A 126,036-nucleotide genomic window follows, 5' to 3' on the forward strand; every position below is an offset into this window, starting at 1 on the left:
GCCTGGGTTTGGGTGCGAACAGGAAAGAGAGCCCGTGGGCGTGGGGGGCGGGGCGAGAGCCCTCCTTCGTTGGGACCCTGCAGGGAACACCCAGCGCAGGGGAGGGGAGGAGCCGTAGAGTGCGGGCAGTGCCGGGGTCTTGGTGAGAGGAGCCCCCGGGGGGAGCCCCACACAGGGCTGTTGTGGGACTGGGGAAGGGGATGCCCCGGCTGGGGGTGGCCATAGGGTCTCTCCCTATATTCAGTCCGCCAAGAGTGGACACTGACCGCGGACATGGGCAACGGGATTGGGGACAGCGGGGACAGCAGCTGCCCAGACAGGGAATGGCGTGCGTGGGCGGCGGATGAGGAAAGGGCTGCAGGGTTGGTTCTGGGTGCGGCCGGCGCGGCAGAAGAGGCGGTTTGCCCGTGGACAGCGCTGGCCCCACGGACCGCGCTGCGCCCGCTGAGGCCCTCCGCGGCCGCCCCCTCCATCCCGCCGTCCTCCGCGGCCGCCTTCTGCTCCCAGAAAACAGCGCAAGTCGTGAGCTTTGTCTTTTTAATAAAAAATAAACTGTCTGTGACAAGCGGTCGTCTGGATCCCCAAATAAAGGAAAGGGGAGAGGAGAAGGCTCGGGAGGTCAGCCAGAGTGGAGGAGGGAACGAGGCTCAGACCACCCCGTCCTTCCAGCCACGGCAGGGGCCACAATCTGCCCCGGCTGAAACCAGAAGGAAGCTGGTCAGACCTCCAGAAGGACATCCCAGGAGCCAGCAGCGCGGCCGGTAAGGGAGCGGGAGGGGCAGCTCCGGGCAGGGACCCGGAACAGCAGAGACTTGGTGTCCATGGTGGCGGCGGCAGCAGCCCCCCGTGGGGTCTCTGGGCAGCGGGCAGCGGCCTGCTGTGTCGTTCGTACCTCCGTGTTTGTTACTATGGGGGCCTGAACAGTCCCAGGTCGCAGGGGCTCCTGGAGCAGCATGTTTCTGGAAGGTCTTGGAATGGCCGGAGATGAAGGATGGGCTACAGGTCTCGTCTGGTCCGGGCCTGGGACGACCCGGTGGAGAGCCCAGTGCGTGGCGGAGGGAGAGCCCACGGGGGTCAGGCCGCTGTGTCCGGCCCGCTGAGGACCACCGGCGGCACAACAGGAAGGCGGTGTTTTGTGCTCCTGCCTGTCCTGGGGCTACACTGCCCCAGGTCCCCCAGGCAGCCCCGCTGGGCATCCCGCCCTACCCTGCCCTACATGGCTGCAGCCCTGCCCAGAGCCTACGCCACCTCTGTGCCCGGGGGGTGGTTGTCAGCGTCCACATCGCTGGCAGAGGTCCTGCATCCCTTGGGAGGCTGGAGGTGCGGCTCCCGACTCAGGGGGGCCTTCTCCCCTGGAGGCAGGGTCCCACAGCCCTGCACCTTGCCCCGGGCTCGGAGCGCCCCCAGCGGGGAGGCAAGGAGGAGGAGGAGGGCCCCTGAAAGCACCAAGGCCAGGAGCACAGTGACTGTGAGGAAGTGGGGCCAGTAGGACCGCTGGGCAGCCAGGGCGGCACCAGCCCCAACCCTGGTCAGTGGGGCATCCACACGCTCCCGGGGGATGCCTGCCAGCTCGGGGTCCAGGGCCAGGGGCTGGTCCTGGCTGTGCACCCAGTAGGAGACCACGGGGTGAGAGAAGCTGTTCTCTGTGGCCCAGCACTGGTACAGGCCTCCTACCCCGCCCTGCAGCAGCAGCACCAGGGAGCCGTTGTAGACCGCGGAAGACGCTTCTGGGATCTCGGCCGCACCGTGAGTCCAGCGGTACGAGGCCAAGGCCGAGAGGTGGGGGCAGGGGAGCTCCAGGATGGAGTTGGGCGCAGCCTGGACTTCTTTAACTGGAGATGAAGGAAGCGGATACGGCTAAGCGCAGGGGAGCAGGAGGGCAGGAAAGCTCTACCGACATCTGGACCCTGACCCCCCCTCTCCACCTTCCAGTCCGGCCCCCACACTCAAAGCTGAGCCCTCGTCTGTCTCCAGTCTGGACCCCAGACTAACCTTGGTTCATCTGACTCCCACTCTGACACCACAACCGACTTCAGCCCCAGTCCGGAATCCCCGCTTGGAATTCCCATCCGCCCGCCCGAAGCCAGGCCTGAAATCCCTGCCGGGTCGGGTGTTGGGCTCGCAAGCTGGCGGGTCCTGGGGGAACAGCCACCTGAGCTTCCCCCCACCCTCCCCCCGTTCCACACTCACTGATTTGGGGGCGACCCTGGGGCTGGCGGCTCCTGCCCATGGGGCCAGTGGCGCAAGCCCACCCTGGGTTCCCTTGCTCCGTGTCCTGTCTCCAGGACCCCCTGCGAAGGCAGAGAGCAGACCTCAGGCCTTGAAACAGACGGACGCGGGAAGACGACGGAGGGCGAGAGGGCGGTGGGGGTCAGCACAGAGAAGACGCAGGCAAACCCAGGCGGCGGGGGCAGCTCCAAGACCCCTCGCTTCAGCCCACCCCAGGAGGAGCCTCGGCCCCAGGAGGGAGACCCCGGGTGGGACCGTGCCCCACACGCTGGGAAAGAAGGTCCCCGTGGGCCAGCCTCCACTGCCGTCCGGGACCGGCACTCACGGGATGGGGCTGGGCACCAGGCGGCAGGTTCTGGACTCGGGGTCCCAGGCACAGTGGGGGTCCCGGGCCAGGACACAGTCCACGCAGCTCTCATAGATGCTGCAGTTGGCTCGGGGAATCCTCCAGATGCCCCCTGAGAAGCCTGCAAACACTGCGCCCTGGAAAAGAGAGGGACAGTGACCTCTGCACCCCCAGTAAGGACCCAGCCCCCCCCAGCCCCGCCTCGTCAGAAGGGCCCTTGCCACCTGCTCAGGGGCCAGCAGCAGGTTGCGGACAGGTTCCGGATCGAGGAACAGCTGGATCTCCTCCACCAGATGAGCACCGCTGTCCCCACTCACCACAGCCTTGTGGAAGGCCCCTGTGGCTGTGGAGAGACAGACGGTGCAGACTGTCACCTCCTCCACGGGCCCTCGTGCATGGCCTCTGACTCCAGACTCCTCCAAAGAGAACCCAGCACAGCCCATCAGGCTGCTCCCTCCCATGCCGTGGGGCTGACGGGAACTCTGTTAGCAATGGCTTGGAACCCCTTGCCCCTCTGTCTTTCCCTTGCAAGAACCCAACCCACACCCCCATGGACTTGGGGCCAAAGACAGCCACATGCTTCTGCAGAAAGCCCAGCAGCCTCCACCCTCAGCTCCCCTGAGTGTCCCTCCTCCACGGGCCTCAGTGAGGTCACGCTGACCGCGTCGTTAGAAATCGCACCCCCCCGGCTGTGGCTGGGGGTCCTCCCTCCCTCCAAATCAATTTCTAATCTCAAAACACACGAGGTCCGTGGCTCATGTGCTACACACGTTGTCTGTCTCTATGCGTCCCACAGGCACCGAGCTTTCGTCGGTCCTGCTCTCTGCTGGAACCCAACAGGCGCTGAGCGGAGACAGTGGCTGCGATCAGCGCACCGGTAGCTTTCTTCCACGGAAGCTCAAGGTCATCTACCCCCACCAGGCCTTCAACACACAGGCCTGGCAATCTCGCACGTCCCCCTGCTGACTCTCTCTCCTTCCTTCACACTGACTTGTGAATGTAGCCCTTTCTCCTCACACCTCCCCGCTTCTCCACCCCTGGTCCCCAGCCCCAGACCCCATGTCCTCCTCCTGTACGGAACACCAAACCCTGCCTGCGACAGCCACCTCTGCTCCCTGCCGGACACCCGCCCCCAGCCTGACCTTCTTCTACTTCCCCACCCTGTCCCAGCATGGGGGCTGCCCCCCACCTGCGTCCTGGACTCCAGCTTCCTCCTGGCTCTGCGTCACCTGCCAGTCACCCCTGACCTGCCTGCTCACTTCCTCACCGGTTGCCTCTCTCCTGCAGCCTGAGGACCTTTCCATCTTAAAAAAAAAGAAGCCTGCTGGCAGGAGCCCCCTCCTTCCTCCAGTCTCCTCTCCCCGCTTCTCTTCACGGCCAACTTCCTGAAGGACTGTCCCCCACGCTGGCTACTCCCAGCCACCCGCCACCGGCTCACTTCTTCACGGCTCTAATGGGGCTTCGGGAGACAAACAGCTCCTGGTCCAGCCATCAAAGCCCTCTGTGCTCTGTGTCCATTACCCCCTCCAGACTCAAAGCTCAGACAGGGTGGACACTGGGCTGTCGGGTGGCCCCACCGTATCCTAGAGCCCAGAGGGACACCAGACACATAGCAGGTGTCTGCATTTGCATAATGAGAGCGGGAGTGCACGGAGTCCGCAGCCTGAGTCACAGTCCCCACCTGGTGGCCGCGGGACATCGGGAGACTTTACTCACTGGTGCCCAGGTACAGGACCAGATGGCTGTGCCCGTCGGCACCCTGGGCTGTCTCCACCGCAAGCCTCGTGTACTCCACACCAGACTTCACCAGCAGGGGTGTCCCCACCACCTGCTCGTCCATCAGGAAATGGTCCTTCATGAAGGTCAAGGCTTTGTCGGAGGAGGGGCCCACGGAGCACTAAAAGGGGAAGGAGGAGCCTCAGGTCAGTGCTCTCTGCCCTGCAAGCTCACTGTCGCCTTCCCGCACCCCCACTGGTCCCTCTCTCAAGGCAGTCCTCATCTCAGGACCCTGGGGCTGCTGAATTCCAGGCCCCGCACACAGCACAGCGTGTCACCGGCTCACGGTGCCCCACTCCGTCAGCTGCTGCTGTGCAGATGTCTCTTCCCCTCCACACGCTTCCATTTCCTCATCTGTGATGTGAGGTAAGAACATCTGTGTTTCACTCTGATGCCAGAAGGAGCACATGCACCTACTCTCACTTCCTCCCCCTACCCCGGAAATGGGGGGACGGGGCAGGGCGAGAGCAAAGGCAGACGCAGGGTGAAAGCTGAAGTCAAACCATCAAAGATGGTAAAAGACTGAGCAGGAAAAAAAGGAAAGAATGTTCTTAAGCCAGCCCCGGGGTAGCCAAAAGGGTCTGACTTACAAGGCAGACTCTCTAAAGGTCACGAATGGCAGCAGCCACCTTTGGAAGTGGGGGGTGAGGGTGGGGGGTGCCGTGTCAGGAGGGCAAGCTGAGGTCCCACACATGGGGGGTGGGGGGGCTGGCCCTGCAGGCCTCGGGCCCAGGACTGGAGGCTCCTTCTCTGGAGACCAGAAAGCAGAGAGTCTCTGGACACGGGCAGCAGGCACACGTAGAAAGCAGGGGGAGAAGGCGGGGAGACCAGTGCATGTGGGGGCATGGTCCCCCGGCCCCCCAGGGCCGGCAGCCAGGCCGTCTCCCTCCAAGCACAAGGCTGGAAGAGGGCCCCAGAAAACTGGCTGCAGGTCAGAGGTAAGACCTGTTGATACTGACTCAGAGGACCCCTGAGAATACTGCCTGACCAGGCCACCTTCCGTGGGGCATCAGGGAGCCCCCGCTGGCAGTCATGTCCATGGAAGAGGCTTCTGGAGAGCTTCACGGGCCCTTCTCACGAGAACAGAGAACCCGGGGCCATCAGACCCGTGAGTTAAATCATGAACACAAAGGGAACCAAAACTAACTGATGGAAAAAAAAAAAGAAAACGAAAAGCTAAATGACCTAGAGGAAACAGACCCTCTCCCAGCAAAGAACTACCGAAGCGGTCTTATGCCCCCGTGGAGCTCTAATTGGACGGAGTCTCTAGGCCCAGCCTCCAACAAGACGCAGGAGCAACGGCAACTCTGCCACAGAGACCCGGAAGCTCCAAGATCTAGACTGAGAAAAATTCCACAGGACAAGCAAATGGCAAGAGAAAAGAAGACGGTGGAACGTACAGATTAAAAGAGCCTTAAAAGAACAACAAATCCAAGGGGCACCCAGCGGGCTCCATCGGAATGCATGCTGCTCTCCATCCCACGGGGTGAGTTCTAGCCTCACGCGGGTGTACAGATTACTTCAATAAGTAAACTTAAAAAAAAAAAAAAAGAGGGGCACCTGGGTGGCTCAGTGGGTGAAGCCTCTGCCTTCAGCTCAGGTCATGATCTCAGGGTCCTGGGATCAAGCCCCGCATCGGGCTCTCTGCTCAGCGGGAGCCTGCTTCCCTTCCTCTCTCTCTGCCTGCCTCTCTGCCTACTTGGGATCTCTCTCTGTCAAATAAATAAATAAAGTCTTAAAAAAAAAGAAAGAAAGAAAAAAACCCCAGCTAATCCAAGGTTACATATCTTACTTAGATTTTGATTCAAATAAACTATTTTGGGGCACGTGGGAGACTCAAATGGGTAAGCGTCTGCCTTCAGCTCAGATCAGGATCCCAGTGTCCTGGGATCAAGTCCCCAGTCAGGCTCCCTGCTCAACAAGGTGTGAGCCCCTGTTCATGTATTTTCTCTCTCTCACTCACTCCATCAAATAAATCAATCAATCAAATCCTTAAAAACAAAAGAAAAAAATTAAAAAAAAAAAAAAAAAAAAGAGGAAGCCATGGGATGTCAACCACGAGGACTTCACGGAGAAATACAAAGGAAATGCCCAGAAGACAAGAAGGGAAATTCTAGGATGGCGGCAGTGTGTGTGTGGGGGGGGGGGGGCAGGTCTGGGCTGCAGCTCATGGGAACCACCTCCAGGAAGGCAAACCCGTTAGAATGCCTAAAGCATCTGTCTTCAGAAGAGATACAGATCACTGAGGAAGGGTCTGGGGTAGAATGAATGATAAGAGCTTAGAAAACAAAGCAGCGAAAAGACAAAAAGAAAAAGAAAAGAAAAGAAAAAGCAAATTAAGAAAGTAAAAGAAGAAAAAAGAAAGAAAAAGAAGAGAGATAGTTACACACCCCCGGGAAATTTTGAAATTATGCAAAAAGGAAACGTAATCAGGGTCTGCTTCCTGACTCAGCTGTGCATGAGTCCTGATCTAAATACTGATCTAACCAAAATTACTATAAAACTCTGTTGGGAGATGACAGCTGGGTGCACTGGTGTGCTGGTAAAACAGTTCGGGGGTGCGGGGTCACGCTGCCCTAATTCCCGCGGGTCTCAGGCCACCGGCGTCATGTCAGCACACATGAGCTTGGAAACAGATGCCCCCAAACGATTCTTGCTGGCTGCTGCAGGCCAGCTCCAGTGCCTACGTGCCTGGGTAGGGGTGAGGGGCACAGGGATATCGTCACCACCCAGAATGGGGATTCGATACATCCTACTGAAACTCAAACATCAAGAAGGAGCAATAACAGTATGTTAGAGATTTGGAGATAAATACAAAAGGTATCAGCTCAGCTAAAAGAGGTTGTCCCTCTACAGGGGGAAAAGTGTAGGACGCTGCATAGGGCTGTTTTTGGTAACAGACCACGTAGATCTGTAAGATTCTGTAAATGCTGTCGGTATTTACAGAACTCAACTCTGATCAAAACACAGAAGTTAAATAAGAAAGGCAGAATCAGATGCCCAGGCAGTTCTTGGCACAGCCAGGGTTCCCTTGATTCCTCCATGATACACCTGGGTACTTGGGGTGCACTTAGCGGCGGGGGGACTTCTCTGTGTGTAGGATGCACGGACAACTGTGGAATGTGGGCCACAGGAGCAGGTGTGTACCTGAGCAGACAGGACTGGGTAACATTTATCAGACACTGATCGTGCCACAATGGGTACTTCCATATGCAGGACATGTGTGTATCAGTAGAGCGGAGGACTGCTGGGTGTGGGGGGTGGTACTCACGCTGCCTGGCCGGGGACTGATCTCGGGGACCCCATAAGTAGTCCAGCGTGATGTCTCTTTGTTCAACTCCTTGTACTTCCCCTCAAAGACACGCTTGATGTCCTTGAGAGCGAAGGCACAGACAGCAGAGCTCCTGGTCCCACCGATCTGCCTGGGGACAGCCAGAGCAGACACAGTCATCTCCTCTGCTCTACCAGCTCCAGGCCTGGCCCACCCCTGTGAGAAAGCCCTGAAAGGCAGGAGTGTGGAGCGCCCAGCTGGCCTACTGCTGTTTACTGCCCCTCCCCCACCACCCCCATGATAGGGGCCAGGAGAGCCCCTCACTCTGGCTCATTTTAGGATTATCCTTAAGGATAATTAGCTGGGGCTCAGGTCTTGGGGCAGCTCCTTCCTGTCTTGCCCAGGCTGGGCTGTACCCATTGGAGGGGCCATGGAACCTGCCCCTGATGATGAAGCCCTGATCCTTTGGGCCTCCTGGATTCCTGGTCCTGGGACAACCAACCAGAGCCTGACTATGAGACTATTTTTATTCCTTCAGCCCTGGTCTGTGAAGACAGGTTTCTCTTGTTCCCTTTAGCCAGATTGTGGCACACCCCACATTCTCAGTTCTGGATGCCACTGATACCAGGCCCTGCTGACAGCAGATACCTTTGGTACCTGACATACGGTCATCAGACACCTAAACACTGTGGGGCCAGATCACAGCAAATCGATGAACTTTTCCCAGCCTCCAAGCAATGACTATTCTTATCTTAGTGACGCTGATGGTGTTTCCCTCTTTGCTCTGGACATTGGGAAGCTCAGAGCTAAATTTGTAACCAGCATCCCAACACTGCACCAGCGACAGCCATCTGTGATGTGCTGACCCTGTCCCTGCCTTCTCGTTCTCCTTTTACTCCCATTTCATCGGTTTGACCTTATCTGGTGTCAACGTTCCCCTTCCATAAGCCTCCTATCCTTCTTGGAAGGGGGCAGGTTATAAACCAGAAAGAATCTCTCTGGGCCTAATTTTCCCACCTCCACGAAGGTCATGAGTCAGATTCCTGGGACGTGGTGACGGGTCCATGCCTTCCTAGGTGAAGTGCATGCAGGGGCCGCTCTGGGCCCCACGACACGCGTGCCGCCCCTGCGTCCCCACCGCTCTGCTCACCACTGAGAGCTGAAGGTCGCGTAGACGAGAGGCTCGGCGGAGGCGGCGGCGGGCAGCAGGACAGCGTGGCGGATGACGTTGAAGGGCAGCTGCCCCGGCTGGGAGCACAGCAGCTGGGCCTTCAGGAAGGTGGTCCACTTCTTCTGCAGCAGCTTGTCCCCGCCCACGTCGTTCTAGGGCCGCGGGGGCGGAGTCAGGGCCGCCTCGCCCCCGTCGCCCCGCCCCCGTCCCGCTCCCATTGGGCCGTGAGAGCTAGGCCCCGCCTCCGCCGCGTCCCCAGTGGCTCCCCCGACGGCCGGCCCCGCCCCCCGCCCGGGCCGCAGACCTTGCAGACTCTGGCCACCCGCGACGTGTGGAGCTTCTCGAAGAACTCGAACTCGCTGGCCGTCTCCTCGAAGAAGAAGTACACGAAGTGCGTGGAAGGGATGGCGGCCACGAAGGAGGCGTCCGCTGCGGGGCGGGGCGGGGAGGCTTAGGATTGGGAGCCCCCCACCCCCCCACCCCGGGCCGGTTGTGCCGCCCGATGGGACGCCCCACGGCTGGCGGGAGGTGGCGCTGGGGGCGGGAACTGCATTGCACCCCCCCCCCTAACACAGAGGACCGCGGGGTTCGGGAACCGCGGCTTTCGGGCCTGGTCTCTGCGCTCAGAGCAAGGCCAGACCTGGGCTGGGGGCTCGGGTCCTTACGCTGCAACCAACGAAGAAAATTGTCGGTCTTGAGGACGGGCTGGGGTCCCAGCGTGCGGATCAGGATGGGCTCGCTGCCCAGGAAGTTGTTCATGGTGCCAGAATAGAGCATCCCATCTAGGGGAGAGGGCAGGAGGCATCCTCGATGGAGGGTGCAGCTTCCTGGGGCGCCCACAGCCCAGCCCAGCTGGTAGACCCCACTGAGCACCCTTGTTAGGGACTCCTGCGGCAGGAAGAGCCTCCCTCCTCGTCCTTCGGCAGGCTGGCCTTGTCCGGCCCTTCCCTGGCTGCTCCCTCGCATGCCCAGCTGAACCCCCTGCCAGAAAGGATCCCTCTTTCCTCCCCAGAGGTGGCGGTGCTTTCTGCTTCCACGCCTTGGTCCCACTCTTCTCCTCCTGGAACATCTTCCCTGTGTGTCTACCCCAATTTCCGAGGTCCCACTCAAAAGCCAAAGGCCACCTCCTCCAGGAAGCCAGGGTGGGGAGTCCGTTGTGGTTTGTGGATGGGAGGGTGCAGACAGTGATGTCGCTATAATCTATGGACAAGTGGCTGAGCCTCAGGCCTCTTCTCTGCCAAGATCCCTCCCAGGCGCCCCCACCTGTGTGAACGAACCTCTCTCCACCTCTCCCCCCACCTCCTTTGTGGTTGGGGAGCTGGTGGTTGGGGTGCTGAGTGCCCCTCCAATCTAGTGCTCTGAGGCTCCCGGCTTCCCCTCCCTCTGTCCCCGGCCTTTCAGGAAACTGTCAGCTTCCATATTCCACAGAACGACCCGGGAAAGTCCCTGCCGGGAACCTGATGCTCACCTGTCAAGACAGCCGTGTGCTTATGGGCAGGGTCAAAAGGGCTCTGGCCTTTCCCCTCCACAACCTTGTCCTCGGAGATGGGCAACAGGTAGGAATCTCGGAGTTCCTAAAGGGGGGGAGAGGCTGGGGGCCAGAACGCCAGAGTCTCATGTCTGGGAAATGGGGGGCGTGAGGAAGGGAGAGGGATGTGGAGGGGAACTGGGGCCAAGAAGCTCACGAGGGTCCCGCATCCAGAAGAGCAGGGTTTTCCAGAGCTAGAGAGGGTGGGGAGGGGCGGGGGCAGGGTGTAGGTGTGAGTAGGGATGCTCGGGTCTGGGCGCTGGTGCCCCGTAACTCACAATGAAGGTACAAGCAGGGCTGAAGGCAAAGGTGCCGCAGGTGTACAGGTGGGTGGCGTTGAAAGAGACCAAGACGCGGATAAAGTTGAAGCACTGTGTCTGGGGAGACAGAGAATCCGGGTGTCTGGCCACTTGCCCCACACGCTTGGGCCACGGGCTGCCCCCCCACTTCCTGGTGGGGAGAGGGCCCAGAATTGCTGGGGGGGGATGTCCCTGGACATCTTCACAGAACGTGATTCAGGCGATCGCCTAGGAAAGAAGCCTCCTCCACTGCCGGCCCAACCAGGTGCCATCCAGTGATGGTCTGGGGACTGGGGGTTCCCCACCCAGTGTCCCTACACCCCTACCTCCACTCACCTCATTGCTCTTCTTCTTAAAGGCGCATTCACTCTTTTTCCGGTCACTGGCCGGCCAGGGGATCTGCAGCGGTAGGGGTCGGGAGGGAGAGGGCAGTGAGGTCTTCTGCTCGAGCTTTGACCTGCTGTCCTCTCCTCGGGTCTGCTTTAAAGCCACCAGCATGCACAATGGTCAGTGCACACTGATGAGCTATAATAACACCAGCCCTTGACCCTGGCTATTGCCCGAAGGATACCGGTGTTCAGGAGGGTGCGGCTCTACGGGAGAACCCAGCCTGTGGAATGAGACCCGAGTTTGAATCCAGGCTCAGCCACCCCCTGGGTGAGGGGTCCTAGGCCATTGCACAGGCTTCCGGAGGGCACAACGAGTGTCATATGGAAAGTACCCAGTACCCAGCGGGCTAGGCAGAGCGGCAGTCGACAAACCACACGTTTCCTGGGGAACTTGTTTAAAATGTCAGTTCCTGGCTCACACCTCAGAGAATCTGCATTTTCAGCCAGTATCCCGTATGCACAGGTGGCCCAGAGACCACACCCTGAGAGACACAGCGAGGGAGATGAGGGACCCTCGGCCCCATCCCTCCTCCCTCCCCCCTGTCCTCCTCACAGTGTCCCCAGTGTCCCTATGATTTGACACGGAAGCTTCGGGGATTTCTGCCAGCAGGTGGACATCGTACTGTTGATCTAACTCCAGTCCACGCTTCCTTCAGTGTCAATGATTTCCGTATCATCCATTTTAGCAATTAATGTTATTCCTCCAGGATGCATGGTACCAGCAAGCAGTGAGGCCACCATGGTGTTTCTTATCTGCTCTGCAGACCAGATACCTGCGTCGGGAATGACTGATCGCCGCGGGTTAGAGTGGACAGCGCTTGCGCAGTGAGTTGTGTGTGGGCAGTCCAGGCCCCCGGCAGCTGCCCGCCCCCCCACGCACCCGGCCCGCACCCTTCATCCCCGGCCTCCTCACCATGTTCTTCAGCTTGGGCATCCCTGGGTCCTGGATATCCAAGGCCAGAATGGCCTCTCGAGCCCCCACATAGAGAGTGCCTCCGTCATCGCTCAGGAGCAGGGTGTCGAAATCCTGGAGGCCCTTCTGGTGGAAGAGGCTGAGTGCCCTGTGTCCCTCCCCTGTTGGGAAGTGATGAGAAGGGGTGAGTGATGAGGGAGGGCTGGGCAGGCAGATGATTCCTGAGGTCACGGTGGGGGGTGGTGAGGAGAAGGGTTGGCAGAGTGTGCTCCCCTGGCCTTGGAAGCTGGACCCGCTCTCCATCAGCGGCTCCCCTTCCCCCCCCTGCCCGTAGCATAGGAGGTCTGTGTTGAGCCCATAGGAGAGACAAGAGGCTGCCAGAGACAGGCTAATGACAACCTGGGACTGGGGGAAGGTGGCCTGCACCCAAGAGATAGACAAAGGGACGGGAAATCGAGCAAGGCACATGGACATTGTTCCAGGCCTGGGGGGCGCTGGGGGCAGGGGAAGGATGCCCTGATCCTCCCCAGGGAGGAGCAGGGGGAGCAGAAGGCAGAGGGACAGACAAGAAGATACTGTGAGCCACATGGGACGGTGTGTCGGGGTAGCTGTGGGCTGTAGGGTCACACTTGCCGACCCCCCTTCCTCTCCTCTAGCAGGAAGCTTCAGCCACTAGAATCACAGCCAGAGGCTGAGCGGAGGGGACCATCGGTCTTCAGAGGCCCCTGTTGGCATGGCTGGATGTCTCCGGGGTGGGGGAGGCGAGCTGGTTCCAGGAAGGACACGCCAGCAACAGGGACAAGCTCCTCCATCCCCTCACGGGCGCATTGGCACCTTGGCCCTCGGTGGAGGACCATCTCGCTAAGACTTACTTCTGGAAGCTCTGACAATCTCAGGACCAAAAGGAGAGGCTAGCAAGGTGCTGGAGGCCTCCCCCAGAGCTCACAGAACCGAACCCCCTTCGCACAGCTCGTTGCTGACATGCCTCCCCACTCGAGCCTGCGAGCCCCCTGAGCACGGACGAGTGTTGCCTCCTTTGGTAACCCTAGCACCCACACCTCCTGCAGGACCATGTCCTTCCCGGACCTCTCCCTGGAAGTAGGAGAAACATGGGCCCCTACAGCCTCAGCAAGAAACCAGCCGACAGGCGTGCCTGGCGGGGCTCAGTAGGTTAAGCATCTGCCTTCAGCTCAGGTCATGGTCTCAGGGGTGTGGGCGCTCTGCTCAGCGGGGCGCCTGCTTCCCCCTCCCCCTCTGTCTGCCTCTCTGCCTGCTTGTGATCTCTCTCTGTGTGTAAAATAAATAAAATCTGAAGAAGGAAAGAAAGAAACCAGCCGGTAGCGTCCCAGGGTTTGGACCCCAGCAGGCCACCCTGATTCTCTTATTCCTGGGGCCCATGGCACCGGACACGACACGGTCCGGCACGGTCCATGTGGTTGTCATGTGCCTGCCATGTCCTGGGCCGCCGGGTCCACGGATAACCTCCTAGCACGGGCCTTGGTTTGGGGTGTGTGTGAGAGCCGTTAGGGTCTGCAGTGCCCAGCTTGAGGAAGCCACCACCTCTGAGAAGCGCCCCGGTCCCTCCTGTCCCTCAGTCTTTCGCCACACGGTTTCTTCACTCCTTCCTCAGTGTCTGGCGCTGCGAGACCACAATCTCCAACCCCCGGCCCCGGCCCTTGCGTCCCCCTCTCCCTCGGTCTCTGTCCTCCTCTGGCCCTCAGACCCTTACCTGCGCGGTAGGTGATCCTGGGCATGGGCTCCTGCCCTCCGCCCCCTGCAGTCAGCGGGAGCGGCACCGCCAGGAGCAGCTGGGAGAGGAGAAGGCCCAGGAGGCTCCAGGGGTCCCGGCCTGGGGCTGGGAGGGCCATGCTCAGCGGGAGGCTGTCACCAGATGGCTCTGGGGAAACAGGCGTCGGGTACTCTCAGCGTGAGCCCTCCTCACCACATCCCCCCCCCGGGGACCAATGGGAGAGCCCCAGGCAGCAGAAGTGGGGGTGGGGGTGGGGGTGCCGGGGAGGGGACAGCTTCCTTTGCAGGGTGCCCGCAGAGTCTCACTTCCATCACCCGCAGGCGCCTGCCCGCTGCCTCGCACTGCCCTCCGGGTCCGAGTCCCGCCGTCAGGCCGTCGCCCTGACCTCCGGCCACCCCGGGCCCTGGCCCCGCTCTGTCTTTGCTCTCCTCACTCTCAGGAAGTCCCTCTTGCTGTCTCCTCTTTTCCTTCCCTTCCCCAGAGTCCAGACCCCAAAGCCCTTCCTGGCCCCCGGAAGGGGAGGTTCTGGAGAGCAGATTCCCCCACTTAACGCAGAGGTGAGCCGGCCGGCCTCTCCCCGCACTTTCAGACCAGCGCGCACCCTGGGGCTGTGCCTTGTCCGCTGGCCTCGGACGACCCGGGCAGGCCTGCTCCGACCGCTCCCCTCGGCTCAGCCAGGCGCCGGCCTGCGGCTGTTTGCTGCCCAGACCTACCTGGCCCCCTCCCTGCAGGGCGGCGATGAGGAGCCCAGCAGCCTCCCGGCGCTGCCCGAGCGTCCGCAGCTGACCCTCTCCCTGGAGTCTGTCTCCCCGGGTCGCTGCATCTGTGTCCCCAGGATGGTCTACCCCCAGCCACCTGCCCCTTCCTGCATACCCTTGAGCTAGCCACAGCGCAGAAACCCCGGTGGCCGGACTCTGGGGTGGAGGGGGTCCCCAGGCCCCGGAGGCAGGGGACAGAGGCCTTAGCCCGGCTGGGCCGGGAGCGCGGCCCTCCGGGTGTCCATAGTGCCAGAGCCAGCCCTGGGAGTTCTGGAAAACCAGAATTTCCACCTCTCGAGTCCTGACAGATCCCTGGCTTGGGCTTGGGCGGAAGTGGGGGGGTGTGGCAGTCAAAGAAAGGAGACTCGCCTCTGTCTCCCCTCCTCTCTCCCTGTCCGTCCAGAAAGCTGAAAAGGCCAGAAGGTTTCTGGGTCACGTCAGCCACCCCTCTACCCTCTGTCATGCCACATCCCGTCTGACCAGACCAGGAATGACTACTCTTGCTCGAGCCCTCGCAGCTGGGAGCCATGACCCGGGCTTCGCTGTTCCTCTTTCGGCTTGCCCACAAGATGAGGTCTCCTCCTGGCTGGGGGCCTGGACGGGCCTGCAGCTGGCTGACCCCCAGACCCCCATTTCCAGCTGAGCCTCCGGCTCTTACCCGCAGCTGTGCCGACCCAGTCCCTCTGCAGCCCGGTCTCCGTCCCCTTCGGGGCAGCACAGGCTGGGTGGCCCAGAGCATGTCCCGTCTGCGGTCACACCTCTGGGACACACTGCTGGGGCACCCCAACCCCCCCCCCCATAGCTCACCTGCCCCTGGAGGCCCCCGGGGGAGCCTCATAACGCAGAGTTAATGACACATCTCGCACTGAGGGCTCACAGCCTATGAAGTGGGGAGTTTCCGGCCTGCTCAGCCGGAGGCTGGCTGGCTGCTGGGTTAAGAGCATGGCCATCCCTGGGCTGACCTGACTCCAACCGCGACCCAACTCCTTCTCAGATGCCCATTCCTCGGGCGGGGAGTCCTTCCTGTCCTGCCAGCCCTCTGGCCACGACGCAGCCCAGGTCACTCCCTAGAATTTCCTCTTGGGCACCCCAGCACTCTTTCCTCATCCCCTCCGCTCTCATTTCTCTTCCGTTCTCCTCGGGGCTGGTCTCAGCAAGACCCCTCCAGACAACCGTCACAGGGGTTGGTGGCCAGGTCCTTGGGAGAAGCCGGGGAAGGGGCGGCAAGCCGCTAGAGAAAGTCTTTCAGATTCCCAGAACCCTGGAAAAGTCCCACCTGGACCCCACCTTCTGCGCCTCCCCACCTCCCAGCCCAGATTGGGACCTGCCCTGGCCCTGGGCCTCTCTGCTCCAGCAGATTTGGCTTATCTGGGTCACAGGGAGGAGTTCTGGTGGGGGGAGGTAGGTGGGGGAGGCGGGGGAAGGAGCTCCAGCCCACGCTCTCAGCCCAACGCCCTGCTCCTGCCTCTGGAAGTGTTTGATTCAACAGCTGGGTTTAGCTCCTCCTTCCCCAGGGACCCAGGGATTTTCCTTCTGGCCCGGGGCATCTTCCCCAGCGCCTCCAGCCAACACGAATAGTTTGAGACGGAGCTCTGGTCTGCCAAGAACTTCTGCAGCTGGCTACCATGGTAGTCCCATTTCCCAGGTGAGGCGAGTGAGGCTCAGGGAGGCTCCCCAGGGAGAAGCCAAGTTAGAGTCAGATCTGAAATCCTAGGCCACCCGGTGGCTGGGGAGCACTTACTCCCGCTGTCCTCCCTCAGCTCGGAGCCACTTGGGCGGGGACGACAGCTGGGAGGGTGTGTGCTGCTGGCTCGGGCTCTCCTGGCTGAGAGCACGTCTCTCAGGGGACTCCCAGTGCAAGAGGGAACGGAAACCTTGGCAGGCAGGAGCCCCACACCCAGGAGGGCCATCAAGGTCGCAGAAAGACCCAGACCGGAGGAAGGGCACTGCACCCCGCCCCGCCCCTGCCTCTCCTGCATGGGAGGCCCTGGAGTCAGACTCCGCAGTCCACACCGCCGCCCGCTGTAGCTGGGGAGCCCGCCGCCGGCTGGGGTCAGGGGCACGTGACCTGGGCAGCCGCAGGAGCCCGCATTCTGAAGGGCCCCCGTGCGCCGGGTCTGTGGCTCTCCAGCGGCCTCCTGAAGGCGGCTGATGGTTTCTGATGGGGACCCCCTCACATCTCCCTCTGCACCAGGCGGGCAGACAACGTAGCAAGTCCTGCCCACAGCCTCCAGCCCCCTGCTGGCAGGGCCCCACCTCCCTCCTGCCTGTCCCAATGAAGAAACCAGGGCCCAGCAGGGGAGGTCTTGGGAGGGTTGTGCAGGTGGGGGGTGGCAAGAAGGGGTCAGGGGTTCGGGGACAAGGTCTGAGGGGCCGTGATGTTGCATAGCCCCAATGTGGCGGTCCTCCGGCTCCTCTCTCCCCAGCCTGGGCACCCCCCAGTAGCAGCAATGCCGAGTTCAGCCATGTCCCCCACCCCAGGGTCCACCTCCTCTGGGGGCTCCTCCCCCACGGCCGCTCGGTCACATCAAACAGCAGACCCTTTCTGCCAAGCTTTCTGGCCCAGGGTGGAGATCTAGCTGTGGGGGTTAGAGGTGGGAGGGGAGATGGAGGTGTCATTCTGCACCCCACCCTGTGCTCACCCCCTGCACCCCTACCTTGTGCTCACCTCTGCACCCCTACTCCATGCTCCCTCCCCCTACACCCCTACCCTGTGTTCATCCCCTTGGACCCCTATCCTGTACTCACCTTCCCTGGACCCCTACCCCATGTTCACCTCCCCGGCATCCTTACCCCATGGTCATCCCTCGTACCCCTACCTTCTGTTCACCCCCTGCACCTCTACCCCATACTCACCCCTGTATACGCCTACCCTGTGCTCACCCCCCGCACCCCTACCCTGTGCTCACCCCCCTGCACCCCTACCCTGTGCTCACCTGCTCCTACCCTATGCTCACCCCCCCGCACCCCTACCCTGTGCTCACGCTTTGCACTCCTACCCCATGTTCGCCCTCCTCCCCTCCCCATCCTGTGCTCACCAGAGAACTCTGGGGCACTTTGTCTCCTCAGTGCCCCGGGGCACATGGATACCTCACTGAGAGGGGCTCCAGGAGTGGGGAGAAAGACTTTGCCAATGACCCAGCAGATCCCACGCCCCCTAGCCCCTCTCCCTTCCAGCCTCAGGGGCAGCCCCAGAAGAGCCCAGTCGTGGGGAACACCAGCCTCCTGGCTCCCCTTCCTGCACCCCACCTGCCCTGCCCCTGTTGCTCTCTTTTTATGATCACAGCCAAGTCAAGTCAACTTATGCGGAGCAGCCTACTGTGTGTCAGGCACTAGGGATGCTCCCGGCTTCCACTCGCCCAGCCTCCCCGCCTCTTCCCGCCCACACTGTCTCTCAGCCTTCCTGCCACCCGCCCAGCCCGACCTCCCTAAGCCTTTCGCCGGGGCCTCCTAGGCTTCCTCCTCCAATCTGACTGTGCTGGAAGGCTGAGCAGAGTAGCACACACAATGGCCCGACCCCTCCGTCTGCCCCCTCCTCAGGGCAGAGGCAGCATCAGACAATGGCCCGCCCCCTCCCTTCAGTTCTCCCGCTTCCTTACCTGGAGCTCCGGGATGCAGCGTGCTTCCCTCCCCCCAACGCTGGGCAGTTCCTGTCTCCCAGTGCCTCGGTCCCTGCCACGCCCCCGCCCCCCATCCTCAACCCCATCCCGCCTCACTGGTCCTCAGTCACCATGGCGACCGCATCTCTAAGTGGGAGGGACTAGAATCTCCCCATATTCCTCCTCCTCCTACTCGTGTCCCCCTGCGCCCCACCTTCTGCGGCTCACGGATCCACATGTGTGGGGGAGGCGGGGATCCAGCTGTGGGGGGTAGGCAGGAGGGAACACTAGCCCCTGGGGGGCCTTGCTCAGCTCTTTCTCCCCCATCCAGCAGGCATCACCTCACAGATGTCCCCCAGCTGGGTTCAGGGGTCATATGGTGCTAAATTCTTTCCTGGGGTCCGTTTCTCTGGGTTTCGCTCTTCCCTGGGAACTGCGTCTATGTAGGAGGGGTCCCAGCCAGCTGCCAGCCGGCCTGACCCCATGCAGACTGAGATTGCCAAGGAGGAGGCAAGTGAACCCACAGATGTCCGGGCAGATTAACTGAGAGGCTGGGTCTCAGAAGCCCTCTTCTGTTCTTAGTACCCCGAGTCCCCCGGGAAGGGGTCCACCACCACGCTCAGGCGGGTGCCACGGCCTTCTTTGGCTAGCCCCCTGAGACCTGTCAGGGGGAGAAGGGCGCTGCTATAAGAGGGCGGATAGCAGACTCCTGCAGAAGGGGCTTTCTAAGGTCTAGACCAGACGCAGATAAAACAGAGACAAGCCTGCGCTGGAGTCTCACCCCTCTGAAGGGAGGAGCAGGGTTCCGGCTGGGAGCTTTGAACCTGGGCCTGTGTCCTCTCCTGGCCCCGGAACTGAGCACCCCGGACCCCTCCCTGCTCTCCCGTCCCCCCCGGACCTCAGCTTCCTCACTGGTAACAGGAGCAGTTGACAACGCTCCTTCCAGGCTGGCCTCTCCGGGCCTAGGGGAGGACTGTAAAGCAGGGACCAGGGGGCCAGGGAGCCGGAGCCCTGGGTCCCAGGCTGGGCTGCCTCAGACTGGCTGTGCGACCCTGGGCAGCCTGCTTGCTCTCTCTGATTCACAGAGGTAAGATAATGGCTTTCCAGCCTACCTGGGAGCAGTTTGGCCCATTTCTAGACTTCATAGTGTTTCTAAGAAGAAGGAAGTGAGTGTGCTGCTGCCAGCCCCAGACCGGGCTTTCAGAGACCGAGTCTGATTCCCACTCGGGTCTGGGCTCGGGTGGCCAGTGAGCATTTCCGTCTGGGGAGGGGCCGCTTGGGCAGGGCTTGTGCTGAAAGCAGCAATGGACTCGGAGCCAAGCTCCATCACTGACCCCCACGGTCCCTTTCCCCCTGCTGGCGGCCCCTTGGCCTTGGGGCCTCAGAGAGTGCCCGCTTGTCCAGGCTCTTCTGCCCCTGGATGGGGGCGCATGGGAGCGGGGGGGAGGCGTGACTGGAAATCAAGGTGGCAGGGTCGGAGGCAGCTGAGCTCGTGGCGCAAGAGGAAGGAAGAGGTCAGGACTTCCCGCCTGCGAGTGTCCCTGGGTCTTCCCCCCACCTCCTTCCCCTCTAGGGGAACTGGGTGCCATTCCTGGAACAGAAGCGTAAGGACCACATTTCTGAACTACTCCAAGGAAGCACAGTGGAGGGAGGCTGCCAGCTTCCCCTGCCTTACTTCACCCCTACGCAGGTGGGCTTCGGGGAGCCTCTCCTGGCCTTGAATCAGAACTCCAGGAAGGAGCCAGGCTGTCCCGGTGACGCGGTGGGGATGTAGTCTCGGGCTGTGGTTGGAACTGTGCTGGACACCCAGTGCCCTGTGTCCTCTCTTCCAGGCCGAGAAGGAGGGAGAAGCTCTCTGCAGCCTAATCCCCATCTCTCCTGCTAATGTATGCACCATTCCATTTCCTCTGGCTTGCCTAGCCTCAGTTTCCCCACCTGTGGGAAGATGGGGGTGCCAGGGTCCCACATCTTTAGTTGCAGGAGGGACAAGTGGCTGATGGAGTTTATCCCAGGAGGGTCCCAGGAAAGTGAGATGGGGGAGGGGAGGGTGAGGAGACACAGGGCTGCTTCTCCCCCAGGCTCTGCCCCTCAAGACCCCCGGAGCTGCCCTACCCCCAGCCTGAGGCCGGAGGACCCCCTGGAAGGACCCCCTATGTTATTCACTGAAGTTGGCACAGATACTTGGTGCCCAGAGTCCTAGGAAACTGGCATCCCACCTTCCCATGCCCTCCCCCGGGGACCACGGTCCCCCTGCCCCACCACTTTCAGCCTTACCCCCAGCCCAGCAGTGGAGACCCTAACCCCGGCGTCCAAGACTTCCAGCAGAGTCTGTATGGGGCAGGGGCGGAGCAGAGGCGGGCATGGCAGGGGGAGGGGGTGGGGGCCCTGCCAGCCCCCTCCGGTGCCCCAGTTCCCAGGCAGCTCTTAAAGGGACCAAGACAAATTAGCTAGGGACAGCGTCAGGGGGCGGCAGTGGAGGTGGGTGGTGAGAAGATTAGATTTGCAGGGGGGAGGGCAGGAGGGCCAGACTGGGGGCCTGGGGGCCTGACGTCCCCTCTCTTGCTCCTGAAGCCCTCAGACTCATCAGTTGAACCTTTCCCTCGTGCGTGGGACCCCCATGTTGGCCACCGGCTACGGATCCTGGCTCCCATTCCCCTTGGCCCCTGCCCACTTCCTCCCCTCCCCCATGTTCGGGCCGCCTCGGTCTCCGGCCAGAGCTGCCAGCTGGCACTGACTGGTACTAAGCACGGAGAACCAGCTCAAGGATTGTGAGGGCCTGCAGCCTGGCCCCAGAGGGGGAGGGGAGGACAGCCCCCCCCCCCCGCCCCCGCAGGGTCACCGCAGGGGCCGGGGCCAGGGAACACCTTCCCCTCCGATCCCTCTCCAGCCGTGCTCCTGGGCGGCAGGATAAGGGCCTGGTGGCGCTGGGGCTGCAGGGAGGCAGGGTCCGGCTCAGCCCCTCCCAGTGCCGGCCTGCGAGCTGGTGAGGGCGGGGGGCACGGAAAAGGCAGAGAGGCCCGAGCGGGTTACTTGTGGCCACAGAGGGGCCCGGGCAGCTGAGGGCAACAGGCAGATGAGGGGAAGACAAAGATATGAAGGCGGAAAGACCTCAGCCAGGGAGCCCACAGGAACGTGGGCTCTCCTCTCCCGGGCTCAAACCCGCGGGCTCCCCAGTGCCCACAGTGCCAACGTGAAGTCCCCGTGGAGTCCCGGCGGGTTCCGGAAGGCTGGACTCCAGACCTCCCGGACCCAGCGTTTCCTCGAGTTTCAGTTTCCACCTGCAGTGGGCCTTCCTCTCATGTCCACCAGATAGAGTGTCTCTCTCTGTTTTTTAAGATTTTATTTATTTATTTGAGAGAGAGCACAAGGCGTGGGAGAGAAGCAGAGGGAGAGGGAGAAGCAGGCTCCCCGCTGAGCAGGGAACCCGATGCGGGGCTCGATCCCAGAACCCCGAGGTCACGACCCGAGTTGAAGGCAGAGGCTTACTGACTGAGCCCCCAGGTGCCCCCAGAACAACTTCTTGAGTAATCTCTATGCCCAACGCGGCGCCTGAACTCACAACCCGAGATCCACACGCTCCACGGGCTGAGTCGGCCGGGCGCCCCCGACAGAATTCTTGTCCTTCTCTGCCTGCCCCCAAAGAACCCCTTCCTTCAGAAAGTCCCGGGTCCTCCCACAGTGCTGAGTCGCCACAGCATCTTCTGGGAGCCAGGAGCCCCGGACCCCACCAGCAGCTGGATGACTTCGGCCCAGCCTCTCTCCGCACTGGCTCCCGGGTGCTTTGCTTCAAGTGGGAAGGTGACCTCTGCCCCGCAGCCAGGAGCGGCAGGTCCCTGCGAATGTGCTCGCCCCGAGGGATTCCCCTCCCGCGCCTGCCGACGCTGGCAGAGTGCCCGCTGTGTGATTGGGCACCGCGCTGGGCGCTGGAGTCATCGCCTGAATGAGACAGACCCCAACACCTGTCCTTGGCGCATGCGTCCCGGGATGGAGGACAGAAGATGAACAAACATGCGAATGCAGTATGACCGCCGCCGTCGTGGGGACGAATAAAGGGGGGAGGCTGGGAAGTGTTAGGGCTCAGGAAGGAAACTTCTTCGGGGAAAGCTGTCCTTGACGGTGACGTTTGAACAGGGACTGGAGAGAGTGAAGGAACGAGCCCCAGAATATTCGATGGGAAAAGTGTTCCAGGCGAGAGGGGGGCCCCTGAAGTCGGGGAAGAACTTGGCAGCCACGGCTGGCGTGGAGGGGCCGGGAGTGAGGGGCCACGTGCCCGGGTGGTCAGGCCGCTGTGCGCGCCATTTGTGCAGGACACTTCGCTCTTCCACGGACGGCTTTAGGGAGGTTCTGGAGAGTTTTGAGCAGAGTGTGACCAAGCTGTTAAAGGCTCCCGGTGCTGGGGGCTCCTGGGTGGCTCAGTCGCTAGGCGTCTGCTTTGGGCTCGGGCCCTGATCTCGGGGTCCTGGGATCCAGCCCTGCATCGGGCCCTCTGCCTAGCTCTCACTGTCTGTCAAATAAATAAATAAATATCTTCAAAAAAGAATAAAAAGGCTCACTGTGCTGCTGTGTGGGGAACCAACCTCGGGAGCAAGGGCAGGAGGCCAACTAGGAAACTGACGTGTCATCGTGTAATCGTGTCATCGTGTAATCCGCACAGGAGGTGGCTGGGGGGGGACAGGCTGGCTTCCTCACTTCCTCGTCTGTACTGAAGAGCTGCCACGATCTTCTGGGAGACTGAATGTGGGGTTTGAGAGGACAAAAGGAGTTAAGGGTAGACTCAAGGCTTCCGCCCGAGCCGCCGGACAGGAGGATGGTCACCCGCTAACGTGAGGAGGACGACGGGCAGAGCAGAACGGGGCGCATCGGTGCAGACATGCTAAACTCCAGAAGCATCGGGTCTGGGGTTCAGCGAAAGGAACGAGCTGAAGGTGCACACCTGGGAGTCGGCAACGTGTGGCTGGTGCTTAAGGCCATGAGCCTGGAGGAAGCCTGTCCTGGCCGTGGTGGAGACACAGAGGAGTGGGGACGTCAGAGGAGGGAGAGAAGAGGAAGACCCAGCAGTGGGGACTGACAGGGAGCAGAGCATCGTCGTCTGTGACAAGCAAGGCCAAGGGCGGCGAGGACTGAGTACAGACCACTGGGTCGGCCTTGAGCAGGGCACACGGACCTCAGCAAGAGCCGTCTCTTCGGAATGGAGAAGGACACAGGTCAGCAGCTGAGCAGGAAGAGAGGAACTTGACGAGACAGGAGAAGGTGTGACATAGTCCTCTGGAAAAGAGTGGTCAGAGCTAGGGACCGCAGCAGGGGGTGGTGATAGGGCGGTGGTCCCAGGCGTGTGTGCTCATGAATTTATTTATTTATTTTTAAAGATTTTGTTTATTTATTTGACAGACAGAAATCACAAACAGGCAGAGAGGCAGGCAGAGAGAGAAGGGGAAACAGGTTCCCCGAGGAGAGCAGAGAGCCCGATGCGGGGCTCGATCCCAGGACCCTGAGATCATGACCTGAGCCGAAGGCAGAGGCTTAATCCACTGAGCCACCCAGCACCCTCTGCTCATGAATTTAAAGTCAGGCTAGTGGGGCACCTGGGTGAATCACTCAGTTAAGCATCTGACTTCCTTTTTTAAAAAATTTTATTAACGTATAATGTATCGTTAGTCCCAGGGGTACAGGTCTTTGAATCGCCAGGTTTACACACTTCACAGCACTCACCATAGCACATACCCTCCCCAAGGTCCATAACCCAACCATGTTCCTCTCCATATTCCCCCTCCCCCAGTAATTCTCAGTTTGTTTTGCGGCATTAAGAGTGTCTTACGGTTTGTCTCCCTCCCGATCCCATCTTATTTCATTTTTTCCTTCCTGACCCCTCAAAGCCCCCACTCTGCCTCTCAACTTCCTCATATCGGGGAGATCATATGATAATTGTATTTCTCTGATGGACTTATTTCGCTCAGCATAAAATCCTCTAGTTCCATCCACATCACTGCAAATGGCAAGATTTCGTTTCTTTTGGTGGCTGCATAGTATTCCATTGTGTGTATATACCACATCTTCTTGATCCGTTCATCTGTTGATGGACATCTAGGTTCATTCCATAGTTTGGTTATTATGGACATTGCTGCTGTTAACATTCGGGTACACGTGCCCCTTCGGATCACTATGTTTGTATCTTTAAGGCACCTGACTTTTGCTCAGATCCTGATCTCAGGGTTTGGGATCCAGCCCCTGGGATCGCCACACTCAGCGGGGAGTCAGCTTGTCCCGCTGCCCCCCCACCCCGCTCCTGTGCGCACTCTCTCTCTCTCTCTCTCTTTCAAATAAATAAATAAATCTTTGGGGTGCCTGGGTGGCTCAGTGGGTTAAGTTTCTGCCTTTGGCTCAGGTCATGATCTCAGGGTTCTGATATTGAGCCCCACATCAGGCTCTCTGCTTAGTGGGGAGCCTGCTTCCTCCTCTTTCTCTGCCTGCTTATGATCTCTGTCAAATAAATAAATAAAATGTAATAAATAAGTCTTTAAAAAATAAATGAGGGGTGCCTCGGTGGCTCAGTGGATTCAGTGACTGCCTTCCGCTCAGATCATGATGCCAGAGTTCCAAGATCAAGTCCCACATCAGACTCCCAGCTCCACAGGGAGTCTGCTTCTCCCTCTGACCTTCTCCCCTCTCATGCTCTTACTCTCTCTCTCTCAAATAAATAAAATCTTAAAAAAAAAAAAAAAAAGAAGTCAGACTAATCAGCAGGGGACTCACAGAAACTCCATCATAAGAAATTACCTGAAACACTCCAAGAAAAGGCATTCTCTGCCGCATTATTTATAACCACAGACATGAGAACAAGCCTAAATATCCAGAGACGATCGGTGAAATGAGGTGTTATATATACACTTACCCATTTTTAAAGTACTTTTATATAATAAATATCCTTTATCAAATATTTGCAAAGCATATAGCTTCATAGCTAAAGAGAGAGCGCTTTCTCCCCTAATCTTAAGAACCAATATGAAAATGATAATTTTCCCAATAAAAACAGCAAAATATGGAAACACGACTCATTCCAGAAGAATTGCAAAAGCCATTATACGTGAATGAGAAAACACTCAACTTCTTTTCAAGGAGACGCAATTCCGAAGAACAATGAAGTGTAATTGTTTTCCTCTCCAGTTGGTAAAGATTAAAACGGGTAGAAATTTCGGCGTGGGGAGGAGCTTGGGGAACAGTGAGCTCGGGGCAGGTGGGAACGGGAAGGGTCGGGCTTCTCTGGAGGATGCTCGGCCACGTACCAACAGCCCCGCCCGCGCCCCGCGCCCCCGCCCCCGCCCCCGGGCCTCTGCTAGTCCCGACCCGACATTTATCCCGTGGAAGCGCCCAGCGACGTCAGCAAGGAGGTCGGCCCGCGCGGGGCGAGCAAGCAAACGTGCTGGAACCCCCGAGCCCTGGGGACGTGCGGCGGCGGGAGTGCGGTCGGGCCGGGTCGGGCCGGGTCGGGCCGGGTCGGCGGTGCCGCCTGGGCGGCCCGCGGAGGGATCCGTGTTGCCCCGGGTCGTGCTGACGACTGAGCAGCGGCACAGGAAGGCGCTCGCGCGTGTTCACTGAGAATCGGGATGGAGACCCTCGGGAGAGCCTGACCGCGGCCGCGCGTGTCCGCGGACATCTAGAAGGAAACCCGCCGGTGCCTGCCGCGGGTTTTGTATTTACCCGCGTTCTCCGTGTTAACGGGGCGTTACAACTGGACACAAAACATTTTCTTAAAATGAACAGTCTCCGGCCGGCCAGCGGGGCGCGCGGGCAGGGGGCGCGCGGGCAGGGGGCGCGGCGGACGCACCTGCTGCCCCAGCCCCGCGCAGCCGCCTTGGCCCGCGGAGGTCCCGGCCCGGGCGGCGCTCTGGCGCCCTCGGGTGCCCGGCCCGGGAAGTGCAAGGACGGGCTCCGGCGCCTCCGGCCAAGGGCGGGAAGGGGGTTCCCGCCTCAGGCAGGGGCCGCTTCCTCCAGCGCACAGCCCTGGCCGTGAGCATCCCTCTCCCGGGGGCCCCGGGCCGCAGCCCGCGGGGCAGCAGGGTTCCCAGCAGGACTTGCGAGGGCTTGTCCCCTCACCCACGCTGCTTTTCCCGGTCGGGGTGGCCATCACCCCAGACTGCTCCCTGCCGCGGGACTCCCCTACCCCAGGGAGCAGACACCGGAGCAGGCTCCTCCTTGCTCGGAGGGGACCGTGCACTCACGGGAGCGGGGGTGGAGGTGGGGGCTGACGCCCGCGCTCTGGGGTCCTGGCCACCTACCCGCGGTGCGGCCGTGGGCAGCTCAGAGACCCTGTTCCCAGCGGCAGAGGCCACAGTCCCGCTCAGACCAGGAGAGGCCACTGAAATAGGGCAGGGATGCTTTGGAATCTTTGATGGGCGGGAGAGAGGATGCTCACCAGAGTTCACGCCCCATGGGCCCCCCACTCCTTCCTGGGGCTCCCACTCTGCCTGAGACACCCCTTTGTCCCCGGGTATGGCTTCCACTGGAGTGGAGTCTCCCTGACGACTGTACTGTCCCCAGCTGAGCACAAAGTGGGGAGGAAGGCCAGGCCCTCCAGTGGGCTCTGCCTCTCTGGGGGACTTCCACAGGGGCACAGCCCTGCAAGGGGAGGGCACAGCTTACCCGGAAGCCCCACGCACCAGCCACCAGACGACCCAGGTGTGTGTCTGACGAGCTCCGGGGCCTCCGCTGGTCTCCCCCAGAGCAGGGGTGCGGCTGGGCAGCAGTGAGCACGAGGATGTGGGAGACCATGTGAGGTGTGTGTGTGTGTCTGGACACTCGGTGACGCCCATCGACAAAGACAGACAGCACAACAGCGGGGGATAGAAACAACTAGTGTATTGACTGGCGGAGGAGAGAAGGGGTGCAGATGGGAAACGGGGGGGGGGGGCAAGGGGCTCTTTAGTGTTTGCCAAAACCACTGACGCATACCCTCCACCCCTCTCACCTTCCTCCTCTGGGATGGGGCCACAGCTGGCTCCCACCCTCTCTACTCCCCTCCCTCTCCCTCCTCCCCTGCACCCACGTGACCTTGACCTCCGGAGCCCACGCTTCCAGCTTCCAGATGAGGCAGGCTCAAAGAACCTTTCTTCCCCCTTCTCCCACCTCATTCCCATCTCTTGTCTAAATAAAATACAGCAAAAGCAAGTGTAGCTGGTACTGGGCAGCCAAGTCACCCCGGGGCTGGGGCAGGGGTGGGGCAGGGGCGGGGCAGACTGCGGAGCCTCAGCCGGGTAGAGTGGAAGGGTGGCGTGGCCCGGGGCCTGGCTCAGCCCTCCTCCCTCAGAGGCCGGCAGAGAAGACTCCACACCTGCTCTCAGGCACCATGTTCACGGGGTCCCCGGGGTGCGCGCAGCAGGCAGAGCGGAGCAGCAGAAAGTGGGCTCCGTACAAGCATCCCTTTCCCTTGGCTTCTGGAAGAAGCCCTCTTTGGTTTTAAGGCAGATAAAGAGTTTCCGGGAGGCAGGGAAAAGCAAGGGGAGATTGACATAGATGATTCTTTTTTTTTTTTTTTTTGCTTGTGTTTTCCTTCAGTATAAAACCACAGTAGAAAATAACTTCTCTTAGAAAAAAAAAAAAAAATAGAAGAAGAAAACCAAAGGGGTACTTTTCTTTGGCTTCAAGCCCCGTCCCACGAGGTGCAGGGCGGGGGTGGGCGAGAGTGGGGCAGAAGCGGGAGGCCTCCACCACCACCCGGCCTGGCAGGTCCCAGATTACATGATGCTGCAGTTCTGGGGGCCCTGAGAGAGAGAGGGGAGAGGGGAGCGGTGTGAGCGCCAGCCTGTGCCCCCCCCTCCCCGCCCCCCGCCCCGCCCCCGCCCTCCAGTCTGGGGCTCAGACGGGAGGGGCAGGGTGCAGGAGCCCACCGGCAGGGACCTTGGGCTGGGGGAGGAGGCTCCCACTCCCCCGGGCTGCGGAAGAGAAGGCCTCTCCCCCGCCCACAGGGCCCCCTTGACCTAACCCTCAAGGACCCGCGGCCCCTGCTGGCAGGTGTGCAGGCCAAGCGGGGACTCACCTGGGTGCGGCGGCTGGAGTTGCCCAGGAGGTAGGAGCGGGTGACCAGATTGTCCCCGAAGCTGCCACCCCCACTGCCCCCCACACTGCGGTAGCTGCGGGTGACCGTGACACTGGAGGCCGAGGAGCCGGACGAGATGGATCCGCCCACCGCGGCGCCCGCGCTGCCGGCAGAGGCCTTGTCGGCAGGCTGCCCGCACGTCCCGCACAGCACGGTGCGCGAGCGCAGGTTGTACTCAGCCGGGTCCCCCGAGCTGCTGCAGTGCGAGCCCTGAGGAGGAAGACAAGGCTCAGGGGGGACGCGGCGAGCCCCCGACTGTGCGCTCGGGCCCAGCCCCCGCTCTGCGCTCCGGTGCGCACCGCCACCAGGCAGAAAGGTGGGCTCTGGGTTTGGGGGCCCCAGTGGAGGGCCCCTGCTGGGAGGAGGGGAAGCCGTGGGGGGCAGAGGGTCAGGAAGACTTGGGGACCGGCACCTGGAGCTGCGCCTGGACCCTGTGCCGGCCACTCGAAGCTTACGAGGGAGAGGAGAGCGAGCGAGCTCGTGGGGCAGCAGCCATGCAAAGACAACGGGGCTGGGGACTGGGGAGAGAAGGAGAGAACTTCTTGCAGGAAGGAGAAACGGGGGGGGGGGGCGCATGCAACAGGAAGGGGAAGAGAAAGGAAATGCCAGCCACAGGCGTGGGGGGAGAGAGGCAGGGCCAGGCGCCCCGCATCTGTCCTCCTGGCCCCTTCCTGGGAGACACATCCAGACCCTGTCCGCTGCTCCCGCGGGAACACCCCACGGCGGCGATGTTCCCGCTCCTTCCCAGCCGAGGGCACCCAGACACCTGGGCTCCCTGTTCAAGGTACAGGGAGGAGAGAAGAAGAGCCAGGGCAGCGTGTGAAGTTCCAAAACATTCTTTAATGAGACAATTTTTGGCAAGGAGAGGCCTGGAGGGAGGCCCCGGCGTGGGCTCGGCCTCAGCGGCGGCTGCCACTCACATGGTGGTGATGGAGGAGGTCCTCTCCGTCCTCGTCCTCATCGTCCTCGACCACAGTCACTGAGCGCACCAGCTTGCGCATGGCCACCTCCTGCCAGGGACGGGGCACCAGACACCAGGGGTCAGGGGTCAGAGCCGGGGAGGGGCACGGGCATTCTCACTCCCAGTGACCCCCCTGCAGTCTGCCCTCCGTGGCGCTGGAGCGGAGGGACTTTCCTTCTCCAGAGGGACCTGGCAGGCTCGGTGGGGGACTGTGTGAGTGTCAGAGGAGTGCGCTCCTGCCTTTATCCATCCCTGCCTTAGGCCGCTGGAGGAGGCCCCCCCGGGTCTGCCCGCTGGACAGAGTCTGGGGCCCGGGGCTGACCGGGAGGGAGCTAGGCCCCCCGGGGCTGGGTGCTGCTGGCTCCAGCTCTGGGGGAGGCTGGTCCAGCCGGAGGCCGGCCCGCAACATACTCACTTCCCCAGTGGAGTTGATGAGGGCCGTGCGCAGGCTGTTCCCGCAGCCCCAAGTGTTCTGCGCCTTCCATACCAGGTCAGTAGGGGGGCTATGGGTGGCCCCGGCGCCTGCAGCCCAGATCTGGGGAGGCAGGGTTAGAGAAGGGGATTCAGTCCAGCGTGCCCAGCCTCAGACCAGCCCCTCCCCACCCAAGGTCGCCCCAGGGGACCCTGCCACTCACCGTCACCACCTGCCCAGCCTTCAGGGTGAACTTCGGCGGGAAGCGGTAGGTCAGCAAGGGGTCGTCTCCATTCTGGCGCTTGATCTGCCAATTGCCCATGGACTGGTCCTGCCGGGAAGGAAGGGAAGGGGAAGGTGGGGGAGGCGTGCTCGGGCTCCCCGGCCCATCTTGCTCCCGCGCCTGGGCTGGGCCCCACCAGGGAGAAGAGCGAGGTACCGGGCATGCTGAGGTTGAGCCGCTCGCCCAGGGTCCCGCAGCCAGTGGAGGGACACCTGGCCCTGGTCTGGCTCTGGGAGGGGCAGCCCGCGGTCCCAGGGCCATCCCCTCCTGCAGCAGCTCCTCCCTCCCGGAGCGCAGCCCGAGCCGGCCTGCAGGCCCACCTCGCTGGACTTGTTGCGCAGCCGCACGAACTTGCCGTCCTCGTCCACCTCCTCCACGGCCACGCGGCCGCTGGTGCGCGCGTGCTGGGAGAAGCTGCTGCTGCGGCTCTCGGACGACTCCAGCTTGCGCTTCTTGGTGACACTGCCGGTCCCCTGCGTCTGGGAGGAGTGGGAGGAGGCGCGGCCTCGGCTGCGCTGTGAGGTGGGGCTGGGGGACAGACGCAGCCTGGCAAGGGGACACAGAGAGGCCTTGTCAGCGCCGGCAGTGGGCCACCCCCCCGCCCCCATGGCCCACCCTGGGCTCCTCCCGACCCACCTCTCCTCCTCGCCCTCTAGGAGCTTGCGGTAGGCGTGGATCTCCATGTCCAGGGCCAGCTTGATGTCCAGCAGCTCCTGGTACTCGTCCAGCTGCTGCTGCATCCTCGCCCGCATCTCCGCCATCTCCCGCTCCTTCTCGGCCAGCAGCCGCCGGCTGGTGTCGCGCTCACGGGCCAGCGCGTCCTCCAGGTCCCGCAGCTTCGCCTCCTTGGCCGCCAGCTGGGCGAGCAAGCCGGGGTCAGGGGAGCTCCCAGGGTGTGGGAGGAGGACAAGCGGTGCCCCCCACCCTGGACCCTATCCTGGCTCTCCGGCCCCCCACCAGGGCCTGCTGGGGGCTCTCACGTGGCCTGGCTGGCTTCCCCAAAACCTTCCCTGTATTGAACTGAAATCTCTCGTTCTGGGGCTGGAACCTGCTTCCTCCGGCCACAAACGCACAGCCGGCCGCAGCACTGAGCCTCGCGGAGGGTAAGAGGTGCCTCCATTTTCAAAAGGGAAAACCAAGGGGCACCTGGGTGGCTCAGTGGGTTAAGCGGCTGCCTTCAGCTCGGGTCATGATCCTGGAGTCCGGGATCGAGTCCCGCATCGGGCTCCCTGCTCTGCGGGGATCTGCTTCTCCCGCTCATCTTCCCCCTTCTCACGCTCTCTCTCTCTCTCTCAAATAAATAAAATCTTTTAAAAAAAAAAAAAAAGGTAAAACCAAGGCTCTGTGGAGTGCAGGTCACACAGGCCAGACCAGGTCACGGACTCTGAATCCCAGGCTCCCCAGTCAGGCTGGGACCCCAGGGCATACTGTGTCGTCCCCCGCCCCCCCGCAGAACGCTCCGTCCCCGGGAGGGCGGCGGGGGCACCTGCTTCTGCAGCTGGCTCAGCTGGGCGGACAGGCTGTCGATGCGGATGCGGGACTGCTGCAGCTCCTCGTGCGCGGCGCCCACCAGGTTGCTGTTCCTCTCCGCCGACTGCCTGGCGTTGTCCAGCTTCAGGGGGAGAGCACAGGGTCAGGGCACTGCCGGTGGCGGTGGTGGTGGCACCGTCCAGGCCGGGCGGAGGCTGAGGGAGCCGGGGCGGGGGGTGTGGGGGTGGCCGGGGGCAGCACCTTGGCGGAGTAGGTCTTCTCCAGCTCCTTCTTGTACTGCTCCACCTGGTCCTCGTGCTGGGCCCGCAGCTCCTGCAGCGCGTCCGCCAGTCGGCTCTCGAACTCCCGCTGCTTCCCGTTGTCGATCTCCACCAGCCGCGTCTCGTGGCGGCGCTTGGTCTCACGCAGCTCCTGGGGGCGACCCGAGATGGGACCCGGTCCTTGGAGGCTGAGGCCCGGGTGGCCAAGCCCCCTGCCCAATCCTACGCCTGAGCGGAGGCCCTGTCACCCTCCTTCCCCCTGGGGTCTGGGTGCTGGACGTCCCCCACCCCGCAACGAGCACAAGGCAGGCAGGCGGGTGAGGCCCGCACCCGGCACCCAGCGCAGCCCCAGCGCCGCGGCCGTACCCACGGAGCCCGCCCACCTCGCTGTAGATGTTCTTCTGGAAGTCCAGCTCCTCCTTCAGGGTCTGCAGCCGGTTTTCAGCGTCCACACGCCGCAGCATCTCGTCCTGCAGCTGCTTCTTGGCCTCGCCCAGCGCCGCCTCGAGCTGGGAGAAAGGGGGCAGAGGTCAGGGAGACGGGCCGTGGAACATCAGAGCCGCAAGGAAGCCGAGGGTCTGTCCGGCACACCCCTTCACGTGTGCAGACACAGGTCCGGGGGACGGAGAGCCTCCGCGGTCACCGAGGTCACAGTGTCCCGTCACCCACAGAACCCGCTCCGGACAGGTACTCGCATCCCTCCCCGGCACAGCTCAGGACGTGCTCTGAAGGGGGGGGGTGTCCAAAGTACAGAGGAGCACGGGGCAAGAAACCAAAGTGTGCCAGGGGGCTGGGGGGCACTGCCTTGGCCAGGGTGCGGAAGAGAGCCTGTGCAAAGGCCCGGGGGTGGGAAGGCCCCTGAGTGGTGCAGGGAGCGGCTGGAGGTGGGAGGCCGGGAGGGCAATGACCCAGCCCGGGCTTGGCAGTCAGCCTGCTGGACTCTCGCGTCTGTCCGGCACACTGCTGTGGCAGGGCCCGGGAGGGGACAGGGCCCACAACGGCAGCTGGGCAACTGACGCTGGTTGTGCCCGTGCTCTGATCGGAGGAGGCTGAGCCAGCCAGCTTCCTGGATTCCGTCCCTAGCCTGGGTTGGGAGATGGGAGGCAGCACGGATGGTGGGGGGTTTCGAAAGTCAGTACAATCATACCCGTGCCTGCATCCCATCGGTGATGAACCCCCACTACCAGCCCAGGCTCTGATGTCCAGAGGGAGCACGGCTCTCTGATGGCACAGCCAAACCAGGAGGGATGGGGGCCAGGCACGAGTCCTTACAAAGTTACGTGGATGCGGCTGGGGGCTCTTTCATTTATGAACATAAGCTCTACAGACGATGTGGGGCTCCACCCTGCGGCCCCGAGATCTGGACTCGCAAGCTCTAGCCCCTGAGCTGGCCGGGCTCCCGGCGACGGGCGGTCTGGCATCACCGCTGCAGGATACCCGCCGGCAGAGGCGGCTGCGATATGGCGGGCAAGGGGGGGCCGGGGGCCGGCAGGGGGAGTAGAGTGGCCTGATCTTGGCCATGGGGGAGGCAGGGTCACAGCGGCCCCGGAGGCTGGCCTCACCTTGGCCACCTGGCCCCGCAGGTCATGGAGCTCTCCCTCCAGCGTGCGCTTCTCGCTGAGCGCGGTGCTCAGGGCGGCCTCCTTGGAGTTAAGCAGAGCCTCCAGGTCCTTGAGCCGGGCCTGGGCGGCCATCAGGTCGCCCTCCTTCTTGGTGTTGCTAAGGAAGCAAGGAAGAGTGGGCTTAGGAGGAGAAGTCCGTGCCCCAAGGAGAACCTGGCTCCAGCGGGGAGCCACAAGTCACCTCCCAGAGGCCTGCCCGGCCGGCCCGCCTGTCCCGGGAAGTGCCAGGAGAGGGCATCCTTGCTCTTGGTCTGTTGGCATAGGCCTGCCCCTGGGGCTGGACTCCCACTTTCCCCAAGGTCCCCCAAACCCCTTCCTGCTTCTCCACCCTTCCCATGACTCAGTGCTCAGGAACGTGCCTGGGGCCAAGGGCAAAAGCAATCCCAGGAGATGAATGCCTTTCCCTCTCTCTCCTCCCATTCCTTCCCAAAGAGACAGGGCCACCTTTGTCTCCTGCCCCTTCCCACACAAGGCCTTAACCTTTTTTTTTTTTTTTTTAAGATTTTATTTATTTATTTGACAGACAGAGATCACAAGTAGGCAGAGAGGGAGGCAGAGAGAGAGGGGGAAGCTGACTCCCTGCTGAGCAGAGAGCCCGATGTGGGGCTCGATCCCAGGACCCTGCGACCGACCCTGACCTGAGCTGAAGGCAGAGGCTTCAACCCACTGAGCCCCCCAGGCGCCCCGAGCCCTTAACCTTCTCCCTGACTCCACCCACTCTCCACCGGGCCAGGCCTCCTTCCCTGCAGGGGCTCAGACAGCCAGGCTTCCAGCCCTGGGGTCCGTGCTTCCCGACGGCACCTCGGGCCCCAAAGGGATGGGCCACCTCTCCTAGCCCCTTTCACACATCAGGGATGGTCTGTTTAAAACTCAGGCAGGAGGGCGCCTGGGTGGCTCAGTTGGTTAAACGACTGCCTTCGGCTCAGGTCATGATCCCGGAGTCTCAGGATCGAGTCCCGCATCGGGCTCCCAGCTCCATGGGGAGTCTGCTTCTCTCTCTGACCTTCTCCCCGCTCGTGCTCTCTCTCACTGTCTGTCTCTCTCTCTCAAACAAATAAATAAAATCTTAAAAAAAAAAAACAAAAAACAAACCAAACCTCAGGCAGGAGGACAGCAAAGCCTGGTACTGACCCCTCCCCTTCTCATACCCAGTCTGGGTCCCCTGATCCGGGCCAAGCACAGGGGTTCCAGCTGCCGCCTGCCCTCCGGGCCTTATCAGAGCAGGAGAGAATGCTAAGCCTGGCCCTTGGGCCGCAACCCTCAGCATTTGGCTCCAGATGTGGCCCCTGGGTCTCCAGGTTTGAACCTCTCTACCCCTCCAGCTGGGCGAAGCTTTAGCCAAGTAACCAGATAAACGCGGCTCTCGCTCTCACCTCCCTCTCTTTCTGGGCCCCCAGTTACGTTTGCTAGATAGTGAATCAGAGACACAGAGGGGTCCAAACCTCTGGGAAACCCAAGAACTTTGCAATATGTGGTGAGAGAGAGCAGCAGCCCCGGGACTGGAGGGAAGGAGCCCAGGGCCTGGGCCCCGCTGCCCTCATGGAACTCCTCTGTCCTGAGCCTGAGCCAGAGACTAAAGGGAAAGTAAAACCAAACGTGGGCGGGGGTGGGGGACTTCTGTCCTGGAAGCAAGAAGAGTGGCCCTTCAACATTTTTCTCCTCGGCAAAAGCCGTTCGCTCTAAGAGACCCAGCCTTTCCCTGCGAGGCCGAGAGAGCCTTGACGAAACTGTGCAGGGCGCAGCCCAGACGGGGGTGAACTCCTGCCACCGCCCAGGACTTTCCAAACGGGGTCACTGGTCTCTAGCAGGGCCCTACCAGGAGGGGGACACGGTGACACCCAGCTGGGGTCAGGGGACGCAAAGACCTAGAGAGGGCGCCCCTGCAGGCGCGCTGGGCCCGGGGGCCGGCCACACCCCAGAACAAGCCCTCTGATGGGGCAGCGTCTGTCTCCCGCGCAGAGAGGCCCGTCCAGGCCTGGAGGATGTCTCCCCTCCTCCGACTCAGCCAGAAAAGCTAAAAATAAAGTCAAAACCCAGCTCAGGTTTTGGCTGCCATCCGGCCCAGCCCCTGGCTGGGAACATAGCCCCAACTTTCCATGACTTCAGAACTTCTCCGAAGCTGAGCCAGCGGCAGGGGGAGGAACCAAGAAGAAACCGCTGGTAAAGTGAAGCCGTGCGGCCCCAGACGGCAGCTCCTGGGCCCACTCCAGAGGCCCACAGAGGCCTCTACACCCGCGGCTGGTGGTGCTGCAGCTGCTCTGGGCCAAGAGGACTGGGAGGGGCTCGTGGGGGGCCGGCGCAGGCCCCTGCTCTCAGATGAGGACACTAGGCACAGAGGACCCAAGTGAAGGGCCTGTAGGCGGCAGTGGCCCAGGACCGGGGTCCCACTCAATCCTGCTGTAGGGGACCCCCGCCTTGGCTCCCAAGGCCTTCTGCGGGGATCCCGCCTGCCCGCCGTGGCGCAGGACCCGGGCTGAGGGGCCGGCTGCTGCCCTCTGCCAGCGCACGGTCTGCGGGGCTGCCCCCGCGACTCCCCGCGACGGCGGTGTGGGTAACAAGGCTCATCAGAGGAAGGCGAGGCAGCCAGCAGGCCTGGGCACCCGTCACACAGTGGCCACTGCTCTAAGGGTCCATGCTCGCTCCCTTGGTCTGCACAGCGGCCCACAAGCCGGCACCCTCCCCGTGTCACTGAGGACGCCGAAGCACGGAGGCTCACGTCCACGGGGCAGCTGCAGAGCTGCAGCAGAGCAGCCCCTAGGACAGCCTCGAAGCAGCCCCGTCCTGTCCTGGCGACCGCAGCCAGGAACCACCGGCAAAGAGGGAGGGAGGGCGCACTGGCGGTTTCCTCATGCGGGGTGGAGAGCCCCCATGTGTGGGACACTGTCAGCCACCCACAGCTCATGACTCAGCCCCCAGGCGCTGTGTGGCGGGGGAGCCACGTGCCCACTCCAGGAAGCGGCCGGGACAGTGCAAAGCCAGGCCCCTTGCCTGCCTAGACCCAGCAGGGACCCCCGAGCAGACCCTGGCCAGGTGGTCAGCCCCTCAGGTGCCAGGGCCACTGGGGCTGGTGGCGAGCGGTGGGTGGGGCGGCCCAGGCGCCGGGAAGGGCGGGAACAGGGCTGCAGGTGACTCATCCTGGGGGGACAATGCCGGGCAGGGGTCGGGAAATCCTCTAGCACCCACAGGGGAGACCCTGACTTTGCCCACGTCCTGCCCCAGCCCTCGCGTCCAGGTCCTTCGAGCACGGGAGTGGCTGCGTCCCAGTGGGCTTGTGAGGCCAGCAGGGCCGGTGGTCCTGCTGCCGCCTCGACCGGACAGAGACAGTGGGCTGGGGCGGGCAGCGTGCGGAGAGCTGGGGCCCGCAGCCGGGGGTCTGCAGGGGCCCGGGGTCTGCAGGGGCCCGGGGTCCGCAGGGGCCCGGGGTCCCGCAGGGCCAAGGCCTCAGGGTAGGGAAGCTCGGGGGCCGGGTGGGCCCCAGGCCAGGTGCTGGCCCGCCCACTGAGTCACCCTCCTCAGCTGGCTCTGATGCCAGATATGGAAGCCAGGCCGCCCAGGCCTGTTTGGGCCCCGTTGCTAGGGACAACTGCTAGGCTGGGCGGGGGAGGCCCCCATTTCCTCCCCCCGGGGCCTGAGGAGCAGGCAAGGGGCTCAGAGATCCCAGGCCACCCTCAGACTTAGGAGGGGGAGGGGAACGTGGCCACGGGGTCCCTGAGGAGCCGCCCAGCCCTGCAGGGGCTCCCTCCCCGGTCCCCTTGGGCCCCTCAGCTCACCGGCACACAGAGTTCCCCATGGCTGGGCAACCCCGGGACAGGAGGGAGGGGAGGGGCGGGCAGGGTCTCTGAGCCCCGCTGTGAAGGGCGCCCCCTGTGGCAGGGCAGGGCAGGGCAGGGCGGGGGTGTGGGCCAGAGGCAGCTCTTCCCTCCCCTCCAGGGACTCCAGACGGGGCCCAAGCCCGCTTCCTGCCAGCAAGGGTGTCTCCCCCCGCCACCCCCCCACTTTGTTCCGGCAGCTCCCCCTTCCCATCTGTCCTTCCTTCCCTCTGTCCCTCCAAGCCCACCCCGCAGGCTGCACGGCCTCTGCCCTGCCCTGGCGCTCTGGTCTATCCCCAACGCCACCGCCACATGCTCTGCGGCTGCTTTGACCCCGGCCGGACGCTCTGTCCACTTACATCCGGGGCTTTTCCCGTCTGTGCCTGGAACGCCCGCAGGCCGGGCCTCCTCCTGGGCTAACCCCTGTGTGGTCGCAGCTGGGGAAACCGACCCTGGCCCGAGAAGGCTTGCCCATGGGGTCACCTGAGGACACTCACAGCAGATGGGGACAGAGTCCCCAAAATGCCAGTGGGGCACCCCAAGGGGGCCTTGGGGGGCGCAGAGGGTGGCACTCGGGCCCCGGGTAGCAAGCCTGGGACAAGGGCTCCCCCGGCCTCCCCAGGAGAGTCATGGCGCCCAAACGGTGTGCGAAGCCACGGGCTTGGATGGTCCCCACCACTGGGCTGCGCGGCTGGGCTGTGGGTCGGCCGCCGCTTTCTAGTAAGGGCAGGTTGTGGGGAGACAGGACATGTGGGCCTCCAGGTACCAGTCCTCGCGGGCAGAGAGACCTTCAGGAGCATAACTGTGGGGGAGGGGTGTTCCCGGCCCTGCCAGGCCCCGGAGCCTTCTGAGCACCTCATAGCCAGAGAGCACAGGTGGGCCCCTGGGGTGGACCCACCCGGACCTCCCCACACAGGTGCGGGCATGGCTTTGCCTCCCCCGGGCCTCTCCTGGGTGTGACACCAGTGCTTCTGCCTGGTTCGAGGCCCTCAGATCCCTGTCCAGAGCCGCGGGGCTCCAACTGTCCCCCACCCTACACAAAGCCAGGTGGTGACTCCGGGTGGGGGGCAGGGGGAGGGACTGGCACTGACAGGAGGCCTGGGAGGCCTGTGGACATGTTCAGACGCAACTCCAGCAGAGGCGCTGGGCCTGGCGGGGGGCCAGGCCTGAGTCACAGCTGCTGGGTGTATCAACGTGGCATTGTACCGAGACAGGAGGCAGGAGGCGCCCGCAGCCAGAGGCTGGGCCCCGGGGTCCTGCACGATAGGCAGCTGGCTTCCTGACCAACGGCTCTCTCAAGGTCCCTGCCAACTCCCCTTTCCTTCTCCTTGGCCTATCTCTCTAGAAGTCCCTCCTGCCTGGTCACGGCAATGCACGGCTGAGGCCTGGGGCTAGACCAAAAGCAGGGGCGTGGGGAATGTCCAGGGGGGAGGGGTATTTAGGGGCTCCCCCACAAGAAGCTGACTCAGAAGTCCCTTCTTTAGGATGCATGAACCCTCCCCCTGGTGGCTTCTGCTTATTAACCCCATGACAGCAAGAGGGGGTGGGAACCACACCCCAAGATCAGGAAAGGAAGTGGGAGGACCTAGGAGTTCTGGTCCCACCGCATTCCAGCTCCAGGTGCCAGCTTGGAACCCCAGGAGAAGGGGGGCCCTGGAAATCCCCATCCCTGCCACCCCCCAGAAACCAGGCCCCTTGTTAGAAGGGTCCCCAGCTCCTCTGACCCGGCCCTAAAGGGACACCTGTTCCGTCCCCTCCCTCTGTCCCCCGTGCTAATCCCGCCCTCCTGCCTCTTGCTGCCGCTGGGCAAGAACATCCACGGCACCCCTCAAAAAAAGGCCACCCCCAGCCCTTCCTTCTCTGACCGAGCAAGTTCAGGGTCTCCTGTCCACCCTCACGCTGCCCTCTGCCGTGACTCAGCTCCTGCGTTGGGCCTGGGATCCAGCCAGAGTTAATCCTGGCTTCCTCTCCCACACGCGGACAGGGAGCACCCCGCCCTGCCCCCCTTCCCAAACTGTCCCCCTCCAAGTCCTCCTCACAGCCCCACCTCAGGTTAGGGGAGCTGGAGTGGGTGCGGGAAGGGAAGGGAATGGGTGGGCAGCCCAGGGTGAGCCGCGCGTCCGCGGGTAACAGCGCGGCCCCTCCCGGGAGTTCCTGCCAGCCCAGCACGGGCCGTGGCCCTCAGCCCGTCCTGTAGAACATGGCCCTTCCCACCGTCCTGGACGCGGACGCGGACGCGTGACCATGAAGTGTCCCTTCTTACCAGCAATAAAGACAAAGCCTAAACCGAGAGTGTAATGTCACCACTGTGAACTGCTCGCACAACCTCTGACAACAGAGAAGCGTGTCTGCGCTCTGCCTTCCGCAGCTCGTGGGAAGCATTTCTATTGAGAACACCATTGGCTGTTAATTATGTTCACATTAAGTATGTTTAATTTTAACATTTATAGCTTATAACATTTATGGCTTGGTGTTTTGGAGGGCTGTGTTCTCACGTCGTGGGTCCCTGTGCTACTTTGGAACCTGAGGATCTCTGGACACCTCCTGCTCTCACCCCTTTATTCCACAGCTGGGGAAATCCAGAGAGGGAAGGTGACTGGCTCAGGGTCACACAGCAGTGTGGCAGCGGGACCAAGCCTAGGGTAAAGGGCATGGAGGCCCAGGGCTGTTCCTGCGGCCTCGTGCTGGCTGTCATTTTGCTGGTGGCCGCCTCGTTAAAGGACAGGAGCCTCTCCAACCGCTCTCTGGACGCCGCCCGAGTCTCTTCCAGGACCCTGGGGCTCCAGGAGGCGGGACTGGGGGGGCACCGCCCTAGTGCTAGGCCTCTGAGCCAGACAGGGTAAGGGGCCGGGAGGGGAGGGCTGGGGGAGGGGCAGAGGCCCAGCTGGGAGGTGAAGGCCCTGCGGACCAGTTGTTCTCACAGCTGCCCCTGGCTTCAGCCCTGACATTGAACTACTGAATCCCGGGGGAGTACTGGGGGGGACGAGGGGCACTGCCCACACAAGGGCAAGTCTCAGAATGGAGACTGGGGGAGGGACCAGCCGGGCCTGTGGTCACAGGGAGGCACTCAGGAAGCCCGGTGGGAGGTGCGGTCTCTTTTGTCCCTTTTGGGTTCCTCACGCAGTGCTCAGTCCGTGAGTTCAGCTGCCCCTTCACTGCCTCAAAGCAGAATGTAGACTTCGGGGACGGGGGCGGGGGGCAGCGAGAGAGAACACCGGGGCTCCCTCAGGTGAGAACAGGGGCCCAGGTTTCCTCAAAGGCCTCCGTCCCTGTCCCCTTCGATCTCCGCCAGAGGGTACGGCGTCCTTCCTCCAAGTAGACACCTCCTGGGCCAAGTCCCAAGACAGGAATCGCCAGCCCTGCAGAGCTCTGTCTTAGGGTCCCCGGCCTGGCAGGGTCTTGGGTCTCTCCAGGTACAGGGCAGAGCAAAGGCTGGCTACCAGCAGACCCTGGCAGGACAGGACAGCATGGCGAGGTCGCTGGCCCTGCTGGTCTCAGAGTGCCACCTGCGGACGGGGGAAGTGAGCCTCCGCCCCACCACACCCGCCCTCCGGACCCTGCCCTGTCCTCTAAGCCAGAGAAGTCGGCTCCCGTGGCACAGGCCCTGAACTGGAACTCTGGAGGCCTATGCTCAAGTCCTGACCGGACACCCCTTTGCTCTGTGACCAGACAAGTCTCTGCCCCACTGAGTGCTGGGACCAGCCTGGGCCTCCGCTTCCCTGCCCGGCCTCCTGGGGACCGCACTGGAGCAGACAATACAGGAAGTTGTCAAACACCCAGCCTTGTCCTGGGGGAAGAGGAGCTTCTGCTTTGTGGGTCCAGGATCTCCCCACTTCTGACTCGGCCTTCCTCCACTTCCACGCAGGAAGGCGCAGACCTCAGCCCCGTGCTGCGGCCTGCAGCCCTGGACCTGGACTCCGCTCTGCACCCACCTGTGGCACCACGGCCCCCGCTGGGGCCCTGGCCCCAGACCTCCAGCAGGGGTCCCACGGAAAGCTCCCAGGATGCCTTGGGGAGCACGGGGAGAGTGCGGCATTCGCGCCCCCTCCCTTTAAGACATGTGCTGTCTCTTCTAAAGCCACCGGGGTGGAAGGGAGGGGGGACAGCATCTGAGTCAGCCGCCCAGCTGTCCTGCTGGGTTGGGGCCCAGCTCTCAGCCTGGCCCCCAAGAGGGCTCCCCTGGTGTTTTCAGCTACCCATACCCCCATGCTTAGTTGTCCAAACACGTTAGACTCCAGCATAGACAGAATGTGGGGGGGTGTGTGCTTGCTTCTGCTTGGAGCCTATTACCCAGCCCAACCAGAGGGCGCCCCAAAGCCCTGGGTGTGGTCAAGGTACCAGACTGGGCCAGGGATTGCCACGGGATCTTACAGACAGCTCCGCGCCCCAACCAGACGCTGGCCCTGACCTCTGCGCTCTCATTAAACATTAAACCAGACAACACCTTCTCCCTAGGCTTTCGTAGGAGGAGTCACGGCAATGCCTTTCTTTCTCTCCCCAGTTCTACTCTTCTCGCCCTGGACACAGCGGACACAAAGACAAGCAAGGAATCCAGTCTTCTCCACTGGAGACAGAGACGGGGACAGACACCCCGAGTCGAGGCTTCGTCTCCACCTGCCTCCCAGCAGCCCGAGATCCAGGTGTGTCAACCCACCGCTCGCTTCCGGAAGCCCAGCCTCCCCAGCCAGGATCGGAGAGGGAGAAGAAAGGGAAATGGCTAAATATAACCCGGGCACACACCGCCCCCGCCCCTGCCCCACGTGCGTGCACACCCGCCTGGCGTCCCAGGCCTGGACAGCTGCACCGCGAGGCTGGGGAGACAGCCTGGCGTGGCTGGGTTAGCGAGGGAAGGCTGACTACTCATCCTGTCTCAGTGTCGCCCCACAAAACACCCGCTGAGAATGCCCTTCGCAGGAACAGGCAGCGGCAGACTAATCTAACACGCTGGTGCTCTGGGCAACCCCCCCAGCTTGCCTCCCGTCTGTCCTGTCCTGCTCGCTCAGTAGTTCCTGTCACTACTGCAAAAAGACAGGAGTGGCTTCTGGCAACAATGCCCCCGGCGAGTGACCCTGTCTGCAGCCACAGTTCCCACCCAGTCTTCAGGAGGGGATAGACCCGCCACGCCCATGGGGCCTGGGGCCTGGTAGAGGAAGGGCCAAGAGCAGGGCGAGATCTGGATCTCCGGATCCAGAGAGGCTCGGAGGAGAGCCAGTCTGAAGACGACCGAAAGGCAGGCAAGAAGGAACGTCAAGCTGTGGCCCCCACCGGCCACCCCAAGGATCTCAAGCACCTCAGTGCTCCTTGGCTTGGAGAAAAGGGGAACGGAGAGGAGGAAAGTAAATCCTTAGGGCCCAGGGAAAGGGGCCTAAACTTCCAGGCTCCAAAGGCCTTTTGAGAAAAGAGGGTGGAGTCAAGCAGGGTGGGGTAGGGTGCGGCAGGGATGGGTGAGGTAGGAGGGGCTTGAAGTGGCCAACGGCTGGATTTCAAAAATGTCCCTGTATTCCAGCAGCTTCCTAAGGCAAAGATCAAAACAGTCAGTGGCTGAGTGGACCGGGCCCAGCAAAGACTGCTCCGTGGGGCCGGGAAATGAGAGTGGCTCTCGCCCCAAGCAAGGAGAGGCAGGGAGGAGCAGGGCCGCCCAGCGTCAGGCACCAGGCGGAAGGCCAAGGCTGGTGCACCAGACCTGGGCACACACAACACAACTTCCTGAGCCGGAGGGAGCCGGGAGCGAGCCGGGAGCCTCTGCCCTCTGTCTCCCTCCCTCTCCTGCATTCCTGGGCCAAGCAGGCCAAGGGCTGTGGGAGCTGCGGGGGAGCGGTGCTCCTGGGGCCGGCTGAAGGGCCTGTCAGAGCCCAGAGAAGGTCCCAGACAGGCGAGTGGAGAGGGCGGAAAGCTTCCCAACTCTTGGAACCCCGGAAAGAGTTGTGCCAAGGGGGTCACCTCCACATTCCTGCCCCGCTAACCTCTCTCCAGCCCCACTGGGCGACTGCCAGCAGGGGTGCTCCGTCTTAATGGGCACCAGGTGTCCAGACACAGGCTGGGCACAGCTGGCACAGTGCCAAGCCAGCCAAGAAAGTTCTAACAGGACCCTTTGACCCACTCCAGTGTGTCCTGAGAGCCCAGATTTCTTAGACCGGGCAGCGCCCCTGGCTCCCGTCGGCCTGCAACCCCCGCCCCGACAGGGACAGAGCTGTGGGCCTGCCGTCAGCCCCCACTTGGCCCGCTGTCCCCACCATTCCCTAGACACCCCGCCCTCTGCCAGAGACCCCTCCCTTCTCTGTCCCGTCTTGACAATTTCCCTTGGCACTGCCAGTCACCCGCCGGGGCAGTTCCGGGGAGGGAGGGGACTAGAAAGCCAAGTTTATCGGCCGCCGGCCGGCGGGATCCGACGGGGCAACGGCCCGCCCACCCTCTGGGCTCCCGCACGCGCGCCGCCACCTGCGCTCACTCACCGCGCTTTGAGCTCCTTGAACTCCTCGCGCACTTTGCTCAGCTCCAGCTGCAGGCGCGCGCGCTCCTTGGCCACCGAGTCGAGGGTCTTGCGGGCATCCCCGAGCTCGGCCTCGTAGGCGGCCTTGATACCGGACACCTCGCGGCTGACCACCTCCTCGGACTCGGTGATGCGAAGGCGCAGGCCGGCGTTCTCCGTCTCCAGCGAGCGCACCCGGTCGATGTAGACCGCCAGGCGGTCGTTGAGCTCCTGCAGGTCCTCCTTCTCCTGCAGCCGGGTGATGCGGGTGGGCGACAGCGGGGTGGAGCTGGCCTGCGCCCCGCTGCGGGTGGCGCGCCGCTGGGACGGGGTCTCCATGGCCGGCAGGGTGGCAGCGCTGCCCACAGGGCAGAGGTCCCGGGAAGGGCGCGGGGCTCGGGCCGAAGGGCAGAGACCGCTCGGGGTCGGAGCGCGCGGGCCGGCGGGCTCTCGGCGGGCTCCTGGCGGGCGTGGGCTCTGGGCCGGGCGCTGTCGGACCTCGGGACCTGGGCGCGCGGCGGTGACTGCGGCGCTCCCGCGGACACTCTGAGTCACCGACGCCGGGCACGGGCTCTAATAGGTCTAGGGAGTGGGAGGAGGGGCCGCCGCTCTTAAAGGGGCCGCCGCACGGCCGCAGCGGGAGGCGAGGGGGCGGCGCGGAGGGGCGAGCACCGCGGGGCGCGGCGGAGGGGGCTCCACCCCGGCCCGCGCTCCCGCTCCGCCCCGCGCTTCCCGCGTCTCGGGTCCGCCCGCTCCCAGGGCTCCCTCCCAGCCGCAAGCTTGCCCCCACCGGCTCGGGCCTTCCCGGAGAGAAGGCCCAGCCAAAGGCTGGGAGTGGGTGGGCAAAGGGCAGGAGGAAAGAGAAAGCGGGTGGAAGGCGCGGGGGGGGGGGGGGGCGGGGGGGGGGCGTCAGGCAGGCCGATCCAGGAAAGGTGGGGGGAGGGCTGAGCCTGGTGCCCATAGGGGTGACTCACTCTTCTTCCACCGCCGGCTCCCCCTTTCCTCCCCGTAGTAATAGTGAGTCACCCCTACCCCCCTCCCCATGTGGGCAGCCCATTCAAAGCAGCATCGCAGTGTGCCAGCGTGGGGTGGGGAGGGAATGCCGAGCTCCCTGGGGAGCTGGGCTGCGGGGAAGTTCTGGGTCCTGAGTTCCTTTAACCCTCAATTTGGGGGGCAGGGGCCAGAAGTTTGGGGTCCCTCTTTTCCTATCTTCTGCCCCATCTTCACCCTTCAAAGCCAAGCATTGGGTCCTTGACCCCAGCACCAAGCTGCAGGCCCCCGCAGAAAGCCAGGAGTAGGACCCAGGCATTTGCACCCATCCCTACCCCTTCTTCAGACCCAAGTGACCGGGAAAAGAGGCTGCGGAGGAGGTCCCCTCCCCCCCCCCCCCCCATCCTTTCTGCTCCTTCTATCCGGCCCTGCCAACTGCAAGACTGAACTTATTTTAACGGATAATTTAAAACAGATACCAGAGCTGTGCGTGCACTCATCACGTTGCCGGGACACCCGGTCCCAGATTCCTGTGGTTCCCAGAGGGGCCTGGAAGGGGAAGCAGGGCAGGGGCTGGACAGCCAGTGGTGGGTCTCTGTCCTGGTTTCAGCCAGAGAGGCGGTGTTGGGGGGCTGGGACAGCAGAGACCCCACAGCCCTCCAGCTGCACTATCACTACAGACCTCCCTGGCCAGGTCGGCTTTGCCACTGATCACCCAGGGGACGTGCCCAGATGTCCCCACCCCAGGCCTCACCAAGGACTCCTCTGATCAGCCTTGTCCTCCGCTAGCAATCCTAGCCGGGGCCCCACCCACCACCTCTCCTTCTCTAACCCATCATTCATCCTCTGCTCACAGGGCCTCAGAATGACGGGAACCTGCCCTCAAGAATTCACTATAAAGGGATTTCCAGACCTTGGCCTTGAGTCCCCAAATCATTCTCTCTCTAAGAAGCAGCAGGGCCCAGGCTCCAGAACCCACATGAGTTCACATCCTGCCCCTGTGCCTCCCATGACTTCTGCTCTGGTGAAGAACCCAGAAAACTCAATTATGTTGCTAATGCCTAAAGCTCCGGGATCTCAGGGTTTCTGTGATAGGAAAGGGAAGCAGAGCAGGGAGGGCCCTCTTCCCTGGGTTCTGGAGCCCAGCCTCAGAGGACACAGGGGTTGGAGTGGGGTTAGGATGGGAACTCTGAGTATTTATGGAGGGGAGCCGTGGAGGGGATGCTTGAGTTTCCCATCTCTGTGATGGTGACCGTCCAGGACACACCCAAGCAAGGGATCCAGGACACAGCCAGCCCCCCAGGCGGCCCTCTCCCCCAGGGCGTGGCCCCCACTCTCAGCTTCCCAGACAAAACAAAAAGTCTTGTTCTGCTTCTCCCTCTTCTGTTCCCCAAACTAGGAGCAGAGGCAGGGTGGGTTAGCCAGTGGAACGTGAGGGACAGGGCTCATACTGTTCCCACCGCCTCAGGCCCCCCCACCTCCGGGCACGGAGCCCCCCCTCTGCCCCACCCAGTCCCAGACAGGCCCAGCTTCCCTTCCTGGCCTGGGAAGCAAAACCACACTTAACCCTTCCTATCCCAGACCTCCTCATCTTTGTGGAAAAGAGGCAGGAGAAAGGAGGGGGTGGACTCTCAGCCCAGATTTCACTGTAGGCTCTTTCCGAAGGGTCTCCCCTCTCTTACCACCAGCACTGAACGCCTCAATCCTAAATCCAAACTTCAAAGTGGGCCTCGATCCTGAATACCCGATCCTAACTCCCATTCCTAACTCCTGCTCTCACCCTCACTAGGCCACAGATCCCCAGTCCCAGAAGCAGCAGCAGGAGAAAACAGGAGGCCAGGACCGGAAGAGGGAACCTGACCCGGGGTGGGGAGCAGGTTCCAGTCCTGCCTCTCCCTCCTCGCTCTGCTACTGGATTCTCAGGGCCTCCGTTCCTCACCTCAACATGGGCAAGGTGCCCAGAAGAGGCAAGGCTACTACACTGTCCACTGGTGGGGAGACCAAGGGAGAAGCACGAGCAAGCGCGGCAGCTGCAGAACAGCAGAGGACTCTGGACTGAGAGTGAATTCCAGATGGAAGCCAGAGGCCCGAGAGCTGGAGCAGGAATGAGTATTATCAGAATACAGGGGTGAGTCTAAGGCGTGGCCAGGGCAGTGGAGGTGGCACCTGTCTTGAGGAAGTGACCCTGGAGAAGGGCACAAGGCATGCCGTGCCTCCCTTCCTCCATGAGCCTTCCTCCCAAAAGTGCTGTGAGAGACAGGAGGGACCAAGTCTCAGTCATCTGTGTCCCCAACACCTGCTCTGTTCCTAACATGTGGCTCACAGGAGCCGCTCAGAGTTTCTTACCTGAGCTGAGTGCGCCGGGCCCTGCTCTCAGGGGTGTGACTCTGGCCTCCCTTTCCTGGTCTATAAAACAAGGACGCTGCAGTGATTAAATGATACACACTTGGGGACACCTGGCTGGCTCTGTGGTCAGTAGAGTACATCATTGGATCTCAGGCTCATGAGTTCGAGCCCCACCTTGGGTGTAGAGATTACTTAAATAGATAAATATTTAAATACAGACACACAGTGGGACGATGCTGGACAGTGAGTGACACTTTTCCAGTCAAGTTCACCGTTGCACATTCTCAGCTGGTCCACAGAACCCCCTCGCGGCTGGAGACGCTCACTTTCCCAAAGGTGAGACTCACTTTCCCAAAACTAGATTCTAAGTAATCGGCTGAGCTCGGAGCCTGGACCAAGCAGCCTGAACCAAATCCAGGACACGCTTCGCTCTCTTATGCCACTTCGGTGGAAGGCGTGGGAGGTGCTGGGGTGGCCTGGTGCCTCAGAGGAAGCCTGGGCAAAGGTGCCAAAGGAGCAGGGGCCCCCAGACGCAAGAACTCGGGGGGTGCGGGTTCTGAGAGGGGAAGAGGCTGAGGAGGCCCTGGCCAGGACACCAGGGAAGCTGGAGGGAGCGGGGTGGGGGGGTGGGGGACCCGGACCAGTAGGGATTCCGGAAGCTAATGATGACTGGTGAGTGGGGCAGGGAGTAGGTGGAGGCACAGGGCGGCTGTGAGGGGCCACCTCGGTGAGCCCCCACCGTAGCTCTGCAGGCTAGAGACTAGAAATAGCCGTGTTTTACAGAGGAGGAAACCGAAGCCTGGAAAGTTAAATTCTTCACTTAAGGCGGGGCCTCCGAGCTCCCAGCATTTGGGGCTGGAGGTTTCTTTGTTTTGGGGGGGAGGTTCCCGGCCTCTACCCACTAAATGCCAGGAGCACCTCCTCGACCAGCTGAGCCAATCCAAAAGGCCTTTGGATGTTGCCAAATGTTTTCCATGAGGCAAAACCTCTTCCTGCTGAGAACCACCTGCCCAAGGTCTTGTGGTTAGTTAGTAGCAGAACTGGAATTCTGCAACAGGTCGGCCTGATTCTGGAAGCGAAGATCTTGCCATTAGGCTATCTTTGCGGACGGTGGAGGGGAGAGGCTTCACCCGGGTCCCAGGCCACTGGGGAGGCAGCTGTGCTCCCCCCACAGCAGTGGGAAGGACTGACTCTTTGGAGGAGGGTCTAGGGACTGGTGTACGGTGGGGGGGGGTGATTTGGGGACTCAAGGCCAAGGTCTGGAAATCCCTTTATAGTGAGTTCTTGAGGGCAGGTCGCCATCATTCATCCTTTGCTCTCGGGGCCTGGTACTCAACAGGTGCTGAGTTGCTGAGTTGCTGAGTGAGTCCCGCACAGATGATCAGTGCAACCTTGAGGAAGGAAGGAGTACCTGTACCTGTTCTTAAAGCGTCTGCCAGGCACCGGGCTCTGGGCTGGGGGCCGCGTGGAAGAGCTCCCACTCACTCTCCCCCTCCAGCCTAATGAGGCGCTGAGCCGGAGCCAGTCTTCCCTCAGGGCTCCAGCCAGGCCAAAGGGGTGGCGGATAATGGGGTAGAGAGCCAACCCCTCACCCTCACACCTAGGCAAGGTCTCCCCTCCCCACACAAGATTGCTATCTTAACCTTCCCTAAGCATCCTTGCAGGACCCAGAGCGAGCACCTGGATGTCCCCCAATACACATGAGGATGGGGAGGTATGGGCGGGTGAACTGCCTTGCTCAAGGCCACGCAGCTGACAGGGGACAGGAGCAGGCCCCAAACCCCAGCTGTCCACCTCCAGCTTAGCTACACCCCACTTCTCTTCGGCCCAGACCCCAAGAAGACCAGTCCAGCAGCGAGATCCTGGAGTCGGACCCGGAGCTCCTTCCCCACACACCGGACCACGCTCCCGACCCCTCCCCCACCAGACTGGGCCCAGGTAGTCCGCCCAGCTTCCCGGAAGCGTCAAGATACACGACAGCAGCGCAGTGTCCCTTACTGTCACACGCGCCCAGACTCGGGCCAGGCGGGCCGCAACCCGCGCGACCCTTTCCTTCCCACCTCCCCAGTAGGCCCGGGGCCCGCCCGCCGCTCTCCCTCCCCACCCCCCACGCACCTGCTGGAGGTGGGGGAGGGCAGGCGGATGGGAAGGGGCGGGGCCCGGGGCGGGGGAGGGGCGGCGAGCGGCCCGGGCCGCCCTCCCGCCGCGCCCGGCGTCCCCGCCCCGGCCCCGAGGCGGCTGCCGGCCCGCGGTGCTGACGCAGGTCCTGCGCGTGGGCGGCTGCGCGTGAGGCCGCGAGTGTGTGTGTGTGTGTGTGTGTGTGTGCGCGCGGTTGCCGGGGACTCCCCAGCCTCGCGAGCGGGGGTTTCCTCTCCCTGTTGCCAAGGAAACAAACAAGCGCCACAACGCCAGGCCCCGGGGCTGCCGAGGGTCCCCGAGCCGCAGGCCGCCGCGCGCTCCCGGGACGGGAGGCAGGAGAGGAGCCCCCCAGCCGCCCCTCCAGCCGCGCGTGGGGCTGGAACCGGGGGCCCCGCCGTGGGCTCCGCGGGACGCGCCGCACCCACGGGGCCCGCTACAGCTGTCCCTTCGCGCTCGCCCGGTTGCTGCGCGGAGGCCCTATTTGTGAACGGGACGAAAATCTCTCTTGGACCAAGTGTCGGCGGCTCTGCGGCCACCCGGGCGGGCTCCCTCCCCTCGGCGTGTCTGAGCGGCAGGGTAGATCCTGCAGGTCCCAGCGCCCCCAGCCCCTCTGGGCGCCCTCGGAAGGCGACCCGGGGCCTGCAGCCAGGGGTGTCTACAGGCCCAGTGAACTCCGGCGGGGAGGCTGGTGGTGAATTTTCGGGAGATTTCCTGACGGATGGGGCAGAGCCCTGGGCCCTTTCCCGGAGAAGGGGCTGGGGCTACCGGCGGACAGTTGGATGGGCTGGACACGGGAGCTCCAGGAGGGCCCCCAGGGATGGCGACAGGACTGCCTTTGGCCAGAGTTTCATCATTTCATTCCCCAGAGCCAGAACTCCAGAGCTGGGAGGAGTCTTAGAGCAGTGCACAGGCCAACCCCTCTTTCTCAGACCTGCCTGGGGCCAACTGCCCAGATTCCCTGGTGATACTCTCCGGAGGGCCTGCGCCAGATCAATGCACTGGCCTCCCCGTGCCGGTAAGCCCAGCTTCCCCAGCGCCCTGAGAGCCTGCCGGGGCCCTGGGAGCCTGCCACCCTGGACCCTGCAGGGACAGGGGACAGGAGACCCCTGGAGAAGGTGTAGGGCACCAGGGCATCAGGGCCCTTGCTGGAGGGGGGACAGGATGTACAGGCCGAGGCCGGAGCACTGTCAGGCTGCCCAGGGAGGGGCGGAGGGGGCATCTGTTTCCTCTTGGCCATGGTTCCCTCAGTGCTACCCCCAGAGGAGGTGAAAATGGTGCCGGCTTCCTGAAGAGAAGCTCCCTGGGGATGGTGGATGGAAGACGGATGGGTATTCATCAAAACATCCCACATCCCTTGATCTCTCTCCCCTTGGAGCTTTGGGGACCTGAGCTGAGGCTTAGGGGTGGGGCTGTACTTCCTCTAGAAGCAGAGAGGTGAGGTCCTGGTTCTCAGCACCAAGACTTAGCCCCAGGCGAAGCCAGGCTGGGCTCCCAATAGGATGTGGCGGGGACCTGTCTAGCTCAGGGGTGGGGTCTCACCCAGGTGTCAGGGGTGAGCACAGAAGGCAGGTGGGGATGTAGGGAGAGATGGGAAGGGGCGAAGGAAGGAGACTGGGGAGGCGTCTCCTGTGAGGGGGGAGGAATGGAGCTTTGAGACAAGCCAGTTGGGGGGGGGCACACCTTGAGTCCAGGCCAGGGGCCTTTGGAGAGGGGAGCTGGACAGAGGAGAGGCCCAGGAATTGAGGAGAGGGCAGCTGCGTGGGCTGACACCGGGCGCTCCAGCCCCACCAGTGGGGCAAATATTTACCCAGCAACAAGGGTTGCTAAGCAGGGAGGCAGGAGGGAGCCCGTAGCTGGAGGCCCTTCCAGGCTCCTCCCTCGACCTCACAAAAGAACACTCGGAGAGGGTGAGCCAAACCGCTCCCCTCAGCCCTCCCCCCCAACCCCTCCATGCACGCACACGTGTGGCCACTTCTGTCCACCCCCAACCCCAAGCCGGCAACAGGCAGGGGTGCGGTGCTGGGCTGGGGGAACTGACTCCCTGGGCTGCCTGGGCTTCCCCGACCCTGGGACAACCCTGGGGGCTCCCACCTTGCAAAAAGACCCCTCCCCCAATCGGCTCTTCAGTGGGGATTAGAAAGAGGGGTGCTCTACAGAGTCGGGATCCAGAGAGGGAGGGGGTCCTGAGGGCCTGAGGGACGGAGTCCAGATGTCCGAGTCTGCAGGTTGGGAGGGGCTGAGGAGGGGGCAAGAAGGGGGAAGGAGTGAGTCTGTCAGAGACTGTGAGGGGGCAGGACAGAAAAGAGGGGTCCTCGGGGGCACTCCCTGCTCAGGCCCCGGGCAGAGAAGGGGGAGGGGACAAAGCGGGGGAGGATATGCTCCCGGAGAGCCAGATGTGGCCCATGTGACGTGGGCTGTGGCTGGCATGGGCACTGTGGGGACGGGCTATGCAGCCGTGCCAGGACGGCATAGTCAGAAGCCTGGAGGGAGAGGGAAGGGACAGCTAGTCCAGGAGCCCCTGAAGCAGATGGGCGCTTTCCGGGAGGCGGGGAGGGCTCAGGACCCGCAGGGAGGGACTGGCTGTGGCTGAACTCGGGAGTCGGGAGGCAGACAGGGAGTTCTGCCGCGCCTTCCCAGGGCACGGGACAGACACGCACTAGGTCTCTTACCCACCTTCTTGGGGTGAGATCTCTGCTCTGCAGGCTTCTCCCTGGGAGTTGGTGGATTCTCACCCCCAGCCACAGGGCCTCTGGAAAGTGGGGTACAGAAGCAGAAGGGAAGGGCACAGAGAGGAAGCTGCTGGGGCAGAGGCGGTTCCTGGAGCCCAGGCTCCCCGGTGTGGACGGTCGTTCTCAAGAGTTGCAGTGTTGGCCAGATGGCTTCAGGCACCATGGGTCCGCCCTGAAATGGGGTATGTGGCGGGCTTACACCCTGCAGTGACAGCAGAGGACAGGCCGAAGCTCCCCCCTGCCCGAGGGACTTCTCTGAGCCCCTCAGAGGCGGCATGGGCCAGTGGGCGAGGGGGCAGGGTCCCAGGAAATGGAGCAGAGCCGAAGGGCTGGGCTGGGCGTAGCGGCCGTTGCGGGGAGACCCTCCAACACAGAACCAGGAACCCCTGGATGGCCAGGCCCAAGCTGGCAACCAGAAGGGTGTTGTTTCCCAAAGTGCCATTGGAAAGTTTGAAAAATACACATGGAAACATGACTCACTGCCCCCTCCCCATGGCCCCCCTTTCCTGGTTTCTGTGATTTTTCTCCCAGGAGTTAATTCAAATCATATTCTCTCAGAAACCAAGTTTAATGAGGGAGGGCAAAGAGCAGGCTGAGGAAGCCCAGGGGCGCTCTGGGAGGGGCCCGGAAGGGAGGGGCCGGGGAAGGGGGGGCTGGGGCTGGGGCGCAGGGACCGTCCTGGAAGCCCCTGGGTGGGGTACCATTCAAGGGGTAGGGGGAGCCTTTCCCAGACCCGCAGCCAAACTGCCCTATGGCCCCGGGTGGCCCCGGCCTAGAGAGCCTGCCTTCTGGGCTCCCCTTTGGAACCCATTCGCCAGGGCCACAACTCAGGCCAGAGGCTGGGAGGAGGCAGCAGGGTCCCTAGAGCTCCCCTTATGCATGGCTCCTGCCCTGTGGGCTGCGGAAGATCCAGGCCAGGCCTGCACCGACGGGGTGTCTCTGGGCCAGGGATGCCCAGTGTGTCCTGGGAAGGTCAGGGACACGGAGAGGCTGGCCCCGGGCCCCGGGCCCTTCCCTCCAAGCATCCGCACTCCAGGGGCAAGCCCTGGTTTCCACACTCACCATCTCCCCGCTGCCGGCCCCGCCCTCGGTGGGTACCGAACAGAGGTCTTCACATCTCCCTCGGCCAGGCAGCCCCCACCGCCTGTAGACCCGATTTCTAGAATCTCTCTCCATCCTGGGTAACTGCTCGGGTTCCCGAGCCAGTCTCCGTGCCCACACCCTTGTCTCGGTGACCTCTTCTCCTCCTCCAGATCATGGCCATGTTTCCAAAACGTAAACCTTGCATGTTTCCATGAGACTTCAAACTATCAGTGTAGCCCGACGGTACTGGGGATGAGGGTCAAACGCGGTGGCCTGACTTGTGAAGGCCCCCGGGCATCTGGTCCTGGCCTCTGGACCCTAGCAATCCAGACCTCTCTGTTACTTCTAGACCAATCTGCCTGAAGCTGGCACATGCTTTGCCCTCTGACCAACTCCTCATCCCCCCCCCCCCAGCGCAGCTAAAAGTGCCACTGAGGCTGGGCTAGGCGCCCTGGCTAAGCCCCCAGCATCTCTCGGCACACACAGTGATGCTGTCCGTGGATGCCTCTGTCTCTCTCCCCGGTTAAGGAGCTCCTTGAGGAGGGCTGGGTGGTCTCCCTTCCCATCTCTGATCTCCAGGCCTTGGCTAAGTGCTTGGAGCCCAGACAGAGCTCTGCCCACACTCAGCGGCTCAGGGGCCCGAAACCTCCAAGTGCTCAAGCCCTCTGCTTTTTCCGCACACCCACTCTTGCCAGCGCCTTCCTTGGAGGAGCCCTGCGTGCGCTCTCTCTAGGAACTTTCCATTCATGGGGTAATGGGATTCCAAGCAGGAGCTAGAAGAGGTCGGCCCCCGGAACCTACTGGTCTGATGGTTTGGCCTCACCTCCGCAGGAGCTCCCTGTGTAAAGGAGATGCTAGGTACACGCCAGTGCCAGGCCCTCAATACGTGTTTATTGCGCAAGGAACAATATAATCGCCTCCCTTCATAGCAGGCTCTGTCACTAGCTAAACAGTGTCTCCAGGCGGCCCTGGGAGGCGAACACAGTGGGGTTATTACTCTCACCTTATAGAGGAGGACTCTGTCCAGGTGAGCGGGCGGGACCTGCTTCCAGGGGCGCACAGGTGGTGACCCAGGGCCACGCAGCCATCAGGGCCCTGAGCTGCTGCTGGGCAGGGGGGTGGGGGGCGGGGGCTTTTATTTGAGAGTGTTTCGGGGGTCAGGGCGTGGGGGAGGCACCCTTCTATCCGGTGGGCTCAAGCCTCACCGGGCGTCACGATCACTCGGGAGAGGGGCTTTCAGAAGCACCCATTCCCAAAGTCTCAGATGTTTTGACTCCATGCTCGGTCCGGCGTGGGACCCGGGCATTTTTCAGTCTGCCGTCTTACACTAGGCAGCTGAGGTCTGGGATCGGGGTGTGACAGTCACTACTTACTCTGGGGCCCCCCAAGCCAGGCCCTGTTCTGAGTGGCATGGGTCCGCTATCCATCCACTATCTGCCCCTCAGCCTTCCCCTTTGAGGGGTGGAAGGTTATTATAAGCTCCATTTTATTTTATCTTATTCTATTCTATTTTTTTAAAGTTCCATTTTGGGTGTATTTCGGTGTTTCAGTCAGTTAAGCATCTGCCTTCGGCTCAGGGCTGGATCTCGGGGTCCTGGGATCGAGCCCCACATAGGGCTCCCTGCTCAGTGGGGAGCCTGCTTCTCCTTCTCCCTCTGCCCTTCCTCCACCCCGCCCCCCGGCTTGTGCTCTCTGTCTCTCTCTCAGATAAAGAAATTAAATCTTTTTTTAAAAAATAAAACATTTAAAAAAGATTTTATTTTTAAGTAATCTCTACACCCAAAGTGGGGCTTGAACTCATTACCCCAAGATCAAAAGTCGCACACTCTACCGACTGAGCCGGGTGGGCGCCCCATCCGCTGCGTTTTCAAGGTAAGAAAACAGAGCACAAAGGGTCCAAGGTCATAGTAAATGGTGGCGCTGGAGTTCAAACCCCTTGGAAGCCAGTCACCTGGCTACCAAACCCACACCTCCAAACTCGGACCCCATAGCTGTCCACCCCAAAGCTGCAGAGGAGCCGGGCCGGGGTGGGGATGGTCCAGGCCCAGATCTTACATCTCCTCTGGGCAGAAAAACCAGACAGCCCCTGAGAGTGAGGAAACTGAAGCCAGAGAAGCCACAGAACAGCGAGGCCTCAAGGCTCCTGGCCGGCCCTAGGCTCACAGGAGCAGAAGGGGCTGGGCGCGGGGCGACTTCCCCAGGGGGCCATCTGCCTCCCTCCCTTCCAGAAGGGGAGCCCTGACCAATCCCGGCTGAGGTGTCACCCTCCCTGTGCTAAGCGATGCAGCCTCCTAATTGCTGATCACAAGGAGGCAATTAAGTCCAATTAGGGAGGGAGAGCTAATTAGTGCTCAGCTTCCCACAGCCTCTGGGCACCCCCCGGGGTCTGCAGCGACCTGCCGTCCACCCCCAACCCCAGGGGAGGGGACAGCTGTTCTTGCTGAGCGAGGCAGAAATTCATACTCTTCCTTGCTTTCCTGGGGGTCAAGGGTCAGCACTGGGCTTCTCCCCGACTCTCCACTGCAGGGCAGCTGTCTCCCAGCCCTGCAGCAGGACATGACTTGCCTTCCCTGGCAGTCAAGAACCTTCACATCACCCGTAATTCTTAAGTACTTGCCCGCCCTCTCACCCATCCTCCCGGCAACCCGGAGGCGGGCTAGCCCCGGGGCTCAGAGAGGGTAGGAGGGCGAGAGACCACACAGTCCTCGGTGACCCCAGACCTTGACACCCCTGCTACGCGCTGCCAAATGGGGTCTTTCCCATGATCTCCCCTCCACCACTCCCGGGGTCACGTGGCAGGTGGGGCGCGACCTGCGCCCGTTCTTCCCACGTGTGACCCCTCGCCCTGGCACCCCAGCTCGTCCACCCGCTCCTCTCCCTTCATCCCCCTGACCCGGTTCTGAGAACCTGGGGCCAAATTCAAGAATATTCTCCCTGGGATCAGAGAATGTAGAGTCAGGAGTTAGGGGAATTCGTTTTCTCTTCTACTAGTTCACTGTGACCTTGGAAAACTCGTGCTTCTTCTACGGGCTTCTGTTTTCTTTGTGCAAGACCAGGAGGACGGATTGGAAGGGTCCCCAGGCGCCTGCCGTCTCTGTCTCTTCCGAGGCAGGGGCGGAGATGGGGAAGCGCTGGGCTTCCCGCTTGCGTGCCATCACCAAGGGCCCCGCGGTGGGGGGGGGACCTCTTTCATACTGAGTTTGGGGGCCCCCACGCCTTATCAAGAACGAAACTGTCCCGCCAGCAGCAGAGAGATGGGCCCCAGCAATAGTGAGTGTGGGGAATGGGGGAAGGCACAGACGATGCATCCCCCCCCACTCTCTCTCTCTCTCCTGCCCCCAGGACCAGGCGACAGGGAAAGTGATGCGGGATGCTGGCTGCACCGGACTTGGGGACCGCCTTCTTGGGCTTGGCGGAGAGGGAGGGCGGCCGAGGCGGATGGGGACCCCTCCCATCTCGTCCCGGGCCTTAGCCACACCCGAACTCGCATGCCCCCGCCTCTGGGTCTCCACCAGCGTGGCCGAGTCCCACTGGCCCGGGTTCCAGTCCTGGCTCTGCCACTCCCGTCCTGCCCCTCGTCCCGGCCAGGGTGACTGTCTCCCCATCTGTAAAATGGGGTCTCGGTTCCGCACCGCGCGCCCCGCACTGCCCAGGCCCGGGCCGGGGGCGCGAGCCGAGCGCGGGGCAGGAGCACCAGGCGCGGCCGCCGCAGACCCAGGCCTTCCGCGACCGCCGCCCCTTCCTGTGGTGAATCACTGCTCCCGGCCTGCGACCCAGGAGTCCCCGGCTGGCCGCAAACACCGCGTCGCCATGGAAACCGGGCCTCCCCGCCGCCCGCGACGGGTTGGACCACGTGGCCCCCGCGCAGCCCAGTCGGGCCCCTGGCGCTGGGCTCTGACTCACTGCGCGGCTCCCGCTTCGCGCCCCCGCGCCAGGCTCTGCGCCCCGAGCCCCGCAGCCCTCCGCGCCCAGTTAGCCCCGCGGACACCTCTGTCCCTGCGCCCGGCCGGGACCTGCCCCTCCCGCCCGTCGCGGACTCCCGCGGGGCAGGGAGGTGGCCGGGGACCGAGCCCCGCGGGCGCTGGCGCCACCTGCCGGCCCCGCAGCGGATGGCGGGTCCGGGCACCAAGCGGGGAGGGGCTAGTCCTCCCCGGACGGCCAGTGCCCCCTCCTTCCTCCACCTCCTCCTCTGTATTCTGCACCTGTGCCCCAAAGGCTTAGGGCCGTCGAGGAATAAGCAGTGAAATTTTGAGCGGCCAGGGCGGGGGCATGCTGGGGTGGGGGTGGCAGCTCAGGGTGCCCGAGGGCAGAGAACCAGCACCCGAGCCAGCCCGCAGCGCCAGAGCAGGTCTCCTGGAGGAAGGGATGATGCATGTGAGTCCGAACATTTATTAAGCACTTGCTGTGTGCACTGAGGCCTGTGAGTTTACACATGTCTTCCCACGGATCACACAACAATCCTGACAGGTAACTGCAGCTGTTACCTTCATTTTAGAGGTGGGGAAACAGGTTCCGAGAGAGAAGGAATTTGCAGAGGGCCTGCAGGTGGTGACGGCAGCCCCACCGACCGCTGCCCGCCCACCCGGGCCGGAGGACAGCCACGCCCGGCTTCTGCTGCACCAGCTGGGCAGAAGTGTGGGACCCAGGAGAGGCCTGCCGCTCGGGAGCCGCGGGCCTGGAATGCTGGAGGAGAGCCGGAAAAGGAGCAGCCGGGGAGGGTGGGACTGGCAGGGTCGGAGGTCAGAGGTCGCGCAAGAGGAAAAAGGGAGCCTGGACCGGTCAGTGTGGGTGGGAAGGTGGGGAGGGCCGTGCAGTCCGCTGGGGGCCCTGGTCCGGAGGGGTCTGCGAGACCCCCGGAGGGGTCTGAGGGGAGAGTACGGAAGTGGCCCCGCGTATGGCCAGAAGGACCCCAAGCAGCCAGGTGTCACTGTCCACACCTTGGGGCTGGACACAAGAGGTGACCGGGGGGTGCTGGGGATGCGATGAGAGTGGGGAGCAGCCCGAGCGCCCCCCCAGCTCCTGACAGGGCCCTTGTGCAAGGACGCTGGAGCCGGCCAGTGTGGTGGAGGCGGGCGGCCCAAGCCTGTCCACCGGCGGTGCTGATGCTGAGTGGAGGTGACCCCCCCAGCCCACCGTCCACACCAGAATCAACCGCGGCCAGGGAATGTAGACCATGGCAACCGGCCGTTGTCGCAGACCAGGGCTCTGATTAACCTGAACAAGCACATCTTCGTTCTACGTTCTCCTGCCGCCACTCTTCAGAAAGGGAAACTGAGGCCCAACAAGAAGAGGCTGACTTGTTCAGTATCATGTTCTTCCTTTTATTCACTCAGTCATTCACTCAACAAACCTTGACCATGGGCCCCCCCCGCATGAGGTTTGGAGAGACAATCCTCGTGTGGGGGTTCAGTCTCTGTGGCCTCCTGAACACGGAAACGGGCTCTGACCGAGCTCTACGCTGACCGAGTGCTAGAGGAGGGGCCCGCTGACATGCTCAGCGTGGTCAGGAAGGCATCCTGGAGGATGTGACTCCTGAACTCAGCTCTGAAGGACGAGTCAGGGAGACAGGGCTCCGGGCACAGGGAGCGGATGGGGCCTGGCAGGAGCACAGGACTCGTGGACGCTCGGCACTCTTGTGGCCTACACCATGCAAGTGACGGAGGGGGTGATGACAAGCACGCCCACTTCCCAAATAGCTGACACTGACCGGGCACCTGCTGGGTGCTGGGCACCTTGGACCTGGGAAGGAGGACTGGACTAGATCCTGTTCCTGGGCTCAAAGAGCGCCCAGTGGACTGGGGAGACAGAAACATAGAGAGATGGTTACAGTCCAGGGTAGCGACGGGTAAGGGAGATTTCCCAGGGAAACTGTCATAGAGGGGACCTGCGAGGTGCACCAGCAGTAGACGGGGGAAGGGTCAGGGAATCCCTGACGGGTCAGCGCAGGGCACAGCTGGGCGCTGAGCAGGACAGGGTGTGCTCCGAGCCCTGAAGGAAGGCCGGTGTGGCCGGAGCGGAGAAGGGGCTGGAGGACAGAGTCCACGGAACCGAAGGGCATATTAAACCGCACGGAGGAGTCTGGTCTCCAATCTAATAGCAGCAGGGAGCTAATGCAGGGTTTTAAGAAGGGAGTTTCACGGCCCTGCTGGTTTTGGAAATGACCTCTCTGGCCACGGTGCCGGAATGGAGCTGGCGGGGAGGGCATGGAGGCGGCTGGGAGGAGCCTGCAGCCCTCATCGGGAGGGGCAGCAGGGACAGCGAGCCCATAGGCTTGGGAAGTGTCCAGAGGTGTAGCTGGGGGGTCCAGCTGATGGGCTGGATGGGAGTAAGTTATGGAAAGGCAGGAATCATACGACTCCTGTTCCTGGCTTGAACCACCAGGTGGGCGGTGATCCATCTCCCGGAAGCGGAAGCTGGGGGAGGGGCAGGTCCGGACTACAGAGGCAGAGGCAGACCCAGTTCTCCCAGCCCAGGACTCCTGTTTCCCCCAGGGGGGCTGCTGGAGGAAGCCTGCAGGCCAGGCGGGGGACAGAGGAAGGGGATGGGGACGGAGCGGGCAGGAGGAAAAGGAACAGCCATCTCACACCTTTCTACCCCACATTCGGCTTCAGTGGTCTTCATAGCGACCACCACTACCAGAGATGACATGATGACCTTGTCTACTGTCTGTGTCCGCTCCCGCCCAGACTACCAGCTCCCCGGGAGTCTCATCCACTGCCTTGTTCAGTGCTGCGTCTCCAGGGCCTGCTGCAGCGCCTGACCCAGCGAGAGTTCAGCACCCGTCCACGGGATAAAAGCAATTACCTCTTACTCTCGTCCCTCCCCTTCAGACCCAGGTCAGTTGAAGTCCAGTGTCGGTTTCCTCAGCCTGTCCCCTGAACAGTGTGTCCCGGGGACTCGGGAGGGCAGCTGGATACGAAGGCAGTTTGAAGCAGCTGGAGGGGGCTCAGGATGACCTGAGCAGCTGATGTGGCCGTGGGCGTGCCCAGCCTCTGCGCCCGGGTTTTCACCTGGAGTCGGGAACACACTGGTCTCCCATGTGTGGGGTGTCCAGCCCGCCAAGAGCAAGGTGGAAACTCCAGGTGACCCCTGAGGAGGCAGGGTTGGGCACAGAGCCCTGGCAGGCAGGGAAGAAACACCTGGGCCCTAAAGTCCAGTCCAGGCTGGAGCCGCTCCCAGCTGTCGGCCTGCAGCGCCACCTCGTGGTCGACGCTCCCAGACGTTGGTCCTCCACCTGTGATCCACGCCAGGGGGCCACCTGCCCCACCAGCAGGCTTCCCTGGGCACCTGTGGCACCAAACGCCAGTCGTCCCTCCAGCCCTCTCCCTTCACAGTGACCTCACTCATGTGTCAGGGACTCCAGAGCCACTCGGTCCAGGAAGCTTCTCCAAACTGCTCCCGGTTCAGTGGTCACCCCCTGCCTCCAGACACGCACTGGGTGTCACTGTTTTCCCTCCAGGGTCCTAAGCTCTGCAGTCAGAAAGATCTAGCACCCAACGCCGGAGGGCACTTACCAGCTGGGTGACCTGCGCTAGTTACTTAACCTCTCTGAGCCATAGGTCCCTAATGTGAAGCCGAGGCGGCATGTCTAGTCTCACGGAGTTGTGAAGAGGATGAAGTCAGATGGAGTCTAAAGGCCAAGACAACAGCCAGGCCGGCAACAGGCGCTCAGGAAATGGCCAAGTCCCTCCTCACCCCTCCCCCGACTTCCGCTTCCCTTTCCTAAAAAAGACAGCACGATGGAACAGAAAGCATAAGAGTCACAGGGCCTGGCTTCTCCTCTGTAAACTGAGGCCATTAGGGGTGCCTGGGGGGCTCCGTCGGTTGAGCGTCTGCCTTCGGCCTCGGTCATGGCCACGGTCGCAGGGTCCTGGGGTCGAGCCCCGCGTCAGGCTCCCTACTCCTCCCTCTCCCTCCACTCCTCTCCTGGCTCATGTTCTCTCTCTCTCTAGCTCAACTCTCTTAAATACAAATCTTTTAAAAATATATTAAATTAAATTTTTAAAAAACTTTAAAAATGAAATGAGGCTATTAGATAACTGATGAACGTGTTCCAATGCTCATTCATTCATTCACTCCACTTCTATTTCCCCGAGGACACTCTCTGCAACCAGCACGTGGCTTGTATCTGCTAATTCACCTGGGGCGGGCTGTGTCTTGAGGGTCAGGATCCCCTTCAGTTTCTAGCTCGGCACCTGGCACAGAGAGGGTGCTGGAAAAGTCCCTTCTCGATGACCCGGCAAGGGCGTGTCTACGGCCTTCACCTCCCTGCCCCGAGAGAGCACCCAGCCCAGGCTGGCACCACGCGCCCCTCCCCCTCCCCAGCCCGAAACCAGAGCTGGCGCCACTGGGTGAGGAATCTGGGGACCAACTGTCACAGCTCCAGTATCACCCGCCTCCCGGACGCCGGGGTCCAGCCCTGAGTCCCGGAGAGGCCCTGTCAGCCAGCTGTCCTGGGGGACCCTGGCTCCCCCTCAGCCCCTCTGAGCTGCTCTCCCTAGGGAAATAAGAGAGCAGGGGACCTGCTGGGGGTGGGGTGCTGGAGTGGGCCTAGGGGAAGGGCAGTGGCATCTGTCCGGGTCCAAACCTCAGACCCGGCTTCAGAGCCCCTGGAGACCAGTGCAGAACAGCAGGAGGACCTGTAGTGGCGTCCTTGCTCCTCTGCCTCTGTAGCCCTCTGAGTCCAAAAGACCGTTTGCCCCCCCACACCTAATCGTCTTTGGCCACGTTCTCTGGGTCACATAGGCTAGTTTCGTGGCTTGCTGCAGGCAGAGATCAAACCTGATCTTTCTTTTGTGTGTCCTACAGAAATTTACTTAATACATCCTCATTGAAATTAATGAGCTCGCGTGTTCCACCAACCGAGAGCAAACGGGCTGCCGTCTCGGCAGGAGACACGGTGCTGGATAGCAGTGTGGACTTCCCCCAGGGAGGGCCCACCAGCTCTGTGGGGCAGCCTTGACGACAGCCTCCTGTGTCCCCTCCCTCCCTAGGGGCTCTGAGAATAGCACACAGGAGGGGCAGGTGCTAGATGTGTGCCCCATCCCTTGGTGCTTGCAGAGGTGACGATACAAGGTTGGCTCAGAAAAGAGAAGGGACCCGGCTCCACACCCAGACAAGCACGGCCTCTGACCCACAGCCCCCACACAAGCTCTGGGTTCTGTGTTCACACGTGTGGACATGCGGACACCCACGCGAGCACCCAGACACACCTGCACACAGACACACGCTGCACAGGCAGCCTGCGCAACAACTCCACGGGGTCCTTTGTTCCTGGGCCGGAGGCTAGCAGGCCGGCCCGCGCGTGCTCTCGCGCACCAGAGCCTCAGAGTTTGCCTGCATTCCAGGACTCATGGCAATTATTTCTGGAATTCTGTGCTGGTGGTTTGGGGTCATCTCCTCCCTGCAAGGCCAGATCTAGAACTGGCTCCAGGGGACCCAGGGTGGGTCGGAATCTCCTGCAGCGCCTCGCACACCCGAGTCAGCTGGGAGAATGAATGGGTGAGAATGGATCCTCGAGGACCGCAATCTCGCTAAAGGTGCGCAAGGGGGGTGCAGCCGGGCCGAGCACTGACAACGACCCAAGGCCCAGGAGGAGCCCAGCGCTGTGCTGGGACTTATTTTTCCATTTCAGAGATGAGGAAACCAGGGCTCAGCCGGAAATGATGGCCCAAGGGGCAGACGCAAGAGGCCTGTGTGCCCCCTGGTTCTGCCCCAGACGCCCGGGAAGCCTCGAAGTGCGGTTTAGTCAACACGCCCTCCCTGGGCTTCGGGCCTGGGCAGCGCTGGGGGCCGGGCACTGGGGTGCCGGGTCAGGGGGTAGGGTGGGGGACGATGACAAAGAGAAGAGAGAGACTTGTGCTCCAAGGCCCTGAAGTGGAGGGATCTGCCGCCCACACACCTTTCTGGCCGGAAGGCAGACGGTGAGGGGTGGGGTAGGGTGGGCATAACCAGCTCTTTCCAAGCAAAATGGCTCAAGGAAGGGCCTGGGCCTTAATTCTGGATCAGGCCTGCAGACAGGAGGAGGAAGAGGAGGGCCGGTGCGCAGAAACCTAGCTTGGCCAACACAAGTGTCAGAGGAAGAGGGTAGCCCCCTGAACAAAGGACATTTGCCTGCGGGACAGCCGGAGAAGGGCTCACGGAACTGTCCCAGGGAACCTGGCTCCTAGGAGCCCGCCCCTGGGCTCCTCGGCCGCCTGGGCAGCCTGGCCGTCCCCACCCTGCGTGGACATGCCCCAGTCTATAGGCAGGCGCGCCCCCGTGCCACAGGTCCACATGCGCTCACACCCCCATAGCCTGTCCTCCAGACACACAGCTTCACGTCTGCCTCTCCCAGCCCCAGCCTCAGGTGTGGGTCTGGAGCCTCAGCGGGACCCGAGGATGGACGCGGGGTGCATGAACACATCCAAGGGGCTGATTTGTCTTTGTTGGATGTGTGAGGTGGGCCCCACAGGGACCTCCATCTCCCCTACCCGGCTCCTTAATCTACCCCTTCCCGTTCAGCAGCTGCCCCCTCCCCACTCACACACACTTGTTTCTGTCCTTTGTTTGCCAAATCCCCAAGGCTTCTTTGGTCATTAACCTCCTGCTTTAATTAGCTTAGTAGAGAGGAAGGGGGAATCAGGGCAAATTCAGGGCTGGGTGTCAAGGGGGACTCTTGTTTCGGTGGGGACAGGAAGGCTCAGACCAGCTGGTGACAAAAATGCCTGGCTCACAGTAAGTCCCATGGAGCTGGCTGCTATTTCTCTTAAGGTGAAAACCAGTCACCCAGGCCGCAGAGTAGGAGCCACCCCCCTCCCCCAGGTGAGGGCCTCCAGTCCCCAGGGGCACAGGTTCCCCAATCCCTGTTCCTGGGGCAGAGGGACCAGGGACAAGAACCCACCTCTCCACCCCCTCTCCCACTCAAGCCATAAAGCTTGTTAATGTTACGTGACCTCCCCCATCCAGGGGGAACCCCTGCCCAACGCTGGGGCCCTCCAGGGGCTCCTCGCAGTCTCCCCTCCCCTAGACCTTCTGCTGAGCTGAGCGGGAGTGGGAGCCCGGCAGGGTGCCAACCCCTCCCGAGACCCTCCAGGGTCCCCACCCTCCCCATGGTGCTCAAACCCACTCTTCCCAAGAACCGGCTTAGTGAGCTGGGCTGCACAGCTGGCCCTGGTGGCCTCACAGTGCGGCCTCTGTGAGGCCACCTCCTTGGCTCCCTGCCTCCAGGCAGGACTTTACCTCACAAACCAGTTTAGATGTTTGGTTTCCAAGGCGCCCAGAAAAGGACACCTTGTCACGGGAGGCTCACCCACCCATTCCCAAACAGTTATTTTGGGAAATTCTCCTTAAAGCCCAGCGTCCAGGCCTCAGGCTGCAGCGCCTTCCTCCGTGGTCGCGGAACCCGGCATGAGAAGGGCGACAAAAGAGAGGCTGGAGGTCCGGGGGATGGGGAGGAGGGCAGGAGACACCGCATCACACTCCGACTTCCCCAACTCCCTCCAGAAGTACCCAACTGTCCAATTCATGCCTCAAAAACTTATTTTTTACTCTCACCAAATGTCCAGAGTCAAAGGAGCTGCAGTAATGGGTTTTCAGTGGCGGGGGTGGGGGGGGGCGCGTGGAATGATGGTGGAGGCCAAAGAGCAGACCCCCCCAAGCCCCCAGCCGTCCGCGGGGCGCGGGCCTGAAGCAAGTTTGGGTCCCGAGTCGACCCCGTCTCCCCTCCCTCCTCCTGCCGAGCCCTGCGCTCAGGGCTCTCCCCCGAAACCGTTCAGTCCCATCTTGCCTTTAAGACTCCCCCTGCCTCCCCGCTCCCGGCGCCCGCCCATCCTCCACAGTCCGCCCGCTCCCCTCTGCCGCTCGGAAGGACGAGAACTAACTCACCTCCCAGTCGGTGCCGCTCAGATCTCCGAGACTGGGGGGCGGGAGGGCATGGGGGGCGGCCTGCCGCTCGGTGGGGAGCGCACCCGGTCTTTTGCCAGGGGGTCCCGCCCTCCAGCCCCGCAGCCCATCCTGGCCTCCACCGCGCGCACGGCCCGGCGGCGCCCGCATCGCGCTGCGGGCTTTGTCTGCTCTGCGGAGAGGCTGTCCCCGCGGCCCGCAGCCGGGACGACTCCGGGGGAGGGAGGGGCGGGGAGGCCGCGCGCGGGGAGGGGGCGAGGCCGGGGAGGGGGCCGCCGCGACCCGGCCGGGCGGCTCCCGCCCCTCGCCCCCTCATTACCATAAGAAGGGGGGACCCGGGCCGGCCGGGCGGGGGCGGGGTGGGGGTGGGGGTAGGGGTGGCGGTGGAGGGGGTGGGATCCCGTCTGGGGAGGGGGCGCTCCGCTAGCCTTTTCCAACCCGCTCCGTTTCCGTCCCCCGCGCCCGCCCCTCGGAGAAATTAGGGACCTCGCCTTCCACCCCGCCCCCCCCCGCCCCCCCGCTTCGCCTCCGAGCGGGGCTAGAGACCGAAGGCACGTCCCCATCCTCCGCGGGGCTGGCAGCCCGAGCCCGCGCCCCCGAGGGCGGGAAACTACAACTCCCGGCATGCCCCGGGCGCCCCCGCGGCCCCCCCGCAGTTCCATGCTGCTCCATCCAGTTCATTTAAAACAAAAGAGTTTGAGCGCTGGAAGGGGCTGGGCTCGACTGGGGGCCACTGGGCGCCGCTCCCGGACCGGGGCTTGGTGCGGGAGCCCGAGAGGGGCGTCTGGACGGCGGGGTCTAGAGCCGCCCGGGTCGGAGGCGGGAGGGGTGGGGGCAGAGATCCCGCAGCCCCCCGCCCCCCGTCACCCCCGAGAGGAAAGGAGAGCTGCTTCCTCGGTTTTGCTTCTCTTTCCCCCCACCCCCACCCCGGGGGCTGGGGCGAGGGGAGTCGGGTTACAGGGTGTTTGGGGAGGGGGGCTTAGGGGGAGGGTCTATCTTTCTATCTCGCTTTCTTCCCCCCTCCCCAGTTCTTTGTTCCCCCCTCCCCACACGCCCCCCTCCTCTCCCCTCCCCTCCTCGCTCCTCTTTTCCCTTCCACCACCTCTCTCCCTCTCTCCCCCAGCTTTTGTTTCGCCATGCCTAGTCTAGTGGTATCTGGAATAATGGAAAGAAATGGGGGCTTTGGAGAACTAGGATGTTTCGGGGGAAGCGCTAAGGACCGAGGGTTGCTGGAAGACGAGCGCGCCCTTCAGCTGGCTCTCGATCAGCTCTGCCTCCTGGGTTTGGGGGAGCCCCCCGCCCCCACGGCGGGCGAGGACGGGGGAGGTGGGGGGGGCGGCGCCCCCGCGCAGCCGGCCGCCCCCCCGCAGCCGGCCCCGCCGCCGCCGCCCGCGGCGCCCCCGGCCGCCCCGCCGGCGGCCCCCGCGGCGCAGACGCCCCAGCCCCCCACCGCCCCCAAAGGGGCCAGCGACGCCAAGCTCTGCGCTCTCTACAAAGAGGCCGAGCTGCGCCTGAAGGGCAGCAGCAACACCACCGAGTGTGTCCCCGTGCCCACCTCCGAGCACGTGGCCGAGATCGTGGGCAGGCAAGGTAAGCGGGCGGCGGGACCGCGGAGAGGGACTGGAGTGGGGGGCACCCCATCCCAGCACCGAAAGTTCATTTCCTCTCTCCTTGCCCGCCTCTGGCTCTGTCCCTTCCCCACAAAGGGGGACCCGCCCCCTACCCCGATTCCCGAGTGCCACAAAGTTCCCTGCCACCCCCAGTCGGGACTGTTCTTCAGATAGTTCCTTCCCGAGGGCCCTGCCTGCAGACAAAGAAATACCCTCTCCTCCAGAGAGGGAGAAGGGAGGGGATGGGTCTCCCAATGCCGGGAGGCTGTCCGGAGGGGATGTCCACTCCTGGCCCGAAAAACTGGCAGAATGTGCAAAGAGTTACTCAGAGGCCCCTGCTCCGGGATCCGCTGGTGGGCTGGGGAGGGGGCACCCCTGGGACCCCCTACAGCTGGAGTTACAGACTTTGGGGGAGACCTGGCCAGGGAAGCCAGACTGAGTATCTGTCTCTTTGTTGGGCTGAGTGCAGGAATGGAAGGGGGTGTGGCTCATGGGAGGGTCCCAGCCCAGGGGAGAGGTGGGGAGGGGGGCTGCTGGGAGGAGGGAGTCCTGTGGTCACCCACACACCAAAGTTGAACGGTCTGTGGGGTTTGGGAAGGGTTGCCTCCGGAGAAGTGCGGCGTCCTGGCGTGGACCTGTCCTCCTCTCTCTCAGGCTTTTGTTCTGGGCTGGCCACGGCCAGGGGCCAGAGGCCTGGAGAGGGGTCTCTCCTAGTACAAGAGTAGGACAGGGCAGGAGGGGGCATGCCGGGCGGGGGGGGGGGGCAAGAAACCTTCACGTGGAGCCTTGGTCGGAGGGCGTGTGTCTGGGTGTGCTGTGGGGTGGGGGGTGTAGAATTAACCCAGCCTAGTGTGTCTGATACCACACCCTCCTGGGCTCCAGCATCCCTGGGTGGGTGCGGGTCGGAGTATTGGTGAGGGTCCAGATTTAGCAGACGGGATCTTGGGGACCTTTCCCTCTCCCTGTTTCCGAGAGGAGAGTGGGGGGGGGCGGGATTTGGAAATTGCAGGAGGGCTGGGCTGGGGAGGTCTGGGGTGGGGGAGGAGCGGGGGAGGAGCTGTCCCACAGTGGGGAACAATAGAGGGGCTGCATTCCGGCTGGGAGTGAGGGAGGAGGCCGGCTGCCGGCAGGGTGGGGGAGAGGGGAGGCGAGCCAGGGGGGCACCCCCCAGCAGCACACCCAGTCTCATCTCCCCGAAGTGCTTGGAGGTTGGGGGCATTTTGCAGTGAGATCCAGAATGGAGGAAGGGAAGATACCACTCCCCATGCACGGCCCTCATCCCTCTGGGGTGCTCCATCTCCTGAGATTTCTGGTTCAAAAAGTTGGATCTCCTCTTGTTGCCAGAAACTAGGGACCTGGAGCCCTGGAACTGGGTGGGGACACTGATATCTTCCCTTGGGCGGCTGGCCTTGGGGGGCCCCAGGATTTCATGGAGTCATCCTTCTGCACATGGGCCTGACTCTCTCACAAGTGGGGGCATATCTCCTATTCTAAGAAAAGAGGCTTCCCCTTGGTCCTTAAGTACGTGGAAGTCCTTCCTCTTGTCTGACCTCCCTCCCCCGCTGCAGTGCCAACACGCCTCTTTCTGACCTCTAGAAAGGTGAAGTCCCGTGGCCTTCCCTTCCAGACATGCTTGTCCAGGGCTCCAAACCCCAGCGTGAGGCCCACCGGTTCTGCACCCCCGGGCCCCGCCTGTCTGCCTCACCCCAAACCCGAAGATACCCAGCTCCTACTTAAGTTGATGGACCCAGAACTTAGAGCCAGCACCCAGGTGCCTCTCAGAGGCTGTGGGAGTAGAGAGTCGTAGGAGGAGGAGTCCAGGCCCCTCACCCCTTGGTGCCTCACACTTAGGACGAACGCTGACTGCATTAAAGCAGCAAGGGTGTGGGCTTGACAACAGGTAGGACTTCTCAGCTGCCCAGAGGTCTGAAGACAAAAAGGGAGGAGCAAATTCTCCTTCCTGAGGTCTCTTGAAGGTGAGGAGCTCCGCCCCCAATCCACTGCGTCGCCCCCCCTCTCCCCAGGCCAGTCCAGGGGGTTAGAGAAGAAGCATCTGGAGTGAAGGAAGGATGCAGGAAGCCCGTGAGCTCACCGCAGGCCTGGGGCTGGAGGCCCGGGGCAGCGTCAGAGAGCCCGGACGGACCCTTGGTTTTGGGGGGAAGAGGTCATGTGGTGGGGGAATGAGAAAGGGGTCAGGGAGTGTGTACCTGGAGAGGGGTGTGAACATGTGTGCGGGTGCCTGGGGGGCAAAAGTTGTGGGTGTGTGAAGGAGCGTGCCCTTTGAGGGCCGGGGATGTTGGAGGTTGGAGCGTGGAGTGTATGGAAGGTCAAACACAGGCCATCCGTGTGTGTGTGTGTGTGTGTGTGTGTGTGTGTGGTGGCACATGTGTGCACGGGCATGTGCACGCGTGTGCACCCTGGGTGTGCCCCGCCAGTACTGTTTAGATAAAGGCACACAGGGCATCGTGACTCTTAGGTCCATGTGTGTGCGAACTCACACACGTGTAGCATGTGTGCCCCGAGAAAGCGCGTGAGCCTGGCTTTGCGTGAAGCTCGGGGCAGGGAGAGGGAACTTGGGAGAGGAGGAGAGGGTCCCGCCCGTGGGCCATCGTGGGGCCGCAGCCTCGAGAGACGCCGTGGCGGTGCCGGCCTCCGTGGCTGTGCCGCCTCCGCGGCTCCTCTTCCCCCTTCTCTCTCTTTGTCTCTCTTTGTCTCGGCTCTTTCTCTTCCTGCCTCTCCCTGCAGTCTTCGAGCTGGAACCCACTCCTGCTTCAGAGCACGAGGATGGGTCCCCCCAGAGCCTCAGTCCCCAGCCCCGGCCCCCAGCGGACAGGGTGGCCGGAGTGTCCATGGGGGGTCAGGGGTGGGCCCTCAGACATCATTCTCGGCATCTTCATACTTCTTTCCCTCTCCAAACTCTGGTTCTCAGACCCTTCCCAGTCTCCCACACTCAGCTAGCTGCTGCAAACTTGCTGTGAATCTGCGGCCCTCTGAGAGGCATTCATGGGTGGAAGGCATGGGAGGGGGTCATAGGTCACACAGCAAATGGGTGCCAGTGGTCCCTGAGTTGACCGGAGGACACTTATAATGAATGGAGCTCAAGTCAGGAGTAGAATGGGGGGTTCCTGAGTACTTTGGGGTTCTGTGGAGAGCTCAAGGTCAGTGACAGGCTCCGGTGGTGGGAGGGAGGGGTGTGTGAGGAAGTGATCTGGAAGTCTGCGAGTGGCCAGGAATCAGAAATTGAGGGCAGGGCGCATGGTTGGGTGGAGTTAGTCGATCTGAGGTTAGCAGCTTGTCTGGGAGGGTCAGTGGCTTTTTTCCTGGTTGCAAGGAGTGACTGTGTTGGGAGGGTCCTGCGTGGAGCTGGAGGGAAGGCTGGCGCGTTTGGAGATCTGTGGTTGACGTGGCGGAGATCTGAGAGGCTCTGGGCGGACTGCTGGAGGCGGGGTGCGCTCGTCCCCGCGGCCGGCGGCGGTGATGGGGGAGCGGACTGGCCCGGGCGCAGACCTTCTTGCCCTGTGAGTTTCCTTCTCTCTGCACTCCCCCTCCCCCCCCCATCCCAGGCTGCAAGATTAAGGCTCTGAGGGCCAAGACCAACACGTACATCAAGACGCCGGTGCGCGGCGAGGAGCCCGTGTTCATGGTGACCGGACGGCGGGAGGACGTGGCCACAGCCCGACGGGAGATCATCTCGGCGGCCGAGCACTTCTCCATGATCCGCGCCTCGCGCAACAAGTCCGGCGCCGCCTTCGGCGTGGCTCCCGCCCTGCCCGGCCAGGTGACCATTCGCGTGCGGGTGCCCTACCGCGTGGTGGGGCTGGTGGTGGGCCCCAAGGGCGCCACCATCAAGCGCATCCAGCAGCAGACCAACACGTACATCATCACGCCGAGCCGCGACCGCGACCCGGTGTTCGAGATCACGGGGGCGCCGGGGAACGTGGAGCGCGCGCGCGAGGAGATCGAGACGCACATCGCCGTGCGCACCGGCAAGATCCTCGAGTACAACAACGAGAACGACTTCCTGGCGGGGAGCCCCGACGCCGGGCTGGACAGCCGCTACTCCGAGGCCTGGCGGGTGCACCCGCCCGGCTGCAAGCCGCTCTCCACCTTCCGCCAGAACAGCCTGGGCTGCATCGGCGACTGCGCCGTGGACTCGGGCTTCGAGGCGCCGCGCCTGGGCGAGCAGGGCGGGGACTTCGGCTACGGCGGCTACCTGTTCCCGGGCTACGGCGTGGGCAAGCAGGACGTGTACTACGGCGTGGCCGAGACCAGCCCCCCGCTCTGGGCGGGCCAGGAGAACGCCACGCCCACCTCGGTGCTCTTCTCCTCCGCCTCCTCGTCCTCGTCGTCGTCCGCCAAGGCCCGCGCCGCGCCCCCCGGGGCGCACCGCTCCCCCGCCGCCTCCGCGGGGCCGGAGCTGGCCGGCCTGCCCCGACGCCCGCCCGGGGAGCCGCTGCAGGGCTTCTCCAAACTGGGCGGCGGCCTGCGGAGCCCCGGCGGCGGGCGGGACTGCATGGTGTGCTTCGAGAGCGAGGTGACCGCCGCCCTGGTCCCCTGCGGACACAACCTCTTCTGCATGGAGTGCGCAGTACGCATCTGCGAGAGGACGGACCCGGAGTGTCCCGTCTGCCACATCACAGCCACGCAAGCCATCCGAATATTCTCCTAAAGCCCCTGCCCCCGGCCTCTGGGCTCCCTCCCTGGGCCGAGGGCGCCCCCACCCCCACCCCCACCCTCCCGCCCTGGATCTGTTTTCCACCCGGGCCTTTTTGGAAATCAGTGGGCTCAGTGGGCAAGGTGCTTTGATGTACTGGATCCGTGGGGAGGGGTCGGGGAGGCGACGGTGGCTGGGGGGGTGGGGTGGGCCACCTTCAGAGCCTCTGGCCACCCCGTCCTGGAAAGGTTGGGAGGGGGCCAGGCAGGAAATTTTACTAGAGTTACAACTCTGATACCTCAACACACCCTTCTATCTGGAAGCAGCTACGAGAAACTTTTGTTTGGCCAGAGGGGGGCCCCCCCGCTAAGGCATCCTGACCCCCTCTGCCCAGCCCCCCTCTGCGCACCACCCCTTCCTCTCTGGGGGGGATTGGGTAAAGGGAGGGGGAGCATTACCATCTGTATCTGGAGGTGCTCTTTCCAGCCCTCGAGCCCGCTCTGGCCCTGACCTTTGACCTCCTTATGTGACCCTTAAAATCACCCCCCCCCACCCTCCCCAATGCCATATCCCGTTTGGGCATCTGCTCCTGAGTTTCCAGTGGTCTGAGGGAGTTGGGGCCCTTTCAGAAGTCTGCACAGATTCCCTGGGGTTGGAGGGGAGGCGTGTCCATCCATAAAGGGCTCAGAGCTGGATGGAGGGGTGTGGAGAGCGAGCTCCTCTCACCCTCTCCTCCCCACCCCTCCTCCCCCTGGGCTGGCCTCACCTCTCCTCCTCCACCAGCTCTCCCCTTTGCTTCCCCTTGACAGCTGTAGGCTGTCGTCCCCAGCTCTGTCCTCTGTCTCTCTTCCCTCCCCTCCTTCCTGGCCCTTCTAGTCCAACTTTGGGCTCACCACCCCCTGGGGAGAAGTAGGGGAGAAGAGCATTTGGATGAACCCCCCCTAATTCCTCTTCTGGCACCTGGAGGCCCTCCCCACTCCTCCAAAGAAACACCTCAAATTCTTGATAGAATGTATCCCCGTTCTCAGTGAAAATTTGAGGAGGGACTAATACTGGGCTACATCAGGGGTCCAACCTCTGCCTCTACCATCTTTGGGCATTGTATTTAGGGAGCAGTTCTTGGGCTGGATCTTCTGGCGGCAGGCGTAGGAGAGACAGGGTCGCGCGTCTGCTGTTCAAGGGGCAGGAAGGAGCCTGAGGCAGGTGGAGAGGCTGGTACACGGAGGGGCTGCCCCTCCCCCTGCCTCTCCCCTGCGCCCCCTCTCTGGACCTGACCCCAACCCCTATTAGCAAACAAATCATGAAGTCTCTGTCCCACCCTTCGTGGTTGTGGGGAGAGGCTGGGTCTTCAGAGAGAGTTCAGTCCTGGACCAGGCGGGATTGGGGTGCGACATTCTGGTCCAGTATTGCTAACAAGCCTAGGACCCCGCCCCACCCCCACCCCCACTGCTTCCCTAAGGCTCACTTGGGGCTGCCACCAGCCTCCCACCCTCCTGGTTCCGCTGGCCGGGCCAGGAGAGGGTGGGGGATGGGAGTCCCTGGGGGGGTCCCAGGCGATTCTTGTATATAGTGGGGTGGGACTCTGTCCTAGGTGACCTCTGAGCACAAAGGCTCGGGGAGTCCCATTCTGTCTGCTGGAGAGGGGGCGCGGGGATGGAGGCACAGGGGGGATTTCCTCCTCTCCTTCCTCCGGTGGTGAATTCACTCCCCCCTCCTCAGCCTGCCCCTCCAGACCACCAGCCAGGGAGGGGAGAGGAAGGAGGTCACAGTCAGGAAAGTGGCCTGTGACAACTTCCCTCCTTCCCGCCAACGTGAGCCATCCTGAGATGTGTGTACAATAGAAACCAAACCAAATGGGCGCCCTCGGTCGGTCGGTCGGTCGCCGGTCGCCGAGGGGGGTGGGGAGGGGGTGGGAAGAAGGGATATGTGTCTGTCGGTCCCCCTCCCCCTCTCCACTTCTTACCCACAAAGGCAGAAGACTGTTAGGCTAGGGGGCTCAGAGAATTCAGTCCCGCCCTGACTAATTGAGCCAAACCTAGAAACCAACGCAAAACACACATAGTGAGAGACAAAACAGAGGAGAGAAAGCGCGAGAGGGAGCGAGATAGGCGAACAACACAGAGGAGACAAAACAAAAATAGCAAAAAAAAAAAAAAAAAAGCAGTTCTTTATAATTTAATATTCTATTTTAATAAAGGCGTTTATTACCGTATAAATGTAGCAAAGAACCTGGGCTAATATGAAAAAAAGACTTTTTATTAGGTAATTTATTATATGAAAAGGATATTTTATTTTATGATAAAGTGATCCTTAAAAAAAATAAAAAAACTTTAGAAGGTTTAGAATATATGTAGGGAGAGAAGAAGAAAAAAAAATACATTTGTATTCAGAGTTAAATCTTAAAAAAAAAAGTGTTTTTAATATATGTTCGGGTTTACGTTCCTTTTTCCCCCACTTTTATTTGGGGAGGAATGTCATTTGCTTTTTGTGGGGAGCGTCCTGGGATGTGTGGTGGAGATGGGGGCCTGGGGGAACCTGGTCCCTCTGGGGCCCCAGTAGATTGGATTTCACTCCGTGGGCCCCCCTCCCCACTCCCCTCCCCCTCGGGGGAGCCGGCAGAGCCAAACAAAGAAAGGGATTAACAAGAAAGGAAGAGCGCTTGGACTGAGGATCCTGGGCTGCCCCCCCCCTCCCCTGCCCTGTCCCAGGGGCAAGTGGGGAGGGGAAGTCCAGAGCTGAGGCCTAGCAGGCCTGAGGGAACCCTCAGAGAGGTGTGAGATTTAAGAGAACTAGTTTTGTTTTGTTTTGTTTTGTTTAACCAAAAATGAGAGAGAGAGAGAGAGAAGAAAAAGAAAGAAACCGAGGGGTTTAAAAGAAAAGAATACTACAAAATAATAATTATTAATAATAATAATTCAAATTTATTTCATATAATCCTAGAGAAAAAGAAAGAATTACTAGTTACTTAGTAGATGATATTCAGATAGCTTAAAGTTTAGTAGCATCGAGGGCCCCTGGGTCCAGTAGAATGTATAAAAGTTGTAACGAGAGGAAAGTAGTTGAGGGAAGCGGTCAAGTGCACCCTGCATGTGGGGAGCCCCCATCTCCAGATACCGGGCAGGAGCAGGCCGCTAGCGGAGCTCGGAGCTTCTGGTCTGCTGGGGTTGATTCTGAGAATCCTTGGATTTTTAAATTGTAGGACAAACAGATGAGGGGCTCCGTCCCCTGGGTCTTTGAAAGATGGACACTGATCCATTTCAACTACATGGGAGCTGGGCCGGCCAGGGCGGAGGGGAAGGTGAGCGCCTTCGCCTGTGCCCTCGCCCCTGGGGGCCCACCACCCTGTCGGTCCCCAGGTCTCTGCAGAGCAGTCCTTACTCCTAAGTGCTGTGTCCTCTTGGGGCTCTCTGGGAGGGTGCAGGCTTCCCAGCTCAGACCCTCCCGGACCTGCTTCTCCCAGGCCCCAGGAAGTCCTTAAAGTGCAACCTCGATTCACCCCGCGGGGAATTGATTCAAGAGCCTGGTAGGTCATTCTAGAAACAAGACACGCACACACTTCCCACCTTCCTGGAGCTTCATGAGGGCTGGGGGTCAGGCCCCTGTCCTCACTCCCACACGGTATCCCGCTTAGTTTTTGGCCTCCGTGGGATTGACAATCTCAGTCATGGCTCTTTCTCTGGGCCTGCTTTGTCTCCTAGAAGTTAGACTCCAAGAAGGACTTCCCACCCTCTGGGGTACCGTGTAGACACTGTCCTTGAAGGCCTGGGAGAACTGGGGCCTCCAGGGGTATGAAGGCAGGGGGCGGGCAGCAGGACTGGGGGGGGGGGCGCTGCCCCTAGCCCTGTGCTCCAGGCCACCTGCAGCTCTAAGTGTTCAGGACACAGCAGCGCCCCTGGGTGCCCTGCCCTGGGGGCACCTTGCCCTCCCCACAGGAAACCTGGGAGCGTGGCTTTGCATGTGAGAAATCACCTCCTGTTTTCTAGCACTTGCCTCCCACCAGCGGCTCAGGGCCGGTCCTCTGTCCCGCCCCAGGGAGCACAGGGGACCTGCTCCAGCGTCACACCTGAGGCTCTGTCGTGCCCCTCCCCGGCCCTCAGCCCCCAACACATCTCCCTCTCCCCGGTTTACTCTTCTCACCCCACCTAGGGAGAGTCCCCCCTGCTCTTTTTGTCCTAGAAACCCCGCTAGTTTGGGAAGGTAGAGTCTGGGGTGGGGAGGGCTTCCCCTTCCCGCCAGAGGGTGCGGGTGGGGTAGGGAGGGAGGGGAGGCAGCCCTGGGGCAGGGGGTGGTCTCCGCGGTAGAACGTAGAGTAGGATTGTGGTCAGACTTAATTTGAGGCATCTAGTGAGGACACGTAAAAATCCACCAAGGAAAAATATTTCAGAAACAAAATAAAGGCAGGAAACAAAACGAACCCATGGATAATCAAGTCAAAGTGAAGTTGCACAAAACGCAGAGAAACCAAGAAGGGGAGGGCTACTGTATTAAATGTGCTATTAAGAACTTAATTTTATTAAAAGTATTATTAATTAAGGCTCTGGCCTCTTTCTCCGCGTGTGGGTCTGACCTGCGGTGGGGCAGAGTGAGGGGCCACCTCAGGAATTGCCGGATGGAGGCAAGTGCCCCCTTGTGGGAAACGCCACAGGGCGATGTTGGGCACTGTTGGGCCTCCAGGTCCCTCCCGTCCCTCCCCATTTACCACCTAGTCCTCCCGGGGGTGGGGGTGGGGGGTGGGGGGCGCAGCTTGTCCTGCAGAGCAGGGGCCGGCCAGGCCCAGGCCCGACGCTGGGAGACTCTCCCCAGCCATCCCCCTGGAGCGGGGCCCTCGCCGGACCCCACGCTCCCTCTCTCTGGGGTCAGGACTGCGTCCTGGGCAGGAGGCTCGACCTCCCACATCCCGGGCTGGCTGTGACCCCCCCCTTCTCTTCCAACACTTCCCCCTGCCTCCTCCCCTCGCCCCTGGCATTGGAGTGACCTCAGTTCTTGGCACCAGGGCCCTGGGCACCAGATGGTGCCTGACGGTGAGTTCCTTTGTCTCTCCTTCCCCGGACACCCCTTCTTGGCCACGCTGTCCCCCTCCCCCACCTGCCCTGGGGGTTGGCAGAGGGAAGGGTGGGCACCTCCCTCCCCCTTGGCACTGTCCCCAGACCACAGGACTCCAGAGGCAGCTGGCCCTGGGGGGCAGTGGGTGTGGTGGGGAGGCTGGGGGTTGGGGGAGGGGAACACGAGCTCAGAGGGGCCAGAGGTGAAGGGGGACAGGGATGGGAGGAGCAGGCTGGCCAGACGTTGGTACAAAACAGCTTTATTGGAAGGCTTGGTCTGTGTGGTGGTGGCGGCGGTGGCGGGGCGGATTCGGGGAGGGCAGGTCATAGAGATACAGGGGTCGGGGAACGGGAAGCTCCTGGAGCTCCGTGGGGCCACTCTGGCATCTGGAACCACAGGGCAGGGAGAGATCCTGGACCCGGGGTGGGAGTGGGGCACCAAAAAGCCAGCGGGGGCCGGGCAGGGGCCGGCCGGGGTCAGAGGCTGATGCAGCAGGCCCTCTTCTCCCCTGGGCCCTGCTCCTGCCCCGCCTGGGCACCGCCTAGAGTGATGGCGTTGGTCCGGCTGCTGCTCTGCCTCTGCTTGGACACTTTGGTGAGGATCTCTGAGGGGGTGCGGAGGGCAGTGATGGGGTCAGAAGACCGAGAGCCCACACTCCCCTACACACGGCGCAGGCTCGCCAAACAAGGGGTGTGACCACACTTCAAGGAGGCTTTGCTGGAAGGAAGTGGAGTTTGGGCACCACGGCCCTTCTACTGATTTGGGTGGAGAAGGGCTAATGCTTAGCTCCGAGGGAAATGTGACCTTCTGGTTCCCTCCCCAAACCTTGGGCTTGGGGGTGGGGTGGGGTGGGGTGGGCGCTGGGGAGGCTCTGAGGAGGCTGGGGGCCCACGGAGGGGCAGAGGGATCATTGGGGTAGGCCAGGGCCGGCGGGCTGCACTCCAGCCACTGCCCACAAGAAGCCTCAGGACCGGAATGGGGCCGCCAGGAGGAGGCAGGGCTCTAACCTTTGAGGACCATCTGGAAGGCCAACTCGACATTGGTGGAATCCAGGGCTGAGGTCTCCAGGAAGAGCAGCCCATTGTTTTCTGGCAGGAAAGGCAACACAGTAATAATAACATTGACCCTGTGTTTACTGGGTACATCTGCAAGGTGCTAACCCGTTGGCATGTGCAGTTCAATCCATGCTTGAAACCACCTGCCAGGGAGATTTGAATAGGATCCTTTCTCGCGCAAGAGGACGCTGAAGGCCAGCGGCACAGAGAGCTAAACAAAGGCCCGGCCAGGCAGGGGCACGGGACACCTAGCCTGTACCCTTGACCACCGGCTTGCTGCCTCTGACCCCAGAGGCCTCCTGGGGAGATCGTGAATGGAGAAGGTCATGGGGAGCGCACCTCCCACACCCCAGGGTCTCCCGGAGTGGCCGGCTTTAAAGTCAAGGACAGGGGCGCCTGGGTGGCTCAGTGGGTTAAGCCTCTGCCTTCGGCTCAGGTCATGATCCCAGGGTCCTGGGATTGAGCCCCGCATCGGGCTCTCTGCTCGGCGGGGAGCCTGCTTCCCCCTCTCTCTCTGCCTGCCTCTCTGCCTACTTGTGATCTCTGTCAAATAAATAAATAAATAAAATCTTTTTTAAAAATTAAAATAAAATGAAGTCAATGATAAGGAATCGCCCATAAAGACAATCCTGGGGCAAGTGGTGGGACCCGATGAGGGACCCAGGGTGACTGAGAGGAAGGGCTGGGAGACTGGGAGGAAGGAGTGACGCTGGAGGGGGCTCCGTGGAGGAAAGCCAGGCTGGGGCAGGAGCAGGGGCTGGGGAGGTGGGAGCGGGAGGGGCGGGGCTGGTGTGGGGGGGGCTCTCACCGGCAAACATCCGGGCCTCTTCTGTTGGCACTTCCCGGGCCTGTTGGAGGTCACTCTTGTTGCCCACGAGCATGACCACGATCGTGGCCTCGGCGTGGTCGTAGAGCTCCTTCAGCCAGCGCTCCGCCACAGCATAGGTCTGGTGCTTAGTGAGGTCAAACACCAGCAGGGCCCCCACCGCACCACGATAGTACCTGGGGGGTAGAGCAGGGGACAGAGGCAAGGTCAGAGGTGGGTACCGGAGATGGAGAAGTACGACAGCTGAGGTCAGGGGACCCGCGTCTCCAGGCTCGGGGCCTGACACTGAGCCCTTCTGGCTTGCTGGTATGACGGAGCCGGGGACCCCAAAGCGGCCCCTGCTTCTCTGAAACCACCACCTCCATCCTGTCTTTCTAGCCATGGCTTCCTTGGGTCTTTTGTTCCGACGTTAGCCCTCGCTCGCGGTCCACCCTCGAGCGCCTGGGCCATGCTCAGGTCGGCCTCCTGGATCCCGCCTTCAGTGGCAGGTTCCTCACGTTCCTCCTGCCAGGGTGTCCGCCTTTCCGGGGTCTCAGAAATGGCCAAGTGCGAGCAGACACGAGGCAGACGCTTCTCTATCCGTCCCCCAGCCTCCCCCAGCCCGGGTACCTCTGACACCCTGCTGGAGCCTGGGGTTCTTATATTAAGCAGGGATTAATTACAGCATCTTAGTCCTCCGGAACTTGGAGGATTACACCACATACCCGACGGAGAGTGCCTGGTACCCCCCTCCCGGCACGCAGCAGAGGCTAGGGCAGTCGGTACCACTGTACCCGCACCTGGGGCTCACGGGGGTGGGGGTAGGGGCACGGAGCGCAGGGCCCGGAGGCACTCCCGGATTTCCCCAGCACCCCCCAGCCCCGGGGGCTCACGCGGAGGTGATGGCTCGGTACCGCTCCAGACCAGCCGTGTCCCAGATCTGCGCCTTGATGGCGGCCGTGCCCAGCGTGACCGTGCGGGTGGAGAACTCGACCCCGATGGTGGTGCGGCTGTCCTGCTTGAACTCGTTTCGTGTGAACCGGGACAGCAGGTTGGTCTTCCCCACGCCCGACTCGCCGATCAGCACCACTGCCCACGGGGAGAGACAGGGCTGAGCTGGGGGCCACCCATCGGGAGCGGGAGCCGAGCCCAGGAAACCGAGGGAGGAGCCCGGCCTCCTGGTGGAGGGTTCCAGACTCCCAGGTGAGGGGCTGAGAGTGGGGGCTGCAGGCCTGGCAGGGCTCTTGGTCTGGTCAGCCTGCACTTCCGCTGAGGGGCGCCAGCCACTGGCTGTTTGTGGGTGTCGGTGCTGAGGGCTATGAGGTTGGCAGGGTGTGGATGCGGTTGGGGCATAGGTCTGGGAGGACTCCCGTCTCTGGACCAGGCCGTGTGACGGCTTTGTGCCTGCCTGCGTGCGAGCCGCGAGGACGGGGAGGCTCGGCATGCAGGTGTGCGTGCGTGTGTGTGCACGCGTGTGTGTGTGCACGCGTGTGTGTGTGCATGCAGGGAGCCGCCACGTGAAGGCAAATACAGGGAGAAGAACACTCGGCAGCGACACGCCTGGGGAGGGAGGAAAGTTTGGGGGGTAAGAAGTTAGGATCCGAGGGGCGCCTGGGGGGCCCAATCTGTTAAGCATCTGCCTTCGGTTCAGGTCATGATCTCAGGGCCCCACATCGGGCCCCCTGCTCAGTGCCCCCTGCTTCTCCCTCTCCCACTCCTCCTGCTTGTGTTCCCTCCCTTGCTGTCTCTGTCAAATAAACAAATAAACTTAAAAAACAACAACAAGAAAACAAGAAGTTAGAATCCAGCTGTCTCCAAGGAGGGACACAGGTAAGAACACGGGGCCAGCCTACCCTGACATGCGTTTTCACAGGACACATGGGAATAGAAATACTGTCTCTCTTCCAGATGGTGGTGAGAAGTGAGACGCTGCTCAGGCTGATTGTTGCGGGCCGGCCGCGCCGCGGCCGCGCCGTCGCCGTTGGGTTTCCAGGGGCCAGGATCTGCCAGGGGCCCTGAAGAGCCTCCGGGCTGATGTGCGATGTCCAGGGCCTAGCCGGACCCACGCCGCAGAGCTGGGGGCCGGCTGGGGGTGCGGGGCCAATGCCAGGACAGCGCACAAATCGCGTCACCCCCAGCGGACACCTGGGATTACAGGGGGACCCCCCAGCTGGCGCCCGGGGAGCCACATTTTCTGGGCACTGGCCTCTCACTCGCTAGAGACCTCGAACGAGCGGCTCAGCTCTTCTAGGTCTTGGGCTCCTTGTTACAAAATCTAACAAGTCCCCTGGAAGGTGTGCAGGCGGGAAGAGGGCTGGGAGCAGTGTGGGCGTGGGGGGGTGTGTTCCTGACCCCTCCGTCCCCCCGCTGGGACCCTCCTCCTGGCTCACCAGGCTCACCCCTGCAGGGGGGTGGGCTCCTCGCACTGCCCAGAAGGTGCTCCGGGCAAGGGCCTTAGAGCCCCACACCCTTGGGTTCGAGTGTTGACTTTGTGACCATTTCAGCTACTCCCTGCCTCATCCTCATCTCCAAATCGGAGACACGAGGTGGTGGCAGTGGCCGAGGGCCTGACACTATTGACTCCTTTAGTATCCAGCACGGCGCCGTGACGCCAGTACCGCGATCACGATCGTCCCCTTTTTACAGATGCGGAAAAGCAGGCACCAGAGGGAGAAGGGGCTGGCACCAGACAGCACGGCTGGCCTCGCACACACAGAGGTGTGCTGCCCCAATCTGCCTCCGAGGAAGGCCAGGCCCCCAGCCGCCAGCCCCCTCCGCAACACCCTGTACCCCGACTTCTCAGTGTCTGCTTCTGGAGACCCCCACCTGCACAAGCTAGTCAGGGACAGAGCAGAGATCTGCAGACTCCGTCTGGAGGCTCCCAAACTCCCGGCTGGCACAGAGGAGGGCTCAGGGAAGGGCAGCAGACTAGCAACAGCCACCTGGCCTCCCCTTCCTAGAACAGGGGCCGGAGTACAGCTACCCCAACCGGAGCGGCCTGAGTCCCAGCTTCCAGGAGGGTGGGGCATAGGCCGGGAGAGGCAGTGGGGTGGGGTGGCTGCCTCTGTGGTCTACCCCGCCCTGAAGGAGACGGAGAGGTGGGGTGCGGGGGGCTGGGGTCTGAGGGGTCCCACGCAGGGGCAGAGGTCGAGGAGCAGGAAAGATGCCTGTGTGCCTCCAGGATCAGCCAAGTGGACCCTATGCCTGGCACTTGGGCCCAAAAGGGCTGCCAAGGGACAGCAGACAAGGCCGCAGCCCTCACAGTCTTCTGGGCTCTGTCAGACCCTGCTCTCAACCTACTTCATCTTCCCTGCCTTCACCCCGAAATGGACAAAGCTCTCCTTTCTCTTCTTGCCTGTATGTCCACTCGGAAACAGGACTTCCTTCCCCTCCAGTGATTCCCTCTCTTCTCCAGAGGGAAGTCCCCTCGGAGATCTCTTGTGCTACCGCGCTTGACGGCTCCTAGGCGCGGGCTTCCTTCGCCAACCGAGCAGAGGGACCCAACCCGGCCCCACCGGGGCAGCGGCCAACATCATTCCCTTCAGGAGCAGGGCACCCCGGAAGTTCCAGAACTTCTGCCCCAGTAACCAGACCCCGCTCCCCCCGCAGCCTTCTCCTCTGTGAAGGAAGGACGGCCCAGGAGGGTCCTAGGAACAGGTAAAAAGACAGGAGACGCGCTCTGGCTCTATGTCTCGCTCCCTACGGACCCCAACTCACCCTTGAAGACAAAGTTATAATCTTCCTCGGCTCTGTTCCCCATCCTGGCTCTGCATGGAGGGGAGGAGGGGCTTCAGGGGCGGAGGTGACAGGTCTACGCGCTGGCTCAATGCCCTCCACCCTGGGTTCTGCGGAGACCCAGATCCGCAGCTCCGCTCATGGGGGGTGAAGAGACTTCTGCAGGCGGAGGGCTTGAGGGCCTGCTAGAGGCTGGGGAGGGCCTGGGAGGCTCGGCTCGGGCAGGCGGGGGTGCAAGGTGAGGAAGCTGAGAACAGGAAGAGCCGGTGCCCGACCTGCCGCCAGGGGGGCGGAGAGAGGATGACGTCAGACAGGTTAGGCAGGTTGAGTGTCTGCTCTCCACGCGGCCGGCGAGTGGGCGGGCCAGGGGCTGGGGACACAGAGCTGGGGGGAGCTGAGACAGGCACAGGACCTTCAGAGAGCAGCTGACCGCTGAGTGCCTGGTGCTAGGGCTCCTGGGGCCGGGGACCTACCTGGGAAGCTACCAGTGAGTGAGAAAGAGCCTCTCAGGCGAAAGCCTGCTTCTCCTGCTTTTCCTTCAGCGCCTCTGGTTGGGGGGTGATTGGGGGCACCAGGGGAAGGGCTGTTGGGGCGAGGGCCTGGGGCTGACGGGCGCCATCCACCCTGCCGCAGTTCAGAACTCCAGGAGCAGCACGGTGGACACGGTGGACACGGCATCCTCCGCCCCTCCTGACAGCCCAGGGCCTGGGATGGGCCATGTTCCTCACCCAGGGTGGGGCTGAGACTCACAGCCTACCTCCCCCACCCCCCCGGGACGGTCCCTTCCCACGGCACCCGGCTAGGGGCTAGTAGCACCCTGTCCGGACCCGCTGTAAGCACCCAGGCTAGGGGGAGACCTGCCGCAGAGACAGACAGGCGGACTGAGGAGGCTGAGCGCAGCGCAGGATCTGGAGCTGGAAGGCCCCTGAGAGGCCTTGGACACTCCCTGCCCAGGACCTATGGTCCAACCTGCCTGCAAAGGGCTTCAAGATCTGGAGGGTCTGTGTGAGTGTGGGGCCTTGGTAGGCGTGCACACTCTTCCAACCCTAAGAGCAGAAAAGCCATCCCCCACCCCCCAGCTTGGGACTGAACGACGCTGGCCTTACAGGGCCCTATATTCTTGCTGTCCAGGACAACCACCACCAGCCCCCCAGCAGCCCGCTGCTCCCCCGAGGTCACTCCCAAACGTTTGCCCGACAGGGAGTGGAACTTCCGGAAGCTCAGAGGCAGGGCTGCGCTGTCAGAGGGCAAGGTGCCAGGCAGGTTCTCCGGAGCAGTGCTCGCTCCATCCCACCTCCCTGGGCTCCCCAGGGTCAAGAAAGCAGTCAGCACGCAAGATAGGAGTTCAAGTTTATTCTTGGAAAAAGCAAAGTCTCGCTCTCCCCTCCACCACCCAGAAAGGGCTCCGAGGGCCCTGCCCCTCCACACGGTCATTGTTCTTTTCCGAGCCCAGCTCCAGCCGAGGCCCACTAGGAGGCGGCCACTTGGGTTAGGGGTTCCTCCAGGTACCGCACCAAGGCCTGGGCCTGCAGAAGGGAGAAGTCAGGCCGGCCCGGGGTCCGCTGCCGGAGGGACTCCCGCGCTGAGCGCCCCGCCCCGCCCCGCCCCGCTCCTGGGCGCTGGCCCACAGCGGACTCCAGGAAGGTGGGGGGGTGGGAGTGGGCCGTGAAGAGCACAAAGGCTGGGCCCGCAGGCCGAGGGACGGGCATATACACACCTTGGCCTTGAGCATTCCGAAGCCCACTGTCTCCTTGGCATACATACACAGCAGAAGGTTGGCCACCCGGGTGATGGCGACACGGCCCTCCTGGTGGGGGTGACATGGAGGAATGGGAAGTTCTGCTTGGCACCCTTAGCCCACGCTTTTCCCCAAGGGCCCCTCTTCAGAGAGCCTATCATCTTCCTCCCATGCACTGGGCATGGCAAGGCTTCAGACGAGGGGCTCTGGCCGCAGCCCTGGACGTGGGGTCCTGAGCTCAGACTCCAGGATCAGCACAGCCCCTGCTAACTGACCTCCCCTAGGAAGCTCGACCTCACAGACCTTGGTTTCCCTTCCCATGACTCCCGTGTCCTCCCCGCTGGTGAGGGTGCTAGTACACAGGTCGGAGTTTTGAAACTGGCCCGGGCTGTCCAGATGGGTGACATCATGATTACAGGTCTGCCCCAAAGACCCCGGAAGGAACATGCAAGCATAGAGTTTTCTTTTCCCAAGGTAAAGCTTTTCAAATTGCAGGTCTGACTCTAGGGTTCGATCAGTTAAGGAGGTAGGTCGGCATGGAAAAGAGTAACGGAGCACGCTGCATGTTTGTCTTAGTTGGGGGGTGTGGGATTGGACTTCACAGGTACTTCTTACGGCTGGGGTGCAGATAAGACATTGGAAAGCTACGGCCCTACAGCACCAATTCGAGGGTAGGCAGCACGCAGGAGTCATCAGCAGAGCGGAAATGGCATCCTTGGTTGGATATGGGGTGAGGACGAGGCAGGGGGCCCCAGGACAGTGGAAATCCTTTGGGAAGAGTTCACTCTGGGCCTTTTCAATTTGGTTCAGCACACTTCCACTGGGCATCTGCTGTGCGCTGGGGCCCAGGGGCAGCACTCCCTGCCTCTCTGGCCTCCCTCCTACTCACCTCCCCCATTCCCAGGCCACTTGAGCTACATCAACCTTGTTAATCCTCGACCAGACATTAGTGCACCTCAGGGCCTTTGCACCTGCTGTTCTGTCAGAACTGTTCTTCCCCTAGAGGGCCGTACGGCTGCCCAACTTCCTTTGGATCTTTAATGAACTATCTTTTCAGTGAGACTGTCTTGAATACGTGCCCTCCTCACTTCCGTTTCGCGTAGCATTTTCGGTATCTTACATCCTAGTGTTCTGACTCACATACATATTTTGTAACACACATAAAACCCTGAGCTGCCGTGAGATATCAAGGCCGCAGTTTGGGTCCTGTTTGCTCCTCTTTCCCTAGTGCTCGCGAATACTGCAGGGACCTCAACATCTGTTGGCTGAACAAAAGAAGGTGCGTGAGACAGTTTCCGGGAAATTCACAGTCTAATGGCCACTTCCCCTTTCTGGACTGCAGCTCCTTCTTCTGTAAACTGCAGGGACGGGCCTAGGGTCTGGAGATTCTGCTGTGCTTCCGTGAGCCTGTGGCTCTGGGGTAAGGACACTGCCAGTTTACATCCTTTTGCATGATCTTCACAAGCCTGTGTGTATGCGCTCCTGTTGGGGGTATGACTGCTGCGTCAGGGAGTTCAGAGAGCTTCCCAGACACAGGCAGGGCTCCGGGACTGACCAGCGGCCAGCAGAGACCAGAGGCCCAGGCAGACACTGGGACCCCGGCTCCCTGCTCACCACCGCAGGCTGCCTGGGGTCCTGCCTACCACAGAGCTGCAGCAGACCAGCTCTCAGTAGCCCTGGGAGATCCTGTCCCTGCCCCTCCAACCATCCAGGCTGGGAGCGAGGTCGCCCCACGGGATCCCCTCGGGGGACAGAGGGGGCGGCTCGGTTCTCCATACCATGCAGTCCATGAGGATGAATTTGAGATTGTCTTCGTTAAACGCCTGGTTCCCGTTGCGGTCGTAGGCAGCCCAGATGTTGCTGGCGATGGCCGCGGTGACCCGGGCGTCCGTGTCCCCGTAGCCGGAGTAGGCCAGCAGGGATCCCTCGTTATTCAGCAGCCTGGCGGGCGGCGGTAAGCGACAGGGACGCGCTCGGGCGGCGACGACGACGCCTGCGCTCTCGCCCCACCTCCCGCCGGGGCGCGTCCGGAAAGCAGGGTCCGGGCGGAGCGCGGTGCCCCCCGCGGGCCGCGGCCGCTCTGCCCCCGGCCCTCCCCGAGCCCCGTCCCCAGCTCCCCTCCGCGCCCGCCGGCCGCACTCACAGCGTGCTCTGGACACCGCCGGTGTTGGCCTGGCTTAGCACCTGGGTCAGAGCCTTGGGACGCAGCATGCCTGCGGCTCCCAGGCCCGGGCCTCCGCGCCCGGCCCCGCGCTGCCTCCCGCAACCCCCGCGGGCACCTCCCTGAGCTCCCGGCCGCTCCGCAACGCCGCGCGACCCGGAGGTCCCGGCCCGACTCCCGGGAGGCGACGCAACGCCGCCCCGCCGCGGGGGGCGCCGGGAGTTGTAGTTCCGCGGGGCCTCGCGGTGCACCCTGGGAACTGTAGTTCGCCTTTCCCCGGGGACCACGCGGTTGTTGGGGGGAAAAGAGCGGGAGCGAACGGACGGGGACAGGACCGGAAGGTCGTTGAGCAACCCAGTCCCGTCCCCCCCACCCCGGGGGGAGAAGCGTCAGCATGCCCGCTTGACAGTCCACGACCAGAAACCGAAAGGGCAACCCCAGTCTTTGTCAGGCACACGTCCGGTCACTTTCCCGAGCGGTTCCCTACGTCACGCACGGCCCCGGGAGCCGGGCCGAGGCTCCGAAAGGCCCCGGGAGCCGCGCTTAGTAGACTCGCGCGGGCCACGGCCTCCGGGGACGTGGTCGGTCCTAGAGGTGAGCCCTGGGCGCACGTCCAGACGCGGCCCAGCCCAGCCTCCGGGTCGGGAGAGGCCCGGGGCGGCGCGGCGGCGACAGGGACACGGCGCTTTGTCCCGGAGCGGCCGTCGCCGCGGAGGCTGCGGGCCCGGGCGGGCGGCCGCCGTCTCGGGGAGCCCGCCCCGCCCCGTCCCGCCCCGCCGCGCCGCGCCCCGGCTGCAGTGCCCCCACCAGGCCGCCCGGGGCGCTGTGGGCGCGGCGGGTCCGGAGGGCTGCGCGGCCGCCGGGAGGGGAGGGCAGGGCAGGGGAGGGCGGAGGGCGGAGGGGCGGAGGCCGGAGCGGAGCCGGCCGGGCGGCGGGGCGGGGGGCAGGAGGAGGAGGAGGAGGAGGAGCCGGGACGGGCTGGCGGGCGGCCGGGTGGCGGCGGCGGCGGCGGCGGCATGGCGGAGCCGAGCGGGGCCGAGGCCAGGCCCCCCATTCGGGTCACCGTCAAGACCCCCAAGGACAAGGAGGAAATTGTGATCTGCGATCGAGCCTCCGTCAAGGAGGTAGTGCGCGCGGCGAGGGCGGCGGCGGAGGGTCTGCGGGGAGAGCGGCGGCTCCGAGGGGCGGGCGGGGAGGGCGGGGGCCCCGCGGGCTCTCGGAGGGGCGGCGGGGCGGGAGCGCGGCTGCGGGCGTCCGGCGCGGGAGCTGGGGGAGCGCGGCGCGCGCGGCGGACGCCAGGCCGGGGCTCGCCTTGTGGCCTGGGCTGGGGGCGTGGCGGAGAGCGGGGAGGGGGCGCCTCGCTCCGCGGAGGGCCAGGGCGCGCGGGCTGAGGGCAGCGTGCGCCCCGAGGACAGGTCGGGGGGTCGGGGGGCCGCGGCCGGCCGGCCCCGGGCTCGGCGCTGCGCCGGGGGAGCGGGCGGGGGGCGGCCCCGGCTACCAGGGCGCGGGGCGCTGGGGGAGCGCTTCCCTCGGTGCTGGTCCGTCCACCGCCTCGCGCTGAGAGGGTTCCAGCGGGCCCTCGGCCGCCCCGGGGCTTGCGGTGAGCCGTAGGTGCTCAGTGGAAGCGCGGCGGTTGAGTGAGTGAGGGGACACGGCCCGTGGCCGCCGCCCCCCCGCCCCGTGGCTGCTCCAGGATTTGTCACAGGCGGGGCGTGAGGTGGGCCGTCGGGTTGGACGGAGGGAGCAGGCAGCGGCCTCGCGGAGCAAGTGCACTCCGGACGCAGAGGGTCCCGTTTGGGCTGGTTTGGTTGTTTCTGGGGGGGAGCTGATAGATCCGGGCGGTCTGACCCTCCCAAGCCGGTCTCCGGGGCCATCACTGCCCCTCCCCTGCCGAGAATGCCCAGGGCCCGCCTGCGGCAGAGCTCCGCTGGGAATCAGCTTAGCTCAGAGCCCTGTGTTGGGTCCAGAGCCAGGGCTTCGGTGTCAGGGCCGCCCGTGGCGAGTTACCTAACTGTGCTGATCCCCAGTTTCCTCATCCTGAAAGTGGACGTGGAACTTCTTATCTGTCTCACAGGACAGAGACTCACTGCTGTGAGATCACCAGGGTCTGGGTGCGGTGATGGGCGCAGGAAGGCTGGACGGCAGGGGAACCCGGTATCTAGAACCGAGGGCTGGAGGGAGGCAGGCCTGGGTCCAAGCCTGCCGAAGGAGTTGGGACAGAGACACGGGCACAGCGCCGTGGTCCCCAGGGGCTGGGGGGAAGGGGCAGAGGAGGGAGGCAGAGGGAACTGGCTGGGCCTTCTAGGGCACAGGACCCTGGGGTTAAGCTGAGACAGAAGCCTGTCCCTGGTCGTCTCTTCGGTTAACAAGGGAGTTGCTCGTGGCCGCTTGGTGGATGGGGCCTTGACTGCGGAGGGGATTCTGCAGATCAGAGGCAGGGTCCCTGCGGGTGGAACCCAGGGGAGCCGAGCCGTGACCTCTGCCTCTTGACCACAGTTCAAAGAGGAGATCTCCAGGAGGTTTAAGGCTCAGCAGGATCAGCTGGTCCTGATCTTCGCAGGCAAGATCCTCAAGGACGGGGACACCCTGAGCCAGCATGGCATCAAGGACGGGCTCACTGTCCACCTGGTCATCAAGACCCCGCAGAAGTAAGTCCAGGGCGCCCGGGGGGCAGTCGGGGAAGCATCTGTCTTCTGCTCGGGTCGTGACCCAGGGTCCTGGGATCAGTCCCAAATCGGGCTGCCTGCTTGGCGGGGAGCCTGCTTCTCTTTCGGCCTCTCGTCCTGCTCATTCTCTCTCTCTCTCTCTCTCTCTCAAATAAATGAATAAATAAATAAAATAAAACAAAAGAAGAAATAAGTCCCCAAGAGGAGCAGATGCCGCTGCTGACTGGGCTTCCCCATCCAGGCCCCACTCTCACCTGTGGCTCCCCTGAACCCGGAGGGCCATGCAGACACCCAGGAAGGCGGCTCCCAGAGGGATTGCCAGGCAGCCCTGGGGTCTCCCCTGCAGGGGAAAGGAAGCTCACCTCCCTCTCCCCAGTGCCCCAAGGCAGATAGGCGGTACCAGTTCCTCCCTCATGATCCCCGCCCCCTGCCCCCAGCACCACCCACTACCGCCTCAGGGTGGCTTCCGAGGCGGCTAAGGTTAGGGCAGGAGATGCACCGAAAGGAGCTCCTGTCTCCCCTTGCCTGTTCACCTCAGCTAGGACTTTGTCCTCAGGGCTCAAGACCCAGCTGCTGGCGCTGGGTCCTCCCCCTCTACTCCGGACCCTGCCTCGGCGCCGTCTACCACGCCCGCCTCGCCCGCCACCCCCGCCCAGCCGTCCACCTCTGGCAGTGCAGCTTCAGACGCCGGCAGCCGGAGGAGCAGTGGGGGGGGGCCCTCCCCGGGGGCTGGGGAGGGACCCCCCAGTGCTGCTGCGTCCATACTCTGTAAGCCCTCAGGGAGGAGTTCTCTATCCTGTCCGGGGCTGGGGAGCCAGGGAGAGCCAGGAGGAGGCAGGAATGTGGTCCCTGCTCCCAGGCTGATGGGCCGAGGGCCCCCTGGGCCTGGGGTTCCAGACCCTGGGACTTGGGAGGAGCTGGGGCAGAAACTGGCCTCCCGGGGCCTCTCGGAGGAGGGGAGCGTGGATGAGCCTTAAGAGGGAGGGACGCAATGCAGCTAGGGGTGTGGAGCACGGCGGGTGAGGCTGTCAGGGCGGGGACGAGGGGCGTCCAGCAGCCGCTGGGTGGGGGATGTTTGTTGTCCATGTGGCAGTCCCTGCAGGGCACCGTCTCTGCGCTGTGCCCAGTGCTCAGCCTGTGCCACCAGCGAGGTCTGAGGTCTCCGTGTAGGAGGGCAGTGGAGTGGGGCGGGGGTGGGGGTGGGGAGGATGGAGGGACCGGCAGGGGAGAGAGGAGAAGCCGAGCAGCTGGTCCTGGAGCCCCGAGCCTGTGGCCGCCCTGGCTGTGGCCCGGTGGGGGCGGGGTCTCGCGGCCGCTGGTGACCCCGGCCCCTCCCCGCAGCTGGCTTCGGGGGCCTCCTGGGCCTGGGCAGCCTGGGCCTGGGCTCTGCCAACTTTATGGAGCTGCAGCAGCAGATGCAGAGGCAGCTGATGTCCAACCCTGAGATGCTGTCGCAGATCATGGAGAACCCGCTGGTCCAGGACATGATGTCCAACCCCGACCTCATGCGCCACATGATCATGGCGAACCCGCAGATGCAGCAGCTCATGGAGCGGAACCCCGAGATCAGCCACATGCTCAACAACCCCGAGCTCATGAGGCAGGTACGTGGGGGGCACGGCGGGGGTGGGGCCACCTCGTCTCGCCCGGGCTCGTGCGTGCACATGTACACGTACCGTCCCCGCCCCCCGTCCCGGCACCCGTGTTGTGGACCCTGCAGCTGGAGGCCTCGCTTTCCAGGAACATCCGGTCTCCGAGGCGAGTGGGCCAAGCGGGCTTGTGGTTATGGTGCCGAGCGGTGGGTGCCATCACAGAGGCACCCGCAGGAGCTCCCCGGAGCCTGGACGGGGCTCCCAGCCCTGCTTTGGGGCTCAGGGGAGGCTTCTGGAGAAGGTGTCCCCAGAGCTGAGACCCAGAGGAGGAGAAAGAGCACACCCAGGGCTGAGGGACAGCAGGTGTGAGGGCAGGAGGGCACTTGTGGAGCCCTGGGGCTGGGCAGGGCTGGTGGCAGCCGGAGACCCTGCAGACGCAGTGTCGCGTTGGCCTTTGGGAGCTGCGGCTCACCGCCCAGCGCAGCGAGGGACAAGGACAGATGCTGGCAGCAGGGCTGTGGGCACCGGGGCTGCGTTCACCAGGAGAGAAATTCCTTCAGAGCGAGGATTTGAAGGTGTTTTCTTCGCCGTCTAGAGCAGTGCCTGGTGCGCAGACGTCCCCGGGCAAAACACTGAATGCGGGCGGGAGTCACAGGACCAGGAGTCAGGGTCCCAGCGTGGACATAAAGGTGTCGTAGAGGCAGGTGCGGAGCGGGCTTGGGAGTAAGGACAGGAAGGCATCCCCAGTCCGTGGGGACAAGAAGGCACAGTGCGCCATTACCTGCGTCACGGACTGCTTGTCTCCTGGTCGACACTGACACGGGCAGCCCTTAACTGACACTGAGCCTTGCTGGCTCCAGAGAGAAAGCCCCCATCTTCGGGTTTCGTGTGGTCTGGCCAGCCAGAAACCCCAGGCCGGTGTGAGAGAGTGTGGGGAACGCTGTCCTGGCTTGAATGCCTTCCCTCCCCGACTCGTAGTCATCGTCAGGAACCACAGTCGGTCTTGGGCAGACAGACCTGCCTGGCCCGGAAACCTGGTTCTGCCACTCCCTGGCTCCATGTCCCCAGTGAATCTCAGCCGGTTTCCTCATGTGCAGAATAGGGACAGGAATGTCTCCTTGGGACGAGTGTCGTGGGGATGCCATGACTTTGGTCGTGTACATGGTTGTGCCTGGTGTCTGTATGCAGTAGGTGCTCAGTAGCTGTTGATTTCTTCTGCTGCCTCTTCCTCCTTCTCGTGTCCTTTCTTACTCGGTTTGCCCGTCTGATGCAGGACCCCCCTCCAGGACCCACCCTCTTCCAAGCTTGGTACGTCCCTGGTGCTAGGATTCTTCCTGTCTCTCCCTTCCCCACCAGACCATGGAGCTTGCTCGGAACCCAGCCATGATGCAGGAAATGATGCGGAACCAGGACCGGGCCTTGAGCAACCTGGAGAGCATCCCCGGGGGGTATAACGCCCTCCGCCGCATGTACACAGACATCCAAGAGCCGATGTTCAGTGCTGCCCGGGAACAGGTGGGGCTGGGGGCCGGGCTAGGGGAGGGCTACTGGGGCTCAGGAGTCCCTCCCCCGACCCACGCAAGCCTGGGGTGATGTCTGCTCCCCTCTTCTGCTCCAGCTCTCCGAGAGTGGGCCTGGGCTTGAAGCACTTCTGCAGCAGAGTCAGGGATGGTCCAGCCTGGTGAGGGGCTGAGGCAGTGGGGCAGCCGGTAGCAGAATCCCCTGGGGATGCTGGGCGGGCGTGGTGTCCGGGGATCTGACTGTCTCGTGCACCAGGGGCTCAGAGGTCGTGAGGCAGAGTTGGAGTGGGACAGCCGAGCCCAGCACGTGCGTCTCCTGTGTGGCCCACAGGTCCCCTGTGTCAGCATCACCCTGGGGGCTTGTCAGAAAGGAGCTTCCTGGCCCCTTCTTTGAGCTCTTCATTGGTTCAGTCTCTGGGATCAGGCTTGGGAAGATGCGCTTTCGAAAGTGCCTTAAGAATTATTCCAAGTGCAGAAAAAGTATAGAAAAAACACAGCGTTCTTTTGTGTCCATGCTGCCCTAACGTGCTGACGTGTGTAGCTTCATAAGAGCTTTGGCTCTTTTTTTAAGTTTAATTTATGCTAAATATGTTACACATTTATACACTTCCCCGTTCCGAAATTACACAAAGTAAACCAAAGGGGTCCTTCTATTTCCATGTCCGGGCCACCTCTTGTCCACCCCAGAGGCATCTGATGTTAGTATTTTTTAGTTTCCTGGACGTGTTTAGCGTTTGCGAATAAGACGTTCCAGATAGAACCGCAGCCTCCAGGTACCCCTGCCCCATTTTACCCTTTTCCGTCTCTAGAGCAAACTGGCTCCGAGAAGTCAGGCTGTTTATCATTTTCCTTCTTTTATGGCCTGTGTTTGTAGCCATGAATAACCCAGAGCACTGATCTGCATGTTTTTAAACCTCACAGAAGTGGTACCCTGCTGTTCGTATCATTTTTAACTTGCTTTTTCAAAACGTTTAAAAAATGTCTTTCTGGAGAGTAATACGACTTTGGAAAGGTACCCCTGTTGTAAGTGTGTGTCTTGATGGAGTTTCCCACGCTGAACACCCGCCAGCCCCTGCCCGAACCTGTGCCCAGGTGGGAGGGTGGGGTCCCACGTTACCTTTTCCGGGGGGAAGAGAAAAGCCCCTGCTCCTTGTGGTTCACAGTAACCCAACAGATTCCCTTGTCCACGCCGCCTCCAGCCTGCAGCACGTCTCCAGAGATCAGTGTGTGTCTTGCTGACTGTCCAGGGTTCCACTGGTCGGTCTGTCCCTTCAGTGATACCACATTGTCTTCACTAAGTCTGGGTTCCCCCGTAGAGTAAAACCCCTGCCTTATTCTCCAATGTCTTCTTGGTTAATCTTGGCATCGCTCTTTCAAATTTAGAAAGTGCGTATAGGGATCAATTAGGAGTCTTTAAAACAAATTTCTTCTTCTTTTTTTTTTTTTTTAAGAATAAGCTTTTTTTGGGGTACCTGGGTAGCTCAGTGGGTTAAAGCCTCTGCCTTCGGCTTAGGTTATGATCCCAGGGTCCTGGGATCGAGCCCGGCATCGGGATCTCTGCTCGGCAGGGAGCCTGCTTCCCCCTCTTCTCTCTGCCTGTCTCTGCTTACTTGTGATCTCTGTCAAATAAATAAATAAAATCTTAAAAAAAGAATAACCTTTTTTCTTTTTAAAAGATTTTATTTATTTATTTGACATACAGAGATCACAAATAGGCAGAGAAGCAGGCAGAGAGAGAGGAGGAAGCAGGCTTCCTGCCTAGCGGAGAGCCCGATGCCGGGCTCGATCCCAGGACCCTGGGATCATAACCTGAGCCGAAGGCAGAGGCTTAACCTTAACACACTGAGCCACCCAGGTGCCCCCATTATCTGCTTTTTCTTTCTTTCTTTTTTTTTTTTAAAGAAGATTTTATTCATTTATTTGACAGAGATCACAAGTAGGGAGATAGAGAGGAGGAAGCAGGTTCTCCACTGAGCAGAGAGCCCGACGTGGGACTTGATCTCAGGACCCTGAGATCATGACCTGAGCTGAAGGCAGAGGCTTAACCCACTGAGCCACCCAGACGCCCTCATTATCTGCTTTTTAAAAGAAGATTTTATTTATTTATTTATTTGACGGAGAGGGAACATAAGCAGGGGGAGTTGGAGAAGCAGCTTCCCCAGAACAGGGAGTCTGATGCAGGGTTTGATCCCAGGACCCGGGGATCATGACCCAAGCCAAAGGCAGAGGCTTTAACCCACTGAGCCACCCAGGTGCCCTTAAACAAATTTCTTCTTAAGATTTTTCTTATTTACTTGAGAGAGAGAGAGCACGAGAGGGAGGAGGGTCAGAGGGGGAAGCAGACTCCCCACCTAGCAAGGAGCCTGATGCAGGACTTGATCCCAGGACCTTGGGATCCTGACCTGAGCTGAAGGCAGATATTTAACCGACTGAGCCACCCAAGCGTCCCTTAAAGAATTTATTTTAATAAAAAGTTATATAAAGTAAAAAAGGAACTTATTTATTTGAAATTACATGTAAGTAGTTAATTTAAAATGTTCATAAAAGTAATGTGTGCACATGGTTAAAAAAAACCCGGTAGCTGAGAAAGGTTCCCGGCAAGCACTCTGGCTCGCTCTGACGCACGCCAGGCCGCAGGAGCCCCCGGGGAAGAGCCGAGAGCTGGTGTCCGCAAACCAGGCTTCGGGCGCTCACGCCCGTTCCTAGTGGTGCGGGCGAGTCCTTTCCTTCCTGAGACTTAGCTTCCGCGTCTGCAGACTGGAGGCAACGCAGCAGAGCAGAGGTTCTTGATCCTTGGGGCCTCGGACCACCTTAGACACTTAGGAACCGCTGGGGACCCAAAGAGCTTCTGTTTCTGTTCCCTCTTCACCGCGTCTGAATTACAGCTGGGAAATGCAAGGAAGGTGTAGTCATTGGTTTTAAAATAAGAGGAAATGCACTACACATTAACATAGATGGCATAATCTTCTAAAAAAATAACTTCGTTTTCCTAAACGAAGGAAGCGTGAGCGGAGCGTGGCCTTGCTTTAACGTTTGCCGACGTCTTTAAGGTCTTTAAGGTCTGGCTTTACCGCCGGCCGACTGGACTCCCAGCCGGGCTTCGGCATTCGGGCTCTTGCCATGTCCCATGTCACGGAGCCTCTGGAAAAGGCCACTGAGCAGTCAGGAAGACAACAAAAGGGAAGAAAAGCAAATAAGCCCCCAGAACTATACAAAGCTGTGGACAGGCCCCAGGGCCACACTTTGAGAGCTGGTGTCTCGGAGGGCTGCTGTAAACCTTAGAATAAATGTGCCAGGTGCAGAGAAGGTGCTCCGTAAATGGCGCTGTTACTGCTGGAGGGAGGTTGGAAAGGGGTTTGGTCCCTAGAGCGTACCGGAACCCAGCCTTGGTGGGTGTGGGGCACCAGGACAGGACGGCAGAAGCAGGGACAGAGCCTCGGGGTCGTGCGTGGGTCTGGGCCCGTTGTCAGCAGTCATCTGGTCAGACGGGGGAGGCGTGGCTCAGGGCTGGGGTCCTGGTGAGCTCTGCTCCCCATAACCCACTTTGAATAAGCAGGAAGCCCCACGGCGAGGAGGGCGAGGAGGGCCTGACGTTGCTCAGTGCCTCCTGCTTAGGTGCGGCCCACCCAGACCCTCCGGAGAGGGAGCCTGAGCGGGAGCATAGGGTGCGGATACCCCCGCACAGAGCTTTCCCAGGTGCAGTGGGCCTGGAGGGAAGGAGTCTCAGGCTGCCTTAGGCAGCGCACCATCTGATGGGGTGCAGACCCCTGGGCAGTGACACAGCAGGGAACCTGGTGCAGAGGACCTGTTTAGCTGAAGGAGGCCGAGGAGGAGGATACGGGGAGGGAAGCAGCGGGGTGGGGGTGGGGGTGGGGGGCATGCTCAGCCAGAGATGGGCTTGTGGCCCTCGGGGGATGGAAGGCCATTTAGGGCCCCGGTGGAGGGGGGGCGGATTCTGGGGAGTGGGTGCTGGAGCAAGATGGCTGGAAAAGGGGAAGCCTGGAGGCCGATCTGGGCTGAGCTCGAGGCCGCTCCCATCAAGCCAACAATTCTGTCAGGGGAAGGTGCAAAGAGGAGCCTGTTTCTGCCCCTTGAGCGCTAAGGAAGACAGACCGGTGGTTTTGCAATGGGAAGCATGTGTGTGGAGTCCCACGGGGCGCAGAGGAGACTAGAAACCAAAAGTTCAGAGGCACCGGGAGGGACGGGAAGTTTCCAGTTATCTGTTGTGACCCGGGTTGCCAGCACTGGCCAGCTCCTACGCTGAGGGATGAGGGGGTAGCTGCCCATTGTGAGCTGCCCTCGGGGGTCTCAGGCCCCTGTCCCTTTTCCAGGGAGGGGAGGCTGTTAGGAGAGAGGACGCAGGGGCCTGGCCCTAAGCCCTGGTTTGTTTCAGTCCTTAACCCAGAGCCTTTCCCTCCTCCCAGTTTGGCAACAACCCCTTCTCTTCGCTGGCCGGGAACTCCGACAGCTCGTGCTCCCAGCCTCTGCGGACTGAGAACCGAGAACCCCTCCCGAACCCCTGGAGCCCCTCACCCCCCACCTCCCAGGCCCCCGGGTCCGGGGGGGAGGGCACCGGAGGATCGGGGACCAGCCAGGTGCACCCGACAGTCTCGAACCCCTTTGGGATCAATGCGGCTAGCCTGGGGTCAGGTATGTCCTGGGGGGGGAAGGAGTTTAATGGGGTCATCAGGGTGGTCCCTGTGCCCCAGGACTGAATGGGGCTCACACTGCCCCAGAATATGAAGACAGGTGAGACTGTATTGAAGCCACGGAGGGGCTCTGCAGCCTCAGAGGACGTGGGGTGGTGTGGGCTGTGTCTCCTGTCCCTGGGAGCAGCCTGAGTGGTGGCTCACCTCCAAAGTTCTTGCAGCCCCTAATGGAGCTGTCCAGCGTCACTGGGTCGGACTGGGGAGAAGCTTGCAGGGGAGGACTCAGCACACGTGGGGCAGGCAGGTGTGAGGCTGGGGGAGAGGGATGTGCAGAGCTGCACGGAAGGGGGGGTTACGCACTGCACAACTGTTGGGGATGCCCCATATATCTGGACATGACTTTACGTATGAGCCTGGGGGTATCTTTGGTAGATGCCCTGATTTCTCTGTGCCCCAGGCCAGGGGTGGGCAGGTACCTTGATCTGAAAGTCCCTTTCCCTCCGTATGCTTCATTTCCCTTGTTTGTAAAATCAGGGGTTTGAACCTGATCCACTGCTTTAAAATTGTACTCCAGTCCTGGGGTACCTGGGCCAACCCCGGGAGAAGGAAGGACCCAGTGGGAGGGGCTCCAGCCATCCCGCCGGGCTCTGAGCAGACCGTTGGCCTACTTGGTTTTGGAATGAGATATGGTTTGAGGAAAGGCTTCCGGCACAAAGACAAGCCTGCAGACCGCACGTCTAGGTGACCTCTGACTGACCCTTTCCAACCCTGACGTCGAGCTGGGGCAGGAGCAATTGGGGGACACGAATGAGAGAGACCCAGTTTCCAACCGGGAAGAGAGACCCGTGCCCCTGTACTTGGGGGCCCGTGTTAGCGCTGCCCTCTGAGCTGCGTCGCTGGGCAGCATTACAAGGAGGGGGTGGAAGGGCGGCACCGGGTTCCACCTGGACCCCTGTTCTCCTGCTGCCTTTTCTTCCGTGTGCCAGGGGTGTTCAACAGCCCAGAGATGCAGGCCCTCCTCCAGCAGATCTCTGAGAACCCCCAGCTGATGCAGAACGTCATCTCAGCCCCCTACATGCGCGGCATGATGCAGACGCTGGCCCAGAACCCCGACTTCGCTGCTCAGGTATGCAGCTGCCCTGAGGGGTGCGCCGGGGGCAGTGGCTCGTGCTGGGCAGCTTGGTCCCGAGTCAGCCGCGGGGCGTGGGTCTCAGGCCCACACAGAACCTCCGGGTTAGTTGGCTTGCCAGCGGTTTCGGCAGTGGCCCCTCCCTCCCGGAGCTGTGCAGGTTCCGGGAGTTCTTAGCGGTGCCCAGAACAGGTGTGGCGCAGCGGGCACCGTGAACTGGCCGTCGCTGCCATCAGCACCCAGTGTGGGGTGAGCGCCTGGGCTCGCCGCCCAGAGTGTGCCTCCAGGGTGCCCTGAGACCCGCGCTGCCCACAGTGGTCAGGCTGCGGAGGGAGACCGGGGCTGTGGGGACTCTTGGGGCGGACGGGCCTAGCCTCCCCTGCTGCCTTCACCCCTGCAGATGATGGTGAATGTGCCGCTCTTTGCGGGGAACCCCCAGCTCCAGGAGCAGCTCCGCCTGCAGCTCCCCGTCTTCCTCCAGCAGGTGCGTGAGGCCCTGAGTGTGGGCTTGGAGGGCGGGGCAGAGCTCTGGCCTCGGGGCGCGGGGGGCCTCCGAGTCCATCAGGCTACCTCCCATGGCCTTCCTGTGCCTGTTTCCCACCAGATGCAGAACCCGGAGTCCCTGTCTGTCCTCACCAATCCCCGCGCCATGCAGGCCCTGCTGCAGATCCAGCAGGGCCTGCAGACCTTGCAGACCGAGGCCCCTGGGCTGGTTCCCAGGTGAGGGGCACCCTGGGGGGCGGCAAGGTTCGGCTCCTCCTCCCTTCCCCTCCCCTGGCAGCCTCGCAGCTCTCCTGTTCCCGCCTCTCCCCCTCCGGACCTCACGTGCCGCCCCGATCGCAGATGCTGTCTCCCACCTCTTGGTCTCTCCTGCCTGCAGCCTTGGCTCCTTCGGGATGTCCCGGACCCCAGCCCCCGCAGCAGGCAGCAACACCGGGTCTGCACCCGAGGCCCCCACCTCTTCGCCTGCGCCCCCTGCCACATCTTCTCCAGCGGGGGCCCCCAGCGCTCAGCAGCATCTCGTGCAACAGATGGTCCAGCTGTTGGCTGGGGGAGGGGGCTCACAGGTATGGGGAGTGGGGCTGCGCTGGGGGGCGGGGCCGCAGGATGGAGACAGCCGAGCATCTGCAGTCAGCCGGCCCGGCCCTCAGGCTCGAGTTGGCCACCCGCCGGCCTCGGGTGGGTTGCTGCCTTCCCCGTGTTCAGTTCCTGCTGCCATGACACGGGGCTCAGACTAGTGACCGTCCCTCTGGGCTGCCACGCACCGTTCTGAGCACCTTCCGTGGGAGGGCGCATTTGTTCCATGTTCTCCCAGCCACGAGAGGGGAAACAGAGGCCCAGAGAGGCTAGGTGGCTTTCTCAGAGTCACACAGCCAGTAAGTCGGTAACAGAGCCGAGATTCCGACCAAGGCACGCCGGTTCCCAACTGTGAACGTCAGCCGCCGTGTCCGAGCGCTGGTGCTGCCATCAGGGGGCTCTCAGGGACTGCAGCCTCCTCCAGCACAGAGCCTGGGGAGGAAGCTTCTGGGGGACGAGGTCACTAGAGCCCTGGGACGCCAAGTCAAGGCCCGGGCATCGGCTAGGGAGTCGGGTTGACCCCGGGCGAGGCCTTTCTTTTTCTGGCCTCTGTACCTCCCCTGGGAAAAGCCTTTCAGCAGAACCGTCAGCGGGCCCAGCTCTATAGGAGGCTCTGTGCTGCAGAGCCCGCGGAAGGCTGGCGCCCAGAGTCCCTGGGGCCCAGCCTGCGGCGGGGGACGGCACAGAACACCGCCGAAGGTTCTCGCACATTTCCTGTGGGGGTGCCGCCGTCCCGTCAGGCTGGTGGGCTCCCAGGTCAAGATCTAGGCTCCGCCCGCCTCTGTGTCCCACAGGGAAGCCCTTCTGGGTGTTTACAGGAGGGCCCAACATGAAAAGTCTTCGCTTTTGTAAATGCGTCTATTTGTCGATTGGCTGAGCAAAACCCAACGGGGTTCTTTCTCACCCGGGCCCTTCTCCGGCCTCTTCCCTGGCTCCGTGTGGACGCGGCCGGGGTTGGCGGCGTTTGGCTTCCAGAACCCCACTAACGTGTCCTGAGCGCTGAGGGGAAGCAGTCAGGAACGTGGGCTGAGGAGTTGGACGTGAGCCACGCCCCACCTTCTATCCCACGGTCTTTAGTGGCCTGGATGCGGGCTCCTTGGCCCCCTCCCTGCCCACTGGTTGACCCTGAGGACATGCGAGATGACTTCCTGCTCCCCCTCCCTTGGCCCCGGGGGGGTGGGTCCTGTGTGCCCCTCACGAGGCCTGTCCCCTCCAGGTGCAGACACCAGAAGTGCGGTTCCAGCAGCAGCTCGAACAGCTCAACTCCATGGGCTTCATCAACCGCGAGGCCAACCTGCAGGCCCTCATCGCCACGGGAGGGGACGTCAACGCAGCCATCGAGAGACTCCTGGGCTCGCAGCTCTCCTAACCGCGCGCCTGCGCTCCTGCCTCTCCCCTCCCCGGGCGCCAGCCCCTGCCCTCTGTGCCGGCCGTCCCCATCGCTCCCCGTCCTCTCCAGAAAGGAGGTGGGCCTCAGGGCCGCGGCCTGGCCCCGGAGCTCTGACGATTCTGGTTTCACTTGCACATCTCCCACGGAGTCTTCTGTCCAGGTCCTGCAGGGCTGTGCGGGCTGCTTTCACAGTGTCCCGGCCCAGGCCCCGCTCCCGGCCCCGCTGCAGGGCCCCTCGTGCAGCCTGCAGACGCCCCGGGGGTGGGGCAGGGATGGGGTCTTCCGCAGGGCCCACAGGAGCTTGTATGGATGCTCGTGGAGACTCCCCCGCCTCTGCCCCCTCCTCCCACCGGCAGCCTGGCCCGAGCCAGGGTCGCACGCTCGGAGGGAGGAGCAGGTGCACAGGCTGGGCCTCCTCACCCCCCTCCTGGTCCCCTCATCCAGGCTTTGTTGGGTTGTCCCAAGAGAGGAAGCAGCCTGTCCTACCTGCCTGAAGGGGGAGGCGACCGCCCTCTCTGTACAAGGAGCTAATGAGCCCCGGACCAGCCCCGTGGAGATCCGTTGGAGGAAGGGAAGGGGGAAGGACTGAATCAACGGCTCAGAAGTTGGACTTGACACTTGGGGACAGAAGCCCTGCAGCTGCTTTAGGAGGGAGAGTGCGGGCTCATGCGGGGCAGAGAAGGCCTCGAGATGCTAACAGAGCTGGAGCTGGAGGACGGGGTTCCTCCCGGCTCCGGGGCCAGAACCCACCAGTGTCCCCGCGTACGCTGGTTGGAACCCCCCTCGAAAGACGTGAAGGGGTTGGGGTCTGTCCTGGCAGTGGGGGTGTGTGTGCGCGTGTAAGCGAGTTGCACAGGGGTGTTTGTTCCGTTCCACGCTCCCACCAGAGAGAAGGGGGCAGAGGGCCGGTCTCAGGCGGGAGCACAAACAGTCCAGAGAGCTGGGCCCCTCGGGCCCCGGGTGCTGCGTCCCCAAGGGTAGTGTGGCCGCCCCTCCCCCTTGTGGGAGGGGGTCGGTACAGGAGGCTCCCCCACGCCCTCACGTCCTTGGCCTTTGGAATCTTCACTGTTTGCTTCCAGGCCAGAAAGTTCTATTTGAGGAAGGAAGGGACAGGGCGCAGTCATGCCTCTGATCTGGAATTGGACGTGGCTCTCGGAGCGCCGGCAAGGCTCGTGCACTGCTTAGCGCGTGGAAGCAGGGTCTCCTCCAGGTGGGAAAGGGTCCCAAGCAGTCCAGAGAGGATGGCTGTGTGGCTTCCCCCTCCCTCCCCAACGTCCACACTGGCCTTTGTAAATAAATGACATGGTCTTTGATGTCACCGTGTCTCGGAATCTGTTTTCTGGGGGCGAGGAGGCTCGCCGAAAGCAGCTTGGTTCCAGGGTTTTTACCAGGCGGGACCTGGTGGGAGTGGCTCTTGGGTCCAGTCCACCGAGACGCTGAGCGTTGAAGGTGTGGGAAGGACTGCAGGGCACAGCCGGTCCCCAACCCCTCGGGGCTGAGGGAGGTGCAGAAAGGTCCTTCCTGCCGACCGATGCGTTGGCAAGACTAGCTCCCCCTCACCTCAGGGACAACAGGCAAAACACCAGGGAGCCTCGCCGCCCGGACCTTCTCCAAGTGACCTTTAGGGGCTTCTGGTCTTGAGCTCCGAGACCAGGCGGGGCCGGCTTGTCCCACCGCTCGTGCCAGCTAAGGAAAGTCGAGTGCTGATGGTGTCCCGTGCACCAGGTTACGGACCAGGCCACAGTGCCACGCGAGGGAGCTGTGCGTGGGAGCCCCGCTTCAGGTAACGTGGGCTAGACGTCCCTCGCCAGCACTTTAATTACAGGGTTTGGGTTTTTTTTTTAAGATTTAAATTTATTTGACAGAGCGAGAGACCACAAGCAGGGGGAGGGGAAGGGGGAGAAGCAGGCTCCGCACTGAGCAGGGAGCCCCATGCAGGGCTTGATCCGAGGACCCTGAGATCATGCATGACCTGAGCCCAAGGCAGACGCTTAGCGACGGAGCCACCCAGGCACCCCTCACTACTGGGTGAAAAAATAACTGAAAAAGCGTCAAAGGGCCACCGAGAGCCGGTGGGGGCACTGCGGGGAGGGGGAAGGCCACTGCCCTGCAGGAGCCCTGCCTCGGACTCTGCGGCTGCTGCCCATGGGGAACACGACGGAGGGGCCGCGCTGTGCTTGGAGAGCCTGGAAGGACAGGAGCCGGGGGAACAGCAGGCCGGCGTCCCCAGGTGCGTGGCAGCAGCAGCAGAAATCTCCAGGACGTACTGTCAACCGTGCAAAAGTGAACGATGCACCAGTGAGGACAAGGTGCTGCCCGTGAGGCCAAGCGGGAACGAGGGACAACGGACGGACCCACGGCGACTCCAGCAGCTGGGCCTACAGATGAGCACAGCTGCTTAGTGTCGCAAGACAAAGACCCGACCTGGAAGTTCCAGCGAGACTGGAAACTACCAGACCAGACAGCGTCCCGGCGGCAGAAGGGCCAAGTGGAGAGGTGAGCAGGGCGTCCGTGCACGGGCCCTCTAGCCGATGCCACGCAGCTGCGCCGGGAGCTGGTGCAGACGGCCAGGCCACGAGGATGGGCACGGGCTCCACTACACGTCTAGGTCACATCACAGTGACAGAACTGATGAAAACCACAATTCACAGGTTCAGGAAACCCAGTGAATTACAACAGACTTGCGTTCTGCAAATAGGTCAAAAGCAGCGAGAGAACGAGGGCCGACGAGCCCGAGAGGGACCAGGCCCAGCACTGCTGTGTCCACAGCCACATGGGAGCCTGGTGGGTGGGCCAATCACCTCCAGGTCTTCAACAAGATTTTTTTTTTTTTTTTTTTTAAAGATTTTATTTATTTATTTGACAGAGAGAGATCACAAGCAGACAGAGAGGCAGGCAGAGAGAGAGAGGGAAGCAGGCTCCCTGCTGAGCAGAGAGCCCGATGCGGGCCTCGATCCCAGGACCCCGAGATCATGACCTGAGCCGAAGGCAGCGGCTTAACCCACTGAGCCACCCAGGCGCCCAACAAGATTTTTTTTTTTAAAGATTTTTATTTATTTGACAGACAGAGATCACAAGCAGGCAGAGAGAGGAAGGGAAGCAGGCTCCCCGCTGAGCAGAGAGCCCGATGTGGGGCTCGATCCCAGGACCCTGAGATCATGATCAGAGCTGAAGACAGAGGCTTTAACCCACCGAGCCACCCAGGCACCCCTCAATAAGATTTCTAATTTATTATTAGGTAGAGAACACAAGCGGGTTTGGAGGGGCAGAGGAGAGGAAGAAGCAGGCCTCCCGCTAAGCAGAGAGCCTGGTGCAGGACTCCGTCCCAGGACCCCGGGATCACGACCGGAACTGAAGGCAGATGCTTCACTGGTTGGGGCTCCCAGGCGCCCCCAGGATGGATGTTTTCTCGCTCAGCAAACAGAAGCACAATGTGTTCCTGCCAAATGACTGGAGGGAGAAAATAAAGTGAGGGCTCTGAGGCAGGACAAGAAGGAAACACCATGTCAAGAAATCTGGGAGCTTTCCCAGCACGGCGGAGCCATCGTGCATGGTCCTGCCCCGGTGGACTTACCAAGACCCATAGAACCTTCCAGCAGAAGACCCTAGGATATGCAAACAAGAAACATGTCATCTAGGAGGTCAGGGGACACCAGGACAGGATGAGGAATGTAACCAGAGGCTCAAAACATGTCATAAATGGATGAAATCAACTCCCCGAGGAGGGGCGTCAGCTGCGGACCCAGAAACTCAGAAATGAGCGGCATCTGTGAAAACAGCGGCAAGGAAGCCTAGCACTGGGCTCGGGGCGACGCACATCCCTCGGATGTCTTGTTAACAAGCCTGGTCTAGCCCACTGGGGTAGACCTAAGTAAACGCTGGATCCCTGGGGCGCGCGGTGCTCCCCGGGGAAGCGGGAGTCTACAGACAAGTGAGGGGCTGAGTCTAGAAGGACCTGAGTCGTCCTGGATTAGAGGTGAGACACCAGCACGAGCTCATGTTTAGCTTAATGCAGCCGCAGAGGCAAACGCCTGGGGAACATGAGTTGGCACCGCCTGCGTCCTGGCTCTCCGTGGCAAGGGGGCCGAGGAGGTGCGACACGTGGGGGCGTCTTGGGCACCTGGCGGCCAGGCCTTGGTCTCTGAGGCCATCCTCCGGGGAAGTCCCCCAGGTCTCCCGGAGGAACGGCCGATGCCGGGACAGGACACCTGCTAGATGAGCGGGGAGCACACCAGGGGGACTGGCAGACCCCCAGTGACCAGGGTGTGGCAGAAGACACGGGAGCCCCTGGAAGGCCTCCCAGTGGCGGCATAGAATTGAAACCCAGAGTGCAAAGTATGCCCATGAGTCTACTGATGCCCATCAATAATGGATCAAAAAATAGGCAAAGAGAGACAAATGTGTGCAGGAGAAGTTCCCAGCACCGTATGTCAATCTTCCGCCTAAAGGAGGTCGAGCAGATCTGCCCGCTCCTCGGCTGTGGGCTGTACAGGCCTCCCTTCCAAAGCAGGGAAAGGGCACGGCCGGGTGACTTTAGAGAGGGGACGTGACCTCAGCACGGGGGTGCAGGTCAACAAGAAATCACGCCGATAGCATGTGCTCATGATAGGAGGCGATAAAAACAGCATCTGACCTCAGTTCTCTTCCCCCGAAACTCCTATCTCCCGTCCAGCCACGAGGAAAACACCGCGCTGTCCCGTCTGCGTCCTCCTCGGAACCGTCAAGGTCATCGGAAACAAGGAGAGTCTGAGGAACTGTCACGGTCGTGAGGAGCCTAAGGAGACGCGACCATCAAAGGTGACGGAGCATCCGGCTCCCCAGAGAAGACATCGGCTGAAAACTAGAGAAATCTGAGTGAAGTACAGATGTTAGTTAATAACAACGCATGAGCCAGGCGGCCGCCTTAACACCCGCGACAGTGAAGGGTGACCGTCGGTGCGGGAACCGGGCCCAGGGTCTGTAGGAACACTCTTTGCTGTAAGTTTTTTTATAAATCTAAAATTCTGCACAATAAAAAGTTTATTTAAGATGAGAGAGGGCGCCTGGGTGGCTCAGTGGGTTAAGCGTCTGCCTTCGGCTCAGGTCATGATCTCAGGGGCCTGGATCGAGTCCCGCATCGGGCTCTCTGCTCAGCGGGGAGCCTGCTTCCCCCTCTCTCTGCCTGCCTCCCCATCGTGTTGTTTCTCCCTCTCAAATAAGTAAAATCTAAAAAAAAAAAAGAGAGAGAGAGAGAGAGAGAGCAAGAACATTGAGAGCACCATAAAGAGAACAGGGAAACAGGGAAACCCTCAGTCACAGCTCTGAATACGCGTCTCTCTGTAACTGACGGCTGCAGACCGAGACAATAGCCATAGGGCCTAACAGACCATGAATTCTAAGATACAGAGTTTTTTTCAGGGTGTGTGGGTGCCTCAGTGGGCAGATTGTAGAACTGTTGATCTCGGGGTTGTGAGTTTTAGCCCCATGTTGGGTGCAGAGATTACTTAAAAATAAAATCTTAGGGATGCCTGGGTGGCTCAGTTGCTAAGCCTCTGCCTTCAGCTCCCGTCATGATCCCAGGGTCCTGGGATGGAGCCCCACAGTCGGGCTCTCTGCTCCACGGGGAGCCTGCTTCTCCTTCTCGCTCTGGCCCTCCCCCTGCTCATGCTCTCTCTCTCTCTCTCGAAGAAATAATTTATTTTTATTTTTATTTTTTTAAAGATTTTATTTATTTATTTTACAGAGAGAGATTGATAGATCACAAGCAGGCAGAGAGAGAGAGGGGAAACAGGCTCCTCGCTGAGCAAAGAGCCCGATGCGGGGCTCGATCCCAGGACCCTGAGCCGAAGGCAGACGCTTAACCCACTGAGCCACCCAGACTCCCCTCGAAGAAATAATTTAAAAAAACAAAAACAAAAACAGGGTGTCTGGGTGGCTCAGGGTTAAGCGTCTGCCTTTGGCCCCGCCTCGGGCTCCTCCCTCTTCCACTCCCCCTGTTTGTCTTTCTCTCTGTGCAATAAATAAAAGCTTAAAAACAAACAATCAAACAAAAAAACAACAGCAGCAAGTGTTGGTGAAGATGTGATGAAACTGGACGTCGGCATTGTTGGTGACAATGCGAAATGGTAGAGCACTTGTGGAAGACGGGGTTGTAGCAGCGTCTCAAAACACGGAAAATGGAGCTAGCACACGGCTCAAATTCCACTCCTGGGTCTAAGCTCAAAGGAATGGAAAGTGAGGTCTTGAAGAGATGTGCGTACACCCGTGTTCATAGCAGGATTATTCCCAAGAGCTAAACCGTGAAGTCAGTCAGCTGTCGCCCATGGGTGACAGGGACCGTCGCTGGGGCCTGAGGAGGAGGCACCTTCTAGTTTCGTTGTGACAGGCACGAGCGTCGAGGACGTCGCAGTGCCCGAAATAAGCAGTCACCATCCGGAGGAGCCCCCACAATGCAGGAGGCCCGTCGCATCGCCAGCCCCGCAGAGACAGAGCAGGGGCGGCCGCAGGGCGGGGGCAGGAGATGGAGGGTCCGGGCGCCGCGGGACGGGGTTTCGGGGCTCTGCGGTGACGGGTTCTGGAGGCCGACGGCGGCCGCGTGTTGGGTGCCCTGACGTGAGCCCTTGAAGCGGGCGACACGGTGGATGTCCTGTCGCGTATCTTACCACAATGAAAAAGGATTTGATCAATAAAATAGAAAACACACAAAGCCGACAGCGTGGGGAGGGATAATGAAAGAATATGCCGCATCGTTTCGCACATAAAAACCTAAAGTGGGCAAAAGTAAACTTTACTTTTTAAAAAAGATTTGTATCATTTATTTATTTATTTATTTATTGAGGTGAGCGAGTCCACAGGGAGGGGCAGAGGGAGAGGGAGAGAGAATCCCAGACCAAACTCCCTGCTGAGCGCAGAGCTCCATCCCAGACCCTGGGATCGTGACCTGAGCCCAAGGTAGTCGCTTAACGACTGAGCCACCCAGGCGCCCCGTGTACTAAACTCTTCAAGCACACATGGAGCATTTACAAAACTTAAACACACCCGGGAAACAGGACGGAGGACGAATGTCAGTGAATTCTAGGAGCTGCTATGACGGCCCCTGGGCCGACCCCGGGGCACCCACCCCGCTCCTCCAGGGGACTTGCCAACCGCTCACAGCAGGGACCTCCACCCCCACCCCGGGGGGGCTCCCGGTGGTTAATGGGGCCGAGGCCACAGCCCACTCAGCCTTCCTCCCGGCTGAGTGGGCTGTGTCCTCACCGCCCTTCCCCGCGGGGCCCTCAGCCTCGGCAACCTGCGGGAGCCCCAGCTAGGACGGTGGCACGTCTCCACTTGTCCCCACGGGTCGCCGTCCCAGCCAGCCAGGGGCAGGGCCCGAAGGAGGTCCTGGAGGGCGAGGCCCCCTGCCCCTCGCTGCGGCGGACGCCAGGCGGGTCCGGCAGGCGCGGCGGCCAGCGGCCTTTGTTCCCATCTCAACTTTTGCTAAGTGAGGAGCCCACAAGCTTTGTCTTGACCTGAGCGTCTGGGCGACAGCCGAACTCTGGAGGGGGTGGGGGGCTGACGAACGCGCCCCCAGGCCTCGCCCTTGGCACTTTCCCTCTCCAAGCCCTAGCCCCCACCCCCAGGCCTCGCTCTAGGGACAGAAATTCCAACGCAGCTGGAAAGGTGCTCAGGCGTCCAGAGAGGACAGGAGGAGGAAAGCGGGCGCGTGGCCCCCCCGGATCCACTCACTACCGTCCCACCTGTCCGTCCCGCGGTCAAGGGGCTGGCACCGACCTCCTCGAACAGAAACTGGGCTTTATTTACAAAGGTTGACCGTCTGGGGCTCCCGGCTCCGGGCCAGTCCTCGCCCGGGCACAGCCCCTGCAAGGCCTAGCCGTCGGGCCGGGGCGCCCCGGACCCCGCCCCCCGCCCCGACCAGCGAGCGCAGCAGCAGCCGCACAGACAGCGGCGCAAGCCGGCCAGGCTCCAGCGGGAGGCCGCGCTCTGGCTGTAGGCGCCGCTCCCCGGGGCGCTGGGGCTGGGGCGCTCCTTCTGCCGTGGCCTCCGGGACCGCCGGGGCGGGGGGCCCCTGTTGGCCTCGTCCTCCTCCTGCTCATCCTTCTCCCCCTTGTGCTTCCTCAGGCTCCGCTTCTGCCTCCGGGCCGGCGCCAGGCCGGGCTCTTCTTCCTTGGGGAATCCGAGAGCGAGGCGTGACCCATCCCGCGACCCATGGGCCTCGGTGTCTGAGGGGGCAAGTGAGGCAGAGAAGGACCGACCGAGGTCGGAGGGGAGGTCAGCGAAGCCTGCCCTTCCCCCTCGGGGACCGCGGGCAAGTCCCCAGACAGCCCCTGCCCCGGGGCTCAGCCTGCTGCGGCGGGCGGGCGCCGGGGGGTTCCTTCGAGGCTCCCAACGCGGATGCTGTGGTTAAACAAGACTCATTCTGCGAGGCAGATCCTGCCCCCCAGGGGTCCCCTCTGGAAATCCTGGCTGCTCCTGCTTCGGGGGACGGATATGTCTACCGTGAGTGTGATGGTTTCCGAAGTCGCGCACCTTCCTCCTCGGCAAACCTGCACTTCAGATAGGAGCAACTTGCGAGTCAGCGACCGCGGCCCCGACAGAGCTGCTCCAGCCCACAGGCCGCTCAGTCCCTCCACCAGCCGGTTTCCTGCCCAGAAATGTTGCGAGGAAGCCCCGGAGGAGGGGTGGAAAGGCGGTCCGGGACTGAAGCACTTGTGGGGGAGGACCTGGGGCAGACACCCGGCTAGGCACCCATGTCATCTTGGGAGAGTTATGTCCCTTGCCCGTGCCTCAGTTTCTTTATCTGAAAAATCGGGACAATAATAGCATCTACCCAGAGAGGCATATGTAAGCTGTGCTTTCGATGACTGTTGGCCTTTTACTCTGGAGGCAGTCATTTGAGCCATGCTTAGTGAGGATGTGGGCTGGAAGCATGCGGGGAAGGTTGGGAAGGTGGCCGCAGGCCATTGCCGGGCACGGAGCACGGGCCGGGGGCTCCCAGGGGAGGCGGGGTGCGGGGGGGGCGGCACTCACGCTGCTCAGCTCCCGGCTCCCTTGGTAGCCGAGGTCATCAGTGAAGCTGTGGACGGACATCGAGGATCCGGCACAGGAGTTAAAGGAGGAATCTTCCGTCCCTGGGGCTCTCCTAGCTTCTTGGGTCCCCTGGGGGCGAGGAGGGCTCAGGAGGGTGCAGCTCACACTGAGCAGGCGCCTGGGGTCAGGGGCCTTGCCCCGGCCTGTGCCCCAGCCTGCCCGCTGACCTTGAGGGTGGAAGATGAAGACGCGTAATCTTTCTTCCTCATGATCGTGAAGCTCTCGGAGCGCGTATGCGGGGAGTCCGCGCGTCCCCTCCCTGCCCACCGCACACTCACGATTCTAGTCTCCGTGTCCTCACAGAACTGGTTGTCATAGCAACAGGAGGGTGGGGACCCAGGGCCTGGGGTTCCGGGGTGGGGGCTGCTCTGAGGGGCCGAGAGGGCACGTGCGCCCGTTCACACACACACTCCTGCTTCGCTTCTCTCAGGAGGAGGCTGGAAATGCTCATTCCCCGGCCCCGACCGACCAGGGCCAGCAGAAGGAAGACTGGGCTTAACTACAGACGGCGGTCCGATTCCGGAAAGGGCGCAGACCCTGCAAGGGCTTCAAGACGAGGCTGACGCAGACTCGAACTTGGCTGACGCAGCCAAGAGCTTCAGGTACCGGGTCTGTCTGAGATATTCGAGGGACCCAAGGACTCAGAAGGGCCCCTCGAATGTCTGTGCCAAGAGCCAGAGCCGCCTCTCCCTTTCTCCTCTCCCTCAAATGGCACACTGCGATATGCAACCCTTCCCAGGACCTTAGGGTCTCTTTGAAAGTTCCTAGAGGGTGTTTGGGAGAAAACTGAGTACGGACTCTGTAGCAGAAAATCGTAGATTATGTCACCGTCAAACGTTGGGGGTGCAATAATATTATTGTAATTACAGGAGAAAATCTTGCTTTTGGTCCGCTCTGGGATGTGCCCAGGCAGGGGGCCTAAGGCATCCTTCAGAATTTCTGCTCATTCTAGTGCCAGCCCAGTTTGCAGATCGGAGGAATGCTCTCGAGTAGCAAGGAAGGAGTGATTGGCTTGGAGAGGCCAACCAAGTCCCCCGGGACGCAGGAGAGGAGGGGAAGTACAGGGACAGTTAGCGGGGAAGGGGACTATGCCAGGGAGCCTGGGAGAGGGCTGAGGGGCTGTGGCTAGACTCAGAGGGAACCTGTAGTCTGAGAACACACAGGATCAATGTCTTAAGGGGTGCCAGAAAGGAAAAGTATTGATAACCAGGGGGCACCTGGGTGGGTCATTCGGTTAAGAGACCGACTCTTGATTTCGGCTCAGGACATGATCTCCGAGTGGTGAGATCGGTCGGACCCACATCAGGCCCCACGCTCAGCACAGAGTCTGCTTGAGTTTCTCTCCTTCTCCCTCTGCCCTTCCTCTTTCTCTCTCCCGCCTCTCTCCCTCTAAAATAAATAAATAAGAGGTGCCTGGGTGGCTTTGTTTGATAAGTGTCTGCCTTCGGCTCAGGTTATGATCTCAGGGTCCCGGGATCGAGTTCCGCATCGAGCTCCCTGCTCAGTGGAGAGCCTGCTTCTCTCTCTGCCTCTGCTCCCTCTGCTTGTGCTCTCTCTCTGTTAAATAAATAAATAAAATCCTTTAAAAAATAAATAGAACCCTAGATGGCAAAGAAAGGTATACTTCTAAGAAATAAAATAAATAAATAAAGTCTTTAAAATATACTCTCCTGATGATTCCTAAGGACTTCCCATAGCTAAGAGAGAGAGAGAGAAAAAAAAAAAGTATTGATCACGAATCACCCTGCGTCTGGCACGTTAGGAATCCTCCCGAAAAGTAGAGGTGGCTCTGGAGAAAGTGACCAGGAGTCCGTGCATTAGCAGAGATCAAGTTGTTGCTGGTCTGTGGAGAAAAGACTGGACACAGAAATGCAGCCTGGTTCCAGAAGAACGAAACGGCAGCCAGCAGTTCCTGGGCATCGAAATTTGCATCCAGACATTTAGACTCACTATTTCAATATTTGATTTTGTTTCACTGAGAATATAAGCCTGAATTACTTCTGTAAAATAAAACGAGTTCGTTGCTTGATTCCACTGACAGGAAGTAGCTAAAGTAATCAAATTCATAGAAACAGGAAGTAGAGTAGTGGTTGCAGGACTGGGGCAGGAGACAGAAACGGGCATTCCTACTTGGTGGGTACGGAGTTTCCGTTCACGAAGTTGAAAACTTTCTGGAGAGAGATGGCTGACAACGAACAGTGTGGACGTCCTTCACGCTACTGAACTCTGGCCTCTAAACGGTTAAATGGCAAATCCCATGTTCGATATATATTTCCCGCAATAAAAAAAAAAAAAAGACTCTAAAAGAGAAAAAGTTACAACATTGCTGTCATCCTGTGCTTCTGGATGCTTCTTTTTTTTTTTTTTAAGATTTTATTTTTTTATTTGACAGACAGAGATCACACATAGACAGAGAGGCAGGCAGAGAGAGAGGAGGAAGCAGGTTCCCCGGTGAGCAGAGAGCCCGACTCAGGGCTCGATCCCAGGACCCTGGGATCATGACCTGAGCCGAAGGCAGAGGCTTTAACCCACTGAGCCACCCAGGAGCCCCTCTGGACACTTCTTGAAGAGTGGCGTGGCTCCGAGTTAATCTATCACCGCTTAGGGAACGCCCCGCCCGCTAGTTTGTGCCCATCAGAGCCGCCTCCATCTGGCGGTGAGGCTCTTTCCGGGTGCCTGTCAGGCCACCAGCCAAAAAACAGTTGGCCATTTCCTTCTCAGCTTAGCCACACACTATCTCGGTTTCCTTCTTGTTTCCGATCCCGAAAGAGAGGTCAGTGGGCAGCGTGGGCTCCATGTTGACCATCGGGGGAACAGGGCAGGAAAGCAGCAAGCAGCTCACACGGGCCCCACACGCCTGGCCTTCTGGCACACGGTTCCCTGCACGCCTAACAAGGTTCTACCCAATCTCTTGGTCTGTGGTTCCTCTGAGGTGGCAGGAAGCAACCGTATTTGTTTGGGAGTCTTTCAGCAGAAACATTTCCGTGACGATTAGTTGTGAAACCTCTCCTCTAGCCGGAGCAGATTCTAAGAGGGAGAATGTAGACAGAGATGGTGTGTCTTCACCGGCCCCGGCCTCGTCCGAGACACTCCCATCCGCACGGGGATGCCGGGGGAGAACTGGTCTGTTAGCCCAGCATTTTCCAAGGTTTTCTCTGGTTCTAGAGAAATAAAGGAAAAAGCCGTCTATAATTCCAAGGGGTTTGTGAAGCAGCCTCACTTGGATATAGGTCCCTTTAGTTAACCGTGTTCGCCACTGTCGGTGGGGGACGTAGGTGATATGTTCTGTCCTAACTCTGGTGTCTATTTCTTGCCGGAACGTCCGCCGTCCACACGTGGGCCCAAAGCACCAAGAGGCAGAATTTCACAGGCAGGATGAACTGCGTGTTTTAGAGAACATTATAATTAAAATGAAGAATCCTTATTTGGGGAAAAGACACAATGAAGAGAATGTGAAGGTAGACCAGGCCTTGGAAGCCCCACACTAACCTTTTTCAGAACACTTAGTACAGGGGCACCTGGGGGGGCTCTGTGGGTTAAAGCCTCTGCCTTCGGCTCAGGTCATGATCCCGGGGTCCTGGGATCGAGCCCCACATCGGGCTCTCTGCTCAGCGGGGAGCCTGCTTCCTCCTCTCTCTCTCTGCCTGCCTCTCTGCCTACTTGTGATCTCTCTTTCAAATAAATAAAATCTTTAAAAAAAAACAAAACCCACTTAGGACAGTGTAACGAGTGTGTTCATCTGTCCCCCATTCCTGGCCCCCCCCCCCATTTCAAACTCTTCCGAGTCCAGTGTGTCTTCTACGTGCTTGTTCTCTTGGAAACTAGCATGGGGCTGGTGACAGTAAGAAGTCCATGAAAGCAATTGCTTTATGTCCAAATAACTCGCACTGATCAAACGTCTGAAAGTGAAAAAGTGGGCAAGAAGAAATGGTTCGTTTGACTAAAGCAGAGAGGGGTCGGGGTGACAGTGAGCATCTTGGTTGTCAGACAAAGGGATATGATTCCATGAACAATGTGCAGCACTGTTGTGTGTGTGTGTGTGTGTGCGCGTGCCTGTGTGTTTGTCAAATCGGACTTGACATTCCATTCGCCTTTTCACTCTAGTCATGGGGCTATCTGACCCCATTACTAGGTTCTAAGCTTCTTGAGGGCATACCATACCCTGTCTCTGTGTCTCCCAAAGTCACTATTGCAGCTCTTGGTACACGACAGGTACCCCCCAAAAACGGAGGCTCAGTGGATCCACGCATGAACAAGGGACTCAACCAGAAGGGGCACAGGCAGAAGGGTCAGTGTATAAATGGGCAAAGGAAGGATGGAGACATTTCCGTCCGGGATCCAGAGTGGCTATTGGTAGGGAATGTCCACGGCGTGTGCTGAAGATATATCCCTTTTGTGTCCAGCTGAGTCCGAGAAACAAGAACATCCACACTTGGTATTTCTCCAAGCCTGGAGAAATTGCCATGAAAACAATGCTTTGAAAAGGGGGGGAAAAAAAAAAGTCCCTCAATCAACAAGGATTTTTTTTAAAAGATTTTATTTGTTTATTTGTGAGAGAGAGCGAGAGAGAAAGAGCGAGCACAGGCAGGCAGAGGCAGAGGGAGAAGCTGGCTTCCCCTCCAAGCAGGGGCCCGACCTGGGACTCCATCCCAAGACGCTGGAATCATGACCTGAGCCGAAGGCAGCCGCTTAACCAGCTGAGCCCCCCAGGCGCCCCAGACTTTTTTTTTTTTTTTTTTTTAGATTTTATTTATTGGACAGGCAGAGATCACAAGTAGGCAGAGAGAGAGTTGGAAGCAGGCTCCCCGCTGAGCAGAGAGCCCGATGCGGGACTCGATCCCAGGACCCTGGGATCATGACCTGAGCGAAGGCAGAGGCTTAACCCACGGGGGCCCCGGCGGGGAGTCCGGGAGCACCTCCTTCGCGCGCAGCAGCACGGCGGGACCGCGGGCCGAGCGCGGGGGACAAACAGCGTGTCCTCATGAAGACGGAGGCCAGGGGCAGGACGGTCAAGGCCAGCGCTGGAAGGAGCGACGGCGTCGGGCAGAGCCGGGGCAGCCTGCGGGGCCGGGACGCAGAGTTCGCCCGAACGAAGGCGGAAAACGTGCGTTTCTCCGCAGCAAGGAGGCTCCTCGGCCCCCCGCGGACCCGGGGCAGCGCGGGCGCAGGAACGGCGTCCCGAGGGCAGACGCGCCGCCCGCAGACCCCGACCGCGCAGCGCTGTGGTCGGCCGCGCCCGCACCGTCCGCGACCTGCACGCCCGGGACGCCGGGTCTCGTCCCGGAGCCGAGCGCGGGGACAGAAGTGACCGCCGTGAGGGCGCGCGCCAGCTGCAGCCCTGAGCCCCCGGTTCCCGACGCGGAGCCCCGGACACCCTCCCCGGAGCGCGGCCTGCGGGGTCGGCCCGGAGGAGCCCAGACGCGCGCGCCCTGCGAGGACACGGCCGCGGGGCTCCCGGCGGCCGCGGCGAGGCCACCACTGCCCTTCCCGGCCCTCGAAGGCTCGAGAAGCTCGGGGCCCGGCGCCTTCCGGGACGCAGGGGGAACCCCGTCGGTCTTCGGGAAGCAGCAGGGAGGCCGGCAGCCCGGGGGGGGAGGAGCCTCCCCTGGCTCGGGGTTCGCCGGCGCCCGCGACGCCGCAGACTGCGGACCCAGCCGCACGGCACCTGCCCCGGGGTGGCCGCGCGCGGGGGCGCAGGCCCGCTCGGGTCCCCAGCCCTGCGGGGCGCCGCAGAGCCAGAGGCGGGGCCGGGCCCCGGAACTACAACTCCCAGGAGGCATCGCGCGAAGCACCGCGATTTCCGGCCCGAGGTCACTTCCGGCCTCCGGGCTGCTGACGCTCTCTTCCGGTCTCGGTGGCCCACGGAAAGGCCGGTGGGATGCGCACGGTGAGTGCCGAGCCCGGGGGTGCGGGCGGGGCGCCTCCCGGGTCCGCGCGGTGGCGGCGGCGGGGTTCGTCAGCCGCGGCCGGGACGGGAGGGACGCACTGGCGGGGGAGCCCTAACCCGCAGGGACCCACGGAAAGGAGGTGGGGGCGCGGGCAGGGCGTGCGGAGGGCCCCGTGGGGCTGGGCGGAGGCCGCCTGTGCGGGGGTCCCCGGCACCCCCACCCGCCGACGGCAGGAGGGCGGTAGGGCTGGGAGGTGGGCGATCGCGGCGTGTGGCTCAGCCCTGCGGGGTGCTGGGGAAGGGGCTGCCAGGACGGCGGTGCGCTGCGTGCGGGCTGACCGCCCACGGGCGTCTTCCCGCGAAGATGAGGCTGCTGGCGTCCGTGCTGTTGGCCCTCTGTGCTGTCGGTCATGCGGAGGAAGGAGCGCGGCTGCTGGCCTCCAAGTCGCTGCTGAACAGATACGCCGTGGAGGGGCGAGACCTGACCTTGCAGTACAACATCTACAACGTGGGCTCCAGGTGAGGGGCCCGGGCGCTGCGGGCCGGCCCTTGTCCTTCCCCGCCGGCCGGAGCCTGCGGGGGACCTGCAGCCACAGCGGTCAGCACGGAGGGAGCGCTGCTGGACCCATTCGCCCAGGCTCCCAGAAACCGCTCCGCTGGTCGGGGCTGGGGGAGTCTCGGGTGGGGAGGAGGGAAGCGGAGGAGGAGCCCCGTCCTTCGCCCTGGGCTTGCGGGGCTCAGCTTCCTTCCTGCCATTAACCTGTACGCACCTGTGTGGCCTTGTTAAACTCCTGTTTGCGTCCGTTCTCTCTTCCAAGTGTGTCTTGTTCGGTCGACACTCTGTCCCCTCTGTCCGTGTGACACACGTACACATAGAAGGTGATGGGCCCGTTCCTTCCGTGGTGCTTCTCGGCCAGAGAATCCAGTCCGTGACCCGGATTCTCCGGTGCGGCAAACCCAGCTTACTGTGTGACTCGTGCCTGGCTTGGTAGTTCTGATTTTTGGGACAAGTGGGCAGATTTAATTGGTGATTACTTTTTTTAAAGATTTTACTTATTTGACAGAGAGAGAACGGGAGAGAGGGAACACAAGCAGGGGGAGTGGGAGAGGGAAAAGCAGGCTTCCCGCCGGGCAGGGAGCCCGATGCAGGGCTTGATCCCTGGAATCCCAGGTGCCCCAAGAGTTTATAGTTAAGTAATCTCTCCACCCAGCAAGGGACTTGGACGCAGAACCCCAAGATCAGGAGTCCTGTGCTCCCACGACCGAGCCAGCGGGGCGCCGCCAGTTGCCGGTTACTGTACTTCTGGGTCCGTTGCTTACTAAGCTCTCTTGTCCCTCCGTTGCGCAGCGCTGCGTTGGACGTGGAGTTATCTGATGATTCCTTCCCTCCCGAGGACTTCGGCATTGTCTCCGGAATGCTCAACGTCAAGTGGGACCGGATTGCCCCGTATCCTTGACGCTGGGTGGTGAAGGCTGGTGTTGGGGAAGACACGGACACAGCAAGGTCACTTCACATAGTCTGGCTGCGCGTGGCCGTTCTGTCACCTCTGCTGAAGAGACGGGACAGTAGAAAATGGAGTGTGATCGAGGGGAGACCTGGGGAAGGAGGGTCCTCGAGGTCCGGTTGTAAGGTGCTATAGCACGCTGTCTGCGGAACAGGGGGACATTTAGGAGGCTGTTTGTGGCTGGACGAGGGTATTTAAGCTGCTTTAACGGGAAGGTCAGTTGAGAGCTAGCTCGGAGCCCCAGGGGGCCTCCTAAAGATACTTCTTGCCCAGTGGGTCTCTTTCTGGCCTCCACCAGTTAGTTTCCGAGTGGGATTAGGTAAAACTCTTCCCCGTGAATGAAAGTATTTAGATTTTCTGGTGAGGGTAAGCGTTCTTTCTTTTTCTTTTCTTTTCTTTTTTCTTTCTTTCTTTTTTTTTTTTAAGATTTTATTGATTTATTTGAGAGGGAAACACAGCGAGAGAGGGAACACGAGCAGGGGGAGTGGGAGCCGGAGAAGCAGACTCCCCGCCCAGCAGGGAGCCCGATGCCGGGCTCGATCCCAGGACCCTGGAATCATGACCTGAGCTGAAGGCAGAGGCTTAACAACTGAGCCACCCAGGCGCCCCTCGTTCTTTCTTTCTTGTTTGTTTGTTTTGTTTTGTATTTTCAGTCCTCCCTCAGTTAGTCAGTGAAAGAATTTCTGTGGAAATGACTTTTCCAGTCATCGTATGTGTTGCTTTGAACGCTGACTTCAGAAACCCCAGGACCAAGTCCAGCTTGAACCTGCGTGTTGCGTGTCCCGGAGACCCTTGCGCTGGGCTGGGACGACATCCTGTCACGCCCCACGTTTCAGGCCTAGAGAACGGTCTGTGTTGATTACTCCCGCGGAGGATTGCAGGCATGAAGCCCCCCGTGTGGGCCCCCCTTTCTGTGGACGGTGCGTCCGGCCTCCACGGTGAAAGGGCCTTTCACCAGCGGCATCTCCTTGCTTCCTTGACGGTCGGGCCAGCGCTAGCAACGTCTCCCACACCGTGGTCCTGCGCCCGCTCAAGGCCGGCTATTTCAACTTTACCTCGGCCACTGTGACCTACCTGGCCCAGGAGGACGGGCCCGTCGTGGTAAGTTGCCCAAACCTTAGCTGGACGGGCCTAGATCTGCCTTTAGAAACTTGCAGAGACGGGCCAAGGCAGCCGCCGCACTCAGGATGGTAAGAAAGCCCGGAGGCTGCGTGCCGCCTGGGGAAGCAAGGCGGTCTCCAACTGGAAAGCTCCAGAATGAAGCAGTTGAGATGGTGGGACAGGAGAACCGCGGCCTCGCCTCCTCATTCTATCCCCCCCCCCCCGGCTTGCTTTTAACCTGGACGGCACTGCTTGCCGCGTGGTGGGCGCTCGTGGGTCGCCCGGGCCCCTCCCGCCCCACCGCTGCGTCCGCCTTTCCCTTGCCTCGACCGCTCCTGCCGCGGACGCTCTACTGGTGTAGCTGGTCTCTGCCTCCAGCTTTCCGGCCCATTCCGCCCGCCGCGCCCTCTCTCGTTCTCATGCGCTCTCTGTGGGAAGGGACCCCCCTCCCAAGGCCCAGGTGTGGACAGCATCCCCTCGTTTCTGTCTTCTGCTCTTACACCCCCGGCTCTGTCCTGCTCAGTCTCTCAGCAAGTGTTTGCTGACTGCATAGAAGTTTCTCGAGCTCTGATGGCCTCCCTGACCGGAAAGTATGGTTGTCTGCTGTCTCCGAGCCTCGTTTGCTTACGTGTAGGTCTTCAGCCGCTCCCGCTCCCAGTGCAGTGGTAAACTCCTTGAGGCTGGGAACTACCTTTGTGTTAGATGACTCTCTTTCTCACGTACAATAGAAAATAAATAGCGAATTGTCCCTCGGTCGGCTGTTGAGAAGGTCAGCAGACACAGCCCCGGCAGCGTGCTGGGATCTAGGGAACAGCCGGGAGGTGGGGACGCGGTCTCCGGCCGGAGTTTATGAGGCCTCCGACAAGACGCTGTGGCTGGGCTGCCGGCTCCACGGCGAGTGTGCAGCCCCGGAGGCGCTCGGGTCCGCCGCTCGGGTCAGCCGGACGAAGCAAACAGCCTCTGACGCTCACTGCACTTTGTAAATTTTTTTTTTTTTTTTAAACCAAGACGTGGGACCATATTCTTGCAAACCTCACTCAGTTTTCACATTCTGGGTCCTTTCTGCTTTCAGAACCGGCCCCAGGACTCTGGTTCTACCTGGTATTTGATAGGTTAAGAGACACCGGAGAGACACAGGCTGTTTGCAGTGTGCTCCGGCGCCCAGCTGTGCTCCAGGGCGGGAATGCTCCTGGTCCCGGCCCCCCGGCCCGTTGCAGTTGGCTGAGGCGGCCCCGGCCCCCTGTCCCGTGTGCAGTTGGGTGAGGCTCCGTGGTCCGCCAGATGCCCGTCAGGTCGCAGGAGCCTCCTGTCCGTTGTGAGGTGGGGAAGAGCATTTCCGCTGGAGGAGCAGGGAGCCACGGCCAAGGGCAGTGCCTTCCGTCCCACACCTCGTCCTGCAGACGGGCCGAGACAAAGAGGAAGGATTTGGTCTAACTCAGCCGCTCGCCTGGCCTGCCCCGTTGAGGACAGGCTCCTCGTGTGTCCCCTGGCTCCCGGCGGACTCCTCGTCGGCATGCTGAGCATCGGGCAGCTCTTTCGTTCAGAAGCGTTCCCGCATCTTCTGGATGCTCTCTTGCGCCTCGGGGAACCGAGAATGTCAAGCTTTGGCTTGGGTCGGCCGGGGCTGCCGGTCCTCCCGGGAGGAGGCCTAGGACCTGCGCTGACGCCCGTCCTGTCCTTTCAGATCGGCTTCACCAGCGCCCCTGGACAGGGAGGAATCCTGGCCCAGCGCGAGTTTGATAGGAGGTTCTCCCCGCATTTCGTAAGCTCCGCGCTGTCCTCTCCCTCTCTCCCTGGGTCCCTTTCGGTTGTGGGACCTCCGGGTCTCCTCAGAAGGTCGTTCGGTTCTCGTCACACCTGCTTTCTCAGGTCTGACTCAGCCACCACCGAGTGTCCTCACTGAGCCGTGATTCGAGACTCTTGGCCATGGGATGACCGTGGCCAGAACCAAAAAATGGCCCTTTTCCCTGTGCAGCCTCGAGTCAAGTCCCATCTTGGGAGTCCTGGGTCTGTTTTGAGGTTTACAAGAACAAGTGTGTAGACTCCCAGCGTTGCAGAGCACTGGGAAGGTAGAGTGGGAGCACTAGTGGTCTAGAGAAGCTTCTCGTCCATTCTGGGTCGGGTCAGGCAGGGCCTGGGGCTCCATAGCTTGGAAGATAGGTGGGTCTGGAGAGAGCCCTTCCTGCCGGGAGCAGTCGGAGGCGCCTCTGCCGGGCTCGGCCGTACGGGCGCTCCCTCCCCCGCCGCCTCCTTCCCGGCCCTGCCGTGGCCTCGCTCAGACTCGTGAACAAGGGCCTCTGTCGTCCTCCACAGCTGGACTGGGCAGCCTTCGGGGTCATGACGCTGCCCTCCATCGGCGTCCCCCTGCTGCTGTGGTACTCCAGCAAGAGGAAGTACGACACTCCCAAGACCAAGAAGAACTGAGGCCTTCCTCGGGCCGCCCTGCCAGGGGGTCCGGGGGCTTTCCAGGCGCCGGAGGGTCTCTCGAGTGCAGCCTCCTGGCCCCCAGCCCTGCCACCTTCTGGATCCTGCCTGCTCAACCAGAGTGCGGGACCAGGCCGCGGGTCTGTGAAAGCCGCCTCGCTCCGTCCTGACGCCATGTGGCGGGAACGCCTCGGGCAGGGAGCCTTGAGGGCCCTCGGTGCCCCTGCGGGTCGCGGTGTGAACTCTGAGGGGCGCAGGAGGGGGCACCCCGGAGACTGCCTGACTCGACCTCCTTCCCCTACCGGCCCCTCTCGGAAGAGGCAGGAAGACCGGACGAGGGCTGAGGGACACTCCGAGGCTCCCCAGTCTCTGTTCTGGGTCGGGGGGCGCTGACCAAGTGGGGTTTTCTAATAAAAACCTGCCACGCTGACTCGTCTGCCTCCTCGTCAGCCCTGGGCACCCCGGCTCCTGGGCAGGTGAGCGGACCTCCCGCCGGCTCGCTGTGGCCTGTCCCCACCGGACACCCTGCCCGCGCCACCCCTTCCCCTCCGCTTTCGCCGCGCCGCTCCCGCCGCCCTGACCCGTCCTCGCTGCGGCCTCCACGGCAGGAGGACGCAGCGGGAGAGGAAGGGCCTCGACGCCCGGTGAGAGCTTCTGGTCTTGATTTGTTCACTGACCTACCTACCGAGAGAACTATCTCTCGACACCTGCTTCTAGCACTTCCTCTGTTTAACAACTAGCTTTTCTTTTTTTCCTTTAAATTGTTTAATCTCTCCCCGGATCAGCTGTTGATCTCGGGGTCGCGAGTTCGAGCCGCGTGCTCCCCGACTGAGCCAGCCAGGCGCCCCAAGAACAAGCTTCTCTTAACTTGAATTCGTTTTAGTTCCGCGCACCTGCAGCCCTCGACCTGTGCCCTCGGCCTGTGGCAAGGCCGTGGTTCTGGCTGCCGGAGCAGCGGCCCTGAGTTGCCTCCGTCCGAGCCAGGAATGCCGTGGTCCGAGAACAGCCTCCCAGGCAGGAGGGAAGCCCAACAAACACCGGCTTTGTTCCTGCCACCAAGTTGCCTAGTTTAGATGCTGTTGGGGGTTGAGGGGGGAGAGACTGCCCAACCGGTTTAACCTTTCCTGGGCCCAGCGCGCGGAACCCGGGCCCAGGAAGGATGAAAAGGACCTGGAGACAAAGGGAGGCTCCCAGCGGGGTCGCCGTCCGCCAGCTCACCTCCCTCCTTCAGGGGCTGCGGCTCGGACACCCCAGCACCGGCCAGGTCAGAGCGCGAGGACGATACGTTTGCTCTTGTTTGTTGTGTTCTGGGGGGGACCGGGGCTTTGCAGGGTGGGGGATTAATAGGTCGGAAGCTTGAGGCTGAGAACAAGGACACGGAGGAAGCACGGGGCCGGCCGGACAGCGGCCGTCTTGCTCCCGAGGACTGGGACACTGGTCTTCCGAGGAGGGAACACACTCCTCTGTCCGCGTGGTCCCTGCCGGAAACAGGCGTTCACCTATAGTGGGAGGCGCTGTGGTTTAGAGGACGAGGTAGAAGCCGGGGTAGGGTTCCTGACTCTGGAAGGTGCCACAGGAGCCTTCCTCCTAGCCCGAGCCCCAGGTGGCAATCCTTTCCCTCCTGCCGGGCGGTCTTCAGGGAGAACTCCACATGGGGGGCCGGGGGGCACCCAGGTCTGACGCAGATGACAAGAGAAGCATTGAGAAGGCAGCTGCTGTCACAGGCCCATTGAACAAAGGCCGAAGCCAGGCTTCCTCTGGAGAGATCAGGCTCCCTGCAGTCAGGATGGGGCGGGAGGCTCGGGCTGGGGCTGGCACATCCGGGAGTCCCGTGGGCAGACGTAGCAGGGTAGCTGGCCCTGGCTCGAGCCCTCGGAGCTCCTGGAAGAAATCTAATGGGAGATGACCAGCAGACGGCACCCCTCCACCCTCCTGGAGACCACCGCGGGAGGTGTGACCCGCATGCAGTACAGATGGGGGACCCAGCTGTCATGTCCCGCACCCTCCCACGCCGGCAAACCAGCCCTCCATCCTCCACGTAGGCCAGACCTGCAGCTGGTAGCGGCTCCCCCACACCCCACCCTGGTGCCAGGAGGAGCCAGGGGTCCAGATTTCCACGCGCCTCACAGACTAGGCCCTGGGACTCCCCCTGTAGAAAGTCTGCGGGGACTGGGTCTAGGAATTCCCAAGAAGCCGACAGGACGGAAATCCGGGAGGCCGGATCCCCTGGGCTCTCTGGGACTTCCCCTGTGACCGCCCAGAATGCCACCCGCCTCAGAGTCTGTGTCCTCGTCTGGGTGCAGGTGGTTTGAGGGGAGGCTCTGCAAGGACCGCCACCCATAAAATGAGGCGGGGTCCCCCTGTGTTCTTGTGAAGCAAGGAAGAGCCCTTGGGGCTCCTGTGGTTTGGGGCCTGGCCAGCGGGAAAGGGCCGGGTTTCCACGTGTGGCGGCAGCTGTCCCTTCTGAATTCTGGGGCCTGGTCCCCCCACCAGGGGTCGTCTAACTCAGTCCTCTGGTGTCCCTGCTCAGGACCCGGGAGCCCACAGTGAGGGGCAGCCGGCATGTCACCTGCAGGAGGGCTGTGGGTGCAGCGTTCCTGTCCCACTGCGGGCACACCTGTCACTCCAGGTCCCCGCTTGACGGACAGGGAGACAGGCTGCCGGCTTCCCGGGCCCTGAGGCCCTGGCCCTGGGACCTGGCAGAGCCAGCCAGGTCCTTGACCACCAGGAGGAGGGCGGGGAGGGCCCTAAGGTCAGGACCTCCTCCGCCAGGGGGAGCTGTGAGGGGACTCAGCCCCCAGAAGCTGGGATGGGGTGGGGGCAGGCTCCCGGCCAGGGCCTGGTGATCGGCCCTCCCCCACCCCCCACCTGGAAGCTGCCTCTTAAAGGGACCAACAGGAGATTTGCAGCCTAATTAGAGAGAGGACAAAGGTCCTCCCTGGTTCTAGGAGGACCGTGCTGTCAAGTAGGTTTCCAGCTGTGGGATTCCCTGGGGTGCTCTCCTTCTCCCCCCTCAGCTGTCCCCGACCCGCTGGAGTGAAGGGGACGGTGCCCAGAGTCTCCGGGTGACCCCAGCTTAGCTTCGTCCACCTGTTTCCATGTGGGCCTGAGTCCAGTGGCCGCTCTCTGTTCAGGGAATGCTGAGGTCAGGGGACCCAGGGATCCTCGGGACCTGCCACGGTATGCAAGGGGTTAAAGGCCTGGGCACAGCACCACAGGCTGGGGTGTTTGAAGTGGGGGAGGGCTGTGCATGCAAACTCCTGGACCAGCCCCCACTGAGGTGTGGGACTGGGCTCCTAGAGAGGCTCCCTGGAGCGGCTGGTCCCTGTGCTGAAGCCAGCAGCCCCCAGAGGAGTGAGTTTCCCTCCTCCCTTGCCCCGGGCCCTCAGCCCAGGAGCAGGGATCCCCCCGGAAGCAGAGCTCCTCGACCCCTCAACACCCAGGAAGAGGCCGGCCAGCTCCGGCTTTCGGCGCCCAGTTTCAATCCGAGAATATCGTGTCTTTGGGGGACGGTGTGAGTGTGTGAATGAGGGCTCTCAGGTTCCGCCAGGAGTTCACACTTACTCTCGGGTGACAGGTGACGCCAAGTGCGCGTCCTTAGAAGCCTCCCGATCCCCACTCATCCAGGCTACCCCCCTCTGAAGCCTGACACAGGTCCCATACCCTTGGCCACCCACTATGAGATTTCAGGGGCCACAAGCTCCTGCCAGAGAGTGAGGGACTCCCTGCTCCCGGTTCACCCGTCCCGTCCACCTCCCACTGTGGCTGTCCCCTGAGACCTGATGGGTTCATTCCTTGGGACGCAGTGGCCAAAGTCTTCTCAGGTGTGTCCCTCTGAACCTCAGAGCCTCTCTTGCCCCACCCTCTGGCGCCGAAAACCCTGACCGCCTGCCAAGGAACAAGTGGACCGGAGTTTGGAGAACACTGGTGGGCCCTGCCCGAGGCTCTCCACTCCGAGGAGCCCCTGGTAGGATGAGTTCGCAGGCGCAGGGAGGAGGAGGAAGGCGGGCCCTCGGCTTCAGTTTGCAAACCAATTAAACAAAAAAAATGGTTAGCCTTGGAAGCCTGAAGCAGCACAATTCCTTTTTTTTTTTTTTTTGAAGATTTTATTTATTAGACAGAGGTCACAAGTAGGCAGAGAGGCAGGCAGAGAGAGGGGGGGAAGCAGGCTCCCTGCTGAGATGCGATCCCAGGACCTTGAGATTGTGACCTGAGCCAAAGGTAGAGGCCCAATCCACTGAGCCCCCAGGTACCCCGAAGCACACAATTCCTGATTCCGGATTCCTGAGCCTGGCATATCCAAGAGGAAGGGCGGTTTCAGGCGGGTGTCTGGAACACACTTGTGCAGGCTTAAGTAGAGGGAGGTGTGCTCACCGGAGAGGGCTGGGGACACCCAGCTCTCTGGCTTTGGACTTCCAGAATTAAGTGCGAACAATAACATCGATAACTTCGCCCTGTGCGTCCTGCACGCAGGTGGGCGCCTCTCAGAAGTCAGCCTGGAGGGCCTCTGGGGGGCCCAGTGGGTTAAGTGCCTGCCTTCAGCTCAGGTCATGATCCTTTTTTTTTTTTTTTTTTTAATATTTTATTTATTTATTTATTTGACAAAGAGAGATCACAGATAGGCAGAGAGGCAGGGGTGGGGGTGCAGAAGCAGGCTCCCCACTGAGCAGAGAGCCTGATGCGGGGCTGGATCCCCGGACCCTGAGATCATGACCTGAGCCAAAGGCAGAGGCTTAACCCCGGGCGCCCCACCAGGGCAGGATCTTGGTCAGGTCATGATCAGACTCCTCTGCCCCTCCCCCTCCCCCACCCCTGGTGTGCTCTCTCTCTCAAATAAATAGATAAAATCTTTATTTTTTAATTTTTAATTTTTAAATTTTTGAAGGATTTTTATGTATTTGACAGAGACAGGGCGAGAGAGAAAACACAAGCGGGGGACTGGGAGAGGGAGAAGCAGGCTTCCCGCCAAGCAGAGAGCCCAGTGCGGTAAAATCTTTAAAAAAAATTTTTTTTAATTAAAAGAATTCATCCTGGAAGCCAATGCGGGCAGATAGACGGCTTTTGCCTGTCTTGCCCCCGACCTGCTAAGGGACCGACCGTGCGGGGTTTGTGCACAGACCCTCTGGGTCCTCCTCTCCAGCCAAGGCAAGGTCCGCTGAATGAACACCAGCCCTCGGCACACACCCTTGGCCTTTGGACCGTGGGAATCGGTATCCTGCTGTCCGGTATTTGGCAGAACACCTTAGCAACATCTCATGTGCTCCCCACCAAGAAACAGAGTCGCGGGAGGTTGGGGGTGGGGTGCTGGGCTCCTGCCATAGAACCGGGTCAGGGGAGCAGGGCGGAACCAGCGGCGGAACCAGCGGCGGAACCAGCGGCGGCTCCTGCGGTTTCCTTGATCTGAGGCAAGGAGAAGCCCAGCTCTGGTCCTGTCTGGGGTCACTGCTGGATTCATGACTCACTGTCCAGGGCAGAAGCAGCAGGAAGGTCACATTTTGAATCATCAGAGGGTTTTCCATGAGCCTGTCCCCCAGGGCTGGGAGAAGCCAGCCGAACAGGACATCTGGCTCCGTCTTCCTTCCCATTCTTTATTACCTGGTTCTTTTGGGGGTCGTCTTCCTGATTGTCACCCTTGGGGAGACTCAGGACCCCAGGGCCAGGCCCAGGAAACCCCCAGGCTGTGAAGGGGACTGAGCAGTGTCCCCCGCAGTCCGCTTGGCCCGGCCGGGTGGATGCAGCGGCGGCATTCACAGAAGCCCTGCCTGCCCTCCCCCAATTTCTAAGATGTCAGAGGGAGTAGGAAGAACAAATTCGGTTTCTCTGGGAACCCATCTAATTGCCTCCTTTCTTGGGCTGGTGGAGGGGCAGACGCTGAAGAACAGCAGCACTGCGGGGGGCGCCTGGGGGGCTCAGTGGGTTAAGCCTCTGCCTTCAGCTCAGGTCATGGTCCTAGAGTGCTGGGATCGAGCCCCGCCTCGGGCTCTCTGCTCCGTGGGGAGCCTGCTTCCTCCTCTCTCTCTGCCTGCCTCTCTGCTGACTTGTGATCTCTCTCTGTCAAATAAATAAATAAAATCTTTAATTAAGGAAAAAAAAAAAAAAGAACGGCAGCACTGGGGATGCTGTATTTCACGAGATGACTGTGAGGGTCCCACAGGACAGCGCGGGCTGGAGGGGGCTGGTTCCCACGACACCCCGGGCTCTGCACAGCTTAGCTCCTCCTCCGAGGGCTCCAGATCCTGGTTAGGAAAGGCCTTGGGATCCTCAGCGGCCCTGCCCCAGGCTTGGCGCCCAGCGCCTGCTCCGGGGACCTCAGCAACCCTCCTCTGCGCGCCTTCTTGTCCTTCCCGAGATTCGGAAACCCAGTTGCTCTAGATCAGGAGTCTGCAAACTTTTTCTGTAAAGATCCAGATACTATTTTAGGCCTTGTGGGCCAGACGGTCTGTGCCGCAGCTACAACTTTGCTGCCGTAAGGCCGACCCAGACGCAGACCATATGTAAGTGAACGAGCGGGCCGTGTTCAAAATAGCCTTTATTTATGCTCACTGAAATCTGAATTTCATAGAACTTTTATGTGTCACAAAGTAGTGTTCTTCTTTGGATTTTTCCCCCCAGCCATTTAAGAAAGATAGC

General features: G+C 61.7%; 8 protein-coding genes and 4 long non-coding RNA genes across 21 annotated transcripts; 6 read left to right on the top strand and 6 right to left on the bottom strand.

The window, feature by feature from the left end:
* Positions 1-523: 523 nt before the first annotated feature.
* Positions 524-20,323, bottom strand: SEMA4A (semaphorin 4A). 5 transcript variants are annotated; one of them, XM_013049008.2, is made up of 15 exons: positions 20,304-20,323; positions 13,652-13,819; positions 11,923-12,083; positions 10,957-11,019; positions 10,600-10,698; positions 10,262-10,367; positions 9,459-9,575; positions 9,098-9,222; positions 8,773-8,945; positions 7,623-7,773; positions 4,292-4,472; positions 2,800-2,918; positions 2,555-2,712; positions 2,191-2,291; positions 524-1,832 (listed from the first exon to the last, which is right to left on the bottom strand). In XM_013049008.2, exons 2-15 carry the CDS (start codon positions 13,788-13,790, stop codon positions 1,240-1,242), a joined length of 2,286 nt encoding a protein of 761 aa, XP_012904462.1. In that variant the 5' UTR covers positions 13,791-13,819; positions 20,304-20,323; the 3' UTR covers positions 524-1,239. The 5 variants fall into 5 exon arrangements, with proteins under 5 accessions (XP_012904462.1, XP_012904463.1, XP_012904461.1 ...); XM_013049009.2 differs by lacking the exon at positions 20,304-20,323 and adding an exon at positions 19,142-19,211; XM_013049007.2 differs by lacking the exon at positions 20,304-20,323 and adding an exon at positions 18,030-18,051.
* Positions 20,324-27,613: 7,290 nt separating this feature from the next.
* LMNA (lamin A/C) lies at positions 27,614-43,991 on the bottom strand. Its single transcript, XM_004778539.3, has 12 exons — positions 43,410-43,991; positions 33,089-33,245; positions 31,910-32,035; positions 31,507-31,677; positions 31,262-31,387; positions 30,412-30,632; positions 30,096-30,321; positions 29,716-29,823; positions 29,496-29,615; positions 29,040-29,129; positions 28,060-28,329; positions 27,614-27,784 (listed from the first exon to the last, which is right to left on the bottom strand). The coding sequence occupies exons 1-12, from the start codon at positions 43,763-43,765 to the stop codon at positions 27,758-27,760; spliced, it is 1,998 nt and encodes a 665-aa protein (XP_004778596.1). The 5' UTR covers positions 43,766-43,991; the 3' UTR covers positions 27,614-27,757.
* On the top strand, positions 41,315-48,742 carry LOC123393746. The gene is made up of 2 exons (XR_006608574.1): positions 41,315-41,597; positions 46,206-48,742. It is a non-coding gene; the product is annotated as an uncharacterized LOC123393746 (long non-coding RNA).
* LOC123393744 lies at positions 44,799-64,911 on the bottom strand. Its single transcript, XR_006608572.1, has 3 exons — positions 64,579-64,911; positions 51,575-51,802; positions 44,799-46,822 (listed from the first exon to the last, which is right to left on the bottom strand). It is a non-coding gene; the product is annotated as an uncharacterized LOC123393744 (long non-coding RNA).
* Positions 54,479-60,615, top strand: LOC123393745. The gene is made up of 3 exons (XR_006608573.1): positions 54,479-54,585; positions 56,056-59,549; positions 60,273-60,615. It is a non-coding gene; the product is annotated as an uncharacterized LOC123393745 (long non-coding RNA).
* A 181-nt stretch (positions 64,912-65,092) lies between the features above and the next one.
* Positions 65,093-75,394, top strand: MEX3A (mex-3 RNA binding family member A). The gene is made up of 2 exons (XM_013048947.2): positions 65,093-66,186; positions 69,770-75,394. The coding sequence occupies exons 1-2, from the start codon at positions 65,733-65,735 to the stop codon at positions 70,873-70,875; spliced, it is 1,560 nt and encodes a 519-aa protein (XP_012904401.2). The 5' UTR covers positions 65,093-65,732; the 3' UTR covers positions 70,876-75,394.
* Positions 75,395-76,146: 752 nt separating this feature from the next.
* On the bottom strand, positions 76,147-81,780 carry RAB25 (RAB25, member RAS oncogene family). Its single transcript, XM_004778542.3, has 5 exons — positions 81,481-81,780; positions 78,657-78,852; positions 77,767-77,960; positions 76,911-76,991; positions 76,147-76,507 (listed from the first exon to the last, which is right to left on the bottom strand). Exons 1-5 carry the CDS (start codon positions 81,521-81,523, stop codon positions 76,380-76,382), a joined length of 642 nt encoding a protein of 213 aa, XP_004778599.1. The 5' UTR covers positions 81,524-81,780; the 3' UTR covers positions 76,147-76,379.
* Positions 81,781-82,836: 1,056 nt separating this feature from the next.
* LAMTOR2 (late endosomal/lysosomal adaptor, MAPK and MTOR activator 2) lies at positions 82,837-85,581 on the bottom strand. Its single transcript, XM_004778544.3, has 4 exons — positions 85,380-85,581; positions 85,015-85,177; positions 83,216-83,305; positions 82,837-83,024 (listed from the first exon to the last, which is right to left on the bottom strand). The coding sequence occupies exons 1-4, from the start codon at positions 85,445-85,447 to the stop codon at positions 82,968-82,970; spliced, it is 378 nt and encodes a 125-aa protein (XP_004778601.1). The 5' UTR covers positions 85,448-85,581; the 3' UTR covers positions 82,837-82,967.
* A 770-nt stretch (positions 85,582-86,351) lies between these two features.
* Positions 86,352-100,738, top strand: UBQLN4 (ubiquilin 4). Its single transcript, XM_045086752.1, has 11 exons — positions 86,352-86,521; positions 87,894-88,045; positions 88,620-88,831; positions 89,405-89,667; positions 91,012-91,170; positions 95,600-95,825; positions 96,811-96,950; positions 97,354-97,437; positions 97,558-97,673; positions 97,834-98,020; positions 99,247-100,738. The coding sequence occupies exons 1-11, from the start codon at positions 86,414-86,416 to the stop codon at positions 99,397-99,399; spliced, it is 1,800 nt and encodes a 599-aa protein (XP_044942687.1). The 5' UTR covers positions 86,352-86,413; the 3' UTR covers positions 99,400-100,738.
* Positions 100,739-102,707: 1,969 nt separating this feature from the next.
* On the top strand, positions 102,708-104,452 carry LOC123393747. The gene is made up of 2 exons (XR_006608575.1): positions 102,708-103,396; positions 104,093-104,452. It is a non-coding gene; the product is annotated as an uncharacterized LOC123393747 (long non-coding RNA).
* A 1,920-nt stretch (positions 104,453-106,372) lies between these two features.
* On the bottom strand, positions 106,373-108,749 carry LOC106004291. Of its 4 annotated transcripts, XM_013048938.2 has the most exons (4): positions 108,657-108,743; positions 108,430-108,558; positions 107,898-107,945; positions 106,373-107,565 (listed from the first exon to the last, which is right to left on the bottom strand). In XM_013048938.2, exons 1-4 carry the CDS (start codon positions 108,696-108,698, stop codon positions 107,269-107,271), a joined length of 516 nt encoding a protein of 171 aa, XP_012904392.1. In that variant the 5' UTR covers positions 108,699-108,743; the 3' UTR covers positions 106,373-107,268. The 4 variants fall into 4 exon arrangements, 2 of the variants coding, with proteins under 2 accessions (XP_012904392.1, XP_012904393.1); XM_013048939.2 differs by lacking the exon at positions 107,898-107,945; XR_001177261.2 differs by having other exon boundaries at positions 106,376-107,950; positions 108,657-108,749.
* Positions 108,750-114,257: 5,508 nt separating this feature from the next.
* On the top strand, positions 114,258-119,836 carry SSR2 (signal sequence receptor subunit 2). Of its 3 annotated transcripts, XM_013049030.2 has the most exons (7): positions 114,285-114,376; positions 114,678-114,895; positions 115,725-115,823; positions 116,874-116,982; positions 118,667-118,744; positions 118,958-119,051; positions 119,296-119,836. In XM_013049030.2, exons 1-6 carry the CDS (start codon positions 114,368-114,370, stop codon positions 119,021-119,023), a joined length of 579 nt encoding a protein of 192 aa, XP_012904484.1. In that variant the 5' UTR covers positions 114,285-114,367; the 3' UTR covers positions 119,024-119,051; positions 119,296-119,836. The 3 variants fall into 3 exon arrangements, with proteins under 3 accessions (XP_004778604.1, XP_012904484.1, XP_012904483.1); XM_004778547.3 differs by lacking the exon at positions 118,958-119,051 and having other exon boundaries at positions 114,258-114,376; positions 114,741-114,895; XM_013049029.2 differs by lacking the exon at positions 118,958-119,051 and having other exon boundaries at positions 114,298-114,376.
* The last annotated feature ends 6,200 nt before the right edge of the window (positions 119,837-126,036 follow it).

This window comes from Mustela putorius, unplaced genomic scaffold (assembly GCF_011764305.1).
Source record: "Mustela putorius furo isolate JIRA1106 unplaced genomic scaffold, ASM1176430v1.1 tig00000997_pilon_pilon_pilon, whole genome shotgun sequence".
Taxonomy (NCBI): domain Eukaryota; kingdom Metazoa; phylum Chordata; class Mammalia; order Carnivora; family Mustelidae; genus Mustela; species Mustela putorius.

Excerpts from the sequence above, each read along its gene's own strand:
- SEMA4A (XM_013049008.2), bottom strand. The coding sequence starts at position 13,790 with ATGGCCCTCCCAGCCCCAGGCCGGGACCCCTGGAGCCTCCTGGGCCTT. Across the intron at positions 11,020-11,922 it reads TGCCCAAGCTGAAGAACATG|ATCCCCTGGCCGGCCAGTGA; the intron begins GTGAGGAGGCCG and ends CTACCGCTGCAG. Across the intron at positions 2,919-4,291 it reads GGTCCTGTACCTGGGCACCA|CCACAGGGGCCTTCCACAAG; the intron begins GTGAGTAAAGTC and ends GTCTCTCCACAG.
- LMNA (XM_004778539.3), bottom strand. The coding sequence starts at position 43,765 with ATGGAGACCCCGTCCCAGCGGCGCGCCACCCGCAGCGGGGCGCAGGCC. Across the intron at positions 32,036-33,088 it reads TGCGGGGCCAGGTGGCCAAG|CTCGAGGCGGCGCTGGGCGA; the intron begins GTGAGGCCAGCC and ends CCTTTCTCCCAG. Across the intron at positions 30,633-31,261 it reads TGAGCCAGCTGCAGAAGCAG|CTGGCGGCCAAGGAGGCGAA; the intron begins GTGCCCCCGCCG and ends TTGCTCGCCCAG.
- MEX3A (XM_013048947.2), top strand. The coding sequence starts at position 65,733 with ATGCCTAGTCTAGTGGTATCTGGAATAATGGAAAGAAATGGGGGCTTT. Across the intron at positions 66,187-69,769 it reads CGAGATCGTGGGCAGGCAAG|GCTGCAAGATTAAGGCTCTG; the intron begins GTAAGCGGGCGG and ends CCCCCATCCCAG.
- RAB25 (XM_004778542.3), bottom strand. The coding sequence starts at position 81,523 with ATGGGGAACAGAGCCGAGGAAGATTATAACTTTGTCTTCAAGG. Across the intron at positions 77,961-78,656 it reads TACCGAGCCATCACCTCCGC|GTACTATCGTGGTGCGGTGG; the intron begins GTGAGCCCCCGG and ends TCTACCCCCCAG. Across the intron at positions 76,992-77,766 it reads AGAGGCCCGGATGTTTGCCG|AAAACAATGGGCTGCTCTTC; the intron begins GTGAGAGCCCCC and ends CTTTCCTGCCAG.
- LAMTOR2 (XM_004778544.3), bottom strand. The coding sequence starts at position 85,447 with ATGCTGCGTCCCAAGGCTCTGACCCAGGTGCTAAGCCAGGCCAACACC. Across the intron at positions 85,178-85,379 it reads GGCGGTGTCCAGAGCACGCT|GCTGCTGAATAACGAGGGAT; the intron begins GTGAGTGCGGCC and ends GCCGCCCGCCAG. Across the intron at positions 83,306-85,014 it reads TCATCCTCATGGACTGCATG|GAGGGCCGTGTCGCCATCAC; the intron begins GTATGGAGAACC and ends CACCCCCACCAG.
- UBQLN4 (XM_045086752.1), top strand. The coding sequence starts at position 86,414 with ATGGCGGAGCCGAGCGGGGCCGAGGCCAGGCCCCCCATTCGGGTCACC. Across the intron at positions 88,832-89,404 it reads TGCTGCTGCGTCCATACTCT|CTGGCTTCGGGGGCCTCCTG; the intron begins GTAAGCCCTCAG and ends CCCTCCCCGCAG. Across the intron at positions 95,826-96,810 it reads TGCGGCTAGCCTGGGGTCAG|GGGTGTTCAACAGCCCAGAG; the intron begins GTATGTCCTGGG and ends TCCGTGTGCCAG.
- LOC106004291 (XM_013048938.2), bottom strand. The coding sequence starts at position 108,698 with ATGAGGAAGAAAGATTACGCGTCTTCATCTTCCACCCTCAAG. Across the intron at positions 107,946-108,429 it reads GGAGCCGGGAGCTGAGCAGC|GTTTGCCGAGGAGGAAGGTG; the intron begins GTGAGTGCCGCC and ends TCTGAAGTGCAG. Across the intron at positions 107,566-107,897 it reads CGGAAACCATCACACTCACG|GAAGAAGAGCCCGGCCTGGC; the intron begins GTAGACATATCC and ends GGATTCCCCAAG.
- SSR2 (XM_013049029.2), top strand. Across the intron at positions 114,896-115,724 it reads ATCTACAACGTGGGCTCCAG|CGCTGCGTTGGACGTGGAGT; the intron begins GTGAGGGGCCCG and ends TCCGTTGCGCAG. Across the intron at positions 118,745-119,295 it reads GGAGGTTCTCCCCGCATTTC|CTGGACTGGGCAGCCTTCGG; the intron begins GTAAGCTCCGCG and ends CGTCCTCCACAG.